The sequence below is a fragment of the Poecilia mexicana genome, unplaced genomic scaffold (assembly GCF_051168715.1).
Source record: "Poecilia mexicana isolate PSO_F unplaced genomic scaffold, ASM5116871v1 scaffold_17, whole genome shotgun sequence".
Lineage (NCBI taxonomy): Eukaryota > Metazoa > Chordata > Actinopteri > Cyprinodontiformes > Poeciliidae > Poecilia > Poecilia mexicana.
In genome coordinates, this window is record NW_028263386.1 from 18356002 (window position 1) to 18477897 (window position 121896).

Here is a 121896-nt window from a genome sequence, read left to right on the forward strand (position 1 = left end):
ATACTCTCTAATGTAATGACTGAATTCTAGTGCTAATATAGTGATAATTTAATATGTATTGCCTGTTTGCGAAGAAATTGTGCTACAGGCCATTTTACAACGCCAACACCACTCTAGCTTTCCTCCGTCAGCCACTGAGAGCCGCTCGGAGGCCTGTGGTGGGAGCAACCACTGCAGCCGTGTTCATAACTAAGCTAAACTCGGGAATTAGCGCGAGATTGGGGGCTAGTCAGAGCATATTTCAGATAATCAATAGGTTCCATTTCAAATGAGACTCCTTCAGCCTCTGAGCAAGCAGCGTATGGGATCACAGGGAGGGCCAGGGGGGGGCAGCTCATTACGCCGACCTCTCTTGAGACAGAACCAAACGGTTATAGGCTATCTTTAGCTGCCTTGTTACCAAATCAGCTACTTTGAAGAGACAAGAGGCAGTCTCATACGGCTCTCGCTCATCTTCCCTCCTTCATAACGTCCAAGAGTCAACAATGCCAAAGATTTCAGGAAACAGCCACTTCAGTCTGGCCATGGGCTCCTGCTGATCCACTCATCACTCAGCGTGCACCTAAGCAGCGACACTTTATGGCTCGGTGTTATTGGCTTGTGGTGTTTTTTTTTTTTCTTTCGTTCAGCTGCATCACCCAAGCATGGAAAACTGTGTCTAAACAATGTGGAATTGTGGGTAGGAAGTGGAAGGCGAGAAGACGTCAACAAAGACACATTTACTGATTTCTGACTGTGATTGAAGAGTTATATTTGGTTTGGTCAAATGGGCTAATCAGACCTGGACATCTTTGTTTATGCTAAGTTTGAGTGGAGCCATATGGACTAAAAAAAAAAAATCAAAATTTCAACATGGTTTTCTAGACCAAAGAAAGAAGAGAACTGAAGTTATATTTGACCACAACAGTGATTTAATTGATAATGGGTAAGCCGCTTGGCCACCCCCTCACCCCCGTACCCCCGCGACCAAGTCAGTCTTAAATCGCATGGTACATCATTTCAACATAAATTAGATTAAGACAAGCTTCAGTGAGTTACAACATTTTAGTGTAACTATCTAAGTTTTGGCTTTTGATTTTGGTGTGCCACATTCAAGATTGTAAGTGACAGCCATCTGGTAAACTTTATGAAAACGTTAGAGACGATGCTGCCTCCACTAACATGGATTAGGGAATATGAGTAGATCTTAATGTAGTTAGTTAGTTAGTTAGTTAGTTAGTTAGTTAGTTAGTTAGTTAGTTAGTTAGTTAGTTAGTTAGTTAGTTGTAATTCATTAAAAAAATTATACTTTTAAGATAATTTCTTATTGCAGGTTATGAGACATTTATCTAGCTCAAGTCTTAATGTAAATGTGTGTGCTGTGTCTTTTAAATAGAAAGTGGCTGTTAAATAAGAAGAAACATTTTGTTGACAAAAAAAGTACTTTCTGTCTTTAATCGTACTCTGTTTCGGGCGTAACCTGCTTGAAGGTATGCTAAAGGGGCATGTTCAGTTGTCAAAAATGTGACTGGTTTGATTTTCAGTGTCATAAAATGTCTGAATCTTGACCAAAAAAAAGCAACAAATCCACATGTTAAGGTGACACTATACTGGTGTGAAGTTGTTATTTACATCGATTTTACTCATTTGAAATGATTAAATGAGTGATAAACTTTGCTCAAATAACTTAATTCCCCCCTGTGAATATTGTAGTTAAATAATAGATTACACAGAGGAGAGAAACGTGATGGTATTTGTTTTGTTTTCCAGAAAGTAAAAAAATAAAAAAAGATTATATGAACAATTCGAATCACTATAGGAATGTGTGAAGACACTTTTCCACTTTGACTTTTTTTTTCATTAAAAAGTGCAGAAATACAGATGGCATCCCAAGATTTCAGGGACAATAAACAGAGATGAAAGCCAATAAGTGGGAAGAGAGCCAAACTTTAAAGGCTTTATTTATCCTCAAAAGCAGCAGCCTGAAGGAACAAACAATAATTATACTTATTGATGTATAACATGTAGCATCAGTTTAATACGTAGAGACAGTGTGTGCTGTAAATGTGTGTGAGTGTTGGTGGACCCGTGTGGGGCAGACGGCGAACTAACCGCACCGTGCTGCTGCTAGTCGACGCCTGGACGGACGGATGAGATCGGGCTTTGTGTGCGGTGAGACGGGCCCTCTCCCGCCCTGGACGGACTACTGCGGGTGAGAAACAGTTTGGTGTCAATCACTCTCTGTCACACCCCTCCCTCAGATATACGATTGATTATATTGATCATGTGCATATGGGCCTGTTCACTGATGGGAGTTAAAACGCCTCAGTGTCTGCTCTCCCCTCTCCCATCACTATGAGCCGTATAACAGCGCACAGCACAACCGCGGAAGCCACGTCGTCCCCCCTCACCCCCCCCCACTCCCATCCCACCCTCCCCCCTCCGTTAAGCACCGATAATTGATTAGAATTGGTTTATCTGTTTAGCTGTCATGTATTTCTCAGTGAAAATCCCACGTTTTCCTGTTTAAACGAGTGATTGGCAGCTTAGCAGCACATCAGTGATTGGGGACTTTCCGTGGAGATTTGCGCGACTTGTTAACGACGACCCATACCGCCACTTTTAAATGTCACGCCTTAAAAATGTCTTAGCATAAATAAATAAATAAATAATAATAAAAGTTAAAAATAGTTATTTTCTAATTAAAAATGAAAGAAAAAATAGCTAAACGTGTCATTTAAACTGGAGTTCACCGTCCAGAAACTTTTGGAAGGAGGTAATTTATACTAATTCTGTAGTAAATTATGACTGACCTTGTTGACAATATAGGCTATAAAGACATGTTGTGTGTTTTTTTTATATTATCCCCTTAAAAGTATCCTGTTATTTCTGCATTTAATATAAATTGAAGCTCGTTTTCTCTTAAAAACGGGAATAATCACTGGACGTGGATATATTTTTATGTCAATTTCAGGCAAGAAACTCCTTATAATCACTAACCCCAGACAAACATGTTCAAAATTTGACTTCTTCATACCAGGCCCTCGTCCTTTCCAAAATTAGCCCAGACAAAAAAAAGGAAAGACTGACTTTTTTTTCCTATACCCTTTTTTTGTCATTTTTATCATCCATAGCAACTTTTTTATCATTATTATTTTTTATCTGCATTTAAATACAAGTCGTCGTGGTTATGTGGACGGATTTTTCACCCACTTTTCATAAAACTATTCCACCTTATTTGGACAAGAGAAATAATCGTCTTCCCCATGGAGGATTATTTGCACTAATTTAGAGAGCAGTTTCCGAAGACCCTATAAAATACCTGGAAATACGCGGTCTGTCCGAGACTCCCTTTAACACTAAAATACCGTGCAAATAAAATACCTAAATCATGATCTGTGATCTATTTTCAAGCATAGCGTATTTTCTCTTTCCATTAATTTTTGACTGAATAAAAATGTTTTTTGTTGTTTTGTTTTTTTTATCGTGGCGATACGTGTCAAGCTGTTTGCGTTCTCGTCTGGAATGCGTCCCTTTTACACAGGAAATTCACGCGTAGTGTGCAACGTCGACGCAGGTTTTTGCTTGAAGAACTTTACGTCTTTAAAGTTGCATTTCAAAGGTGCAGAACACACAAAATGGACCAAGTTGCAGTGAGATGAGAGGGAGCTGTCCGTTCAGCACCACAAAGTGACATATGACAAGACCTTTATTTATAAGTCCAAGTTTGGAAATATTTGAATTTTTTTTTATAATAATAATTATTATTAGATATATTACATTAAATACCCATGAAATTCCCTGGTCGGATAGCTTGAGCAAGGAGAATTAAAATGCATTTCACTCTTGTTTTTTTTTTTTTGTTTGTTTTTTTTGTTTTTTTGTAAATTTTATAACCTGATTTTGGTGACACATACACCAATACATTTACACCCTTAAAATGCCATCATACTTTTCTGACCCTGAATTATGTGATGACACAATAACAATTTTTGTGCTACCTTGGAAGCAGAGAAGTGAGAAATGCCTCTTTAAATATTTTTGTCTTGATAAAATACACTAAAACACAATACTATATTTGTGCAGTTTGTTTGCTCTAAACAATCTAAATGTATTACATCTATATATTACACACGCACTTGAATATACATTGCTTCTTTCTGTTACTGTCAAACTAAAGGATTCTGTTGCACCCACTTTCTTTCAAACAATAAGGGCCGACATATTTCACTCCGGTTTGTCGGACAGTGGATATGCAAATTCTCAGTTACAGAGTAAGATGACCAGAAAGCAGAAGTGAATTGAGGCTGGATGGCGGGTGCAATGCCAGAAGAAAAAAGAGGACGAGAAAAGGACGCAAGGAAAGGAAGGAAGGAAAGAGAGAAAGAATATGAGAGACCCGAGGAGAGCAGAAGAGAGAAAATCAATACCGATTCAGAGTGAGTCAGATAAGCCTGAACAATGTATAGTGCAGACACACTCTATAACCCAGTCACACACACACATGCATGTGCATGTGGAGGAACTCACGCAGACACACAGAGAAGAGCATAAATGTGCTCTAGGCCTCCATAAAGATGCATTACAAACCCCATAAAGCATACCCACCTTTAAAATCAAATGACATCACAACCTTGGATTGTTCAGAGGATTCGCTGACACGAGCAGAAAGCGCTCATTACTAGGTGTCGATAGGTAGCTAGATGCTCTGATGCCCTTTGTCTACTGTAAGATTCTCTTTGGAAAAGGTCCTCTTGTGATTGGGTAAAAAAAGATAGAAAAGAAAAGAAAATCTGAACCCGTGTCTGCAGCTTCATTCAACAGTAGAAGTCTAGACCCTGCTGGCTGGTATCAAGCTTGTACTATTGATATTTCTCAGTATGTTTGGGTTGTAAACAGCGTTTTTTTTTTAAATCACTTACACACCCCACTCTGTGATGTTTGGGAAGTAGGACTGGTGTGTGTGGTCCTCAGCTGTTAACCACAAATTTTACTTTGCTTACCAAGAAGATGCTGTTACAAGTGCTCACACCACCACTCTCCTGCCTCTCTCCCTCTCGCTCTCCCTCTCTTTCTCTTGCTTTCGTCTCCCTTATACTTATCAATTATTAAGGCTGGTATTGATCCTTTCACTAGCCTGCCTCTATCTGACTGTTCACACAAAGCCCAAACCTGCCAGCCCTCTCTCAATCAATGGCATCTCCTGGCTCCTGCGTGAGGCTTCTTCTTCTTCTTCTTCTTCTTCTTCTTCTTCTTCTTCTTCTTCTCCTTCTTCTTCTTTTTCCCATGTCAGTTTTGCTTTTCTCGCTCTTGGACTTAAGACATGTTGACTGAAGTTTTGTACATTCCAATTTTGTTCCATTTGGATTCCTCTGAAAAAAAACACTCGCATCAATATTTCATAGCACAAGTACATTTGATGGGCGATAAAAAAAGAGAGGGCAAAGATGCCTCTGCACATCGTTTGACTTGAAGAATTTATCCTCTTTTTTTGCCCTTCAGGTCAGTTTCCCAAGCCAAATGACCTGCCAGCCTGTTGCTGGGCTAAACAGAGAAAGATTAGTGATATTTTTTGTCATGTGCTGCAGAAAGGGTGAGCACTGGGGAGTGGGAGAGAAGGGGGTTGGGGTAGGGAATGGGCCTTATTGATCTCCTATGTGCAAAGCCAGGCAAACACTGAAAGGACAGAGCAACACTATTAATGACACTCAAACCCTCAGCTACTAATCCTCATCTATCTATCTATCTATCTATCTATCTATCTATCTATCTATCTATCTATCTATCTATCTATCTATCTATCTATCTATCTATCTATCTATCTATCTATCTATCTATCTATCTATCTATCTATCTATCTATCTATCATTATTTCCTGTTGTGTTAGTGTTAAGTTTATAAAGTTTTGTGGGAAAACAGTGTGTGTTGCATATAAATTTTATCTGCCAAAAGGGTTTCTTTAAAAGAAAAAAGGGTCTATTTTCTCTGTTTTGTTGTTGTTGTTGTTGTTGTTGTTGTTGTTGTTTATACTACTAGTCCATGTTACAGATTCCAACCCCGGTTTCAATCAATATTTCATCAGAACAGTCTGCACATACAGCATGAGGTTGCCTAGAAATATAAATCTGGGGACGGTGTCGGCACTGGGATTGGATTCAGATTGTATTCCTCCTATTTGTGTTGTAATAAAAAAAAGTGCAAAGATAGATAGATAGATAGATAGATAGATAGATAGATAGATAGATAGATAGATAGATAGATAGATAGATAGATAGATAGATAGATAGATAGATAGATAGATAGATAGATAGATAGATAGTTATTATTATGATTCACCTCCTGTAACTTGGCTGCAACCCCAAACATTCCTATAGATATTAGTAGAATAACAGGATGGATGATACTAAAATCTTGTCCTAGCATCTGGTTTTTATGTGCCACCCAAAGTTTATCAGTCCCCCCGACCCCCATCTCCTTACCCGTTTGACCTCTCTGTGGATGCGCCCCTGCTCAGCGTTTCCATACACCATTGGTGACTTGAATTCACTCTGTCTGCATCAACTGCAACATGCCTTTCCCTAAATTATATTTTGAAAAATATCTACGTAACTACTTGAATGGTAATCTACCTGGTCTTTTGTTTACTTCCCTACTGTTTGAAAAGCAGGAGAGGACCGTGTGGTTATTACGTCTTTCAGTTGTGTTACGGGTATTGATCGGTGTGCCACATTTAAAAAGGAGAGTGGGAACTGGCGTATTGATCAGGCAACCCGGGGTCACCCCGCTTCTGCCGGCGGAACTTGTTGGCCCCTGTAGCCCCGCCGCCGCTCGGTGGTGAGAAACAGGCGTCGTGGGAGTATATTCACTTCGACGTGATTGTGAATCATCCTGGGATTAGATATTTCGATCAAAAATATAGATTAAATTTTACTTTACAACAGCGTGTCTAAATGTCAGTATCCTCAAAGCTGTTACTGAAGTACTGGGTTCATAAGGAGTCAAAATGCTCTTGTCTGTTTCTACATTAGATGAAGTTATCTTATTTTTGTTCGCCCCTTTGCAAATTCCTTTCTCAAATTAGTCCCTTCCTACTTCAATTTATGCCAGCAAACAAGCCTCTCCATGAGCTTTAAACCATGGCAAAAGTTCACTTTTAGTTGAACTCAAAAAACTGAATGCATTCGAGTCTCGATCGATGTGGAAAGATCTTAAATCTCGCATATAACTCAATATTACTGTAAAGAATTTACTGAAAACTCAACTTTCGTTAACATTTTTACCACCTAACTCTTAATTAGTTAGTGTGATCAAATAATGAGTTCTGATCCAACAAGATGAACTATGATGGGCATTCTGCTGTTAAAATTATTTTTATTCGAGTCGTTCCTACTCATACATTTTTCTTGCAGCAGACTGTGAGTAAGTTGTAGAAGACTGCTGTAAATCCCCGGTTGTCAAAGGTTGTGAAAAACGTCCAAAAACAATAAAAGGACGAAATGGCTAAACACTTTTTGGCAGGAGGGAGTCGGTATGAAGCGTCTTTCGGCAAACCATTACGTATCCTAAAAAAGTTAAGTAGAAAACCACTAAAATAACAAAAGTACCAAATGGAAAAGGGGCGAAACGCCGCGTGGCAAACTTCAAACGCCACAAGACGGGCACAAATCGACCGTAACTACAAAGGCACGAAACGACAAAGGGGCGAAGTGACCAGTGTATTGTTTTCCCCCCAGCTTCAAGCAACGAGCAGTGGAGCTGTCCGTGGTGCTGAGTCGGTTAGGACCCGTGAAACTCTTTTAAACAACCTGCGTGTCTGCCTACTACAATGACGGTGTGATGTCGGAAACTGTTGAATGTGAAAATGTGGATGTGGTGAAATAATTGCCTCACCGGCCAGCCGCAGAGCAGACATCCGCTGAAACTCGGGCTCCTGCAGCCACTTCCACATCCTCCTGAACGTCTCCCGGCCCGACTTGAGCTTACTCCATGGTTTGGGGTTCCGCAGCAGGTCCGACAGGGTGCCCTGCGACCGGCTCAAGATCCGCTGGGCAAAAATAGCCTGCGGGATAGAGTAGCGCTTCAACTCAGCCGTTATCCTTTGAGCCACCTCCTTCGTGTTGATTTCCTCCGCCTGTATGCCCGACCCTGACACTCCCTGACCGGCGACGTGACCGTGCCTCTCCCGATCGGCCATCATCACAGCACCGTTTGCCTGGGAATGAAGGTGGCTGTGCGGGTGGTGGTGCATCCCATTGAGGTTGGAGATCAAGCCGTGGCCGTGTCCACCTAAACTTCTGGCCAGGTGCTCCTGGTCGCTTCGAGACAGCATGGAGGCGTGAGACTCGAACCCTGACACCGGCGACAGCATCTTGGTGTCGGTGGAGAGGTGCGTGCTGGGACCGTAGGCGGAGAGCGACTGCTGGGAGTTGTGCAGAGAACCGAGCCCGCCAGACAAGGGAGACAACGATCCATGGCCCATGCCGGTGACGGACATCTCTTTTGGGTAGTGACTGTACAGGTTGCCCATGGACGTCAGCCCCCGGTGGTCCTCCCGCATCAGCGTGAAACTCCCGCTGACGTTCCCGGCGGACAGTCGTTGGTGGGCGGCAGGGTGGTGGTGCGAGTGCGGGTGGTGAAACTTATCCGCCACGGTGGATATCGGAGGTAGGTGCTGCAGAGGGGTCAGCGTGGTGTATGTGTTACTAAGGCTCATCCCGGTCTCACACATGCTGATGGACGAATGGAGGTGTCCCGACAAGGCGGACGGGTCCGTCCGGTAGTCCCCGCCGGACCCTTCGAGAAGTGAGGCCATGCCTGACACCATGGTCGGTCGCCCTCCCGGAGCGTGCGAGACCAGGTTGCGGGGTGTGGAGCTCGGGGACGGAGACGGCCGAGCGTGCGGAGAGCTCATGAGGTCCCCTGGTTGGGAATGCGACGAGACGCTGTGCAAGTTGTCCATGGTGAGCTCCATGGCTGAAGGAGAGTATGTTCCCTTCTCCCACCCGCCCACCCACACCCCTCTGTCTTTCACTCCGGCTGTTCTCTCACTCGTGTGCTCTCTTACCTTCTTTTCTTAGCCCTCCCGGAGAAATAAAATGATCAATCCATTTGAAGGCAAATCCATTGATTGAAATTCACCGAAAGATCCGGAGCTGCAAAGACACAGGTTCTGTTCTGTACAGAACCGACGGGCTCTGTGTGCGTTCATGTGCTTTGGAGCTCTCTCGGGCTGGATCTCATCTCTGGTCCGACAGCGCTCCCACTAAGAGCGTATCAGAGGAAAGGGTGCGCGTCTCCGCGGATTTATAACGTGGCGCGCGCACGAGCAGAGGCTCTCCTAACAATCCGGAGGAAGCGGCGAAACACAATTAAGTTTTAGAGTCTGCGATATGAGATGTGCCCTTATTTTAAATATTAATATTATTACAAATGATATTTTATTATTATTTTTATTATTATTGTTGTTGCACGCATCACTTTCACCATCAATGCACAGAGCATATTCTGACGCGGACTTCTTGTTTATGATTTGCTTTTATTTTTATTTCATATTTTTATTTTAAACCCAGTCTTTTCTGTTCCTTTTACTGATTACACTTTGTTTTCCCACGGACTGTATGGTTTTGCATTTATGCGCTCAGTGATAAACCTGATCGAAGTATTGACTGACAGAGATTAATGACGGGGCGCTGGCCGGTTAGCGGGGAGGAGAGGGGAGAGGGAGCAGGAGGTCACAAAGTTAGGATCCCCGACGCTTCCGTGCAGACCAATGAGAGCGCGGCCAGCCCCGCTGATTCTGTTTGAGAGAAGGTCACTAAAATTAGGGCAGCATAGTGTATCCAGAAAACAATTAGAGTATCTGTTGATTACTCCGCAGATACTCTTTACATTGAGAGACAATTAGAATAAAACGGCATGTGAAATGAAAACACTCCGCGATAGTGCAGGGTCTGGAGTTTCGGAGTTTCGGCGCATGAAATACCACTACTACTACTAATAATAATAATAATAATAATAATAATAATAATAATAATAATAATAATAATAATAATAATAATAGGAAAATAAATAAATGACTTGCTCTGTAAATTCAGTCAAACAGCACAGATGTCAGTCCAGAGAATGATGTTTTAAAATCCGTCTCATTCTGCGCGGCCGGCATGCAGATTAAGCCCGTTTATTATTTGTGTCGTGTGTGTTTGGTGTCATTTACTGACTCATCTCAAAGGTGGATGAGATTAAAAAATAAATAAATAAAAAACTCAGAGACAATAAACCTCGTTTATTGCGTTTTTTTTTCTAATTGTTTTTAATATTGCACTCACGTGTAATGTGTCCGAACATAATAAATTGCAAATCGAAAAGAACAATCAAGATGTGAAAGAAGAAGGGGGGAAAACGCCCCACAAACAATGAGTTTAAGTCAGAGGATTAAATTAGGATTAGAATTTCAATCTGAATCTTTTAACATAATCTTTAAAAAAAGAAAGAAAGAAAGAAAGAAAGAAAGAAAAAACAACTCTCTAAACCACCCGTTTTTAAAAGAGAAAAAGCTTTTTCAAAGTCATCGTAATTTAAAATTAATTTATTGATTCATTTTAAAAATGAGATATTAATGTGTGCAGCAAACATTGTGTGTTTTTTATTATTATTTGTTACGTATGCCATTAAAAAATGTCTAAATTAATGCATTAATTGAGCTCCGGCCTATTAAGAAATTAGCTAACTCACAAAAATAAAAATTTATTAATAATGATTTTTACCCGTGCTAAACCAAAGCCTCTCATTTTTTAACTTTTAGCGACTCGGATTTTTAAAATTTGTTCACTCCAACAAAAGAAGGTTACTTTTAACCAAAAAATGCCAAGGCTGTCTATGCAAAACATTTGTTTCCGGTTATCAAATGTTTCGCATTTGATAACCGTTCCTTTTACTGATTACACTTTGTTTTCCCACGGACTGTATGGTTTTGCATTTATGCTTCCCTGTTATGCAAAACAGGGAAGCTGTTTCCCCCCCAAAGTTCAGGTATTGATCAGCAGCGTTCGATGTATTGATCCTCGATCAGTCCGCTGTTTCCTAAACACTGAGGCGTTTTGTGTGGGATCGTTTCAGCGGTTAGGCTTTGACCTGTATGGATGCTGGACACCAGGAATATGCTGGAAAAATAAATGTCAGCTGCCCTGTTTTATTATCTGCAGAGCAGAAGGCTGTCAAAGGCTCCGCTCCGTCTTGCTCCCAGAAAAGGTGGCAATAACATTTGTGTAGGCCTTAAATTCTTATTTTTACGTGTTTTAGAACCACTTAGCCCAAATACACCTATTAAAGAAAGAGGGTAAAATATAAGATTTTTCTTTAGCAGAACCTTTTCCCCCCTCTTAGTGTTTTATATGTTTGGTTCGCACTTATAATTATCGCCTTTTTTCTAAAATGCCGGTGTTGTTCAGCTTTAGTCGGTACTACAAAAATATACAGCAGTCCTTTCTTTGTGGTTATATTTTCATTTTTTTTTCCTTTATTGAATTAGAAAACCTCAAAATATCAGAACTGTTGCACTGACTGCAAGTTAAATTATAACGAAATTATGATGTGCACGTAAATACATTTAGACTTGCAGTCAGTATTAAAGTTTTATTTTATATCGTTCTTCCCTTACTATAATGCTTGTAGTTATGTGATAAAGAACATATTTGAGTCTCACTGCAGAAGAAGACAAATGGGTCATAAAAAGAGAATATTTTGCATAGTGCAAAACATGTTCAGGATATTTTCCCTCATGAGTTTGTAGGTGTAAATTTATGCATTCTGAAAAATATGGAAAAACAGCAGAATAGTTTAATTATATATATATATATATATATATATATATATATATATATATATATATATATATATATATATATATATATATATATATATATATATATATATATATATATATATATATATATATATATATATATATATATATAAACATTCATTTGGAGTCACCATTGCAGCATTTAGAAGTATAAAAATTAATCAACTGGAAGTAGTAGAATGATAAGCTTAAAAATACTTTAAGTTACTAAAGGCTATCTGTCTATTCATGTATTTTTCTTTCATTCGTCTGTGTTATGACTGCATGATTTTATTGCTTTTTTGTTTTCCTAAAGCTTGTATTTGATGATGGATGCATTTTGTGTTGTTTGAATTTGCATTTGTGACCCAAAAGAAGAGCCAAATATGTACAGTTTTATACCTATGAATTTTAAATTTAGTAAAATGTCAGCCTAACTAAAGGAAAGTATATGTTTGAAATTACACTGATTTATGAAGTTGTTCATATTTATGATTTATATTTATGTGTGCTAGCACTTACTGTTAAATTGCGTCTGAATTTTAACACAGGCAGCTTGCTGGTTCCAACATTTCTGCACTCAGTCCATAACAGATGAAAAATGTCTAATCTCTGTGCCTTAACTCACAATCCTATAGATTATTCTAGATCATGGTCTGCCTACTTTTGAAAACGTGTTACATTTGCAATAGAAGCTACTATTGGCGTCTGATGTGAAGGAGGAGGCAAGATTTTAGCATCAAAATAAATAATTACGATAATAATATTAGGATGCATTTATGTCTTCTATGTCTTCCGGTGCTGTCTGCTAAGTACAGCATATATTTTTAAAAAGTTATTTCCGCTTATTCACTTCAGCTTTGTACATCTTTTCTTCTCAACACAGATACGCCAAAGGAAATTCCCTGTCTGTGCAACAACCGACTTCAAATTCTAACATTTATTTTTAGTTATTTTTAGAGCGTTTTAATTCACAGTAGGCATGTCATTCCCATTACTCATATGTCTTCATCAATGCAAAATGCAGAGAAGTCTAACTTCCCCAGCATCCATATCCTCCCAGGCTCTGGTTGCTAAGTAACAGAATGGGAGATGTATTGAGACGGAATAGTCAATCAATTTTCCTTTGAGGTGTGTGTGTGTGTGTGTGTGTGTGTGTGTGTGTGTGTGTGTGTGTGTGTGTGTGTGTGTGTGTGTGTGTGTGTGTGTGTGTGTGTGTGTGTGTGTGTGTGTGTGTTGATCCAAATATCGCACATGCAACCATGTTGTTTCTGCAGTTTGGTGTTGGTGTTGAGAAGAACATTTAGAGAGTAAATTAAAAATATATATAGGGCCATATGCCTACATTTTATAGCGTTTCTATCACCCTGCAGGTTTTTTTCTTTCATTTTTCACAGATAAACCTCTCAAAAGGAGGTAAAGTTTAAATGCTTTTTTCTTTAGCTCAACGGCAAAATGCTGCTTAGCAACACGGCCACTGATAAACGTCATTTTTAAAATGACGCATTGTCCTACAGTTCTCCCTCATTGGTAGCTTAAAAAGAAAATCGATTATAATGAGCTATCTTTTTGTATAACTTTACTGCTGACGTTTGGGTTGTTTTTGCTGGGGAATTTATCATGCAAGGCTTTGCCGGTTATTCTAGCGCATTTGGTTATATGAATAATAAATTTGAAACTCAACAACACAGAATATTCTTTCGTGTTTGTCATATTAAGTCTTAACATGCAAAATGCTTGCATAAGTCTTTATATTATATCAGTCATATTTCGATACATTTCCATTAGTATTTTTTTTTTTTCTAAACTTGTCCTGAGTTGGTTAATTGCTCAGTCAGGTGAATCCTGACTTTCTCCAATGTAAGTAAGTGTGTGATGGTGGGGCACAATAAGATGCTGATGGAGTTCTTCTCACCCTACCCCTCATCCTTATCCCCATTGGGGAATTTTTTGACAGCAGGATGATAGAAAGTATAGGAAGACAGTACTAAATATGCAGTTCTCCTTAAAAAGATTGCCTTAAGTTCCCATTTCTACTTTTGTTTTCTCTTTGTTTGTGCGCCGCAGTTTTGTCTTCTCCTATCTGCATATCAATGACATGGTCTGTCAGCAGCTTACAGTGAAAGTGCAAATGTGAATCTTGTCCAGTCTCTTTCAATTGATTGCTCACAATTACAATTTATTATATCTGTCATCAACATTTTATTCATAGTTTACAACAGAACATCCTTACCAAGTGCACTGTTATATTGACAACATGACAAAGCCTTTTATCCGTACACAATGAAACGAGGACTTCTCATACCGATGGCACTAAAGCCTCAATTGACACAAATACTTACTTTTGAGAGATGAAGGTTTTTGAGACAGATACTGACTTTCGTATGAATTGTTTTGAGACATGCACTTACTGTTATGAAAACATTGAGAATGATTAGAGATATGCCCCAAAGTGACCGAGGAAGAACTGTAAAATCATACAAAATCAGTGAAGGACAAAACAAATTGCCAAAATGTCCAGGATTGGTCTGTCCAAGCAAATTCAACCCACTGAAGGCTCTTGTGGGTGTAAAAGCAAATGCCTTTATACCTTTATAATGAGAAAGAGGCTGCACAAGTCTCTTTCAGTGGAGGTGTGTAAGGAGGAAAGCTTTGGTCTCCTAGAAAGAAAAAAACAAATGTCCAGACTAAAGTTTGCCAGAAAATTTCGTTTGGCATTGACAAAATCCAGTATTCCAGCAAAAGAACTGCAAACCATCTATGAAGCACAGAAAGGAAATGATCATGGTTTTGGGATGCTTTGTTGCATCCACCATACATTCTGTCACATTTTAGAGTGCTTGAGTAAGATCCCAGGCCATGTCTGAAAAAAGCAAAGAAAAGGAAGCTGTAGCACAACTGGACCCTGCAAGATGACAATGATCCAAAACAAAGTCATTGGATGAGTAAAAGTTCCAATTTTGATGTCAATAAGAAGCTGTGTGATGACTTGAAATGAGCTGAACAAACAAGAAACGGGAAACTCCTGTTTACAGCGTCCTAACTTTTTTCCTGAGCTACACATTTTTTTTTTTTTTTTTTTTTGCTTAACGAGTACAAATTTGTATATTTCCTGCATCAAACTGCAACTAAGTCACTTTCTTTTGGACATCATTGCTTTTTCAGAGAATTTTTTTTTTTAATTTGATGAATGTAACGAATTATGTGATGAATTACTCATTATTTGAATAAAATGTAGTAAATGTCACATGGATTGTTCACAATTGGTGTGGAAAATTAAACTGGTGAAAAGAAGAGTAATTCTGTATTCAGCTTTTGATTAAAGTAATCAAAAGTTAGGGCTCATCGTAGAGGCATCCGCACCTCTTAACTGTTTAATGTTTTTGCCTCATCACAATCACAAAAGACATTAAATCTGTTTGGGAACTTCATGTAATGCATTAACACAAGATAGCATGTAAGTGAGGGCCAAAATGAAAGAAAAAGTACGAAAACAAAAAATATGAAGAAGTGGGCAGAATACAAATATCTCTAGTTTTTAGAATAGCAGTATTATTATTATTATTATTTAGTATGTAGTAAATAATGTTATATAGTTTGTGGGTTGTGAGCGTGAAAAGCATGCTGCCTGAGTAATGACTTTACCTTAGCTTCGACTGGACAAATGAAAGCAGAAATGCTCCTTTCACCACCTTATCCATGTCTGTCATACATGAGTCTCCTTAAGCAGGGAAAAGAGAGATAGCCAGATTCATATATTCCATTGATTTCACCCTCAAACAAAGACAGACAGGGAGAAATGGAACCTGGAAGCAGGAGGAGGAGGGAGCAGAGAAATGAGAAGCAGATAAAGAACTGGCCACCCTGCTAATTTTTCTTGTTTTATCTGCCGCGCAGATATAAATCTGGCAATTACAGGCCGCTACCGGAGGAGATACGAGGACCCGCGTTTAACGCTGAGAGTCGTTTAAAAGGTTTTTGTGTGTTTAACTCCGAGAGGAGCACACTCATCACGCTGGCACCTGAGATGCCAAAACATTTACACCGTTCCAGTGTGAATGAGTGCGACTACAAAGCAACACAGAGGCAAGAGACGCAAGCAGAGAGCAACAGGAAAGGAAGACGAGGACAGAAGGGAAAGGAGAGAGAACCAGAACTGGGCTGGTGTTAAGGTGATTAGTCTGGTGGGTTGGCGATAGAGAGAGTTGATCAATAACCTATCGATTGCCCATTGCAAGTGTCAGGGGGGTAGTGGGAAAGAGAGGGAGGGTGAGAGAGAGGATTGGGAGGGAGTCGGTCCTGGCTTGACTTTTAAAAATCCTTTACACCGCAGATGACAAATAACCCATTAGACTGCAGGAGAGCTGAAAAATGTGGAAGCCCAGCATGAACACACACACACACACACACACACACACACACACATATCAATACACTAACACACACCGGTGTATATATATTTATACACTTCTGAGCTAATACTTTCTCTGTTTCAACTAATCGCAGAGCCAACAATTTTTCAAGCGCAGCTATGCTAGAAAGAAAAATCATTCCCGCAAGTACTGTGGAGGAACTATCGAGCTCGGTGCAGAGAAGTTACTTAGCAGACCATTACTTCAAAGAATTCCTGTAGGCTGAAATATTCAGTGGAGCGGGCCTCACTCGATACTCGCCCCAAAACCTTTTAAAATGTTCCGCAATAAGTCTGTTAGAAACAGACGACAAATCTGAACGCCGAGTGGAAAAGAACAGCCCTGCTGAGTTGCACTTCTACCAGTTCAGCTTTGAGTGTCACGGTCCGGGTCAACATCAGTGTCGTCAGGACGCACCCTCTGTTTACGGACCTGGTTGAAGCATTGACAAATCACTGAAAGACGTTTCGTCAGGCTGCTTCCTCAAACCCAAACAAAAATTGGAACGAGAGTTTAAAAGTTCGCAAAGAAAGGAGCTGAGGTGTTGAAGTGAAGCGAAACAAACGCGTGACGCTGTTCGTCGATGTTTTCGTCCAAGGGGTCAAAAATATCCAGGGATTTGCATAAGATCAGTGTCAAAGGGGTCAAGAGGTGAAGGGTAACTCGCTTCAAAAACAGAACGGGATCCAACAGGATGCTGATGGAGGAAAGGATGATAGTTAACAAAACAAACTCATATTTTCACAGTCACTTCTTGAATCCAGAACGTTTCTCACTACATCAGGTGTGTAAAAAGTGCCCACAATTCATGCAGTGTTGCCAGATGTTTGAAAACTGCTAGTGTACCTGTTTGTCTCTAACCCAATGGCCGCTGGAGGTTGGAGATCGGCACCAGCCACCTTGCGAGAATAAGCGGGTTGCAGCCGATGGACGGATGCCCCACTGTTAAACACCTGGTATGGATTAACGTTTGTTGTTTTAATCCGACAGACAGTGAAATTGCTGTGGGTCTGAATACTTTTGCAAAGCACAGTGCGCCGTATATGTGCCATTAATCACGGTTTTACACAGTTTCTTTTTGCTGGGGCTCCTGCGCCAGATGCCAGACCAAGATGGATGCTCTTTGTCCCGCGGCTCAGTTTTCTAACGGCCATTATCGTTACAGATCCTGCTGACTGCAGGGCTCATTCGGACAAATGGACTCGACCGTTTGATATTTCAGGAAAGACGTGCAAAAGAATGATGGGTAAAACTAAACCTTTTCCTATAACTTCATCAGGCCTCAATTTGCTGATTTTATTTTACGTCCATCGTCTTCGCCTGCCTGTCTCCTTCTCTTGTCCTTGTGCCACTTCGCTCCGTCAGAAAGTCTTTCCCCCCCGCCCCCACACAATTTCTCTCAAATTAATGTAGAGATATTGACAAGTGATTGGCTGGGGAGGGATAGATCATTGGGAAGATGAGGAGTGAGACCGAGCCAAGCTGCTTCAGCTTAACAGAAGAGTTTGAGCTGCAGAGCTCACCGGCTTTCTTCTTCATATGAAACTATTCTCACTGAATGGTCGAAATTATTTCTTACCCCTTTTAAAACGTCTAAATCAGTGGACGGATAGAATTGAAGTCGCAAACGCACCGTTAGAATAATTACTCGGCACACTAATACCACCAACAGTTGTTTGCTCCACACAATACTCTGAGTAAACTGAATAAATTGCTGCAAACAATGTGCAAAGGGCCAGTTGGTCAATATGCCAATTAAACAGATGAGGGTACGGGAAGGGCAAATAATAGCCAATCGCTGAAGTGCTTTTACTGTCCTCTAGCGAGAGCTGACCCCCTGACCCTATCTGAGGGCCCTCTGGCCAAAGGTCACCTCTCAAGAGGTCAGAGGACATGTCCACACGCTGACCACAGAGGCGTTGTCATGGCAACGGTGCTGACCGAAGAATGAGGTGGTCAGGTGGAGGCGAGTTGCCACTGCAGGCTATGGCAGTAATGTGATGATACTTGGGTTTTCTTCAGGTTCCTCCTCAGGTCGTATAACTCTGTTCAAAGATTCACTTCCCTTCTTAGCAGCATCTGCAGCTTTTACCTCTATTCTTCTGTCTTTAAAAGAAACAAAATGTTACTTTAAACTCTCCTACATCTGAGGGCACTCTGGCTACTTTACTAAGTCACTTTGTTAAATTTAAACACTGCATTTGCTGTGATTTCTTTTTATGCTCTAAATCTTTTTACCTGAGAATCTTTATTTTTTACTTTATGTCATTTTTCTGAAGTCATTTTATTAGTAGGGTTTCTCTAAAGACAAATGCTTTCCAGGTTTCTTGATTATTTAGATGTTTAAAGGTCATATGGGAGTGATAAAATTTTCAAACAAAAGAAAAACAAAGAACGTTTTAGTCACATTTAGCTTTTAGCCAAATGTGACTAAAAGCTACCAAATACACATGTTCCTCCAGTTTGTTTTGTTCACTATAATATAATATAATATAATATAATATAATATAATATAATATAATATAATATAATATATATATCTTCTGTGCAACAGTGCTAATATTATAAGACGCAGTTCCAATTGCAAGTAGTTATGATTCACAAAGCTATATAATACATTTGTATTTGCTACAAAATACAATCCTTTCTAGATGTTGCAATAAAATACAAGTATTTAACAAACTCAAACACTCTGAATTTGAGTTTTTTATTAGCTTTTGTAACAAATTTAAAAAACTGATTCAGAGTATTCATTCTTGATTTCTAGTTTCTAGACACTTTTCAGTCACTGCTTCATATTAGTGGAGAGACGTCTTCAATTTAATCTTCCATTGTGAGTGGAGGATCCCTTCAGATATGTTATTTTCTAGCAAAAATATTTCAGGTTTTTTTTTTTTTTTTTTTTTTACTGTGAACGCTGCAGGATATTTCTTAATGTTTTACGATGACACACTCTTAAATGTAATATACTTCATTTATTTAAAGTTGAACTTGTCTAACTTTATCATACAGAAATAATCTGGGTATTTTCTCTCTGACTGTCACCTCATACCTGATACGTTTTTGTCAACTTTAGCAAAATTACTCTCCAGGTACTTCATTTTCCTCCATCTCTGGCCACCTACGACAGATTATCCGGTATTCCCTTTGGGTGTGAGTGTGTGTGAATGTCTCATCTGTCTCTGCTTTAGGCCTGTGATGGACTGGAGACCCCCCATCCCGGACAGGACACAGCATGTATAGTAAATGGACGGAAGTTGCAAAGCTCAACGAAGCACTCGGCAGGATCACTTTTAGAGCTGGTGAAGCTATTTTAACTGCAAAACATAACAGAGCCTTTGGTTGAAAATAGTTGTCTTCATATGTACATTGCCATTTTTTATTTATTTTATTAACTAAACAAACCAAAGCGTTTTCCAATCAATTCATTATCGTCATCTGCAGCTGTGCTATAATTTGTACATGTTACGGGTAGCCAAGTTACGCTCATCAACCTTGAATATTTTTTACATTATGTTCAAGAACATAAATGACATATATAAATATAAAATACAGAAAGTATAAATATAGAATATAAAGCCAATTTTTCCATAGTGTTTCATGTTGTGTTTTGGGTCATGTTTCTTCTGCCATTTTACATTTTACTTTTATCAGAAGGTTTGCTAACTGCTTGTTAGACCCCCACTTGATCCTCTTATCCATTCATGTAAGCACTTTCTTTGTCCATTTTCTCTCTCCAACTTGACTAATTCTGAATATCAGTGATAATAAATCATTCATTAAGCAAATTCAAAAAGAACAGCACAGTCGTTTTAATATCACTGTTCAGTCAGAGTGTAATTTTTAAGTCTCTGAAGAGAACTTTGGGGGTTTTTAGTTTGTTATTTGATCTTCATTAAATCAATTGCATTTTGTTTGTACTTGTCACCCCTGGGACATGTCATAGCATGTCTCTTTTAACCCAGGTGACATTTTAAACCAAATACATTTAACGGTTGTATAGTCACAGATCTTTCTATAGCAACATGTGAACAAGAATTTTCCCCCTTATAGGTTTGGTGCTGATTTTGCTTTGATGTTGATATTTATTAATGAAAAAAAATGTAATCAATTTGACATAAAAGAAAAAAATTGATGATTTGCAACATTTAAGAGCAATAAAAAAGCAAAAGCAGTAAAAAAAAACTGAAAAGGGGGCAAATATGTTTCAACAGCACTGTAAGTACAGGAACTAAGGTAACTTTTGTTGATTCCAGTGCATTTTTTATGATCACGTCTCTTAATTAAGCGCTTAAATTTAATGGCTCAAACATGTTTCATCAGCAAGGTCAGCAGAGTTTGATCGCAAAGAGATTTAGAAACATCATCGATGTGTTATCCCCACCCATTTTATATCTGGATGGTATTTTGAATCTGCATGAGCCAAGAAACGTAACTAAAAAGGTTGCAAATCGCACCGAAATTGATAGGATGAGAACACCTTCCTGTTATTTCCGTCTCCTGTCATTGGCAACCAATTTATTTCAGCATTGATTTTAAGGTTTTATTGATGACTTTTAAGATAAACAGCTCTCGGTTTAAGCCAAGACACATTGCAGCTCTGCTAACCCAACATGCTTCTCGCCCATATATGCCCATACTGCAACCTATATTGATAACTAAAGATGATTCAGATGTTTAAGTTCTCTAGAATGATTTTTTTTATTTTCACAACCAATCTGTGCTTTTAAATGATTACAGAAATAAATGTATTTCCTTAAAACATTTTATTTTTGAATTACTCTTTTATTTCTATATTATTATTATTATTATTATTATTATTATTATTATTATTATTATTATTATTATTATTATTACTATTATTATTACCATCAAAGGAAACACCTTAAATTTAACCATCAGATTAATAATGATTTTAAGAGTTACCTGATGATTATGAACTTTAATAAAATATTCAAATTAAAAATAGAAATAACACTAAAAAGGCAAAAAAATTAAATAGATACAGTTTTGGTATTAATTTTATAAATGCATATGTGGTCCTTTCTCTGTCTCTGCTACTTTGCTCTTCTGCATTGTAAAGAGGAAACTTCTTCGGATCAGTCAGATGCAGCTACACGCACTATAAACACTCATATGATGAGCAGGAGCGCCACCTGCTGAAAGGAAAACGCAATGCAGCGGTTGAGAGAGCAAGACGGACAGGATGCACATTGCTTCAGTGTAACAAAAGATTATCAAGCTTGGCATCTGTGTGTGTCTTACTCGTCTAATGTAGGGAGAATCTAATGCAATCTTTTCTAATCTTGTCATGTCATCACAAACAGAGATAAAAAAAATGTAAAAATATCACCTTGTTTACAATTATTCTATGTAACGTGTTTATTTTGTTAACTGAGTTGCTGAAATATTCAAAAATATTCTAACTTATTGAATTTTGTTGTACGTATCACTAACTCTGTCTTCTCTCTGCAGTATTTTACATTTTTGTGTTTTGAAAAGGTTTTTTTTTTCTTACTTTACTGATTCAGATGTTGCTGTGAACAACATTTTCAACCTAACAAACCAACTTAGTAACTATGAAATTTCATTGTTCAAGCACACCTGATGCTTGAACACTGAAACCACATTTATACGATAGTTCAGTCTGCAGTGAGGACACAGATCAGATGTAGAGCTTCTGGTCTCACATGATCGCTGTGCACTGAAAGAGAACATCAGCATCTATGGAATAGGGACATATTGCAAGTTGTTCATACATGTGAAAGAGACTTTCACGTTTGTTTTGAATACAATGTACATCCACACAAAATATTAAATGTATACAGCAGTAATTTGCAAGAAATGAATAATACTTTGCATGTGAAAAATGTAAATTGTAGATACACTGCTGTCTACAATTTCGTCCTGATAAAATGTTTGCATCAGCGTAGGTGTGTTCCAAAAATGGAATACATGTGGTTCAACATCTGCAACGAATTGTTGAACTATTTCTTTTTCAGATCTCAAAAGATTGGTCGGGCATAATAGACTTTGCTTAAAGAATGCGATTATCTGGATTAACTTTTCAAATGGTTAACAAAAATAAATAAAACTCAGTTACATTAAGATGAAACTAAATGGTTTTGTTTACTAATTCCACTGTTAAACCTTGGACTCAGTATGTACAACCACTTCTTGTTGTCTAGCTCTTGAAAATAAGTAGTCCGAACTAAAGAGTAAAATGATCCAGTAAGCTGACAGGTTACTTGCCGCAAGGGTTGTTTTTACAGCAAGTGCAGAGGTTATCTACTTTTATTTGAAAAGACGTGTCTCATCCTCAGAACCTCTGAACAGATGTTTGATTTCCAAATGTGAAATGTAGTTTTACATGTGGACCAATTCGGACACAATTTTGTTCTTGTTTTCAAAAAATTAGTTTAGCATAGTTTTAACATTTTATTCTCTTTTCTGATTTTGTTCAAATGAGGACACTGTATTTAAGTCAATGTGCTTCTATTTTATTGTTTTTATGCTTAATATCTTACTCTATTGAGTACATGGTCAATTTTGATCATTTCTGTTTGACAGGAAAGCTTATTTTCCTCAAGTTAACTAAATCTATCTCATGTTTTAAATGAAGTTGACTGATTGATTGGAGCCTACGTTTGTTTTAATAGACCATGGATATACACTTTAATTTAAAAGTCAGGAACAACAGATAGGATGCAATTTATTTGAAAGTATTGGGAGAATAAGATAACTGGCTAATTGTTTTGGCTGCCAGCACTGCCAAAGTTAGCATTCACTTGGTGAAACCAGAAAATGGGACCCTTTCTATTATAATTTTAGCATTAGGATTGTCATTAAATTTAGGCAAACGTGATAAATGCCACACATATAGACTTAGAAATAAGTCTATATTTCTAAGTATATAGAAATATAGACTTATATTTCTATATACTTAGAAATATAAGTATTTCTAAGTATACTTAGAAATACTTATATGAACCAACGGCTTTTAGCTGAGCCGTTGGTTCAGCTAAAACCAACGGATTATTTGAAACACAATTTATTGATTTGTGAAATGCTTACTTTATTGGTGAAACCAAAAAGTAGAAGTCCTGGCTCATACTTTTGTTTCAACTATGGCTTGCTTGGTGGCGCTGTTTCATAAAGGTGGAGTTCATAGAGAACAGAGTAAGATCCAAATATCATCACCCTGTTGCCGGTTATCCTTAACCAACTGGTCAGCTTATGTAGACTAAAAGGTTCTGGTCGCTTGACAGCTGTGCCGCACTCTTTTCATTTTCAGATGCTGAACTGTGACTCTAAAACGTTCAAAGCTTGGAATATTGTTTTATAATCTAGCCTTGCTATAAATGTCTCCCCGACTCTCCCTCGTCTGTGTGTTGTGCTCTTTCGTGATGTTGTTTATTCACTAATGTTCTCTAGGAAATCTCAGAGGTCTTCACAGAACAGCAGTGTTTATACTGAGATTAAATTATGCACAGGTGTAATTTAATCTATCCTGAAAGTGCTTACTAACTGGGTCACTTCTGAGGTCTTGGCTATTATCTTTATATCAGAGCAAAGGTGGCTGAATACAAAGGATGAATGGTGCAATTTCTGCCTTTTCTAGTCATTCTCTCATTTTCATTCCAGTTCATAAATACATGGTACGTTGTGTTGCTCTATCGTGTAAAATCTAAATGAGATAAATTGATGTCTATTGCTGTAATACAACAATAATGGGCATGAATTTATTTATTTTTAGTTTTTTTCAAAGCACCACGATTTTGTCATATGAGGAACTTTGCATCATGGCTATGTAAACAAACTCAGCTGCAACAAATGGTCATTGTTTCGTATACACTGCATGTTAAACAACAGGACATGACTTTGCCACGTGCTTCCTGTTTGGACCGTCTTGATCTTTTGTTGTTATTTTGCATATTTTTCTCCCAATGTCTTTGGTTTTGTGTCAGATTTTTCCAAGTCTTAGCCTCTCCCTTTTTCCCACTTTTTTTCTTCCTTTTTGCAAAGAGAAATTACCATTTTAAATGGAATCATCTGTAGCTGATATAGTTCTTTGGGCGTCAGGGTCTCACACGCTTTTCGGTTGTACACGTCTTAGGCCAGAAGGGGGCAGCACCTGAAGACCCATATTCCAGGATATGATATCGAAATATGTTTTGGTCAAGTGTTTTGTTTAACAAAACACTCAAAAATAATACATCCGTTCATATTTCAACTTGTAATTAAGTGGAAATTTATAAGATTAATCTTTCGAGAGATAAGAAAATATCTTTCTTTGTGGGCCTGTCAACTCCAGAATAATAATAATTAAAAAAAAAAAAATCAAAAAATGATGAGCCTTGAGAACAACAAAAAAATTAATGTGGTGTGTGTTATGGCGGTGTGTGTGTGTGAGAGAGAGTAGTGATGAAAGGAGGAGGAGAACTGCAGCAGAAAAACAGCAAAGTCTGCAATCATTAATATGCAAATATGCAAATGAGGGGGTAATTAAGATTGGGCGTTTGTCAGTGGCTCTTTGATTGCTAATGAATTCCAATCTGCAAGAAAGGGGGAGGGGAGCAGAAAACGAGGGAAAGGAACAGAACGGCATTGTGCTTGCCTCCTTTTTCTATAAAGGCACAAAAAGATGCCAGTGACCAATACAATGCCGTGACCATAAAAGATTATGATTTACGTCAAATCGTTGCGAAGGTGGAACGATGAAAACAAAACTAACCATTAAGCGAGTCTCCCAAAATTCGGCACTGGCATCAGCAAACAGTTCGACACATGAGGGTGAGTTTGCACTCTTGACAATTAACCATGCACATTATCACCAAGCATTCAGCATGGCGGGCTAGAGCCACTGCAGGAAGTCTGTGAGATTTCTGCTCATTAAGAGTGATGTGTCTGACCCCCTGTTGTGAGAGATGCTCAGGTATCATGGAGGGGGATGTGCAGCGGCGGCATGTTGTGTTTTATGGTGTAGTGTTTGTGGGTTGTTTTTTTTTTTTTTTTTTAAACATTTCTTGGCAAACGGGGACCAATAGAGAAATTACACAAAAGCACACACTGCTGTTTTTGCTGTGGAAATGGTCCCTTGACACATGTACATCCTCGTCTTTGGCACAATATGTACGAAGGCATGAAATAAGGACAAATTAAATGCAGTGGGGCGAAGCAGCGACTCCTTTCACAGCCGTGCTCAGTGACTTCTTTACAATTGCGTTAGTCAAGTATTTGTCACATTATTCCATAAACTTCAATGCTGAAATTCAGATTTCTGTGACCAACACAAAGTCGTTTTCTTCAAATAAAAATCTAAAAACCATTGTGTGCATTTCTATTCACCACCCTCCAGAATTGATACTTCACCAGAATTGATACTTCACAGAACCACCTTTTTTTTTTTTTTTCTTTTTCCTAGTTACAGATTATTTTGTGGAAGTGGGTTGATCTAAACCCATTCAATAACTTTTTTTTTTCAGCTTTTCTGTCCACTCTCTCATCAACTCTCTCTAGCTTCCCTTCATCCTGTGGGAAAGCATCCTTGCAGCATAATTCTGCCACCACCGTGTCTCACTCTGCGGATGTTGTGGTCAGGGTTTAAGTGTGGTGTTAGTTTGCCTCACAAGTGTCCTGGTTGTTGGTAAAAATAAATAAATAAAAAATCCAGTTTCGATCTCATCTGAGTAGAGCATTGTCTTCCAGGTGTTTTCTTTCTTTCTTTTTTTTCGGTTTGCTGGTCTTTCATCAAGGCCAGATTTATGGAGAACACACATTTGTGGAGAGCACAAGTAATATTTGTTGACATATAGAGCTGTGGTCCTCTCCAACGACCTCTGAGTTACCATGACGCTCTTGCTCATGCAAGTTATTTCTCTCCATGCCTTTTCAGGTCTCTTTCTATTTGTAGTTGTACCATTCTCTTTCCATTTTTATTTCATTTTAGAGCAAAGAATGGTCTGTAAAGTGTTTAATATCTACTTTTAGAACCCAACACTGATTTACAGATCTAGACGTCTTTTTCTCTGACCTACCTGGTCCTAAGTCTCTGTGATGCTGTTTGCTCCCTGATGTTCTCGAGCAACATTCAGAGGCCTTCACAGAAGGTGCTGAGTGATACTGAGAATAAGGTGGGATCTATTTACTACTTTGATGACTTGTGAAAGCACTTGGTTGCATCAGATTTTATTTAGGGGTATCAGGAAAGAACACACCAAACTTCATTGTGATTTTCAGTTTGAAAAACACTGAAAACCAAGTACGCACTACTTTTGGTTAATCCGTGACGTGCAATCCCGATAAAAATAATTGAGGGTTAATAATGTGACAAAATGTGCAAAAGTTCCAGGGGTGTAAATAAAGTTGCAAGAGACACTGTGTATTTTCCTCAAATATTGACTGCTAAACATTTCTGTCTTAGGCTTGCAACAAATACAAGATCAAGTCTTCTGTGGAGCGAAAAAGAAGACAAACAACAACACAATTACAATCCAGCACATACTTGAGCCAGAACTGAAAGTGGAAGCTCTCCAACTAATTTACTCTGTTTGCAGCGGATTGCTTAAAGCTGATCCCAGCTCTGCTCTGTTTGCTTTTTTGACAGGTTGCGGGGGTGTGAAGTGTGTTTGAGAACGACAGCTAGGAGGGGGGCTGTGTTTTTTTTTTTTTTTTTTTACAGGAAACAGGAAACCAGAAGTCATAACAGGATGCCCCAGGTTTTGATACTGTACCTGATGCGTGGGTGGCTTGCAATGGGGGTAACCCATTTACAAAACCTTTCAGAGCTGATGCTTAAAAGAGGAGAGAGCCCAGGAAAGAGTGGGTGGAGAGGAGGGTGCATAGGTTTGGGGTTAGGAAAATGGAGTTCCACTCTAAATATAGACTTCATTTCTGTCTTGCACTCTGACATAGAACCTCGACGTTACGATGCCTTAGTCTTGTTGTCCTACTTTCAAAAAAAGCAACGAAGCAAACGATCTTTGATGTTCCGTGGAACGCGGTGATATGATCGCTTCCATGTGAACGTGTGCACCACCTTTCCCCAGGTGTACTGTTGGAGCGTCACACTGAATTTGTGACATAAAACCCTTTTTGTCATAATGAGGTTGATGTGCTGAAGTAGACTTGAACGCTCTTCACCCTGTTGCAAAACCCCCAAGCTGTGCAGCACTCTTGCATCCTTTTGTCAATGAAGCTGCTCTACGACTCTAAGTGCAGCATTTTAGAAAAATAATTATGTTAATATTTTTGATATTTGCAGAGGCAAATCAGAATAATTCTTAGAATTAAAAAAAATCTTAGAATTAAAAGAAATAAAACAACAAAAACAGTGTGTATATTAGAAGTTTAATGAAAGCTTGACCATGTTGTGAGATTATAACAAGGCCTGCTCAGTTAATCACATACAGGTGTGTGTGCCAGAGCTGCATTTGTGCAATGCATGCCTCATAAATGTTCGTGTGCATGTTTGCAGACCACAAAGTGGATGGCTGGCTTTTCTCGTAAAGGCCGGCACAGATGTCACTTAGGTTCCCCCCCCTAAAGCAGTTGAGGTTTTCTTTAGAACATGTGTCTGCATCCTGCAACCTTGTTTTCATAACGCCAAAAATAGATTTCTTGATATACAACAACACCAGCATGGCCGTTTATGTAGGTTACTGTGGGCGATGCTATACATTTTCCAGCCTTTCTCGCATGATTTCTTTGGATCCTTTGCAAAAGTTATGCTTTGGCTTTCAGAAGACATGTTAGGACATGAACATACAAGAAATGGCATGAGGTCACAGGTACTACAAACATAAACAGTACTTATAAGCTCAATGTAAATTATATATTTTAATTTGAGTACAATGCCTGCCAGACATTGCAGTTTTAAAATGTTTTAATTTGTAAAAAAATAAATAAATAAATAAATTGCTTACTTTTCCTGTGAGCTGACATGAGATCACAGATTCAACACGGTATATTGAGGACTTGCAAACAGGACACAGACAAAGCAGATACAAAGAAAATAGCAAAAGTATTCACCTCCTTTAGGTTTTTTATTCACATTTTGTCATCTCACAGCTACAACTTGTTTAGGGAAATCAGAGTAAAGGGGCCTGAAGACAAATGCACGGCCACAACTCGTGCTGGTTTGACATATTAGGCGTGTGGTTGCAAGGTGCTAAAATGTGAAAAAAAAAAAAAAAACTTAAGTGGGAGTAAATACTTCTTCAAATCAGTGTAGCTATTACAAGTCATCTTGTGACTTACAAACTCTAGGAATAAATTCAACCAAGAGGGTGTTTTAAAGAAAACTTTTTAATTATGTTATCCAGTGACATGCCCGAGCACCAACCCTCGTGTCTTGTCTAAGTGTTATGATTTTTTTTATTTTTTTTTTTACTTCGTAGCAAAGCCTGCAAGAACAGTAGAACGCTACAAAACCCTTTGGCAAATTGACACCGCACTTGAGAGTGACGCTGGAATATATTTGGACGTCCTGCACGTCAATCAAAATTTCGCGGCATCCTATTGGTCCTCCCTCCCGATATTATCGTTCCATGTTGCGGTCGCGTACTCTGTTGTCCTCATCCGCGAGTTGACGTAGATCCCCTAAATTTGTGGCTGGGCCATTTTGTGTCTCGCTCACGATTTTAGAGCCTTGACATTTTACGGCGCGTCTGTTAAACGCTGCGCATAAACGTAAACTGTCAAAAGCTGCCTGATTTGGATTCTTCTCCTTATTTGAAACCTGACACCGCTGATGTTTCAGCGCCCATGTCCTCCCGTAGGTTGTGCGCTGCGGAGTGATATTCCATTGGAACCGACAATGTGGAGGCTGTGAAAATGTCTACTTGGGAAAAGAAATGATTGCAGTTTCTCCAAGTGAAAGGAAACAGAGTACCGCAAGAGTTATGGTCCGCGTTAAAGACGCGAGGTCGGCTTCATAGCGAAGACAAACAACGAGGCGAGACGACAAAGGAGCGTTTTATATTGTCTTTCCTGCGCTTCATCAAGCCCACGGACCGGGACCACAGGAGAAGGATTCTATCCCTAACTTTGTTTTTCCTCTCTTATATATTGTCGTATCCCTACTCGCTGCTGGATGCTACACTGCTGACTCCAGGTAAATGTGAACGTATTCAAAACAAACTCATTCATGCGAAGCTGGAGTTGTATTGTTACGTTGATTTCTGGGTAATAACTAAGTTTTAAGCGCAGCGATTAAGTTGTTGGAGGGCTACAGCAGGGGAAAAGAAAAGCGGGGTGTTGGATTTTCCTCCCTTCTTTCGGTCTCACCGAGGTCCACTGTGTGGTTACACAGCATTTAGCAGTCCTGGGTGTGATGGAAAACACTTCTTTGTTCACTTCTGTGAGCTATAACGTTATTAGCATATTACCGGAGTGAGTTAGCTCCCCTGGGGTCTCGGCACTTATATGTGGGTTTGCGTTTGAACGCAAGCCGTTGACTTCTTTTTATATCACTCATGTTGCATTTATGACCAACGCGAGCCTGTTTTACGTTCAATTACGTTTAATATTCAATTGTGCCCAAAATCGCTATTAAATAAGCGCATAGTGTAAAAATAACAGCAGAAAATAACTTGGGTATTTTCCCCTTCTCTTCCACCCAGCCTTCTACCGTTATAACCGTCGCTTGCAGCTCTTAATGCAGTACTTTATAATTCCCACACACTTGTAAACTAGCTACAGTAAAATATAATTGTAATAATAAAAAGTGAAGTGGTTTATTACAATCGATTAATATTCATTAAACTTTTTGTGGACTCAGTCTTTGTGCTCATCTCGATGTGAGAGGGCAGGCAACAGGTTTTTTTTTTGTTTTTTTTTTTCCCCCCCTCAGATCCTTTTAAACGTCCCGCAGCATTTCCAAGCCCGTAGGTGAAGACATTTAAACTCCGGTGAACACTGAACAGCCTGGATCCGTGTTTTCTGACGCCAGCCAGGAGCTCTTGTTTTCTGCAGCTATTTCTGCCATGTAACTTTCCCCCAAACGCCGCTGGCCAAAAGGTGGGGGTGCTCAAGACAAGCGTAATGCAACTTCCATTTGTTAGGAGGGGCTAAGCACTTATCCCCCATTTTGACCTCGGCTTGCTGAGAGACAGAAATTGCTAGATTATGTGCTGTCAGCGTATTGTTCTTTGGTCGCATTCCGCGCATGCACCCCTATTTACAGCCTCTTGGTCGTTACACCGCTGCAGTGTTTATTCATTTTAGACATGCTAATGCAGAGAAAGCAGAGCAGTTACTATACAATGATGACGTTAAGTAGAAGAAAGGGCGAGTGCATAAAATCTCACCCTTTCTCCACAACTTATTAATATTCATCACATCACTTCTTGTTTATCTCCTCCCAAATCCCTCTCTATAATTTGCAACATAAATTGGTTTGTAACCCCAATGACATGCCAAGAGACACAAGTATTTACATACATAATAAGAGCAAGAAATATAGATATTTTGTGTTGGGTTTTTTTCTCGTCTGTTGGCTGTAAATGTATCACTGCAAATGGCCAGAAAAAGTCGTTCAATATCAGATAGGCCACTTCATTACAATAGTTGTATTTGGCACTGTAACCACTCTGCTACCCGTTAGACAATTACTGAATTAAATAATATTGAAGAGCTCATCAAAATCAATAGTGGCAAAATAGTTCATAGATCAAAAATAACAATCCTTACTGTGATAGATATATATATATATATATATATATATATATATATATATATATATATATATATATATATATATATATATGGTTGTCACACTGAGCCTGATTTAGATGCCACTCAAGCAAAGCCTTGAACTCTGATATATATTTCTTTTCTTGGGGGGGAGAGAGGAGGTCAGTAACTAAATACTGACCTCCTCCTAATTTAAAGAATATCCATTCGGTGTGGGATAATCCTGTCCAGATTTTAAAAGTCTTGATTTTGTACACATTTTTGGAACAGCCAAAAAGCAATAAAAGAGGAGGAAAACTTCTGCATCATGTCATTTCATGATTTCTGGAGCATGCAGCTCACTAAACCTCACTAGTTAAATATTTTGTTATTTGTTCACAATTGTCCCGGATATTGTTAAACAAAACTGATTGATAAATAATAATAATAATCATTATAATAAATTCATTTGGGGACAGAATGGAGGTTTGTAGGAAGCCTATATGCTGTTCCCTTGTGATTATTTTATTTTAAAACGCAGCTCGTCGGCAAGGCCATAAAAATAAATGAGTTATTCAGGTGGTATTTTTGGAGTCACATCAGTTACGTCTGGAAAGCACAGGAAGTTTAATAGGTCACAAATCTCTAACCATAATGCGATGATTGTTGTAGCATTCTGCTTTTTCTCTTCCACTCTTTTAGCTAGACAGCTTACAATGAAAGAGTTGCGCCTAACAATCTAAAAGAGAACTTAACTAGGACACTTCATTACATTATTGATTTTTTTTTTTTTTACATAATGTACATGTACAAATGTACAAATTTTGTAATATATTTCAGGAAAAGCCACTGAACCAAAGCGATCATGTTTCTCAAATGGTCAAAAGCTCCAATGCAACAATAAACTCAAAACTCTTCATTAGTTAAAACAATTAAGTTCATATTTAATAACTGGTTATGACCTAAGAGAACATCAAAACCCTCTTTTTTTTTTCCAAACCAAATCCATAATTGTAGTTTTAAAAGACGTCTTTTTTTCTTTTAGTCACATGGAACATTTGTGTTGATGTTGGCTGGCCATAAATTGCCACTTTAGGATTCCAGCATGCTGTGTTATCACTCTGTAGACTTCAGTGCACAGAGATGCTAAAAACACAGTTGGGTTTTGATGTGGAGTCAGCACCCAAGTCCAGGGGCTGACTAAAAACCAAATGCAGCGTGGCCTGTGGCTGAACCATGGTTTGATGTGGGCTACTTTTAGAACTGCTTTTACTTTTCTCACTACCTGATCAGAACTCTGACTAAATTGTCGGATGTGAGGGTATAAAGATAGTTCAGTTTAAAGCGGGGATGCAGATATTGGTTAGTTGATTAGTCCGGTATTTGATTGTTTTAGTCCTGAAATAATCAGATAAGATATTTATGATTTCTTATGAAAACAAAACGCCCTTAAACAAACTATGCACAGTGTCCTTTTGTACGTTTAATATGAATATATGTTTTTTTTATTATTAAACAGACATAAAGCTAAGATCATTCAAGCAAATAAATTCATATTTTTTTTCTGCCACAAAATTATTGTGGGTTTCCTTTGTGCAGATCAAAGATTTATAAATTTAGTGACTAAAACCAAATCTTATTAACATACATAAATTATTCTGATGGACGAAAGGCCGTGTGAAGCAATACGAACTTTACCCACTCATTTATTAATCATCTTCAGAGGGATTGACTTGTGAGAACTTATTTTTTGTATCTTTTTTTTAACCACAATTAAAAGCTTCCTCATTCATTAAGTAGTTTTTTTTTTTTCTTCCTTAATGTATTTGTGTAAAAGTCAGCTAGCGTAGCAGACCAACTCACATATGGAAATAGCTGTATAAATGGAATTGCTTGTGCGTCAGTTCTTATTTTCTGAGCAGAGACATGGCAACGATTAATCTGTCTTTACTGACATTGTTGTTGTTTGGGGCTGGCCTCACACGTTTGTTTTTAGCCGAGTTTGAAACCAGTTGCTTTAAATGAACTGAATGATTTCTTTTTTTTTTTTTTTTTTTTTTTGGCGATCCACCTTTAGCATTTCCAGCTGCGCGGCACAGGGAGAATTCGATCCTCTTTGGGAATTAGTGATAGCAAATAATCGGGCGTTGTTCATCTTTCTTCTAACGAAGCTCGATTTTAACATTCCATGTAAAGATTAAACGACATTTGCTGTTGTCAGCATGGCTGATGTTTTGAAGGAGGAATGCAGCGTTTACACAGCTCTCTACACTAAAATACACAGTGCAGAAAACGGTAATCTTAATCAATGCATTTAATGTAATCAGTATCGAGTTACTGACGCAAAATGACGTCGTGTTGTTTGTGCTTGTCCTTGTAGTCTGTAGCTGAGACTGTAAAGGCCCAGTGAACAGCATCAGAGAATGGCTACAGTGGAAAACGACAAGGAGCTGAGCGACTTGCTGGATTTTAGTGCGGTAAGGCCCCTGCTAAGCCTCATTGTTGCCTTCGTAATCCATTTCATTTTAACAATAAGCACCAAACCTGGTGACGAGTACCTCGAAATGGGAATGAATGAGATTCATTCTCAATGAGGAAGAAATGTGTTTAAGCAGCCATGCTTTTTTTTTTTTTTTTTTTTTTAAATAAAAAAGCTCTGTTTGTCTTGGCTCAACTTATTTATTTATTGTTTTGTCACAAATCATAGCTGAAAGACTCGGGTTGCCCTGTGTTTATTGCAGTTGTTCGCAAAAGCACGTAGGACAGTTTGGATTACGCTCTGATCAACGTTTGCATAAACGTCGAGGGAACATTCAAATGTTTTATTGCCTTGCCGTGGTTTTTACAGATTTATTGCTCTCCTTTCAGATGTTTGAACCTCCAGTTTCGAATGGAAAGAATGGGCCGACTACTCTCGCCAGCAGCCAGTTTGGAGGTCCCGGTAAGAGATAATACACAAAAGAGACGGTTTGTTTGCCTTTCCTTCACCTGTAGTCAGTGGCCGTATTGCTTGGTAATGCTTCTGTGACTTTCTAAAAATAAATCTATTAGAGCCCATCTCCAGTCTCACTACCTCATTTTTACTCTCTTGCTTTCTTTCCAGTTGTAATAGAATAATACATGGTTCCCGTTTCCTTGTTTTAGTTTTCATAAATTGAGAATTCATCATCAGATGCACAAATCCAACCCTCATATTAGCGTTTAAAGCATGCATGCAACGTCAATGTTGTCAAATAATAACCAGGACACTCCAAAAATCGGATGGTGGTGCTTTTGTATGTCTGCTGGAGTTTTATATGCCGACCCCAGGCGCCGTTTCCCTGCTCTACCAGACCCAATAGTCGCAGACAAAACAAAGTTCTCTGCTACCATTGTGTTTTTTGGAGGTGCATTAAGTCTTTCAACAAGCATCAGAGAGCAACGCGATATTCAAGGGGAAGATCAAAGACGACACGTTCGGTTGCTGGGTGGGGTTATCAGGGGCTCTGTTTCATCTACTCACAAGAAAGCCACTTGTGTTGTTCTTCTGTAAGGATCGGGCGCGCTCTTACAAACGAGGCATGTAGATGTTATCAATCCTAACGGCTTCTCATGAGGCACCTACGGCCCACAGGAACCGTACCAGGGCTCTTTGAGCTATTCGAACAGGTCGCTCCTCATTTCTGCATCTGAAATGCCTGAACTGAGCTTAGCAGGTATTCCTAAGACTCTTGTTCAAGAGTTTGAACAACTTGTTTATTTTTAGTGCTTACCTCAGAGTTGGACCTTTTGCAGCAATGAAATAAGTAAATGCACCCAACAAAAGAAAATTATAAAGCGACTTTTAGCTACTTAGCTCAAATTAGGGAGTTGTTTTAGCAGAGGATATAAGAGGCTCAGCGGAAATCCAGACACCCTAGGCACACACCCCTGGCATTGAAATGAGCTGTGCTGTTTGATGTCTAATATCAAAGCTCCAAACTCTTGATTCCTGATGAGTAATTATGTAACAGTCATTAGTCTTACACACATACTGAGTTAAGCGTGGGCTGGTTACTGCTGCCAAGGTATGCCAAGGATTTTTTTTTTTAAGTTACCCTTTCAAAACCACAAACATTTGAGAAAAGTAAAGTAATTTTTAACATGAAAGTTTAAAAAAATAAAATCTAAATTAAAAACAGATTCATTAATTTTTCTAAACTGATTCTACATTGTTTTATTATTTATTATGAGATGAATGTCTAATTTCCTTCTTGGTTGGAAAAAAGTTGGATATGGGCCAGAGTTATGAATATTTTGGGGCTTTACTGTGTGGTGATGCCATGAAACTGTCCTACGTGAGGTCATCATCATTCCTCATTAGTCTCATACCTGCCCACATGGCACCATGAGAGACACCTGATGGGTTTAAAAGTTTCCATATGGCTCTAAAGTAGTCATTTACATGTTTTTCCCCCCCCCCTCACAATTCATATGGTTTAAATGTGAAACTTTACCATGTGTTTTTGTGCTCTTGTTCTGAGCTGTCAGTGATTATCATATCTGTTCAATCCAGTCCACTGTTTTTCTTTTTCTTTTTTTTTTTTTTTTGCGTGTGCTTTCATTTTTTTAGTTCACAAGAAACCGAGACTCCTAACGTGTATTTTTAGGGTGGTATGGGTAGAAATTCTGACTGGCTTGTGATATAAATTTGCATGAAAAGGTTCCTTGTTTCAAGCAGATGTGAAACTGAATTTGAAAAACTCAGGTGGGAAAGTTACATGAAGGTCTGTTGTGTAAAGTCTGACGATCCACTGCTTATTATTGTAAAAATTGTAAAAAAAAAAGAAAAAAAAGATCCAAACTATCGCTGGAGAACAGTCGAATGTAAGCTGCGTGCGTTTAAAGGATAGTATGTCACATTGTCCTGCACTTAGGAAGTCTCCTGTGACTAACAGGTTTAAAGAGTCAGCCCTGTGTCATTGTACATTGTTCATTATTTCATTAACAGTGTTTTCTCTCTTGAGATCGTATCTGACATCACGCTTTGTGTCTGCGTGACTCACTTTTCCAGGGAAAAGAAGAAGTCGCGCAGACAAACGGAGCGCTCGGTTGTAGTTGGCCTGGGGCAGCGTTCCAGTAAAAACCAAGACATGCCTGCATGTTTGGTCAATATATCTGCCTGCGTTTCGCTCACAAAGTCGGTGACTCAGGCTGTCTGTCTGTTTCCGATAGCTCTGTCTGTGCTGTGTAATTATAGACCAGCCAACCTTAAAGGGGTGTTGCATGCTGGGAGGAAAAGTGCATTGGGGTTCTCGGGAGAATTTTTCTGTTACTCATCCTCTTATTCCTTTTCCTGCTTATAGATATTGTAGCCTGTCTGAGCTGATATTTGTGATTTTGGCATGGCGTTCTGTAGGACTAATGAAACTTAGTATGTTCGAAATCAATATTAGTGTCATGCTTCACTAGCAATCAGCAGTATGGTCTGCTGTAGCTGCTGTAGGAATCAATATTCACTCATTAAACTAAATGAATTGAAGCATTGTAAGAAATCTTGATGTGGAAAGATTTGGTGAAAAGTGTAGGAACATTTTTTAGGTTCAGCAGACTGAGATTCATTCAGCAGTATGCACAGCGCAAGTGTAACTGCAAAGAAGCCAAGAGTAGCTGCAGTTTTTGGACGAAACCTTGGACTATAATCTGATTTGTTCAAATAAAAATTGTAGCTGTGACTGACTCTAGGGTTTTATAATGAGTCCAGTGGCTCATCGTGATAATGTAGATCAACATGTTCCCGACTAAATGTCTCATTGTCTGTGATTTGAATTAAACACGCTTTAAAAAAACATGCAGTTTTTAATGTCCACTATCCTAATCGGCAGCAAAATGTTCTGCCATTATTGTTGGATTATTTTAGTCTCTTTTTTTTCAAATTGTCCCTGTAGTGTTAAGTAATTTTACTATCTGAATTGTTATTTCACAGTTACACCCTCCTTTAAATGTCTCTGAGTGAAACCATTCACAAGTATGAGCAGATGTAAACACACTTTACGATTTTAACAAGTGTTTTTGTTGTTAATCTAACCCGCCTAATGCTGAGTAGTTAAAATTTCCATACTGAAATTGGGGTTATTGTAGAATTATGACACAAGTCTACTTGCTAAAGAAGTTTTTATTTTTTTAATAAACTTTGCTCTCAAACAATCAAAAAGCGCTATCCACTTGGTTCATCTTGATGTATTATGGTAAATAGCGTCAGATTGTATTTTATTGAGTCAAAAACTAGGATTAGAGTAAATCTTGGTTGGCGAATGAATTGAATTGTATCTAACTGTTGCTTGTTGTTGATGGATCTTGGGTTGTTGGGGATGCACAAAGTATCGGCATCGACATCGGTATCGGCCGATGTTGATGCCGACAGTAGAACGCCCGATGAGTAGAACGATATTTACTTCCATCTGGTTGCTGTTTATGTGTTTAACTCAAGCAGAGAAAGTTTCAAATCTAAAACATATCAGAAGTTGTTGGTGTTTTTTTTATTTTTTTATTTTTTTGATTGAAGGTGCTTGCTGATGACAACACGCTAAAATGTCTAACGTGTAAGTTTTGCTTTGATTGACAGGCAGAGCGGCAGTCAGACATGGAGAGGGGACGTGAAATTGCCTCCTTCATCTCTTATTCCGCTGGTGTCGTGTAGCTCACACTTGTCACTGCAATCTAGCTGCTTTTGGGACTATGGAGCCATTATTCTGTTCTACTGCTGATCCTGTCAGGATTCTCGCACCCCCCTTCCCCCCTTAGCTTTTTAATTAGACAACAAAACAAAAATATGAATATTCATAGGGCTCAGCCTCATTAATATGCACAATTATGCAAATACGAGTGCAATTAAACTTCAGATTTCCCCAAGAGATGCTGTGTTGCAGTACGAGAGGAGATTTGAGAGCGAGGGGATTGGGCAGAGATTTCTGCTCCACAAATCTTTAACATCCCTTCCTTAAAGCTGCTCCGGCCCGCGATGGCACATGCCAGCCGTGTGAGTTTGGACGGTGAGCCTCGCGCTAAGGTGAAGGTGTGGGCCTAAGCGTGTGGGAACAAATGGGCTATGAATGAGTGTTGCCATGGAAAAAGCGTAAAGGAGTGGAGTGTGGGAGACCGAGGAATGTCGAGGATGATTCTGGAAGCCTCGTACTGGGTGTTAATTATTCAAACTTCCTACAGCTCAAATCCAGACTATGTGACAGCGCCGTCACAGTGCTGTCTCGCTCTGTGAGCTTTGAAGTTTCTCAATGTAGGTTGCATTAAGGAGCCTGAAAAACCTGTATCAAAGCAAGTCGTCACTTTTTCAAGTGACACATTTGTTGCAAGACGGGGACATAAATCTGTGATCATAATGCTATTACCTTTTGGCTGACGGAGTTTTTTTTTTTTTGTCCCAACAGGTGTAGATGAGAGGAGAGGGTCCAGTCCGTGGGGACCAGGGGAGCAGACTAGTCCATCTTTCAACCAGGGAAGGGTATGATTTATTTTAGCCTCGGCCGTAGAGTGCAGCAGATGTTGTGTTATTCTTCACGTGTTGCGTGATTTATTGCTTTATACCTCTTTTACACACAGACTGCAACATTATGAAGTGCTCTAGATTTGACCACTTATGCATTACCAGTGCTGCCGATGATTAATGCTGGGTTGTGACCTGCCTTCCTGGGCTTAAACAAGAGTGTAATTTGTTATTTTCCAATTACATGTTGATTGAAAACATAGAAAAAAACTTATTAAAGTAATAGCAGGTGACTTTGAAAGTATGCAGTAATATTATAGTAAAATTTGGGGCCGCAACTAACAATTATTTTAGTAATCAATTATTCATACAATTAATTGCATAAAAAGATTATCACATTCTGTAGATGTTTCATTTAACCACTTAAGCCTTAAAATATGCAAATGAACAAATAATTCAATACATTTTTTTAAAATAACAAAATAAACATTTTATTGCCAACAGTGCAATAGCACGGCCTTCTTTTAGTGTATGCTTGATCAAAATTGTTAATTTTTGCATTAACCAATTCAGAATTGTAAAATATCAAAAGGTGCTTGAGAGGAAATTTATTTTATTTTATTTTATTTTTTTACAGAATTTGAAAATTGTCAAACTATAACTATGCCACATGAGGAGTTCTAGGCGGAACATATTTACAAAGGATTTAAAAAACATCTTTAATGCAAATTAATATGTTTATATATATTTGACCTCATGTTCTTCTGCAAATGTCCTTTCATTGAGTCTGTGAACTCCAGTTAACGATTAATCAAGTCCTAAATTCGTTGACGATTATTTCAATAATCAATTAATCACAATGAATCCAATTAATCCAATTAGTCTTATAATTAATATATTATGTTGTTGCATTTTGATGCAGATGAACTGAAAATCAAAGGATGCCATCTGCTTATTTTTGATGCAACTACGAATGAAGTGTTATTCCGTCTCTTTCTCTCAGGTTTTCGAAGAGGGCCTTTACAGTGAGAGAGAAAGTCTGGCCTCTACCCCCGTATTTGGACCAGGCATTGCTGGTAAGAAGATTTTAATTCAATCTGAGCTCTCGAAGCACAGACATCACCACTTTCAAATCATCCCTTCTATTTTTTTTAAATTTATTTATTTATTTTTTTTTTTCATTTTTGCAAATTGGTAAAAAAAAAAAAATTGTCAGTGTCGGACTAAGTGATGGAGGAATGTGTTAACTGGCACTCAGACTCGTACATCAATGCACAGTGTGACTGAACAGAACAACAAGCAGTTTGTTTTTCAGAGCAGCCATTCACAAGTCCGGCACTCATGTGGCAGTTTAGGGCAGCGCATGTTTCAGGATGAGGGGGAGCAGGGCAAACGGGGAGGATGTGGAGGAGGGCTTTGTTTGTGTGTGTTCGCTATGGGAGGGGTGGGGGGTGTAAAGGGAGGGCACCCATGCACAAACAGGGCTCTCCCTGGGGATAACAGTGGACTATAGCGCTTCTCTGTTTAACTGTCAGCGGAGGGGGCAGAGTTTGGATACAATTGCCCCTGGAGCATTTGTAATGAGTCTATTTGGTTCATTTAAACACTGCAGCATATACATTCACCTTGCAAATGCGATGAATGACAGGGCAGTGTGATTACATACATAACATTTGCCTTTTAACGATCCTCAAATCTTTTTCTTTATTTTAACAGGGAAAGCTGAACGAGGGTCATACTCATCATTTGGGACGCAGGTGAGTCTTTCAAAGAAAATAAAGTCATACCAGCAACAACGTGACAAAGGGAAACCTGCAGATTAACACAAAAATAAATTCATGCAAGCATACCACTGTCGCAATGGATTTGTGGATACAAATAGGGCTGCAATTATTAATCGGATTAATCGTGATTAAACGATTATTGAAATAGTTGTCAAAGAATTTAGTAACTGATTAATTGTTAACTGGAATACAGAGGCTCAAAAAAAGGCAATTTGCTGCAAAGCAACATAGTCAGTGCAGTAATTAAGCCAAAGATGTTAAAAATAAATATATATATTTTGCATCTGTGATAAAAAAAATATCATTTGGACCAGACTCAGAACTTCCTCATCTTCCAATTTGCTGTGATATAGTCTTGATTTTATCTCTGAGTACTAATCTACTCTAACAATTAAAGCTGTTCTTCACGTCTAACTCCAGAAATCAACTGAGCTCTCAGTTTATAGCAACAAACAGGTTATTTTTAAGACAGATGCATATCAATGATAACCTTAATTTTCTCTACATGTTCATACTGCTGTTTGAACGGGCTTTTGCCTCTCTTCTCTTTAAACCGTCTGTAGCCTGGTTTTATGCCAAGTGAGATACCCCTGCCCAGTCCTGACAGCCTCTCTCCGCCTTCTGCCAAGTCCAATTCCCAGTTTTATTCATCCTATGAGAGGAAGAGACCCGCACAGGACCTCACTGGTAAGAATGAAGGCATGTGCATTTTTTTTTTCTTTTCATCAGACGTACGTTTGTCTCCTCTGGTTTTTGTTTTACAAATGATGTCTCCGTTCTGATCTATATTTACATCTGTGGGTTCCACCACTTCTATTGTAAGTGTTAAAACGTGGTTTTGAGTTCTTCCTTCTTATTTGGTGGAGAAAGTAGCATTACCTCCTGCTCAGTACACAGAACTACACAGAACGTTTTTCTGGTTGTGCAGGAATTATGAGGCTGCACAAAGGTCTAAAAGGAAAACCTTTATTACGTATTGTGTAGTGGCTTTGTCTTTAGATATCAATCTTTTCATTTTTATGAGGTTTCCTTTCTGTCTTTTTCCCAGCAAATCCGCAGCCAAAAAAGATCCGCAAGGTTCCTCCTGGCCTGCCCTCCTCAGTAAGTAGACACCTCCAGAAAAACTTCCCCGTGTGCTACACCTCGGTCTGTAACGTTGATTCCATGTATCCCAAAAGTTTCAGTTTTTAAGCCTAACGAAAATGTTCCCGTTTAGTTTTGCATCTGGAGCCCTTCCTCTGGATCTCGAGCGGTATAATAGGAGCGGCGCGGGCCTTTTAGGTCGAACATCTGTGCTTCTTCAGCGCCAAAGTCAAAAGGCAACAGTGGGGGCAAGCCACTTATTTACCCAGTCACTTATTTGCAGCATATATTTATAGTATGTTGTACTTGTGGGCCCTTGGCTTTGTGGCCACACTTCGCCCTCTCTGCCAAGTGTACTCATCAAATCGCCGAGGAGATTTTGTGCTGGAGGGGGTTGATGGTTTTTGCTCCCTCTCTTTCTTTCCCTCCCTCCATGTTTCCCTCTATGGACACCCTGTTTCCTCTTTTTTTTTTTCTTGCTCGCCTCCCCACCTCGCACAGCCTCGCTCTCTCTCCTCTTCTGCAACCATAAACAACAGCCCTCCCCCATCCCTCCATCCCAGCTGCCAGCGGAGTTGGCTGCTGTCCAGGATTCGGCAGATGGTTCAGTAATTAGGAGTGCATCTCCCTGTTCCCTCTTCTCCTCTTCATTCTCTTTTCCTCTTCCTTTTTTCTCTGTTTAATCAAATTATAGAAGAAAACTTCAGACCTTCTCTGATCAGAGTTTTACAGACATACTTGGTTTCTTGATTTGACAACGAGTCTCATTGTGGACGGAGGTGGTACAGAACAGTGGCTTCTTTATTCCCACCTCAATATGAAGATTGTATTTGATTGATCAAAACTTTGTTTGTTAAGGAGATTGAACTCCATGCTTGTTTTTTAACAGCGTAAAAACAGCAATCAGGGAAAACCCAGATGATAACATAATAGTTTTGTAAGCTTCTGACATGTTCATTCATGACATTTGAGTTAAATGAACACCTCGAAAACACGGGTACCTTGTTTTACCAAGTTGAAAAAGGGAATAGTGAAACTGCACAAGTCTGGTTCATTCTTAGTTACAATTCCCAAATATGTGAAAGTGCAGTCCATTCAAATAATCACAAATAAGTCTAAATGCCTTTTGAATGAACAGTCATCTCAGTAATCACGAAGGAGACGGCTGCGTCCCAGAAGAGAATGAGTTTTGGTCTGAAATCTGTGAATCATCCTTAGAACAAAGGGGCTGACCTTATGAAAACGCTGGCTGAAGATGGTGAAACAGTGTCACTATCCACAGCGAAACACATTCTGTTTACCATCATCGCTGAAAGGCAACGCAGAGAGACAAAAGCCATTGCTCCAAAAGCAACACAAAAAGCAAGGTTACGGTTTAAAAATGCACTAAAGGACAAAAACATTCATTTTTTCGAGTTTTACTGTCTGATGAAGCTAAAGTGGAGCCGTTTGACCATCATGACCATCATTACATTTGGAGGAAAAGGGCAATAAGCCTGGGAACACCATCCCAACTGTGAAGTATGGTGGTGGCAGCGTCATGCTGTGGGGTGGCCTGCGACAGGAGGAACTGGTGCACTTCATAAAATAGATGGCATCTTGAGGAAAGAAAATAATAACGTAGAAAGGCTCCTTTACTGAGTGACACCGGTTCTGTCAGGAGGAATGGGACAAAATTCCAGCAAGTCGTTGATATGAGCTTGTGAAAGGAGACCAAAACAGTTTGAACCAAGTTAAACAGCTCAAAGGAAATTCTGGTACATATTAGGAAAAAATGTAAGAAAGCTGTTGGATTTGTAGAAATTACTCTGGCATTCAGCAGATATAAATTATTTGGGCAATCTAAAAGAGAGAAACATTAGTCTGATCATTTGGGGTAATTTGTCTGTTTGTACAGCGTATGGAAACATGTGATTCGAGCTCACTCTGTCAGACTTGGTCATCATTTCACTTTTCTATTTGTAGGTTTACCCCACAGCCACAGGAGAGGATTTTAATCGGGACACCACTTGCTTCCCAGCCTCCAAAGCAGGAAATGTCTACCAACCAGCGTACTACATGCAAGGTCAGTTGAAACAATATTTTCCTCTGGAGTCTCTCCTAGTTCTTTGTGTTTAGATGAAAAGTTTAGTCTGGCAAAGACGACAGTTTCCTGGAATTTTCCTTTGAAGCCAGCGCAGCTGGGAGAGTCGGTTCCTTTACTGTGATATTGTCCAGATGAGCCGTAGGTGCTGTGGTTGTAGGCTACCGACAGCCCAACGGGTCAAACGGTGAATCACGGTTGAATAAAGTCATCACGCTGATGTGACACGGCTCATATGTGGCCTTCATTGTCTTCTCTCCTGCGTCTGGTTGTGGCTCTGCCTTATTTTCCATGTTTCTCTGCTGGATTCCCCCTGACAGACGCCCACCCGCCCTCTGATCCTTGGGGCTCTGCCGGGTCGATGATTCAGCCTGGATACTCTGCCGTGTTGGGGAACTCCCCCCATCTGGGCCAGCACGGTCCATTCACTGCCATAAACCCTCAAGACAGAATGGTGTGTTCAGTTTTCTTTTTTCCCCCTCCTTAATTTTTGTTAAATTTCTTTTCTCCACTAAAGCTTCTGCGTCCTTAACGCTGTATGTGATGTTCTCTTTTAAGAAGCGGCATCCCCTTCCCCTCTCACCCCAGAACTACCCCCTGCATGGCAGCGAAGTGAACGGAGCTCATCCCACCAGCTTCCACGCAGGCTCCAGCAGCTTCGGAGTCCCCAGCCACACACCCCCCATCGCTGGCACTGAAACGATTATGGGTAAGTCATTTGTGTGCCATTTCAGCTTCAAATGTCAGAGTAATTTTGTTTTTAATATATTTATATAGGTACCAAATTAAGTGTCAGAACCCTTGATTCTTTTTACATTTTATAACATTACGACTGGAAGATTTGAAGTAATTTATTTAGATTTTCTGATTGGCCAACACAAAATAATGCGTAACTTTGAAGTGTAATTTGAATGGGCCACCTTTCATTTCAATTTCAGCTGAAAACTTGTCTTGCAGTTTACAGCAACAAGTGGGGGAGGGACAGTAGCGTTTTACTTTACATTCCAGTCTCAAGTTTTTTAAGCTCCTTTCACATCACACGGTGGTGGTGGAATCATGCTGTGGAGATGCTCTTCTTTCATTTTTTTTTCAGTCTGCAACCCAAAGAGCAGAAATGTACTCTGATCATATGCCGTCGTTTTTTTTCTTATTCATAAAAATAAAGTATATAAGGACAGTATGGGAGAACAAGAAGAAAAACAAAACAAAACAAAAATCACTTGTGCGCAGTAGTATATACCGTACATGTGTGTTATTTAGGACACAGAAAGACAAATCAAAACAGGATACACACATACAAAAAGAAAAGCACAAGTAGGCTGATTAATCCAGCTCCTCTACAAAATCTGGCCACAGAGGGAGATGTTTTTTTTTTTTTTTCTTTAACGGGGATTAAAGGTTGAAAAAGACTTGAGGCTCCTTCAGCAGGATAACAACCCTAAAATGTCTGAGCTGTGATGAAAACGGTTTAAAATGAAACATGTTCGAGCGTTAGAGTGGCCTAGTCAAAATCCAGACCTAAATCCACTTGAGCTCTCCATCCATTCTAATTGACCGTGTTCTATTATGCAAAGAAGGATAGAGGAAAATGTCAGCTTCTAGATGTAGAAAAAAAGTGACTGAAACATTTTCTAAAGCATTTAAATACATTTGCGTGCCACACTTTTATAAGGTTTTAATTGCTAAACCACAAAAAGACAACAAAAGCAAATTACATGTTCTTTTTTTTCCCATCCGCTTCACAGTTGTGCCGTATTTTCACACTACTACAACCTAAAATTCCCACAAAATACATGAAAGTCTGTGGTTAGAATATGACAAAATGTGGGAAAAGTTCAACAGGTATGAATACTTTTGCAAGACGCTGTACAGCGAAACCAATTAATATCTTCTGCTTTTATTTATGAAGCAAATCGTGGTGCTGTACCAGGAAGTTCGGGTGACGAGATTGGAAAAGCCCTGGCATCAGTAAGTAGCTGTAGAGTACATATTTATAATCAAGTAACACTGTTAGTGACACAGGACTCTACAGATTATTTGTTGTTTTCTGAGGCAATATAAATGGAAGTAATACACATTTTTATTTTGAGTGAAAATCAGAACTTCTTTGTTCAGATTTATCCTTCAGACCCCAACAGTAACGCTTTCCCTCCGTCGCCGTCTACTCCCTCCGGTTCACCACAGGCTGTGTCAGGTGAGTGGAAAACGTGCAGTCTGAAGAAGAAGCTCCAGGTGTTGGGTGCAAAACGGACTGAAAACATGTCAAGTTAAGGTTTTGCGTTTGTGCGACAGTAAAATGCTGTTCCAAATGTATCTAATACATCAACCATGTGCAAAGTTAGAAGCTTATAAGTAAAGTCTGAACTTAGCAACTGTGCAACAAAAACTACTACTGAAACAAATCATCTTATCAGATATTGGAGATTTATTTAATGTGAATAAATAAGATGGAAATAGCAAAGTAGTAAAAAAAATTTTTTTTAGAAAATATCAGAAATTCACTCTATGATTCTAACTTATTCCAAAAAAAAAAAAAAAAACTACTTTTACAGCAGAAAAGCAGCATTTCTCTTGATTTCATGTTTATTTAAAGCCACTCCACCCACAGTGTAACTTTCATGTACGCTCACCAGCCTGATATAGCTTACGAGAGAGGAAGGGAAAATACAGTAAAAATAAAAACAAGGTGGGGTCACTTCCCTTTTTTCTCTTCAATCAATCCAAGCATTAACTCATGACACCCTGTGTGTATAAAGTACTGTCACAAGACTGGGGGGGGTAACAAAGTAGTGAAACGATGCAAAAGTTAAGAAAATAATTTGAACTATTGCCTGAAAAACGCAAAGTTGTATTTACAAATGTGTTTTAGATTTACAAAAATAACCATTAAGTGTTGGGGTGGCTTCTGGAAATTGATGTGTTGAATTTCATTTTTTTTTTATTATTATTATTAATAACAAAAAGTGGCATACTGCAAAATTGAATCACTTGGTAACAATAACGGCAATAAGTGAGAACTTCTCTGAAATGGTTGTTTTCCTTGCTCGGTTTTCAAAACGTGTTGGGAAGCAGCTTATTTATTTATTTTTTGGCATCTTGGAGGAGTTTGCCGCAGTTCATCCGTAGATTTTGACAGTTTCCGCGTGTAATCCCGTAATAAGAGCTTTATGCTTTTCATACCATCTGTAGCTCGACCTTTTGTTCTTCTGGTGGCTGAAATCACAGTTTGTAATCCCCGTTTGGATCGTTTTCAATCTGCACGTTGACAAATTTGGAAACGGCCTCACCGAATCTGCCTTTGCCAATGCACTCCTCAGTGCTGCATTGTTGTTTCAGACAGTAGTCAATCAAAACGGCCTTCTGTTCAAGGCGAGCGTTTCAGTTTTTTTTTTTTTTTTTTGACTTGCTAGACCAAAGCACCCACTGTCAGCTTGGCTTTGTTTCCACGTCAGAAGAATGTTTTCTGGCTTGTGCGACCAGACGTCTCCAGACTGTAGGTGGGTGTACCAGGGTCCTGGCGGTGTCTGGACGTTCTGAGCCGATGGCTACCTGCCACAATCTGGGACGTCTGAGGGCCGATTACGCGCTTTTGCTTTCTTCAGTTTTCATAACTGCTGGCCCGAACTTTGTCTGTTTCTTTCCGCCTCTGAACAAGAGCTCACGCAGCACATCTGCAAATGACTGTCACGACGTTTCTGCCCGTTTCTTCAGGTTGACTGACATAGTCCTGATTTCTACGCTCGCTCTTTGTGTGATGCTTTAGATAAAAGTCGCAGACTGTAAAATGTAAAACCGGCCGGCTCTCCTTAGTCTGATCGAGTATAAAACTTCTGCTTATTGTGTGCATGAGCACATTTCAGGGTTTTTACACAGTGTGGAAAAACGTGGAACATGACTCATGCTTTTTTTTTTATTATACTGGGTAAAGATAGAAAAAGTAGAGTATGGGAAGATCTTGTGTTTCAAGACTTTATTCCCATACCTCCTGTTTAAAAGTTGTCTCCATTCATCCATTTGTCTGCTATTTATCCCCTTTAATTTTGTCCTTGGTTCATTTCACTATTTTCTTCTTTTTCTATCTTAGTTTCTGTTTTTTCTTACTTATTTTTATCACTGCTTTATCTATTGTTTTCCTCCTTCTCTCCTTACTTTATCATTATTTTCTTCTTTCCTGTCATTCATTCTTTTATTCCTTCTTTCCTGTCTTCCTTCATTTATTGGCGTTTTTCTTCCGCTCCCTGTTTTTTTTTTTTTTTTCATGTTCCATATTTAAAGTATGATCACTATAGAAATATCTGTCAAAGATTAATCATAGCCTTTTTGCATTTGCAGAAAATTAGATAAATTGACTGAGAGCTCTGGAAATTTGTTGTGGCTCTCAACATCATCTTGATCAAATCGCTTCATTTATTTTCATCATGCACTTCAAATCTAAAAATCCCGATCATTGCACGAATCCTCAGAGCTAAAGATGAATTTGTTTGGAGCCACATCATAAAATTTTAACCTGTTATTGTTTTCCCTTACTTTGCCTCTGCAGTGTAATGCTTCCTTCTTGTTTGTTGTTTCATGTTCCTTCTAATCATATGAAACACTGCGAATTTCATTGTTGCTGAAAACGTCCTGTAAAGATAAAATTGCCTTTCCTTGCTTCTGAACTTTAACAGCAAATCGTTCCATTAATAAATCTCCTCCCTGTCTTGTAGACACTTGTCTGATCTATAGGAATGAACCTTCTTACCGTTTTTTGTTTTTCTTTTTCAAGGTTCTGCATCACAGTGGACTCGGTCCTCAGGCCAGGCCACCCCGTCACCTAACTTTGAGGGAGGAATTCAGTCCATGGTGAGCCACTTTGTGTGACGTTTAACGTAAAAACGGCGCGATTACATATAAGACGCTTAATCTTACATGTGTTACCCTTCTCCCCGCTCCCCAGCAAAGTAAACTGGAGGACCGTCTGGACGAAGCCATCAATGTCCTTCAGCGGCACGCCAGCGGACAGGGAGGGCCGGGACTTGCTGAAATGCACAGCCTGTTGTCGGCTGGGTTAGGGATCGCACCGGGCTTCAACAGTGCAGCTCTCGGATTGGCCAGTCGCCTGCAAGGACTGGTGAGATTCAGGAAGAGAGTTAAAATGCTATACACAGGTCACCGAGGGGGTCATGCTGCCCACATCACTTATTATTCTGCTTTGAAGCCAGCACTAACAGAAACAACTGCTTTACAGGTTTCCAGCCACCTTGAAGATTCAGTTGGTCTGCCCTCTAGTGGAGGAGTTTTGCATCACGGCCCTGCATCTGTTCATTTAGGCTCTCAGCAGGATGGATTTACAGGTGGATTTTTCTGCTCTCATTGCGATCTTTATTTTAGGTCATAAATAAGTAAAAGTGTTGCTTAGCACCTTATTGTTGTGTGTGTGTGCGCGCAGGCCTGCCCGGAAGCGGGAATCGTTCCGGCGGCACAGCTATCAAGCGAGAAGAGAAAGAGGACGATGAGAATTGCTCAATTACAGACAAGTCAGAGGACGACAGAAAAGATCTGAAGGCTCGCCTTCGAACAAGGTGTCCAAATCATAACTGCACCATAATGTTTATTTTAATTTATATAGAAGTAGAATATTTGCAGCAGCAGAATTAGAAAAATAATTATATGCTAGACAACTCTTCGGGCATAATGTTGATAATATAATAGCAATTAGAGTGTTTTACCAGCTAATTCGATTTCTGTTATGTGATTAAAAACAAGCCATTGTTTAGAGGTGCTTTTTATTGTGATAGTCCCTTAAACGTCTAGCACAAATTAGGAAAATTACTTAGCAAGGTACAGCTCTGGTCATAAGTTTGCATGCACTTTTTAGAGGCATGAATGTCATAAACATTTTGGGCTTTTAATTATATTTTAACCATCTTTTTTTTCAAGTAAGAAAATAACTAGTGATTTTTAAAGACTGGAATTGGCTTCACAAGGTTGAGTTCATTGCAGAATCTCCAAATTCTTCTGCTTCACTTCAGCTCACAAGCAAGTTAAACAAGACAGTGATGTGAAACACATCCGGCACAAACACAGGCTAAACACTGAGCTGATGGTCCTGACTTCAGCCCTACATCACGAAAAACTATAAACTGCAATTAAAAGTGAGATCCATTCCAGGGAGCCAACCAATTTGAATGAATTTTGCCAGGAAGAGTGGTCAAATGTCCAACCAGTAATACGCAAGGACTGATGACTACATAAAGTGTGTGGTTTCTCTGCAGCTCACTGAAGGCCAAAAGTCAAAATATCAGCCAGGGTGTGTGTTGTAGCCTCTTTGCATAAATTTTGGCAAATGTACATTGTACAATTGTTAGAACCTGATTTAAAAAAAAAAAAAAAACAGTTCAGATAAACCAATAAAAGCCCAAAAATGATGACAGTCGTCCCTGTGATAAGTGGATATAAACACCTGACAACTGTATGTGGGATCCTTGCCCAAATGAGCTATACCCATATTATTGTCTCCTTTCCTCCTTATCTGCCACCGACTCATCAGTAGTCTGGATGATGAGGATGACGACGAAGACCTGCCGGTGGAGATAAAGGCCGAGCGGGAGAAAGCACGGAGGTTGGCGAACAACGCCCGCGAGCGGCTGCGCGTGCGGGACATCAATGAGGCTTTTAAGGAGCTGGGTCGCATGTGTCAGCTCCACCTCAGCTATGAGAAACCCCAAACCAAATTGATCATTCTGCAACAGGCCGTTACAGTTATACTCAACCTGGAGCAGCAAGTTCGAGGTCAGTGGGTGTCCAGAGAGAAAGGAAGCGGAGGGGGAGGGGCCTCTTCCCAGATTAAAACTCGCACACAGCTTGAGCTTCTCCTACGTTGATCCACCGTGGTTTGCAAAAGAATCGGGAGCTAATTCTTATATTTAAATCTGCTAAACATACCTGAGCTGTTTGGATTTTTAAAGTTCTGGAGTCTAAAATGTTCTAAAAACAAAAACAAAAAAAAAATGGGGATTAGAAAATAATAAAGCTGTGTCACAGTTTTAGGACGTGGCCATTCTCCTGTTCACCCTGAAGGTTTCCATTTTCTCATAACGGGTCTGTCGTTGCTTTTAATTCACTCCGCTGCCTCGCTCAGCTTGGTTGTCTGTCTGCTTCACTTTTTTTTTTTTTTTTTTTTTTGGCTTTAGTAATCACTTTTTATGCTTTCATCTAGTCATTTCTTTCACAATTGCTCGTTATGCTTGACTTGAACAACTGTGATTTTAATTTAATGTCTTTTTTTTATTTATTTATTTTTTTATAACCTTTTACCAAATTAGCCTTAGTTGCCTCAAAGCCGAGCTGTGTGCTGTGAATTAACATTCCTTCATGTTTGGACTCTTTGTTCTGCACGCTTCGGCCTTTTGAACGCTAAACCTCTCCTTCTTTTCTAACCCTTTACGTTTTTTGCTTTACCTCCTCTCACTTTCCGTTTGCAGACGGCAACAAAGACCGACGTCTCTCTCGCTTTGAAATGAATGAATACGTCGCCTGCTGATGTGTTTAACACGGTTAACCTGCTGTAGCTCTTTCTGTGTATTGCATTTGGCAGATGGTGTCGCTTCCTGTCTTTCTCATAACTCGGTGTCCGTATCTTCCCTCTGACCCCCAGCTTCCATTCTGGACCCTAATGACCAAACTTAACGCTCAGGACTTGTGTTTTGATATCACTTTGTCCTGATTGCGCCGTGCTCTCAAACTGCTCAAAAATGCACCCAGAAAGAAAGTAGAGGTCCATAAATGTTTCAGCGGACCTATGGTGCGTCTCCACTCAGGTCTTCTTTAAATGTTTCAGGTTTTTCTCAAGAGCTTAGAAGCACTCTGACCTGCACAGATTAATTCACTTCCAAGTACGAAAAGCAATTACTGAAACAGGGTGAAAAGTCTTCATTGAAGTTACAAATTTAGATTGTTCAAGCAGATTTCAGGAGGGTTGTGATTTGGGATTGTTCACCAGTTGTTGTGGAAGGGCGGGGGGGTGGGGGGGGAATTAATAAATAAATAAATTGCCAAGCACTGCTAGATGAAAATCACTCCACCCCCTCCCTCCCTCTCCCCACCCCTTACTTCTCCTCCCGGCTGCAGCCTCGTCTCTTTGACCGACGAGAACCTGACTGCGGAGGAGAAGGAGCAGAGGGAGCGCGATCGCCGCCTAGCTAACAATGCCAGGGAGAGAGTGCGAGTTCGCGACATAAACGAAGCCTTCAGAGAGCTGGGCAGGATGTGTCAGGTCCACCTGCAGAGCGACAAGGCCCAGACCAAGCTCGTCATCCTGCAGCAGGCTGTCCAGGTCATCCTGAGCCTGGAGAAGCAGGTGCGAGGTAGGTCAGCCGAGTGCAAGCAGGTGCGATCCACTTTAGACAGCTGGATTTCTCTCGCTAGAGCCGGACTCGTACGACTTTGTCTCCGCTGACCGCTTGGTGTTCACTTGGCTCTTCTCTGCGGCTCTCTGGCAGCACACAAACATAGGAGAACAGGAAGAACGTTTAAAGAAGTAAATCTCTGCTTTCTGCCAAATGCTTGCACAGCTCGCCTCGCTTTCCATCCCTTTGTCTTGCTCGCCCTCTCGCAAAGTGTTTAAAAGCTTACTTTGCCATTTCTGTAACCTGGAGATGAATATTCGTTTGACGTTTGTTTTCCGCTTGTCTTTTTTAGAGCGTAATTTAAACCCAAAAGCCGCCTGCCTCAAGAGGCGAGAGGAGGAGAAAGTTCCAGGGCTGGAGCACCAGCTGCAGCTGGGCGGGGGTCACCCTGCTCTGGGAGGGGACGGGCACAACCCCGTGAGCCATATGTAATACTCAGGTACGTCTGCCGAAGCTTCACTACTGTCTTTCAAAGCCTGAAAATAAAAAAAAGAGAGAGAGGGAGAGACTGTAGAAAAACACTTGAGTTTGCATTTTTTTATCGGATATGCTGTAATCTGGACAAATCTGAGCTTCATTCATTCAGAAATAAAAACTGGGACCATTTCAAAGCTTCTTTTGGCCTCTGCCACCCTTACAAAATGGGTTTTAAAGTTAATCTGAGCTTCAGTCTGACGAGAGTTTATGTTCAAAATGAAAAGGGGATTGTTTTCTGAGATATAACAGAGGTGTGTGGGTCTTTTTTGGCTCGCTTTTTCATTTTACCTCCCCAATACTTTGGTACATCTACACCGTAAACTGGTATTGAACTCTATCAGTTAAACATAAAGTGTGAGGAAGAACAGCTGTCCTTTAAAACCTTCAGTATCACATGTATGCGATTTCTCAACACCGTCATAGAGCTGCAACAAACATCTATTTTAGTAATCAGTTAGTCTATCAATTATTCTGATGATTACTTGATAACTAGTGTAAACAATTAAGCCTCTTTTATACACTATTGAAAATACATTAAAAGTCATAAATGAACAATTCAATTCAATTTCTAAATAAAAAAATAAACGTTAACAAAAATTCCTCTCGTGAATTTGAATTAGGTGAAGCTAAAACTGTTCCGCTTTTGGAGTTGTGGGTTGAACATATTTAAAGACAAAGATGTTTTGATCTTAAATTTTTTGTAAAGTTTTGGCTTAATTACTGCTCTGAATTAGCCTGGCCATTGCCTCCCTGTGGACCTCCGCTCGAAAACAAATAGCAAAGTCTGGTCTTTCCTCCCAGATTCTCTTGGATTCTCCAAATATTGCACTAACTGGTCCATTAAATACGTGACAGTGATTGGGTAAAATTTTAAAACGTGAAATTTATCTAAGCCTACTTGCAGTGGGATTCGTGGTTATTTGAAAGAATTATCATCCCGACTTATTGCTGTTTTTTTCTTTGAATGTTAACCGTCTTCCCTCCTTTCTCTTCCAGTTCCTGTTGATTGTCCAGCCCTACGAACAAACACGTGGCCTTATCGATCATTGTCGTCCATCTCAGTGTGTGATAATCATGCAAACACCTCATTACTGACAAAATAATAGGTGGCCACATTCCTGACGATGAGAACAATTACAAGAAGCACACGGGATACAGTAAAAGAATACAACTTTATTGATTTTTACGTGACAGTACTTGGAACTGAACACACTGCTTTCGGAGACAGTGGATAATGGACAAAAAAGAAATGCTCTTATGATAATGTTTGGGCTTTGTTTTTTTGCAGGACGTTGTCAAAAATTGTTTTACACATTGGGAGCAAAACCTGTTTGGATCAAAAAACACTTTTGGATCAATTGCTCTGAGTGAAGTTGAGCTTTTTCTTGTTGAGTAGTTATTGGCATTCCCGTCAAAAAGAGGTCTTACATTCTTCACAAGTTGAGAGGGGTGATTTATACATCTGACGATTGAACAAAAGTCTGTTTCATCACGCCTTTATCACACCTCATGTGCAGTGTTGGGTCACGATGGCTGAACTACAGAAAAAGCATTCAAACCCTGTGAACTTCTTCACATTTTGTCACTTTGGATCCACATCGTTCACTGTATTTTGTTGAGATTTTACGTGAGACGAAAGGAAATTGGAATTTTTTTCCCAAGAAATATCCAAAAATTGTTCCCAAGCATGACTTCAATATTTTTTTTTTTATTTAAGTTGAAGTGAAAAGTAGTCAACCAAATTTGGTAATTTGGTAAAAAAAAAAAAAAAAAGGCTACTTAGGTACTGAGTACTTTAATACTAATTTTAAATCTGATTTAAGTTGGGAAATGATTTAATAACCATACAGGAAAAATAAATAAAAATATGTGCCAGATTTGAATAACAAAGTAAAAAAAATGAAGGAAAGTCAATCATATTACTACAAATTCAACAAAAAAAAAGAAATACAGTATTTCAAATCTCAGTTTTCTACTTTACACTTTTGAAACCAATATTTTATTATATATTACAGCTGGTAATGTATGGACCCTTTCAATACATTTATTAGATTTCTTTTTTTCCCCAAGTTATTCAGTAACCCACAATAGATACAGACTCATATATTTATAGCCTTTATTTATGTTAATTATGGTGATTTTCCACTTAGAGCTAATGAAAACATGACATTTTAGATCAGAATATTACATCAGAGCAATAAAAGCAAATAACACAGAAATGTGGACTTAATGAATTTTCTTAATCTGACAAATGAGCCTTATCGCAACACACTATTTAATTTATTAAATATGACTCTATACATGTTAGACCAGTGAAAAGTAACTTCCAGTGACGATACCGACCTACATGTGGAGGCTGACTACTTTGCTATTTTCCTTTGTAAATCGACTATTTGCACTACTATCATTGCTATTCTATAAAAATCCAAAAACAATACCCTGAAGTTTGTGATTGCTGAGTGACAAAACGGGGAACAAGTTCAAGGGGACTAAATACTTTTCCAGGGCATTGTGCCTGATCTGTCGGAGAAAAAAAAAACTGGCTTCTTTATCCTGTTGCTGTTTCAGGCTCTTTTTCTTAACTTTATTTCAGTGGCTGAGAAGGTTGCCAGAGTCGCTGACTGCGCACTCGGACTTTGGGTTACTTTTGTTTTCTTGGCCCAGAACTGCGGAGCCCAGAGTCTCTAATCTCTTTAAGTCGTGTACATCTGTTAGTCACTGCCATGCAAGTGGAATGGAAAGACTGCCAGAGAGAGGCCCCCACCACAGACACAAACACACACACTTAGGTCGATGTAGGTTCGGTTTAGCCGTCGGTCCCAAGCGACCTTCGCCACGTTAAAGCCAGCCGCATCATCACCTACACGAGGTCACTGTTACGACACGGTGAGCTCTTTTACGTCTCGGAGCAGTTTGTGTTGTGATTAATAACATTTTGCTTGTAGACAATTTGCTAAGTATTGAAAGGGATCATGAGTGTTACTGCTACCTTTAAGACAATTTCCTCTTTTGCCGTTGACTGACATGTTTTTTTGGTTGCTCTCGTGTTGAGCGTCGGATGTTCTCAACACAACCCCTCCCGCCCCCTTATTGAACAATTGTGAGGCCTGTTATAAGGATCTTCCTGTTGTAGAGTTCATATACTATATCTTTGTTTTTGTATTTTATTTTTTACATTGTAATATAGTTGTTTTGTCCGGAATGCTTTTCCTTTTTGTTTACGTTGTTTTAATGTAAGACAACTAAAGTTTAGATTCCATGAACAAAGTGAGGTTGTTTTTTTTTTCTTTGGTGCCAGGTGCTTGGAGAAGACAAATTATCCCGCTGTGACATCACATGTTGTGATATTGGTCCATTTTTTTTAAGTATACACTTGTTTGAAATCACCAAACCTTGTTGGCGAGGTGTAATTTGCAAAAGTGTTTTTTTTTTTTTTTTTTTTCATTTTGAACAAGAAATGACTGATTTCTTTCTTTTGCACACCTCCCTCTTCCCTAATATCCAGCTTTGCAATGAGCTTGTTGATTAATGTGATGCAGTGGTAGGGGGGCTGCAACAAAATTCAGTTTCATTATAGTAAGAAATCCTCAAATAGATTTAAAAAAAAAAAAAAAAAAAAAAGGTGGCCTTAGCCATTTTCCTGACTTCAGGAGCTTGGATAATGGTTACTCACCAGTGCCTCATTGCGTCACAGTGGATGATGTTACTTTCAAGGTTTTATAACTTGTATCTTCTTGCAATAAAAATGAATACTTTAGTAACATCTGTCATGTGAGGTATTACACTTGACGCTGACTTTGGCGTGTAATGAGACGTTACCTGATCTACGACTTTGAAGCTGAAATCTCTCCTTTTTCACGTTCTCGTGTTGCTAAGATGTTTGCCTTAGAACTGGCATGTGATATTTATGTACAGCTGCAAGACGTACCCATGTCAACTTTATCACTGGAAGCCGACACTGATAGGGAACAGTATTTGTCATATTGTCACTCATCCCGCCCTGCGGACGAGCCTCGTTTACTCAAACATTTCCCAAGGGAAAAAAAAAGACTTTGTATGATTTGGAAAGCCACTTTTAAAGATTTTCTTTTGTCAGTGGATATTTCTGCAGTAACTTTGTCTCAAAATGTACAATTGATATGTTTGTTATCAGACCTTGTCTGTCCTCAGTGAACAATGACCTGCCACAGATTTCTGTCTTCTCATGTTTGGGGACATTATCTACGTAGGCTATGTCCTCAAAGTGCCTCCAGTTTCCTATTTTTTATATATAAAGTAGATATTGAGAACTGTTGTGTATATAACAGTGATGTAGCAATAAATGTGCCATTTTTAATAACATTGTTCTCTCTGTTGTTATTAAGACCTTTAAATTCTAAGAAGAAATTCATTTTTACCCAGAGGAACAGGATATTTTTTTGATTTACATAAACCTCATTTCAAACTGTTCCGTTTGTTGGTTTTCTTAGTCCTGACAATTACACTGAATTGAATTCTGTAGAAAGTGTAGATCCTCCTCTATATTTACATATTCATATTCATTCACTCACTCAAAAACTTTCACATAGACTTTTGTTATGTAAAAAGTACAACTATGAATGAAAAGTCTTTTTAAAACTTTTCCCACATATAATGTGATTTTTATTCTGCACAGTTAAAATGGAAAATAAATAAATATGAATCTGGTCAACCTGGAAGAAAAAAGCTACCTACTGTGATTTTTCCTTTTTTCCACATGTGCGGGTTTATAAAGCCACTGTGTTCAGCAAGATTACAAGTAAAGTGTAGTAGTGGGAGACAGAAGTATTTTCTTGCTATTCAAATATTGTGGCCAAAAGCTTCTTGGTGAATTTGTTGTAGTCTTAAGGAACCAAATATTCTGGTGTTTGCTAAAAATGTTGAAGATAAAGATGTCCATTTTTGTTTAAGTGATAATTAAAATGAATAGGACGTAATTATTACTGCTCTGTAACATGAAAAAATAAAATAAAATAGACCCCTTGTGTTGCTTGCTTTATGCGGCAAACTTGCCACTCATAACATGGCCTGCCGCTAACGTATCGGTTCTAAGAGCCAGTAAAAATGTTCTTTAATACTTTCATTGGTAGTCCATTTTAATTTTTATCATATGTAAATCTACAAGAAGAAGTGGTAGTTACAAAAAAAAACTGACATCAGTACAAATACAGATAATATTCTACAAAGAAAAAGTAGCAAATGAAAACAAACTGAGACACATTATTATTGTTGTCATTCAGGGTCAATAAAAATAATAATTTAAATACTTAAAGTAATAACATATTCTGGAAGTCTACGAAGAAAACATAGACGTTTGGGAGGGATGTAACAGGAGATTGTTTTTATTTTGTCACTACAATCCACAACTTTTATTTTGTAAATAAGCGGAAGTAATTAACGTGTGTCGTAGCGGAAGTTCTTACCATTTAAAACAGCGCGTCCTGTAGGTAGAAGGGCATCTGTCAGCTAAAATGATTGGTAAATTGATCGGTCAGAAGTATATGACCATCGCCAAGTCGTGGTATGTGCTTTCATATTGCTTTTGTGGGCAAGTAATTGAATAAATTTGACATTTGGAGCTTGGAGTCGTGGCTTAGTCCTGCCTAAAATTAGCCGTTAGCCTAGCCGAGGTCATAGCAATGGGGGCATAGGTATGAATTCAGGCTATTAGCTCGATTCTGGGTCAAAAACCCGTGAAATTGCATATATGTTACATTAAGGCATTAATCTCTATTTTTTTTTGTTGTTGTTATTTTTCCCGATTACATTATAGCATTGGGAATATTGTACAGTGTAATTAAGTGTTATTTTAAGGTGATCAACTAGCTAACTGGCTTTATTTGTCAAATACTTCAAATAAAAACAGGAATCAAGATATTCTGGTAAATTATTTAGAAGCTTTTTTACAATATGCCAATCTTTTACATATGAGATTGGAAAGAAAATATCCTTAAAATGTTAATATGTACAAGCATCTGAACTGGAAAATGAACTACTACGAATGTTTTACATAATAGTTTTGCCCATTCATTTTTAATAAGTTGAGTAAACCAGTCATAATTTTCTGGGATCATAGTAACCGAGTTCCTACACAATCTTGACAGGTTTGGAAAGCAATTTAATTAGATTATTTAAGTAGTTTCCAGGTCTGTGTAAGTATGGAAGAAGAAAATGGAAATGTGAAAATGTCGAATATGATTTCACCATTTTCCTTGTTCCATTGTCTTCAAGACAAATATTTGAATCAAAAAAATCATTTTGAAAGTTATTATAAACCTGACCCATGTAGAACTATATGCCATAATTTTAAAATAATCTCTTGTGTTTGCTTATTTCAAACGTGTGATAACTTGAGTGAGAAATCAGGAAAAAAAATTGTATCTGGTGTTTTGAAATGACAAATGTGTAGTAACTTTGTGATAAAATTTGTGCTGCATTCCCATCACTATAAGCTGGACACTAGCCTGGCTAAAGCTTTCCCGACAAGCTGCCTAACTTCCCCCGGGGAGACGTGGATTTGTTTATTATCTTTCAATTAACCTCCATTTCTTCCTACTGCTCTTCCCTCTGGAAATGAGACTACGTTATTTCTATTCTGTTTATTTACTGTATAATGTTTGATGTAAGGCTTGACTGACATGATTCTTTATGCTTGTTTTCATCTGTTTAGCTGTTTTTTTTCCTTAATATGTGGTTCCCTTAAACTCAGATTGGTTTTTGGCTCTCTTGTGTGTCTCAGAGTGATTTGTTTCCTCTCTCCAGGGTCCCCACTATGACCTTCTGGGGAACAACTGGAGGCGTGGCCTTGGTCTACTTCACAGACTGGCGTGTGATTCTGGATTATGTTCCCTACATCAACGGCAAATTCAAGAAGGACGAGTAGGGGCAGTCTCGTCAGGCAAAGGTATCGCTTTGACCTTCAAAGAAGACTGTTGTTTTCTGCTTGCTAGCAAGATGATGATGATGATTCAATTTCTTTTTGTTTGTTTGTTTGTTTGTTTGTTTGTTTGTTTGTTTTTGGTGTTTCATATGTTTTCTTAAATTATATTATGTCCAAGTCATTATTATTATTATTATTATTATTATTATTATTATTATTATTATTATTATACAGTAAGAAAATGTGCGAAAAACTTTTTTTTTATGTGCGGATCATTTTCATGGGTACAATTTACATCTGTAAAATACACTTAGTCTAATTTGCACTTTCATCTTGTCATGGCACATTCACAATAGATGTATTGAGTGCAATATTTATCAGGTTGATTTATTTGAACAGTTGGGTACACTCTTATTGAGCTTTATGATCACACTTGATAATAATCTTAGGCTGTGTTCACAGGGAAATGCTTAATCCTTTTAGTTGTTGTTGTAGATTTAGCATTTTATATTTAACAGTTTATTGTGTGCCGTGTTTACAAAAGTACATTTTAGTTTAGAATACTTCATGTAAAAACTGAATGTGAAATGTGACATGACGGTAAGAGCAGCAAGAACAACAACAACAAAAAACAGTTTCTCCAGCAGTGTGAGCAAAGCCTTACTTACCAAGACGCTAAGGCTCAGAGAGTGATTTTATGATGATGGAAAACACACAGTGTTGAAAATGTGGCGATTGGAGTTGATATTCTTTTTACAATGTACAAATGTCTTATCCCAAAGTCATGTTTTTCTGAGATTGCGTTGCCTTAGTGTGATTATATGTATTTAGGTTCACCACGCACACTTAAATTGCAATAACACTTTTTAGCTTTTTTCCTACGTCTTCTGGGCTGCATAAAACGAAACTGCTTTCTGACTGCTCATTAACTGTTTTCGATTATTAGAATGACTAAACTTTTTTTTTTGGGGGGGAGGGGGGAAGTAAAAAAATAAAATAAAGAGGTAAGAACATTTTTCAGACAGAACTCAGTTATGATGGTTGGATAATTATAGGAGGATTCCCAGGACTGGAGGTGAGGAATTTGCTGATAAAAGTTTATATATTTAGACAAACGCAGAACAACTCAGTCCCTGGACAGCAACAAGTCTCTACGTTTGGTCATGGTAGGACGAAACAAAAGTCTGAGACAATCAATAACTCAGCTTAAATGTCAGGATGATGTTGAACCCTGCAAAAAAAAAAAAAAAGTCTACTATGAAGTAATTAACCCCTTACATCAATACATGTGTGTGTGATTTTACTTTTGGTCTTACACCTCCATTCATGAGGCTGATGGAAAGTGCTTGAATCTTGTTGATTTGAATGAAAAAAAATCTCAATTTGTCATTTTCTTTTCCCAGGTTGGTTTCGGTTTCTTGCTTGTTACTGATGCTGAGACGTTCAGAACAAGCATGAGCCGCTGCAGCCTGCACATCGGACTGTGGCCCCCACTGCAGAGCCCATCACTAACACCTCAGTCAACACCGAACTGCTTTCATCAACTTTAAGTGGAATCGTCCAGGCGTTTGACGTCTTCGTTGTTGTTGTTTTTTGCCACTGTAAAACAAAAGAACGAATGAAAAAGAAAACCAATGTCATCTCTGCTGCTTCCTCTCTTCCTGCTCAGTCTGAGGATGTTTTTTTTTCTCTTTAAATCACTTTGTTATGTGGATCAAAATAGATTTTTGATTTTGCTTCAAAAAGAAGTAAAGTATGTATTTTAACTTGTGTTTGTGTGTATTTTTTATGAACATTTGCCAAACAATTGAAAATTTCTAAAAACAGGAGTGAAGTGTTTTTTTTACATACTAAATTCAATTCCTGGAGGAATTTGTGGTATAGACTATTGACTGAATCAGATCTTTGATTGGCTGGAATGTGCCTTTATGAAAAAAAAGCTCTCTTTATACTTGCTTTAAGAGACCACGAAATGAGGATCAGCTGAGTTGTATGTGAAAGATGATTATTCTTATCGGGAGTAAATTTGGTTGAGCTACTTTATTTAGTTGTATTTCACTATAGAAAATTATCACAAACTTAAGTTAAAGGTCAACATAAGCCCTAAAATCAACTCATATGATGTATGTGGATAATTAGGTTTATAAATTAAGATCGATATCATTTAAAACAGTTTTTAGGGTGAGCAAAAAATAGTTCCTATATCCAAAGCTGTATTCTTATTCTATTATTTCAATATCTGTGTAGTAGTCCAATGTGTACTATTATTTTTTTCCACTAATTTTAAAACTAGAAACGTATGAAAGCAGTCTGTATGTAATAAATAAAAAAGTCGCCTGTAGGTGGGAGCTGCTCCTGCTTTCTGATTGTGTAAGCGAAAACGTTTAGAGCAGCAGAGATGGAGAGTCAGAGTCGGACTAGTTTACAGTGTTGTGTGGCGCATGCATTACAGTAGATTATGTTGCGCGTCCAGCAGGCGGAGTGATCTGCAGGCGTTAAAAAGTCCTGACAGCAGGATTCGACAGCTAAACACTGTAAATTTAGGACAGGTAGATAGCGGACTTTTTCTCCCCTCTTTCTTCGCAGAATATCCAGTCAACGCAGCGATACAAAACGGGACCATGGAGAGAAAAAGGTGAGACGTTGAACTGCGTGCTAGTCGAGTTGTTCTAAACAAGATGTGCAGGCACGCGTTCGTTGTGTAGTTAAACACTCATTAGCATGTGGACATGTCGGAGTTATGTATATTCTCTGTCACCGTCTTAAACAAATTGGTACTTTATGGGTCCGTTGAATTTATGGTTTAGTGTGACTGGAAGCGGTAGGTACGTTGTGTGGGTCGTTGTTGTTGTTCCGCTGAGCGCTAGCTTGATTAGCTAGCTAAGTTTCATTGTTTACACACGCTTGAGTCGCGAGGGTGCAGGGCCCGGTGTTGCACTTCATTCAGCGACCCCCTCCTCCCTGGGACCTTATGACGACTTCCTGCTGCCAAAGACACACTGCAACTTTTCATTTACAAAAAATAAAAAGGAATGGGAGGAATAGTGCACAGGTTGGCATTGTCTATATGTGGCTAAGTTTTTTTTTTCTTTAAGTGTATTTTTCCGTTAGTTATGAACTAATTGGTTGTTATTTTTTAAATATGTTATTTGTAGTTGAGTAAAATTATTCAGAACAAGTCTTCTTCTTCTTCCTCTTCCTCTTCTTCTTCTTCATTATTATTAGTGACAATAAATACTTTTGGTTGTTGTAACTTCCTGGCTTGTCGTTACCAGTCTATCCAGTCACCTCTGTGTTGAGCCACACGTGAAAGAGGAAGGATGTTGGGGCCCCATCTATGCAACTGACTTATTTGTTGGTTTACAATAGTTTTTAATTCAGTAATGAAACTCTCATTTACTGTATTTTGTAATATAGAAAAAGGTTTGATGTGGTGATAGTTCTTACCCTCTTATTGACCACTTTTTGCTTTTGTGCCTTTCTTGATAACAGTAGAACGTTTCAAATGCCGAATATTTTTTTTGTATCTTTTAAAATGTTGATACAAAATTTGCGTTTTTACAGATTACTTTTTGGAATTTAGATGTGCATTTCATTTTTATACTTTTAAGATTACACTACTAGGTAGTTAGTCTTTTTTTTTCTAATCCACTTCTCTTGCAGCTCATAAAAATCCCATCAGGTCTTTTCTTTAGTACAATGGGGAATGCTCCACCCTTATCAACTTGCCTATTATCAAAATCAGACAATATTTTTTTTCAAATTCTCTGATCCGTTGATCATCACGTCAACAACCGAAATGTCTGATTTGATTCCGGCTCTGTGAATGCATCAAAATGGGGGGGGGAAATCCTATTTTTTTCAGTCTATCAACATACTAACAATGTGCATGTTTGTTGTTGAGGTTTGTTTTGAGTTTTGTAAAATCAGGTAGATGATAGACATGTGCTTTTATGCATTCATAGGAATAATTGGGTAGTTTCTACCACCTATGTAAAGAGGCCACCAGCATCCATTTCTGGTGGACTTTTTGTTTTAATTGTAGACGTAAAATAAAGTTGCTGGGAATTAGGTTTATGTCTAATAGTCTAATAGACAAAAAACTGTAGCCGAACCTGATATGATTTCCAGATCTCTGGAAATCTGCATCAGCCTGTAAACATCTGACTGGTGCATCTCTAATCTACACAGACCTTTTACTCACCGGCCCTTGCCTCCAAAAATCAATAGAAATAAGACACAAATGTGCTTGATGTTTGTCATTCCATCTATTGGAGGTGGACGTCCACAGGGAGCTGAGTAATACAAGCCTGGGGCGCAGAAAATGTAAAAAAAAAACAAAAAAAAAACATTCTTTGCATTATAGAGTGTTTATAGCCAAGTGATATTGGTAAATCACCACTTTAGTAAACCTACTTAAATGTTCCATTTCATGTTGCATTCATGCACAGTTTGAAAAAACACTTCATCATATTTATTTTTTGTTTTCTCTCTTTTACTTTTTCAGCCTACCCGTTAAGCGTATTCTCAACAAGCCACAGATTTTCCGCAGCGACCTTCGCACCGATTTGAACACCGGCCAGCCGCGGGCCGGACGATCGCTGCAGACCAAAGTGCAGAGAAGCAGGCACAAGAATCTCTACGACGTAAACCATCAGCTCAAGGTGAGATCAACAGCAGACTGTGCAGGATATGAAGACAACAACCTTCCAGAAACTAACTTTAAATAAGTTATCAAGATACATTTTTTTTTTGGCAATTTTCAACAGGGATTTTCCCCTTTTATTGAAAACTTTAATGCTTTTGTTCATACAAAGCTTGATAGCCTTTCCATGTTTAGACTTTGCATGTTATTTAAGTGTACATCAAGTAGCAAAAAGAAGGGGTTTATGATTTTAAATTTTAAATCCTGTGTGCATCTAGCAGGGCCTTCTCCGGTTATGTGTTGCGTTTTTACATTAGTCACTGATAAAAGGTACTTTTAAAACGTCTCACACTTTTCAGAGTTCTGTGCCAAAGTTGTAAAAACGAAAAAAAAAACACAAAAAAAAACACTGTGAACAAAGCAAAGGGAAATCTATCCTTTCTTGTTGTGTCTACGCTCTGTTGTTCCAAAGATCTTGCAGAACTAATCGGATCTTCATCCTTGTAGCGTCCTGTCTCATGTAATCTTCCATTAAATGCAGAAAAGCAACGCCAAGCTTGTAAAGAATATTTCTTTCCGTTCACAGCCTGCAGAAACATATTATTGTTCAACTTTCCAGCCTTCCCGATAACAATATGCCTTCTGCTTTCAGCAAAAATATTTCCCATTTTTTGACTCGTCAGTCCAGAGTCGCTGCCATTTTTGCACAAATTTGAGTCTCTTAGTTTCGTTTCATTTTGGTGTGATGGCTCCCAGGATACGAGTCTTCCAGTAAGATCAGTCCTGGTCTGACTGACTTCTCTGGACAGTCGGTGCTGCTTTCTACCAGCTCTGAGGGATATCTTCTGATTCCTGAGGGAAACGTACTTTATGTGTTTTTGTCTGCTGCATTAGTTTTCCTTGGAAATCAATCTTCAAGGCTTCCAGCTTCTTTGTGATTGTGAAGCTTGGAATAACGCATGTTAAGATTTTGGTCTGCTTTAAAATCTTTTGTCCGAGAGCGATGCCACCAAATTTAATGCGCCTGAGACCTGGTAACACTACCAAGTCACATGATATTAGAAAAAAATAGCTTGCATGCTCACTTTTGTTCCCAGCTGATTAGACATTATTTGGGTATGTGTTCAGTTATTGTTATTATATGACAAATTTACACAGTAATACAAGCTGCATGTCGTCTGCTTTACATTTTGTCAAAGTGTCATAACCTCCATGTTGTCCAATGGAAAATGTATAATAGTAAAACATTTACAAAAATGTGAGGGGTGTTCTCACTTTTGTGAGATACTGTGACGACCTTGAGTTTGATCTTGTTGCCATGGTAATTGACCTGCTTGGCAGCAGATTTTTTTTTTTATTCTGTTCCTCATTCAGTTGTAATGATCAGCTTTTTCTGCCTCAACAAGTGTGGAGTATTGATGATTTTTAGCACCTGTTTGGTGTAATCGATGATCATTCGCTTGGCGATAAACCTACATGGTTTTGCGCAACTGCAACCACGGGAACTAAAGGCGGATTAAAAGTGTAATAACTCCAAATATCTACATTTTTCTATCGTTTTCCTGCTTTGCATAACAATACTAAGAGTTTTTTTTTGTAATGCTCATAAAGCAACATCTAGGTTTTAATCAACTTCACCACAATTAAGTTGCTAATGACAAGGCAAACAATAGAACAGTGATTCTACCAAATACGCCTGTGCTTATTAAGCTGCTGTTTTTGGTTTATTTATGTCGTGTTGTCTCTTCTCCAGGTCAAGCCTGATTTAAACACAACACTCCCAGTTCGACAGACTGCTTCCATCTTCAAACAGCCCGTGACTAAGATAACTAATCATCCCAACAACAAGGTGAAAACAGACCCTCAGAAGGCGGTGGACCAACCAAAGCAAGTGAGTTGGAGGATGGAGAAAAAAAAGTCATGACATTGTTTTTAATGTTGCCCTGAATAAAGGAGCATATTCGCTTCCGGCTAAAAGTCTAACATCTGTCTCTCTGGTCAGCTGTTCTGGGAGCGGAAGCTGAGCGGGTTAAATGCATTCGACATAGCAGAAGAGCTGGTGAAAACTATGGACCTTCCCAAAGGCTTGCAGGGTGAGGACAGCACCACCGAGATGCGGAGAAGGTTGAGTTCAAAATTAGCGTTTTCTGTAGCTTGACTTGACCCATCCTTTTTTTTCTTTTTCTTTTCTTTTTTTTCCCCCCCAGGCGTTGGGCCGGTGTGTTCTGATAAAACGCTGCTGTCTGCCATTGCCAGCGCGCTGCACACCAGCCCAGCGCCCATCACTGGCCAGCTCACTGCTGCGGTGGAGAAAAACCCGGGAGTCTGGCTGAACACGGCCCAGCCTCTCTGCAAGGCCTTTGTGGTGACTGATGATGACATCAGGTAGGATCAGTTAGAGCTCAAAGTACAGATCATTTGTGTGAACCCATTGTTTCTGGCTTCCTTCATAGAAAATAGTTTGGTCAAAGAGATTATTTGGAGTGTCAAAGGTGATTCTTGTTTTTGTATTGGTGCTGCTAAGGGTTGTCCGTTTGGGGTCAGAGGGTGAAAACTGCTCCAACTTCTAACTAGTTTATGATTACAAGATATGTGTAAAATTAGGACTTACCATTAAATATTGAGCTCTGTCAAAAAAAAAAAAAGTGTCCTCGTATGAATGGCTAATAGTATCTTGGGGAAAATAAAGTGATTTAATTTCAGGTTCAAACTGAATCTCTGGTTTTACTCGTGAAACAAAAGTGATCAATAGAAGGGTGTTTTCTGACTATGGTTGCCATAGTGATCACATTTCTAACTGAAAATTTATATTAAAACAATACACTTAAACATAATCGACCCTGGCAACATTTTTAAAGGCATTCTTTTTAACAAAAATAATTTTAAAAAATCAGTTATACCGATGAGATTTTTTCTTGTTTTAACCGGGATAAAAGCCGTTGAGTATTTCAACCTTTTTAGGAAAAAAAAAAAAAAAATCCTACTGGTCTTCTATAGCAAAACTGTAGAGTGGATAGATGAAGTGTTAATAAATTTAATGAAAAAAAAATATTTCTAAATTGGATTTAGTTGTGCAATTAATTAGAAAATTATATTTTCATCTGCTTAGTTTCTGTGTTTCCAGTCATTATTGCTTCTTTTTCTCCGTGGTTCTCATCTGTGTAGGTTGCTGTGTGTTTGTGGTCTGACTGGTTTCAGCTCATGTTATTTACTTCAGTCTAGCTTCAACTTTCATTTGCTTTTACTCATTTTATCATAATTATCATAATTGGCCACAAATAACCCCTTAACTGCTTCTGGAGTTTGGCTCCGCCACTATTGCAGTGCAGTTATATTGGATGATGGGTCCATGAACAGATGTTTTCAAGTCTCGCCATAGATTGTGGAGTATTTTTAGGCCTGGGCTTTGACTTGGCCACAAATATGCTTTGATCTAAATCATCCCATTGTAGCTCCAGCTTGTTATCCTGCTGGAAGATAAACTGCCAGTCTAGAGTAGGCCTGCCTTTTGCAGTCTCTAGAAGATTTTCTTCAACCAGTTAGCTTCTTTATCCATCCTCCTATCAATGCTCATCAAATTCCTTGACCCTGCTGAATAAATCAACCCCACAGCTTGATGCTGCCGGCACCGTGTTTCTCTGTAGTGATGGTGTGTTCAGAGGGATGTGCAGAGTCGGTTTCTGCCATTCCTTTTCTAGCATGTCTGAAGGTTAGATTTTTGTCTCATTTTGCCAGATCACCCTGTTAAGCATGTTTGCTGTGTCTCCTGCATGTTTTGTAGCAAACTGCAAATATGACTACTTCTGGCGTTTGTTTTGAAGATTTTTTTGAGAACCATACTTCATTTTCCTTCGACTCACAATTATGTTGATCTTTCGCATAAAATCCCATTAAAACACATTGAAGTTTGGAGTGATAACTTGGCAGAAACGTGAAAAGGCTCAACTTGAGGACTAGTCTACTCAAACTGAGGAGTTTAGGGATCTTGATGCCATGTCTCTGTGTGATGATGGGAGGAGGCACATTAATAGATGGATTGGAGTTTGTCTGCAATAATATGGACGCTTCTCTGGTCTATTGTGGTGAAGAAAGACCTAAAAAAACAAACCATAAAACCTCTTAAATTTAATCATGATCAAAACAAGAAGACTCCTTGATTTTAACGCACGGATTTTTATGTAAACCTCGTCTGCGCTGTGGAGTGAAGTTATTTCTTTCTCTGTTTCAGCTGTGGGGCTGATCTCCCGTTTCTTAGGAAAGTTGTCTCTGAAAACAGCTCCACTCTCTCTCCCCTCCTGTCCATCTCTCCTCTCATTCGGCTCTGAGCGCTGCGCGCAGAGCAACAGCTGTGAGCCTCACTCACAGCAGAGAGGCAGAGAATCGGTGAAGAACCCCAGAATTATTCGGCTGCTGTAAACAAACCATAGCAAAGCATTGTTTTATATGCAAGCCATTCACTTCTGAGGCAACTCCAGGGATTTTTGTTTTTAATCAGCTCTTCTTAATAAATTTTCCTCAGGAAAGAAAAACTTGTCACGATTTCATGGATCCATTTCCTCCATAACAGCTTTTTGACGTTTTTAGGGGTTTCCGTCAATCAAATGGAGGAACTTCCCAAAAATAAGTCTTATTAACAGCCCGTTATGGGATAACTTCCAGTTCTGTATTACACTCTGTGTCGCTGTAGTTTATTCATTGCTCTTTATTTCCTTTTTATAATCCCATTTAAAATCTGTTGCCTTTGTAAATTTTCTTCCATGACAGGAGGAAAATTAACTGTACAAAATAACCGAACTGCTGCGCAGTTATCTTGTGCAGGAGTACATGTATGAGTACTTCTGACAAATCTTTCAGAGAAAGTACCTTTTATAGAGTTTTCTGTAAAATAGTCTTTACAATTATCATTTCTGGTATTGCTGCGATTATAAAAGAAACATTAATTTGCATAAAACAAGTAAATCCATCTCAATCCATATAAGAACATTTATATTTAATTATTTTTCTAAGAATACTACAAACATTCTGCTAAGGTACATTAAAGCATATTTTAAAATGCAGTTATTTGTGATTAATCACAAGATATCTATGGATAATGTGCGATTAATCATGATTAATCAGTCAACAGACCTTTATATACAAGATGGATGTTTTGTGGTGGATTGAAAGTGTTTACATTTTGCCAGTCTCTGACAGCGTCGTGGGGGATGGAGTGTAACTTTAGAGCCACAACATGTCATCTTTGACATTGTGTGTGTGTGTGTGTGGGGGTGTGTGTGTGTGTGTGTGTGTGTGTGTGTGTGTGTGTGTGTGTGTCTGTGTGCAGGAGGCAGGAGGACCTGGTGCAGAATGTGAGGAGACGACTTGAAGAGGCCCTGATGGCCGACTCTCTTGCTCACATAGAGGATGTTGCCGCAGACGCAGCGGACGACAAAGTGGAGAAGAAGACCGAGCCGCTGGAGAACGAGGAGTTATAGCCGAGGTAGACGGAAACTCAGCACGAGAGCCATTTGATTCATGTAGTTTACAGAAATATAGACTGTATTACTTTCCCGAGTGAGTAACGCATTTCTTTCTCATCTCTTCTCAGGTTTGCTGATAAACTCCATGTACTAAAAAAAAAAAAAGACTCCATTTTGTTTCGAATGCAGAAAAAAAATAGATCTTAAAATTTTCCCTAACCCAAACAAAGACTGTCATCTTTATTGTTTTATATTTTTACACTTGGTAATGTAATCCTAAAAGGGTGCTTTTTTTTTTTGTTTGTTTTGTTTTACCTCTACTAATGTAAGGCAGCTGTGGAAGGTGCTCAATACAATGCAGTGTTACATTAGTTTCCAGCTGTTTTAACCTCAGTGTTGAAGTTACAAACCTCACATATGTGAATTCGTGTGTTTTTTATAATGTCAATGTGGGTTCTGCAAAGGCTGTATATTTTTAACTGTTCTCCCAGATTGCGTTGCTTTATATTTTACCGATACTGTAGGTGGTTTGTTATACGGTGTGTTTCTGAAAGCGTAGAAAAGCTGCAGTATTTTTATACGAACACAGCACTCATGTGGCTGTCTTCTTCAAGTTTTACGGTTAGTTTTGTTCCTGATACTAAGCCTGAGTCGTCATATTTGCATTGTTTGTGTTCTTTTGCCAACAACATTAAAGTTTAGAGAGTAACGTTAAAGATTTGGAAAGACAAGTGAAATTGTACAACACTGATGTACTGTACATCCTTATGCTATTTTTGTTTGTGAAATAAATGCAGCTTCTTTATAACTCGTGAGTTTGTTTCACTGACAATGCAGTGCAAAAATATTCATAAACCTTAAGCTTTTTACATTTTATCACATTGCAACCACAAGCTTATTATTATTATTATTATTATTTTACATGCTGGATCAGACCACTCCTCTGTAAAGGCCAGATTTGTCTAATATCTAATCACCTGAGCTGTGGCTCTCTGCAGCTTCTCCAGAGTTACCATGGGCTTCCAAGTTATTTCTTTCAACACAAACAGTAATACAAAGAGTAATAATATTTTTATCCTTTTTCAGAATTTCATAGCTTCAAGTTTCAAGGGATGTGAATACTTCCACAAGGCACTGTAATTATTTGTTAATTACTAGTCAGAATAATGTGTGTGTGTATATATATATATATATATATATATATATATATATATATATATATATATAGTAGGAAATTTAGAGTACTTTGACCAATAATTGATCAGGAATCTAAAATCCTCGATCTGTGCCTTCTCCATAAACTATAACTGGGGATTCACAACAATATATCCTATGGAAGGTAATTGTTGATGTGTTGAAATGTTGCATTTAATGTTTTTTTTGCAGCAAGCACCCATACAGCACTTAAGAAATTATGAAATAAGATGTATCAATCGAACAGAAGCAGCAGAAAGGGATGTTTTCAACAATATCTTTACTGCATGAGATGGTATATTTAAGATCTTTTACCCAGAATCAACTCTCCTTGTTTCACCTTAAGTGAGGTCATCAAAAAAAGAAAAAGTGGAAACCAGTGAGATTTATATCAGGGTGTAGAGGAACGCCCTCTGCTGCTGGTCCATCCTTTATTACAATTTAGCTCAAGTGTTTTATTATTTCAATTGCTATTTATGATTAATTGTTAAAGGCATTGATGGTCTGGAATCGTAGCATTCATTTATGAGTCGTGTGGTTTCAACGCACACATGGGGTTGTATTTGAGACATATTTTTTTTTAATATATATACATATAAATGGTCTCTTCGGTGTGTTTTAAGGTCAGTAATCAGACATTGCCAAGTTATGCTTCTTGTTATAAAATAAGCGATGAAGCAAACAATACCACTGAGCATGAGCATCACTCGGAGGTGTAATTGGACCACCCCAAACACCTCATTGGTAGCCATGATGAACACACCCAACCATGACCATATACTTTTATTTCAATCTATTCATTTTCTGATCTGCCCGCGCTGCAACCGGACGCGTTAAACACAAATTCCCTAACAAATTAAATCAGAGTGTCGCATATCGGGAGCCGGAGCGGCAGCGAGCGGCGCATCGATGCTGCATGTGGCCTCTGAACCCATTGTTGTGTCGCGGCTGACGTCAGTGCCGTGTGTGCGGCAGACGGAGCGGCGTACGCCTGGTGAGACAAAGGCGGCGGAGCGAGCGGGGTCAGGCGGCAGCACCGAGCGGAGCAGAGAATCACTGGTTTATAACTCAAAGGGAACTCCCAGCCTCGGGTTTCAGCCACGCTTCTCACTGACGAGACGGAGAATGAAGACTCAGCGGCCCTCCTAGGAGCGTGCTGTGGCCGTCCGGGAAGACAAAACAACATCGGTGCCCCCTTTTTGCTTTTTAACGTTTTTTCCCCTTCTCCAACGCCCCCCATTTAGCTTGGCTAGTTAGCTGTCGCGCTAAGCTCATTGCGCTGCACTGATCTCCTCCTCCTTTCTTGCTGCTTCTCGTCTTTCCCTCAAGACTGAACGACAGGCGAAGAAAGGATATCAGCGGTCAGATAAAGTAAGTTTGTGATGTTTCCGCGCTTGTTTAATTTTAAAAAACAACACGGCTTTTTTTTATATTGAACACAAGTTCGACTGGCAGAGCAGAGCTAAAGCAGCTAGCCGCGGTGCTCCCAAACAAAGGGGTCGACAACGTGACTGTGAGCCGACTGTGGAGCTAGCTTGTTAGCTCTCTTCTTTATGCTAAAAACAGCGTCTGTTCATTCTCTACTTTTTATTTTAACTATTCTGACACGTGCGTTAGTGACAGATGATACGGCTACAATTCCTAGTTTCATTAATGTTGAGAAATACTTTAATTCACTTGTGTTGGGACAAGACAACAAGCAGCCTGCTGGATGGGCTGTTGTCAGACAAGCTGCCACAACAGACAAAGCAAGCCGCTCAAATCAACACTGGTAGAGCTCGCTGCTGTTGATTGGTACTCCCCTCCACGCGTGTTTTATATATTTATTGGAAACTCCTTATTTTCCTCCCACCCCCCTTTTAATGCATTTTATTTTTTGTGTGTGTTTTTCAGCTGAAGGTGAGATCACTCCTAACAAACTGGCATCCGTGATCTGATGTGAGATCCACGGAGAGACTATGCCTAGCCCTTTATTTCACCCCGAGATAATGGACCACGACGTGGTGATCAGCAGCCAGCACAGTGGCGTGGCTCTGCCCCGGGAGACGGACCAGGACTCCCGGGATGAGGACCACCAAGAAGTTCTCCGCTTCGCCCTGGACCAGCTGTCACTCATGGCCATGGATAAAGTGGACTGTGGGGGCGGTGGAGGCAACGGGCTTGTGGACACTCTGGACGGGACCCAGGGTCCGGGCTCTGAGAGCTGCAATGGCGTGGGCGGAGGGGGCTACGTGGATCTGCAGATGCTGGAGCATCCCAGCGGGTCCCGGGACTCGCCGACGTCCTGCTCTCCGTCTCCGGAGTACTACGGCTCTGGCGGGTACCACATGGCCGGGTCCCACTCCATGCTCCACGGGGAACAAAGCTCCGTCCTCTGCAACAGGAAAAGAAGCGTGAACATGACTGAATGTGTACCTGTCCCCAGCTCCGAGCATGTCGCTGAAATAGTGGGGAGACAAGGTAAGAATGCTGATTGATAATTATAATTATTGCGTGTTTGTGTTTGTGCCGGAGTCTGGCTGGCTCTTTGTTTGGGTGGCTGTCTGGTGAGAGGGGGGCTCCCTGAACTTAAACCCCCTCAGAGCTTTAAGCATGCTGCTCCGATCGCCTTGTTTTGGTTTTTAATAGCGAGCATAATGTGGCACATCTGGGCTGTTTTCCGCCGTTATTTTTCCTCAATATTTTGACAATAATCTGACAAGAGAGTGGGAGAGTGAGGGTGGCTGATGAGGAGGATGGAGGGGGAGGGGTGGAAGAGGGTCAGACAAAGCGGCAGATTGTCGGGAGTCTGGACGTGTCTAGAAGCCTGCACCAAACAAAGAAAACGTAGCGAAATCCCGCTCCGCTTGTGCGTGGCGCATAAAAAGCGGCCGCTTTCATCACAGACATCGCACCTCGAACGCGAAAACGTGTCCGTGTCGTCTTGTTATCGCGATTTCTGCGCGGATTTGAAGCTCAAACGGGGGCAAAGCAGGCGCACAAACACGGGACTGGGCGGTGTAAACGCCCTGCACCCAGCGCTGTCTGCCGATGCTGCCGAGCGCCTGCGAGCCGAGCCCCCTTCCCCCCCCCACAAACCAAGCATTTCTTTACGGTTTTTAATCAACATGTAACCTGAAGTGAGGCTGGATGTGTGTTTCGGGCTCAGTATTTTCGTCGCAGCCGCGCCAGCGTTACGGCATTGTTCTCTTTGTTTGAAAAAGCCATGCTTTCTGCTTCCCAGAATGACATCACGCTCCGTGCGTCCCATTGGTCGCCGACAGTGAAGCCCTCGCATTTAAAGACACAGAGCAGCGGCGGAGCTACCGAGGCCAACATTACATGACAGACACTGCTGCAGCTACCCGCTTTACCTCACTTACAGCTAGAATACCTGCTGCCATGATCGCCCTTGCTCCATTTGATTGCCAGTAATGGCCGGTTTTAGACAGCGCAGGATATAAACAAGGCAGACGGCAGGTAGTCCTGATTGAAGTCTAGTATCCAATCAAACAATCGGAAGTCGAGCATTTTCCACATGAATGGGGGGAGGGGGGAAGCAGGCATGTGTTTGTTTTTATATAAGCCATTAATGCAGTGTGAGCAAGTCAACTTAAACGCCGCCTTATTAGCATCACTGTTGCTACTGATTTAACTATTTTTAATGATTATCAGTATTGTTTTTACTTCAGGCATATTTTAGAGAGGTGTTGTTTTCTAGTAACACTAGTGTATTTATAAAGCCTTATCAACACGTTCAGCACTTATATTAGGAAATGCATATATATATAATATATATAATGTTAAAATTATTGCAATTTACATTTTAAACTGTTTGCTTTTATTGAGCAATTGTAGACATGGACCTGGAAAAAAAAAACGCATGTTATTATAACCTTTGTTTAAAAAAAAACACAAGTTATTAATACTTGTGTTTTATACAGTGTGTTTATGCTGTGATGTATTTGCTTTTACTGATGTAATTTTTGATAGCTTCAGACTAAATTGCCAGTTAATATTGTACTATCCTTCTGAAGATGCTAATTAATGTGTCTCGTTGTACTGTCTCTCTTTAACCTATTTTTAGGAAATCAGACAAATCACCCTTTCAGGCCTCTGTTTTCTCACCGGTTTGGTATTTGACAGAAAAAGTCTGCCTGTAGTGTTTGGATTTGCAATAAACTCGATGTAGGTTCGTGCTCGTGGAAACGAAAGTAACCTAATGTTGACATCTGTTGAAGAAGTCATAAATGCCTGGATCACATTAATTGCAGTATGGCAACTTGTTTTAGTTTCATTGAGCTTTTTTATTTTTTTTTAATTATTCATGTGTGCATAGATAATTGTATAAAATAATCTTTTTAGATTATGTGATTGAGACTCTAAGCCCTGTTTCAGCAAGTACTTTGTGTCATTTATTACTTCAGGTTGTTGTTTTGTTATATGTTAAAGATACATTAGGTCAAGGAGAAATGTGGGCCTAAAACAAGTTTGTGTGGCTCTTTCTTTTTCAGGTTGTAAGATCAAGGCCCTGCGTGCCAAAACAAACACCTACATAAAGACTCCAGTCAGAGGAGAGGATCCGGTCTTCATCGTGACGGGGCGCAGGGAGGATGTGGAAATGGCCAAGCGTGAAATTGTATCTGCAGCCGAGCATTTCTCCATGATCCGGGCGTCTCGCTGCAAAGCTGGAGGGCCAGGCGGAGGAGGCTCTCTGCCCGGCCCTCCTCACCTACCGGGACAGACCACCATACAGGTACAGAATCCGTCCGGGGTTTGGAGAACAGAAACGGCTCAAATCGAGGCCGGGAATAACGTCTTTCTCTATCGATCCAGGTGAGGGTCCCCTACAGAGTGGTTGGTTTAGTCGTGGGGCCGAAAGGAGCAACCATCAAGCGCATCCAGCAGCAGACTCACACCTACATCGTGACGCCCAGCCGAGAGAAAGACCCCGTCTTCGAGGTGACAGGAATGCCGGAGAACGTGGACAGAGCGAGAGAGGAGATCGAAACCCACATTACCCTCCGAACTGGAACCTTTGTCGACCTTCAGGGAGACAACGACTTCCACACCAACGGGACCGACGTTAGTCTAGAAGGCCTCGGCTCCCTCAGCGGGGGTCTCGGGGCGTCTCTCTGGTCCAGAGCCACAAGCCACCACCCTGCCCCTCCTCCTCCCCCTCCCTCCCCACCGCCATCTCTTCCCATGTCCATGCACCACTCCTCCAGCCGGAAGATGTCCTCTTCGGTCGCCTATCACACGCACAACGGCGGCATGAGCTCAGACAGCTTCAGCTCCAACAGGAAGCCCGCCGAGGGCGGCAGCCCCACCAGTCCTTTCAGCACAGGCTCCAGCAGCGCTGGAGGCGGCTTCACCTTCGGAGGCGACTCCACCCCGGGACTCGCTTCCTCGGACGAATTGGGCTTCGAGTTCAGTGCTTCCAACATCTGGGCGCCTTTTGTCAACGGCGGAGCTGGGAGCAAGACCTCCGCGTCTTCTCAACCGCAGCAGCCCCTGCGACGTAACAGCAGCGGCCTGAGCGGCGGCGCCATCACCCCGCGGCTGTCTCCGACCCTGCCTCAGGAGACGGGCGTGGGCCCGCTGGACCACCCGCTGGCCCGCCGCGCCCAGAGCGACCCCCTCAGCACTCTCTCCTGGCTGCAGTCCGGCAGCACGGGCGGCAGCTCCTTCTCGGGCGCGTCCAGCTCCAGCTCCGGCGGCTCGTCGACCGGCTACTCCTCCTGCTCGGCCTCGTCCCTGCCCGGCGGCTCGCCCACCGACTCCGAGGGAGGCAGCAGCAACGTGGGCATCACCTCCGGGATGCTGAGCCGCCTCAAAGGCAGCTCCGGGGTGGCGGCACTTGTCGGCGTCGGCGTCGGCCCCGGCGTCAACAGGGACTGCTTTGTGTGTTTTGAGAGCGAGGTGACGGCGGCCCTCGTGCCTTGCGGCCACAACCTGTTCTGCATGGAGTGCGCGGGGCAAATCTGCCAGTCGGCCGAACCCGAGTGCCCCGTCTGCCACACTCCGACCACACAGTGCATCCGCATCTTCTCCTAATGCCACAGGCAGCTGAGTGGGTGGAGCGGGGTTAGGTAGCGGGGTAGGGGTGGGGAGGCAGACGGGCACCAGCTGTGGTGGAGGAAATGGAAGGAATCACACTAATAACCTTCACACAGATGATGGACCATATTAAATGCATTAATAGAGATGATGATACTTTACGGATGTTGATATATTGCTGATAACTGTCAAGATGAATAATACCAGTAATAATAATAATAATAATAATGACTTATTTTCCGAGGGAAGTGGATTGAAACTTGTCTGCAGACAGTCGGGGCTCAGACAGTCTCTCAGCGGTGAACTTATGGAAGGAAACTAGTGTCTTATATCTCTTCAGGCCTTCATTTCGACGTGGAGTGGCCCCTCCGCGGGCCGCCTGCCCGCCTGTTCGTCTCCACGCGTCTTCATTCTGGCTTCTTCAGATCTCTGCCTGCTTTTCTCTCTCTCTCTCTCTCTTGCTCTTTCTCTCTCTCTCTCTGTCTCACAGCCTTTTTTCCTTTTGACACTTTTGTACTTAACAGATATTTTTCGATAAAGCTGTCAACGAGGCCTGCACTTTTCTACTCCTCATTTTAACGCCCTCGACCCCCCTCCTTCCTCCCCGATTGTCCTCCGCGCTCTTTCGCTCGCTCATGCTAAAAACAATTTTTTTTTTATTCCTTTTGTGACACAAAGTGGAAATGGTTCTTGGAACATCCTTATTCTTTACTTTTAGGTTGGCATGTTTGTCAGGCACCTATTGGAAAACACTACACTTCTCGAGGAACCTCTTCAGGATGAATTCTCAATGCCACACAATACTTAGCCATCCGATAAATAAGCCAAATGATTACTGGGAACATGCTCCTCGATTCAGTTTGGTAACACGTTGGGTGAAATTTGGATGAGTCCTCGCCGCATAATTAGTGCGGCTGTTTATTATTCTGTAATAAGTGAGAAATGTACCATTTTTAGCGACGCTGACGGCCTGTGATTGTGGTCGGTTTGTATGTTTAGACTGCCTGACAATCCCTTCACATCTCGTGTTTGTGTTGGTGTGATGCCCAATCGCACCAGTACGTCGTCACCCGGAGAGGGCGCCGTTTCATTCGTCTGATCCAAATCTTGTCTGTTACACTTAGATCTACTCGTTTTTTTAGTGTTTTTTTTGTTGTTGTTGTCGTTTTTCTTTTAGTAGTTTATGACTCTTGTCTGTGTAGTGTGTGGGTAAGACATATTTTGAACTCTACGACGAGACAGGGCTTTGATGTCACATGAGAATGTTAAGTCCAACACGGTTGAGGAGAGAAGACGAACAAGGGGCTTGAATTTTAGTTTTCGCGCACTGTAATCCCTTTGTTTAAAGAAAAACAAAAAAAGAGAAACGGCTCTTACTGTTTTCGTTTCCGTCTTCCACCCCTCTCGGACAGCAAAGCTGTCTCTCTCAGATGACACTGTTGCAATTATATAGATGGATTCAACGTCACTCCACTTTCTTCTCCCGCAAAATGGCTCCTCCCCTTTTTGGGGGCGCTGGCGGCAGAGATGAAACTGTTTGAATGGGAGTAAATGGATCTCTTCTGGGCCTTGTATAGTGATAAAAGTGTAAAATAAACAGATGTCGAATGTTGGCTTTAGGTGTTGCGTCTTCGGAGACGTAGGTTGGCAGTTCCGTACAGAAAACCTTTTGGGTTAACAGGCCTAAATATCGTGACCATAGCTGGCCTCGACTGAAGTCTATAAAAGGAGTATCGAAGCTTCATATGTACCAGCAGTTCTTGCATTAATGGCGCCTTGGGTGAGCTCATCTTCTTGCCGCCACATAGCCAATCAAAACGCAGGAAATCCTCTAATTTCGAGGGGAGTCCCCCACAAAGGATGTGACTGGTCTCCCTTCTCTCAGCGGCAACCAGGGGGAGCCAACTCTCCGCTGACTACACATGCATGACAGCCATAGAAAACCCAAGATAAGTTGTATCTCCTTTTCTTATCTCTGCTTTTTTTTTAAAAATAAAAAATGGTCTGCCTTCATGGCTCGTATTTTAGAAACTGAGACTTTGTAGACATAACGTCATGTATTTTCCAGGTAATTAATATTCCATGTGATTTAGAACGATCAACATTAGTTAGTGATAAAAGAAAGCGGTGAGAAAACACTAGGAAACCCACTGAGTTTAAAAAGAATATATACACTGGCATATTTCATGCTTAACAATTGTATTTTACAGTTCGCACATCTCATGAATTAAAACTACAATTTAGAACAAATGACAACTAAAAAAATATTAAATGCTGAGTCCTAAAATGTACTGGTTCACCTCAATGGAGGCTGGCTGAAGTGATGAATGTAACATTACCAAATGGCAACAAGAAGCACTCTAGTATGTTTGACCTCGTCTGAAATGGTGTCCAAGCACCTAAAGCTAAAAGATATTTGTTTATTTTATGCTTTTATTGTACCCTGGACCCCAGAAGTTCCTCGACTCCCATCGACTTTCCATTACTCCCCCAAAGGGGCCCGAAGTACCCGGATGTGTTAAATCTATCTATACAGCGCTGTACTCTCCACAAAATGTAGTGCACTATATAGTTAGTAGTTTGAGTCGTCCTGTGTTTCATAGCATTACTCCAATAAGGCAGGCACGTCCTGTTTTGTGTGTGTTTGTTTTTTTTTTCCCCTCCTTTGGTGGGAAAAAAAAAAAAAGTTCAACAAGTTTGCAGTAACTGCCTCTTATAGTGTTAAAATCGCTGCATTTCAGGCGGCGGAGTCTGTTTCGGTGGCCCCCTTTCTTTTGTTTTTGTTTTTTTTGGTTTTCTTTCTCTCTCTCTCTCTCATAGAATGAGACAAGCCATGACAACTAAAATAAACATTCTCAAGGGCTTCCTCTGACTGCACACACACACATAATCACACATGTTCAGGCTCACACCGTATAGGAAGAATCAACTTATCCTTTATGGCAGCTAGTAGCTAGGTCATCCAGGGCTTCCAGACACTTCTTGTGTTCCAATCCCAGCAGCTGCAGAATGTTTTTTGCTGTTTTTGTGTTTAATCGGTTCTCCGGACGTCCCTGCGCGCTCATCTCATTCGGGTCCTGTCGGTGTGTAAGTGTGACGTTCCCCACTGACCAGGACGGGTTGCAGGGTTTACATTTTTATTTTTAAGAGACGACAGTGATTTATACAAGTTATGCTTTTGGTGCTCCAGTTAGTTTCAGCGTGATTGCAGTTCTTTGCTGCTTTTCGAAAGGTTCGCATTCACATTTATATATACGTTTGGTTTTTTTTGTTTTGTTTTTTTTTGTTTGTTTGTTTAACTGTAGGAGAAAATGCAACCCGGGAGCCGGAACCTGCTAAGTCTCTACAAAGACTCATCCATGGTGCTTTTGGTGCAACTCCCTACTGAGTCTCAGAGACGAACAAACCCGCTCGTTATAGCGAGGGGCCGCCATTTACTTCTCAGAACAACCACCACCACCCCGATGCCCCCCTCCTGGGTGCACCGTAGACCCGACAGTTCTGCCGCGCTCGTTCTCGTTGCGTTCCGACCGAAAACAAGCCCCCCCCCACCCCCCCCCCCCCGCTCCTTTTCCCGACCTTCCTGTCGGATCCGTTGCTGTTGTTTCGCGTCTTCAAACTGGGACCAGATGCCGGGCTGTCTGAATGAGCACATCTGTGATGACTGGTGCGAGTCTGTTGAGGCCCTTCCTTTGAAACTGTCCAGGCTGACGTGTTGAAGAATAAATTGTTGTATTCTGCCAGATGGGCTTTCATGTTAAATCTTCGAGGTTTGTTTTGTTTTGTTGTTGTTGTTTTTTTGGCCAACGAGCAAATGTTAGGGTTGATGTACAGTAATTTTAAATGTTAAAAAGGTACAAATTTTTTATTTTCAGATTGACTTTTTACTGTTTTTTTTCTCTTTTTTTTCCTTTTCTTTTTTTTTTTTTAGGTAATTGTATCCCCATCCCCCAATTCCTTCCTTTAAGGTTTGAAAACAGGGTTTCCTGAGGCATGCTAGTCAGTGACCTCTGACCTTTTTTTGTGTGTGATTAGAGGGGGGATGCTAAGAGAGCCGTGCCAGGGAAGGGGGTAACGGACTCCCCTCGAGCCCCCTGCTCTCTCCTATTTTTGCTTTAATTTTCTTTGTATGCAGAACCAAAACGTTTAAACCGTCGGCGAACTAGGTTTCAGGCCTAACCTGTGTGTGTAAATACCCTGGATACAATCAACAGGATCTTGTTTTTCAAAAGCAAAAAGGACTTAATTGAAGATAAGTGTAGTTTCTAAAGAACATGTATCATTATTTGTAAGTTAACCATCTGCATGTCTTCAAAGCCACCCGGCATTAGCTAATAATTTTTAAGATGAAAAACAAAAAAAAGTTTTTACATGTTTTATTTTTTACGATTTTATTTGCATACCTAAATATCCCAGACAATAATGTGACCCTTTTTATTACTTCAAAAAATTTTATTTTTTATTTTCCACTTTTTTTTGTTTTGTTTTGTTTTCCTTTATTTCCTGTGTACTACATATAGGCAATTTATAACAAAATGAGAAAAATTATTGAAGAAATTTTAAAATTGAAATATATTTTATTTGAAAGTTTATGGACCTTTTAACCGTGAGCCGGAGAAATTGTATAATCGTATAATTTGAGCTGACTTAACGGTTATGAGAAATGTATCAAGAGTTTTATTTTTTATGCTTCTTTAATAAAGTCTTGTTTTTTGGTTTCATTTTTTTACTGTAAAAATACCAGCTCGCGTCTCTTGTCTTTATTTCTACGTGGGCCGGTTGGGCGGAGGCGCGCCAGCGTCGAGCTGCAGCTTTAAGCACACGGTGGCAGCAGACGCACAGCTGCAGCCAAACCAAAGCCTGTGTAATGGAGGGGTGTGTAGTCTGCAGAAGCACTTCATTAGCATTAAGATATGGCTGAAGCTTAAGAAATATGACTCGTGTAAAAAGGTAATTTAACTTAGTATTTCAATTCGATGACAGGGAACTCTTATTAAATAATTTTAAAAGATGTATTTTAATATGAATATGGAGTTACTTTCTCTGACTTGAACAGATTTTACCTGGGAAGCAGCATTTAGCATTCCCTCACCATTCACTTTAGAGATGTAAAATCATAAAAAAAAAAGCTTTAAAGTAAAGGCACAGGGAGACATTTAGTTTGTGACACAAAAACATCCTTTTAATAGGAAGCAGATCACAATCAGGCTGCATTCCAGCTCCGCTTCGTCCTCATTTAAACAATAACGATAAATTACAAACATCCTCAGTAGAAAATAATTCTCTCATGCGAGTTCTGTGTTCACACTACATTCAAATTGAAAACATGATTTCATTTTTTTTTCTTTGAAAAACAAAACACAGATGGCTTATTACACAGCTTGGGAAAGTAAGACCAAGTCAGTAAGCAAAAATAAAAAAAAAAAAAGGTCAAATAACATCAAAGAGACACGTGCTGGCACAATTAAGTTTCCCATCATGCAATTTCAGTTGACTTTATTCACAGGGTGGGCATCATTGGTCTCCACAGAGTTGTGTCGGCGTGCATGCATGCATGCATGCATGTGTCGTCGTCTCACGTGCCCATTTTTGTGCTTGAGCTGAGATCGGTGTGCAGGTGTGTGTGTCGTCTGTGAGTGTGGGTGTGCAGGAGTCGTCTGCATGTCAGCCGAGAAGGCCCGTTGCTGCTGCTGTTGGTTTTTCAGATCCAGACTGAAAAAAGGTTTTGTCTTGAGCCCTGAGATCACACACACGACACATGACAACAGTGCAACCTGCTGGGACTCCTGAAGGAGCACTCCACCGATTTATCACTGCACTTTAGTTTTGTCTTCTGCTGTGAAAACAGGAAAAGAAATTAATAAAAATGATTCAAGCTGATGTAGCAGAGCAGAGATATCATTTGTGGTTCTTTTTTTTTTCTCCCATGACTAACAAAGCAATGATTTAGTCAACAATTTAGTTTGACTAATGTTAGAAATTCTGGAAGATGAGGTAAAAAAATAAATAAAAAATCTAACTCTACAGTAAAGGTTCAGAATTTTTTAGGTGAGGTTGTGTTAAAACGTAAGAGGTCACTGCAGTAAATAAGTGATAGTTTTATCGTGTAGCATAAATGGAGAGGAAAGCTAACGGCTATTCCAATAAGAATAGTTTTTCTAAAGCAACTTCTACCTTTCTAAAACAACTATAGTCTCAAAATGTGGCTCATACTTATGTATCCTATTTCTCAAAGATTTAAACTGTCACCACATTTGGATGGGGAAGTTATTTACAAAGGGAAACAAACAGGAAATGGAGGTAGGAGGCGGTGCACCACCGTGGATCTTCCTTAGTGAAACGCATATGAAGACATAAAACAATGTAAAACATCTATGAAATAGCGTTCACTTAAACATTGGAATATGTCTGATTTATTTTTTTAACGCTTCACTTTAATCCACCTTTGTCCTGTTGGCTGTGAGGTTATGTTTGCAAAGTCCAGTAAGCCACCAGAAGCCATTTGTAGGCAGTGAGGAGAATTTTAATTTTTTTTTTTTTTTTTTTTACCAGTTTACATTTTTGCTAAACTTCTTGACTCTTTAACTAAACATGCCAACTGTTTGTTTGCAGCTGCACCTATAATCACCATTGCCTTCAGTAGGTGTGTGTTAAACATGCACTCAAAGCGAAACATGATTATTCTTTTCAACTGTGTATTATTTTCCTTTGGATTACCATGGAGAAGGAAGCAATACGAATGTGGACGCTACATTTTTCCATTGCTTCATGTCATTCTCCCCGGTCTTTACTTTTTTTGTTTTTCTGTGAGAAACCATTTGCTTCCATGTTAGAACAATGGTCTGAGAACCAGTAAGAAAATTCTTGCAATGCATCATGGGAACCTAGGAAAAATGGGGATATTAAACAGGTACTTTGAGTAGAAATAATTTACATAACGTATTTAGTTCTTGGCACGTTTCACATAGGAAGATGATTCCTGGTGAATCTTCTCTTACCTCCACTTCTTGTGTTGCAAACAACCAATCCCCACATAAAAAAGGCTTTAAGGTTCGATAAATATTGTTTGCTAAAGGCAGTACGACGTTATTTCAAGAAGGTAGAAGCGGGCTTCGGTCTTAGTCTCTTTTGGATTAGCCGTTAGTTTTAGCCTACACAAATCCAAATAATCTGGATTTATGTCGCAAACCATCAGCACCTCACTTTGAAAATCCCAAAGGATGTAACACATTTTCTCATATGGTAATCAGGAAAGGTTTATGATGTGTAAAAATCAGTGGAGTTCTCCTTAAAGCGTTGCCAAAGATTCACAGAGAAACCCAGTGGGGTGTTTGTATTCTTATGAGTCAAGTGGAATCGGTTGGCTTAAATCAAAGGCATGAGTCGGTGTCTCCAAGCAAGTCACGGTTTTCGATTTCACAAGAGCAGAGAGAAAACGCTTCTGCTGAGGACAAGTGACATTCACAGGGTTTATTTTTGGTCGATTTTAGCCTCAAAGTAAAGACAACACGTAACAGGCCAATGTGTGGGTGGCTTTAGTCACTGTCACTGACATTTAGAGATACAAAGAGACTGCAAGACGAGCTTGATTATGGCTATGAGTGTCTGCTTTATCTTTTTTTTTTTCTTTTTTTGCAAGAAAAGGTAACGGTTTGTCAACCATTATGACTTAAAATAATGAACTTTATAAATGCTTGGCGGTGACTTTAATGGCTTCATTCTTTTTTTTTAAAGAGCTCTGGTTCTTGGAGATGTACTGTTCCTAAAGAAAAATGCAAAATCAAGACACTTTCCTTAGGCAAGAATGTAAAAAAAAAAAAAGATTATACACTTCCATCAGGAATGGGAATTTATGAGTCCGTAAAGAAAATATCCCAGTGATTTACAAAAAAGATGTGATCATAAGTTTCCCATTCCTTTGATGTGGATAGTGCTCTTGGTGCTCTTGTAGTTTTCTAACATTGACAGCACATACAGTTTGGGCGTGTAGATATTGCTCACTATCAGAGAGCCCATATAGTAGGAGTGACAATCCGCCCGGACAGACACTAACGCTTTCACACACATGCATGTACACATGAAGAGAAGACACAGCAGTGTGAACAGAGGGTTTGCTCTCGTGCTTTTATGGATACATAAACTAGTATTGCCTTATTGGATGGTGTTACGAAGCAGTTTCCTGCTGCAGCTACTGCGCCTTGCAAAACTATTTAAACCTCTTGAAAATGTTTGCATTTTGTCACTTTGCATTCTCAAACTCCTTGGTATTCATCGGGAGGATGGACCAACAAAAAAAAAAGTTTGCAAGAATTGTAAGGTGGGAGGAAAAGAGGATACATGGTTTCAAAACGTCTTTGCAGAAAACTCATTTCCATCTCTTTCCAGTTTTACAGTTATTCGCTAACTTGTGTTGATCTGTGACATCAAATTGTAATAAAATACATTAAATATTGTGGGTGAATAAAAAAAATACTAAAAAGTTCAATGTGTATAAATACCTATGCAAGGTTCTGCAGCTGAGATTAATCTTGTGTTCAGTTGGCCAAAAGAAGCACTGACAGTATGTTTTAGTGAAAATGACAATCCAGTCCACAGATCTTATAGCCCTTTTTTTTCTTTTTTTTTTTAGGAGGGGGATAATGTGCACTCGGGGGCGCCGGGGGGGGGCGGGGGGGGGGGGGGTCTGGGGTATTGCTCGTTTAAGGTGATGCGCTTTCTGGCCACAACCTCTGCTTCACTCGACGCATCACAGCTCCGGCACAGAACCGTTTCCCTGTCCTCTCTGCAACAATGAGCATTAGTCAAAGCCTTTGCTGTTTCAGGGTCATATGCACTGTGCTCAAAACAGATAGCACATCGGAGGACTGGGGGGAGGCGGGCTGCGGTTATAGAGAGGTGAGTCACAGTGTTTCTGGGGTCAACATGCAGGACGTTAATACATTACGGTAAAGACTAAGAAACATGTCGCCCCTCGACACTGATTTGTGTTTTCTTCTTTTTTTGGGGGGAGTGGGGGGGTTTTATTCGGCAGAAACGTCTCACATACCACATCGTACTTTAGGAAGACTGCGGAGAGCGAACGGCACGGATGGCGGGGCGGGAGGGGGGGATGGCGAACAACACAATCAGACATACGAGCAAACAGACGGGCAGAGAGACGGAGTTAATGACGAGGACGGCTCTCCTAAAGATGCAGAGAAGGAAAAGTGCAAAGTAGGACAAACTATTCACATAGTTTAGTTGTCGGTTCTGCGGTGCTTTTCATCACAACTAATTGTACAGCATATGAAATGGTGTGATGTAGCAGAAAGAGTGTCGGGGAGATTAAGAAACGGCAAACGTAGAGCTTAGTGCAGATGCAGAAATATTCAAAATTAAATAAAATCTTTGTTTTTTTTATATAAACTCACTCCCCCGTGTTTGCATTGATAACCTTACAATCTAGATGTTGCATAATGTATGCAGATATATGTACAATAGAGCAGTTTCACATGTGTGCTTGTATATTGCACGTGGTTTTCTATGTAGGCGCGGGGTGTTATGTGTGCGTAACACGATGCCTCGTCGGGTATGCTTCTGGTGTTTTTGTGCACACGTTTTTTTTTGTTGTTGTTTTTTTGTGGTCGCTCTCTTCCGCCTCAGCTGCGGCCCTCTTCTGCTGAACGCTGGTCGGACTTGAGCTTTACGAATTCTTTGGCCACGTCGTCGTTGTTGCGCTGAGAGAGGATGCGCAGCACCGTCAAGCCCGTCTCATCCATGTGGACCCGTCGTCCCAGCGGCAGCCAGCAGGTGACGCTGCCCTTGTTTGCTATGTCCTTCACCTGCAGCACGGCCATTCCCACGGTGCGGTCTTCCCTGGCGAAGCAGTAGTCCTTCACACACACCTGCAGCTCGTAGCTCTCCGGTCCCACTTCGGTGCCGAGCGAACTGAAACACATCAAACACGCTCAACATTTTCAGCCACACATCGTCATTCATCTGCACTGCAAAAACACAAAATATTACCAAGTATTTTTGACGTGGTTTCAAACTAACCTACCAGTAACTTTATAGCAAGAAATAGGAGCTTAATTCAAGTCAATAATTCCTTAATATTGATGAAAAAGTACTAGCTATAAGTTAAATAATCTCCCAGTTAGTTTTGTCTCAAGTGCCCTAAGATATTTCCACCAGAACATTTACCAATAATACTAAGTTAGATTTTGTGTTTGGTTTTTTTTCAGTGTCTGGCCAAAGCAAGATGATGAAAGCCAGTGGACACTCACTACTGGTAGCTCTCGTTGAACTTTGGCGACCAGCTGTTGTTCTTGGACTTGGTGGCAAATTTCCTCTTCTTGTCACTGAGGTGAGGCCCAATAATGTAGACTTCCACAAAAGGCCTGAAACCCTGTGCTTTCCATTTCAGGTCATTGGCAGCCACCACTGGACGGAAACATGAAGTGAGCAAAGAAGGAAAAGCACCAAAAGAGAACGTGACTCACATGACACAGGACGCGGCAACAGCCTCTAACCTTTGACACTGATCTTGTGCTCTCCGTTCGGCTGCGGCAAAATGTCCACGCCCATGACCACCTCACCGACCGCGTCCACTCCAGAGGCTGCAAAAGGAACCGAACAACATATCTATTTTAAACAGAAGTGTGAGGGGGTTGCTCTACAAATACAGTCTTAAACACAATGTCTTGCTTTTTGTCATGCAATGACCTAAAACTTTACTGGGTTTTGCTGAGATTTTCACAATAGGCCAACACAGTGAAGTGACATATGATTGTGAAGTAGAAGGAATTGACAGCTTTCCAGATTTTAACAAATAAAAATCTAAAAAGTGTGGCATGTTGTTGCATTCAGCCCTCGTTTTCATAGCCACCATTCACTGCAACGACAGCTGCACGTCTTTTGTGGTATGTCTCAACCAGATTTGGACATCTACAGTCTGAAGGTTTTGTTTTTGTCCATTGTTCTTTTCAAAAGAGCTCAGCCTCAATCAAATTAGCTGGAGAGTATCTGAGAAGAACAATTTGCAAGTCCTCACACATTCCTTTAAATATTACAACTCTTGTTCTTGGAGGTGTCAGTTTAAGCGGACGACCACATGTTGCCTATGAGATGCCCAACGCTTGTGTTGGTGTTTTATGACTTAATCCTGCTTTAAACTTTTCCACAACTTTCCTCTGTGTGTGCCTTGATCTTCATGATGCTGTTTGTTCACTAGTGTTCTCTAGAAAAACCTCAAATGTCTTCACAGAACAACGGGATTTATGCTGAGATTAAGTTACAAACAGGTGGTGTTGTGAATACTTTTGCTAGGAAGTGTAAACATATATTTATGCTTCGACGGGACTGACCAGCTTAACCGTTAGATCACAGTTAGAGTGTGAAAATACGTTTGGATTAAACACTACCTTTCTCTGGTGGGGTGTCTTCATTTGTAGTATATCGGATTCCCTTCCCTCCATGGACTGAAGGGAGAAAGGAAGGAAAGATAAGATTGTAAAGAGTAACAGTAGTAAAAGGATCAGCAAACACACACACATGATTGTTAATAAAGCAGATCCAAACATGTTAGGAATCCTTAAAGGATATTTTTGAACTATTTATCAGTTGGGCGAAAATCAGTAAAAGACAAATGTAGCAAGCAGGATTTTGCATAATAAATTATTTTCCACGTCACTGTAAGCAATCCGTTTTCACTCCTTAAAGCAACAGAGCTGTTTGACAGCAGTTCAAAGTGTCTTTAGAAGAAACTGATGGCGAGCTATTCTCTCTGCCAAAATGTCTACGTGTGTGTCTGTGTGAGAGTTGTCGCTCTCTGAAGTCGTACCCTGAGCATGCTGGGAGAGGACAAACTTCCTGATGAGCTTGTCAGTGGCCTGCGTGTACAGGGACAAGGCGTAGCGCAGAGACTGCAAATCGGGACTCTTCTCTAGGAACGTCTTCTTCAGGCCAACGCCGCCCGCATGGAAATATTGCTGGTTAACACATATGACACACACACACACACGCACACACACACGTTACTGGACAGGATAAAATGACATCCAAGGCAACATGAGCTGCAGAGAGAAGGAACGTGTGTTGTAGTGTGCAGGAGGGTTATGAACTGAGGAAAGTTCACTCTGTACTAGATATAGATATAGTTATAGATAGCAAACCATGTAAATAACTTTTGTTTTGTTTACAACTGATCTAACATTTTTGCTATGTCCAGACTTTGGAATAAAAACTAACTAAAACTAATCAAATAGCAACCTAATACGCTTTACATTATTGAATTGTGTATGTTATTGCACCTTTCTGCAAAAAGCTGCATTCTTTTGTGGAGGTATAGACGGGCTTTCCCGCTGGGAGACTGTCATTTTAGTGACATGACAGTCTACCATGCTCAGTTTGTGGCAAGGTGATAAGACGCAGAAGGAGGCCTTTTGCAGCAGCTGCTTCTTGACATCAGTTTGGGGTCTAAAAGCTGTTAGATGTAATTCTTTTTCTGCAGTCAGTAATATTGAATGCATTAATATGCAAATCAGCCGTGCCTCTCCGCTGCTGAGGAGCTGGGTGTGTGTTGCTGAGTTGAAGACAGACAATGTCTGAAAAGACACAAACAAGCAGGAGAGGAAAGCCCGGAGCCTCCTTTGCAAATGAGGAAGCTTCGACACACAGAGAGGGGGTCTATGTTGAGGGGATTTGTAGTGCAGGAGGGGGGAGGGAATATACTCGGCTCTAAAAATCAATGCTCAGCATGTGTCACAGAGAAAATGTCATTCTGTGGGACTCTTGTGTTTTGTGGAGAAAAAGATCCATCAAAGGAGACAGAGATCTGACATGCAGCGAGAGCTGATGCTGCAGTTCCTGAGCACTGAGACAGACATGCAGGTGATACGCCTCAAAAACTCACAATGAGAGTCTCATGTCCCAGGACTCACTTCTATTTGGTTTGTTTAAAGTGAAAAGACATAGTCATAATGTATTGTCACAAAAAAGGCTTTTTTAATAAACTGTTATAAGGGTTTTAAGACTCAGACTAAAGTCACTGTTACATAAATCTGTTTTTTAAGTCATTAGCTCTGAAAATGTTGTCCCACCCAACAAGTTGAATTATTTTTATTTAGTTATTTTAATTCAAAATCCCTGCAGCTTATTAGTATTTGTTTATTTCTCTATTTTAAATCTATTTATTTATTCACATTTATACATACTCTATTTTTTTCTGGAGGTCCCCTTGATGGAAATGGCATTATTTGTAAAAGTGGTGGTTATTTCATCTTATTTACGTCTTCGTCATTTTGCACCCAACTTTTTCAGAACAATAGCAGGTATCGACGATAGAAAGATCAGTTCATAAAGAACTGGTTAAAAAGGAAACTGAATCCAATCTGACCTCAGCAGATAACAAGAGGACTGACCAAACTGCAGCAAAGCTGATGTGAATGTCATACCTTTATAGTATCTAGTGCCAGCTCTATGACTGCACACTGTTTGGGAGTCAGAGCTTTGGCCTCCTCCCGGCCCATGTGCTCCTGCAAGACAAAAATGGCAAAAGAGTTAATATATACGTTAATATAAAAACTTCACTGGTATTTCACTGGTTTTGCTGCCATCTGCATGAGTTACCTTGAGTTTGGAGAGCTGACCCAACTCCTTAGCAGCATTGAAGATCATCTGGGTTCCCTGAAAAGAGAGGAAGACAACAGTGAGAGAAAAGATGAGAGTGGTTGCCAACGGTGACAGAAATTACACATGCAGGTAGAAGGTTCATGTTAAAGGCAGTATTCCTTCATGTGTTTAAAAGCTATTCACACATACTTATAATGACCTAAGAGGAAGGAGAATAGAAGCAAAATGAGAAAATGGCGGGAGAGATAGGTTACCGTAAAATTATAGTTGAATATTTACTGACAGAGCCATTGAATTTAAGATGTACAGAGCATCAAGACGGAAAATGGATGAAAGTATTTTATTTGTGTGTGTGGCGTTGTATTTCATAGATTTTATGGCCCATTTCTCCAATGAATACTATGTTATGAGGACCCACTATTCCCACAGAGATGTTTGTTTTTGCTTCGTGGTTAGGTTTAAGACTGAAGTGAGAATCGAGTTTAGGTCAGGTTTAGCGTTAGGGTTAGGCTATTGAAATAAATGAAAAATAAATGGAAGGCAATGCAAAGTCCTGGTGAAGATAAAAAGACATAGGTGAGTGTGTGTTTCTTACATACCGTCTGGTCTGTAAGTGTTGGAAGCACAATAGTTTTTTCCATCGTGTTCATCACAAGTTTCCACAGTTCCTTCAGCACTCTCTTCAGGACCGTCTTCTCACAGATCTTTGCAAACAGCGACAAGCTAAAACACAACAACACACAATCTGTCAACTCACTGGAGCAAAACACGTCAGAGATCTGTATTTCTATTCTTGTCGCACGTCTGAGGAAACAAGCTGGGAAAAGGGTTTGGTGTATTAATAAAACGAGAAAGCACTGATATGAAAACCCTTCCTACTGCTACAAAAATAAAATCTTACATAACGGAAGAGATTACACAGAATGAGTGCTGGAAGATCTCAGTAGACAGTAGAAAAAAGGCTGACAATCAACAATGTATGATTGAACATTGTGCCCCGAGGCAGCACTGTGTAAAAAAAAATACACATCACTCTGTTGTCAAAATCACTGCCTGAACTCAGAAACCCATCCTGGAAACAGTCAGCAAAGATTAATTTTCCTTTCAGAATGGCAAGTTGTAACTTAATGTTATAAAGTCAACAAATAAAAAAAATTCCTGAAAGTGAGCCCTTTACCCTGCTGTTATTGATCACAGACTGATAAGTTAACATTTTAAATAATTTTGGAAAGCTATAGATGTGGCATCCTCTGAGATATATCATCTTGTATATCAATGAACGGAGTGTTTTTATTATCTTCTTTAAGATGAAAAATATTAGATTGAACATAAAGCTTTTGCCTAAGTAGTTGGAACCTCCTATTTGTTTAAAACAGTAAAATCCAGTCTTGCTCACTTGCTGTCCAGGAAGTCCATGATTGGTTGCAGGACGTTGTCAGCCTCCTGAACCACACTTCCATTTGCAGGGACGGTCTGACCTTTGACCTGGGCTAGGATGTCCCCCATCTGCCTCACGTTATCTTCAATCTGGGGCTGGAAGCTATCACGACACCATGGGAATATAAAAAACAAAACAAAACATGAGCACAGACTTTGAAGTTGGTGGCATAAAAAACATTTGTGGCTGGTTTTATGTAGAAAGAAGCAGAAATACCCACCTGACAGCAAAGATACGGCTGAGGTCGTCCATGACGCTGTTGAGTTTGTTCTGGAGCTCCTTCAGGAAGTCACTCGCCTCCAGGTTGAGCTTCAGCAAAGACACAGAAGTTCAATATGGATGTCATTTACAGGAAAACGCGTACGGAGTGCCTAGCAGAAGAATTCATATCTCTGAAACATTTTTGATTTTGTCACATTACAACCAGAAACTTCAGGGTATTTATTAGGGTTTTGGTATAATCGACCAACACATAGTAGTGGATGATTGTGATGTGGAAGTAAAGGAATGGATGGGACTTCAAATAGTTCAGGGGTGTCCAAAGTGAGGGCTGAAGTCCTTCTCTGTTTTAATATACCTGGATCAAATAATGGCTCGTTTGCGGGTCTCTGCAGAACTTTGAGACTCTGAGTTTGTAGTAACCCATAGATCTCTGTATTATGCTGAGATTAATTGACACACGGGTAGATTATGTGACTTCTGAGGGCAATTGTTTAAACTGGATTTTGTTTAGGGGTATCCCAGTAAAGGAGCAGATATTTATTTGTAAAGAAATGTAAAGAAATTTAAAACCATGTATGACTATCTATTAATTCCTCAGTAATGTGTTGGTCTAGCACATGAAATACCTATAAATTAAAAGAAATAAAAAAATATTTTTTGGTTGTAATGTGGTTAAAATGTGGGAAAGTTCAACAGGATTGAAAACTTCTGCAAGAAACTGTAGATGGAAAACTTACATCTTTCCCTCCCATGGCTTCAAACATCTTCTCCAGCTGAACCCGAAGCTGCTGGATGTTATTGATTATGATACATGGCTGAAAGGAGGGAAAAAAGAAAACCATCACACATAGAGCTAAACACACACACACACACACACACACATGCACATCTCTTACTTCTCTTCCATAGTTTCTTTTTTCCATTTCCACATCTGCTCCTACCTATGTGCTGAAATCAATCATGCTGAGGTCCCTTTAACGGTCGTCTAAATGCTTCTTTTGCAAAACCGCATAGTGTCTTGGGGCAGAAGAAGCTGCGGTTTCTGTAATTACTGCTTCTCTTGGGGGGTTCTGGTCTCTGTGGGAGTGTAGTGTACTTTCCCCTCCAAGTGTATACCACTTGGAGCTAATTACACAGCGGCCCTAATTCACTCTGCTAAGTCTCAGCACTTGAAATGAAGAGTGGTTTAATGTACCTAAATCAATTAACGTGACCACAAACATCTTAAAAATACAGCTACGATTTCACAAACTTCCATCAGATATCTATATATTTATGTCTTTTCCAAATTTTGATATTACTTACGACTTTCTCTTTCTTGACATGATTTGGAAAGTCCTTCGCTATGATGTCCGCATAAGAAAGCAGGACGTTGCCGATAGTCTAGGAGAAGGAAACGACATGAAGTCATGGTACATTAAAAACTGAGACAGAGACGTTCAGAAAGAGCAGATATAGAGAAGAAAGTCACCTTGGCGAATCTCTTCATGTAGTTGCCGACAATCTGAGGGTCGGGACATTCCAACTTGCGAATGATTTCAAAGCTCTGATTGAGCTGGGAGAACACGTCCACCACCGAACAGGAGAACAAAGCGTGCTCCGACGTGACCTGGAACTGGAGATCAAGAGGCGTAGGTTGGTGGTGGACTGGAGGGAAACGTTAAAGGAGTTGCTTTGCGATGCGGATGCTATCAGCAGTAACATCTGAGTTTTCCCAACACTATAAGTGAGAGGTTTTATTTCCCACGAGGGCCTCCATCCAGCGCAGGAACAATGATGAAACTACGTCCTGCTCGGCTGGCTGTGACTGGAATCAAAACACTTGTGGGTCGGTTTCTCTGAAAGCGTTTGGAAACGGAGGGGATGGGTGGGTAATCAAAGGGCTATGATCAGGAAAAGTGCCCTCATTAGCAGCCCAGCCATTAGCCCAGAGCTGAATAGCGTTATGGTACGCGACTGAGCCCAGGGACCACCATCTCACTGACGCAGGAAAGCAGAAGCTGCCTTGGGTAACGGTAATTGGACCCAAAGGATCTATGACATATGATGTGGGAGACTCTTCAGCTGCGTCATATCGATCTTCTTGCTGTGCGGGTACGTAGGTGTGAGACGGCGAGCGAGAGCCATTGCATCGTACGTGTGTGTTTACACTAACCGGCGCTGGAACATCTGATGAGTTCCACGGTGAAGTGTTTTCCACAAGCTTTTGCTATCGAGTCATCATCGATTGCCTTGAGGCCTCCAATCTGTTGCTCACAGCTTGGAATGTGCGGAGTAGCAGAATCGAATTTGCATAAGAGAAAACCATGAATATTTTACTTTACTTACTTTTAGGGGAACTTATCTTGGAGATCACATCCAAGTTGCTGCCTCAGCAGAATTCAATTTAAATTACTTACATATTACTTTCCGATACTTGCCTGGGCTTTTAAATGTGAATTATAGGGTGTTTTCACTGGTAGACTGGGTTCGATTTTGGACCAAAGTTGCAACAATTGTTACATTTTCAGCTGGTGCAGCTTGTTGTCACACAAACCAAATCCACCTGTTCCCCTCCCCTGAAGGAAACAACATGGAAACCTCAGAAGAAGACGCTCAGCGCATCTTCCTTCAACACAATATATAATCAAAAATGGAGTTTACCGGTTGTAGGATTTCTCTTTAGTCTCTTTAGTTAAAAGACCACGAGTCACTTCTCTCTAGCGTGAGTTTTTGTTTTGTATTTACCCAGAATTCCCTATAGTTCGCTTCCTGTTTATGGACCTGTCTGAGGTCCACTTGCCTCCACATATTAAGTTTATTCACGCCAAAGCTCACCGTAACCGTGTAGAGACCTAGGTTTTTAAGCGGACCAGAGTTCCCTGTTTTGGTCTGCATCAGAGTTCGATTCACACCTCCCCAAACAAACCGTACTTTCTATACAAACAAACTAGAGTTTGATTAACTAGAAATTTCATTGCATCGTGTTTCTTTAAGGGGAAACACTTACCCCATCTTTCTTGTCTCTCTCCAGTGCGCCGTGGAGAAAATCTCTGGAAACTTCCTCGTTTTCGTCCAACCACATGACGACGAACGGCTCGAACCAGCTGCACAGCGAAGAGCAAACGGGTGCAACATAAATCTTCCCGTCAGGGTGGCAAATAGGACCGGAGAGGTGTCTTGCGACATAGAAAACACTCACGCTGGATATTCGGGTACGTGCTTCTGGAAAGTGGGCAACTCCTTGCAGTACTCGTTATAAAGCCACTTCACCTTGAAGTGCAAATTCATGTAGTCTGCACTTTTACACAAGCGGTTCTTCTCATGCTCTGAATATCACACAGGAGGACAGAATAAGGAGAAGCCCACACCTTGCTTTGTTTCTTTTCACACAAACATTGTCTTGTAAAAGTATTTACACCCCGCTGGCTTTTTCTTACACATTCTGCTGCTACAGTCAAACGTCAATGTGCTTTATAGGGATTTTGTGTGATAAAACAGTGCACAACTGTGAAATGGAAGAAAGATGTAAAATGTTATTCAATATTTTTATAAATAACATATGAATAGGATCCCTGGAGATAGGCACCAGCACCCTTGCGACCCCAGTAGGTACAATAATGTATGATAATGGATGGATGGATGAAATATGAATAGTATCCTTAATTTGATACTGCTAAACAAAACCCATGACCATTAATTGCTTTCAAAATTCAACAAATTAGTAAATACGTGACTCTGAAGGAGCTGCAGAGATCTACAACTCACACGGAAAAATCTGTCAATTTGACTATTACTTGTCTGGCATTAATGGAAGCGAGTCAAGAAGAAACCCAAAAGATGTTTTATTTCAAGGCTTTTACTTATTTAACCAGGTGAGTTATTAAAAACAAATTCATATTTACAGTAATGACCTGGCAAAAGTGAAAGAAAGTCTCCCAGAAGAAAATTCCAGTTTAAACGGGTAAATCTGAAATGTAACCCAAAAGATTTGCATTAACACTTGAAGCGCAAATTTACGCCGCATCTTTCAGATTTTTATTATAATGCATTAAAATGTTTTAAAACGTTCCTTTCACTTCCCAATTATGTGCAACTTTCTCTTGGTTTATTAGGTAAAATCCCAATAAAATACATTGAAGATAGTGGTTGTTATATCACAAAAGACAAAAAACTTCAGAGGCAAAGTAACTTGCAAGCCACTGTATAATTAATAATTAACATATCTTTGTTTCTTTGGTTTAAGAAACAAAGAGATAAATACTATTCTATGATATTTACAACTTACCTTCCATGGCGTATTTCATATCTTGTGCAAACATGTTCCACATGACTTCAGCACTGATCTTACCCACATTGAGTTCTTGGGGAAACCTATAAAAATGAAGCAGTTGTGTCTATTTTAATCTTGAAATCCAGTAATGGTGCTGTGTTACTGAACAAGAGGCTCATTTATATCCATCAGCACTTTTTCTAGAAACCACAGACCTCTAAAATCTCTTGAGGAATAAGGAAATAAACAAGCTGCAATTATCCTCATTGTTTCTTAAAACAAAGCCCATGGGCTCCTTTAAATTAATCATCATAAATATTAAAATAAATGTCCTTTTTTTATATACTGGTTTCCTTTCTAAACTAGGGAGGGTTCACTGTTGTGAACGGTTTCCAATAAAGCTGCTATCTAACAATACTTTTCATAGTACAACTACAATAGACGCAAATGAAAACACACTCACTGATTAAGGCAAGGAGTGTAAGAGTTCTTATCTTCCTCTATTATGGAAACAATCAGTGTGATGAGTTTTGACCAGAAGTCCAGATTTTTGATGCTGGGACCCTGTTCATCTGGAGGGACGGCTTTCGACTGCAAACAGAAAGATGAAGGAGAAAAGCGGCACACGTGAGGAGTTTATAAAGACAACAAGGGAAGAACATGGACAGAGATGTGCATGAGCGCTGACCGGGCAACGTGGACCTGCTTCATATGTATAAACTCACCGGGTCTGTCTGATATTCCCTGTTGTACAGGTCGTGGCAGTTGTTGAAGATGTACTCGTAGGTAGAGTTGAGACAGGCTTTTACACAGTCCTTCACCACCTGACTTGCCCTGGGGGGACTCTGCAGCTCCTGGACCTGAACACAAACAAGAAGAGCCATATGGTGGAGTCAAAACAATGCCATAAAGTAGCTGTCAGACTCACAGCGCTTCAGCAGGAGGCTATCTCACTGTAGATTTAGCCAGAGGCTCAATGAAACAATTGACATGTAGAGATCCAGATTCATGTTTGGTAAAGTTATACTGATTCAGAATATATCTCTCCAGACTAATTTCTAAAAAAAAAAAATTCGATCTGCTGTGATCTGCTGATATTTTCAAAAGATGCAAAAATAGCAACTTTCAGATGTGTGTGTGTGTGTGTGCTCACCTTCATCCTGAAAAATGTGATGCTCGTCAGCAGGTCGACAGTAGACTTAAGGTCTTGTAGTCTTTCAGGACTGCTGGCGGGGAAGTTATTCTTGTAGCGCAGACAAACAGAAAGGCCGTAAGAAACTGCAGCATCAGCATCAATATCCACAACGCTTTCATCACAGTCTAAAAACACACACGAATCCCTAAAAATAGCACATGCAGACGCGGTCAGCGGGAGACGGATAATCAACTGCACTCGTGAGGCCGCTTAAAGCGGCGTGTAAATTAGAATCAGCAGTAAGTACCCGATACATGGACAGGTCGATCCTCAGGGAGTTGTGAAGCTGATCCAGCAGTTTGACAAACCGTTCTTTCTGCAGAGAAAAAAAAAAACAGAGCAGCTGTTACCGTCTGAAAGCACAAAGCCTGGGTTTATTAGGCCTCACGTCATTTCAGTGCACATGAACACCTCGGATTTGATTCTCATAAATTTTCTGAGTGGCTGCACTTCAGCTGTTCTCACTTCTGCTTTTTTTAATGTTCCTCTAAATTAAATTGTTGTTTCAATTAACAACAAGGAAACTGAGCTTTGACATTTGTAAATTGAATCAGAGTCTGCATCACTGTGCATCTAAAAATAGAATTATTTTTGCAATGAGTTATATCCAGTGTGTAATCTTTTTGACATTTTGGTCTCTTTTAATCTAAAGAATGTGGTTGTAGAAACTGTACTGGAATCAGATTTTTCTTTAGCTGTCTAATGTGATGTTATCCTAAGCCACATGTGATTACTCAGTCTGCTCCATCATGACACCACCTACCGAACGTCTAGTGTAGCTGAATCCAGACTGAGAGAGAAAATTTCCCATCAGAGTCAGAGAGAGAGACCTGATGGACTTTTCTAATTTGTTTGTGGAAACAGTATTCTTGTTTGGATCATACATGATGCTTCAAGTTCTTTCAAGGTTTTCTATTTCTTCAATGTCATGGGCAGGTGCTAAAGGTTACTTAGTACTTTTTTAGCTCTCCAAATGATCCAAAGTGAAATCCCTCCCAAGTCGTCTGGTGACCCGGGTCAGAACAGTCAGCCTGCCGGTCTGAAGGCGGAAATAGCGTGAGCAGACCCACAAACTTGTGTAAAGAGTGAGATGATGAATTAGCACAAATTATGGCTGCCTCTGTTTTGATGGTGCTGCTTCAGGGGTTGAGAGCTGACAGGTCAAGGCAGGTTCTAAAGGCGGATTTCGTCACCTTTTTCTCACTCGAAATAAACAAAAGGTTATAAATTAGACTGTAAAACCCTGTTCTTTAATCATTCATAAAGTATTAATAAATATAGGCTCTTTAAGCTCTTTAGATAAAAAAAAAAAATCCAGTTTCCTCATCAAGAATCTTCTGTTTTAGCTCTAGTCTGTAGATTTAAAGTGTAATGTATCATTTTTATTTTTGATGAAATTGTTCAGTTTTTATTTTTTTGTTAATCTTTGGTAAATAGATAGGTGTAGATCTGGGTTCCACTGATACACTTCTTGTTATTTTTTTTCCATCTTTAAATTAAGTGTCGATTACCAGACACTTAAAATACTAAAAAACAATAAATAAATGAGAATTCAGATAAATATACTGTAATTTCCTTGCTTCTTCCTATGTTACAGAGATTATTCAATGCAAAGGTCAGTAGCTCACCTTTCTGTTTCATTTTAACGCTATTAGACTAATTGATATTTGAGAGACTGTTAGTCTGACTGTTTTATGAACCAAAATATAATGAAACATAGTTTAACCAAGTCAAGAGCAGCATAGTACATGTGGTTGACCATGAGAGGAATCACATTTACTTGTTTCTTAAAGAGTTTTTAAAAGCACCATCGTCCATTTATCACATATCTCCCATAGCAGTTTTTTTTTTCTTCTGGGACTTACGCCAAAGTTTGATGCAGCGAATCTGTCCGATGCAGAAACATTGTTGGAGGACTGGGTGGTGTGGGCGTAGTAGGCGTTGATGTTGGCAAGGAGGGTGCTCATCACAGCTGGCACTCCTGGGCACATGTACTTAGACGATAAGCAGGCAAAGTGGCTGTTGGGGAAAAAATTGTAATAAGGCCATTTAGTAATATTTTCTCTTCTTTGCCCACCTTTTTATTCTTAGATATCCAGTAAACTAAACGTGTGGCTGAGTGTGTGAATAAGCTTTAGGTACTGACGTCATGGCCTGGTAGATGGACTCTACTCCGTATCTCATGGCAAACTCATCCACGATCTCCTGTGCAGTTTCATCAAAGTACACCTTCCAGGCATCGTCGCCTTTGGCTTCTGGGATCTTTACTACGCCTCCATTTTGGTCCTCAGTGGTGTACTGGAATAAGTGCTGAACGCAGACAAATAAATTACATTTTAATGTCTGAAGATATTCTTTTTAACAATAGGAGTAGCAACTGTTGTATTGGTGAAAAAATATGTTACTGCTGCATGCTTAATGGTGTCGCTAAAACAACAAAGCTATTTCTCTGTCCCTCTGACCTCGTGCAGACAGGTGTACTGGACATGGTAAGGAGCTACAGTCTCTTCTCCTTTGATTTCCACACTTATGTGCATCCGGATGGCCCCCGACACGGCAGACTTATCTGTTCTCTTATCTGTTAAATAAATATTAGATACACACACTTCATTAGTAGGGTGAAATCTCCTGGATCTACAGCAGACAAGCTCTTCGGCTACATGTTTTCCCGGCTCTTATCTCCTGGTGACTCACTGCTCCTGTCATCCGTTTCTAATCTTCTCCCGGCGTTATTGCGCGTAACTCACCCAGGTTGTACCAAACGTCCATCTCCCCGCTCAGAGTGCGCACTTCGATGATGGTCTGACCCAGGAAGTCGTCGCTCTCACGTTTGAACCTCTGTTTTACGCGGGACTTGATGTCGTCATCTTCGTCCCAGACGCGGACCTTGATCCGGTCGGAAGAGTTGTGGCACTCGCTGGACGAGACCGAAGCAACACAAACATCAGAAGTTAGGAATCTTAAATTCAAATGCTAGTAAAACGATACTTTTTAAAGTGAGCATAGAATGATGCCTAAATCTGTCATAGTTCGCTGCAGTGCTCACAAGTGAAAGCTCTCTTCCCAGACCGGGTTCAGGTTGCCGTAAATGGTTTTGGTCCTTTTCTTTGTCTTTCCAACTTGGACGGTTACATAAGGGTCACTGGAGCCTGTTTTGTCTTTAGCCTGAAGACCTTGGGCACAAACCACTAAAGAAAGGGACCATAAAGACACAGCTAAACACACTGACAGTATAGGATACGTCTTACTATAAAACAACAATCAGGTGATTTTTTGCTGTATCATTTTAGTGGATTTCCACATCAGCGCTAAGGCAATAACACAACTGAAACCAACATAAAGTATCGCACATTTGTCAAGTGGAACAAAAAGGAAACATAAAGTTGAATTTTTTTCACAGTTAAAAATCTGACATGTGTGGCATGCATGCAGGTTCAGTCATCTATATTTTGATGCCCCACAATTAAAGTAGTAGTAGTAATAATAGTAGTTGCTGGATCCTAAATGGTTGGTGAGTACGTGACTGCAGTTAGTATAGCTAGGTGAAAGTTTGGACGTAAATCCAACTGAAACACTGTGGTAATACTTAAAACCCGTACCACCTGTTCAGACAGATGCAGGTTTCTGTTACTTTATTTACCAAATGAGTCTAAAACAAACCTGTGATGCTAATCTTTGCCGACCACTTGGAGGTCCCGTCGAGCACGCTCTGTTTGATCTGTTTCATGTGCGTGCTGTGCGTCGTCTTGTCCAATCCAAACACCTCTTGGATTAGCTCAAAGATCTCTGGTTTGTTCCTCTCCCTGATCTTCATGCGGTCCTTCAGCACCATTATGATGTTCTGCGTCCGGTCCTCTGCGCCGTGCTTGGAGCTCTTTTCCGCGGCTCCTGATGTGGCAAAAGCGTTGCAACGCAGGAGGACAAGTTGCAATTGTGAGTATTTCTTGCACAGAGCCTCATCCAATATTTCCAGGCAATAACTCTCTTTAGAGAGAGCAATAACTCTCTCTAAAGAAAGAGTTTAAATAGGGACAGATTAAATTTCAATGTCTTTGGCAGCTTCTGGCCGCTTCCAAAACCAAAACCATCTAATTATCCCACTTAACCACCAGATCTGATTATTGAGTGGCTGTAAATAGTGGCACAATTTGGGAAACATATCTTAAAACAAGCTCTTTGGAACCAGGAGAAATTCACTAAGCACGTCATAAAAGACGCTAAAATCAAGGCAGCAGCTTAAAAGTCTCTCGTTGTGGAGCAAAATTAGAAGAAAAAAAAAAACAGTTTGATAAGTCTGTGGGGAGACGAGAGAGGAGAAAGGAGGCCGGGTTGTGACAGCACATTACTCAGCAGATAAATTGGAAAGGAAGAGGGAGGAGAATGTGAGAGTGGATAGAGGACAAGAATAATGGGATGTCAATCTGGCAGAAGGAAGCAGAGTTTGGGTGGAGGACAAGGTGGATGCTCATAATTAAAGATGCGCACACTTGTGTGCTGATGTGCAAATATCTGTGTGATCTTACTCTGCAGACAGTCGGCATTAAGCAGATCCTGGCACTTTTCGTGGCATTTGACGCCGCACTCAGAGCAGCGCATGCCCTGCCGCGCAATCCCCCACAGCAGTCCCTCGCATTCGTAGCAGTATGTGGGGGTGGTGGCGGTCCACACTTCAAAGTTATGTGGAGTGGTGGAGGAGATGGGGTAAATTAAAGCCTGCAGGGTCTTTTTATACACGTGGCTCTTCTGCAGGCACAATGATGGGAGGGAGGGGGGAAAGGACAAGTTTTATTCCCGCAGTGATAATTTACTGGAAAATCTTGAGAACTGTGACAAACAGCTGTGAGGAGAGAAAACCCACCAGCTCCTCATTGCCAAGAGTGGTTGAAGCCATGGCCGAGGTGATTCCGGCTTTGCGGGAGTTCTGCACCAGAGACTGGAGGCAAAATAACACAAACTCACATCTGAATATCTACAACTGTTGTGTTTTTCTGGGTGATGCTAAATGATAAATAAATACTCACCATAGCCTAATGAGCCCAGGCCATGATGAAACACAGACAGAAAAACAAAAGGAGATAATTGTTTGTTTGTTTTTATTTTCTTTTTTCAACGGCAGATGTTAAGAGCATAATTTCAATATCATAATATTCACAAAACTCTCCTTGTATTGTTGTAAAAAGTCCCAGAGTTCAAATATCATAAAGCAAGACACACTTAAAAACAAACAGCACACTGACAATCTGAGAGTTACGAGAAAAAAAAATCAACAAACTTGTTACTAAGGTTACTGAACATTATATGGAGTATCATAAAATCTATTATTAAAATATTTACTTTTACCCCATAACTATTCTAAACAGGACAAAGTCAACACGCTCAGAGTTGGCGAGGTGAGGAGGGAACTATTTTTTTAAACCTTTCCTCTACATAAGAGTTTCTTATTGGGCTATTAAATCAAGAAAAACTGACACTTGGCACTGAAGTTTTTGACTATTAAGAAACATACTGCATGTGTTGCAAACTTCTCATCACTTTTAATACACGATTGCAACACTAAGGCAGGGTGTAGCAGCATCGTGGTGCGAAGATGGATTATCCTTGAACAGATTCTGGGATTTTGTGAAAAGACACAATGTCAAATACATAACTAAATGTGAATAAATCTTTGATTAAAACCTGTTTCTTTAAATATATAAAGTATGTAAAATATAGATATATAAAATATAAATATAAAATCTTTAAATATTAAGAAAAATGTATTACCATCTGCCTCAAGATTTTAATCAATACAAGTGTGGCGTATGTAGTGCTTTGTGTGTTTGCTTTATTGTCGTTTCTCACCAGATCTCTGACGAGAGGAATTGCTTTTCTCTTGCGAAGGTCAGGCATGCTGTCAATACTATAGAGCGCACCTCCCATTCTGTAGAAACACAATGCCACATCAATATATATTCATTAACAGGGTAACAGCTCTTTCTAGCTGGTCAAAAACAACAAAAACAATGTAGCCACGAAATAGTGTTTGAGCCTGAGAAGCTAATGTATCTATTTTTAATCACTGCTTCTAATGCTATGCAACATGAGGACTTCTCAAGGACTAAACTGGAAAATTTAATTACCCCAGCCTCCTCCTCTCAAATACTAATCACAGCTCTCCATTCCTTTATATGATTGCTTTTTTTTGGGCTTACTAGTTAATTCTTCAGAAGGCATCTACAGTTTTCACAACTAGATCCGCCTTCAGTGTAAATAGCCCGGCTGATAGAACTGGAGTAGCTTTGCAATATATATAAAAGATTCCTACACAGTTTCCATTTCAAAATCCCATACATTTTGCATTGTTTAATAATCTTTTGAACATTTGAATATGATATATTTTTCCTGAACTGATTGGGATTTATTGTCTGAAACAATCCAACACTGAAGCTAGCTTTAAATTTCACAGTGTGGTAAAGGAAGATTTTGCTGATTTTTATTATCTGTATTAAATTAGATCAACTCTCTCTTGCAAAATTTGGACAGGCTTTCATTTTTGCAAACATTTCAAAAACAGTAGTTTGAATACTAAACTAGACCCAACATAACAGCTACATTTTCACTGGTTTGAATTTTTATTCAAAATTGCTAAAAGACCAAAAACACACTCATAGACATGTCCTGTGTATGTTTGAGTGTTATTTTATAATTGGTAATGAAAATAGTAAAATACTGGTGCTTAAAATGTTGAACCTGAAGCCAGACTTGGAATATTAAAGAGAAAAGATGCAATTTAAAAAGAAATCTATATCTAAAAAATAGACACATTTTTACAAATTAAATCGTTTTCATTAATGATAGAAGCATTTTTTAAAAATTATATATTTTGGATATAATATTAGTCAAGATTGCATATGAAATCTGTGTGTACAATATTTTACATGACAGAGGAAATAAGTAGGAAGTACTGACCCTCCTTTACCAAACCACAGCGAGCTGGAGGTCTCTCCTCGAGCCTTTGCAAAAACAGAACAAGGAGAATAATGTTAAACAAAGAAAAACTTTGTTTTCAAGTTTGTCCGTGCAGTTTGTTTTTTACCCCTTATGCTGTATGAATCCAATAGCAAAGCTTTTTTTTCAGGATTTTACAAACTTGCTTTCTATGTTTTTAATATCTGTCATGCTGACGATAAGCAGCTTTATTGCTCCTTTAATCAAAGGAGCTAAATACCACGTCTTTCCTTCGTTTTTGATGGATGCCCTGACCAGAATCAAGCTGTTTACAACTGCTTGTAAGAATCATTAAGTAAGTAACTTTAGTCATAAATCACTTTTCACAGTTGGAATCACAAACTGCTTTACAGTAAAACATATAAAATCTAAAAACACAAAGCCTCAGATGGACTTTATGTTAGCTTTTTTGTTTTTTTAAACACTTTCTTGAAAATACAGTTGTATTTAAAGAGACAGGAAGTCTTATTATTGCCCCTAAATATTGCCAGTCTGTAATCAAGAAACGCCTTGACAAACAGGGCTTAACTGGAGAGTCATACTATGGAAACCTTGGTTGTTAGTTTTGACTCATCCATTGTGTCTTGGTTCCTATTTGTAATCTTTAAAGTCTTGTCTCAAACCTGGAAGAGGAGATTACATTTTACACATTTAACTCTTTACACTTTCTTGGATTTAAATAAGAATGAGGTTGATAGGTTTCTAACTTCCATACATAGAGACAGAACAAAATACCCACTATAGGCTTTTTGCAGCGACTTTCAAAGTTCATTTTAAAATTTTAGCCTTCACTTTTTAAGACTTCGATGGCTCTGCACGGGCTTTTGTCTCTGATCCCAGATGTTTATTGAATATTTTATAGTGGGTTTTATCATATATGGCTTCTTGAGACCCACTTTTATATGTTTTGTTTTCTAAATATTTTGTGCTTTTACCTGTAAGATATGTTACATATATAAACCTTAGCTACTTACTTGTGCTACCCAAACATCAAAGCAATAAAGCTTCCATTTATAATCTATATTTCTAATCAATAATTCTTATATAAATCCAGCCTATCAGGATAATGTGGAGACAGCTCTTGCAAAATACAACAAAAGGGATTCAAATTGCTATGAGGATGAATAAACAAAATGAAAGCGTCTGTAATGTCAGACAGGACTTAGGACTTCACCGATTCGCAAACGTTCAGGCTGCACCTACCTGTCAACATGCTCCAATGACGGCCGAGCAAAGTGCATGTGAGTATCGCTATGGCAATGACATGAAACTGGAAAGAAAACAAAGTGGGTCGGCACAAATAAACAAAAAAAATAAAATAAAGACAAGGAAAAGGAAGCCATATGTACATAAAACGCAAAGAAACAAACATCAACAGAACATTGAAGCAAGTGATTAATTCTTTGCACAACTGAATTCAAAATGTAATGATTAAACAAAATGTGCAAGTGAAAATCAAGCAAGCAAAAACTGAAAAGTGCTCAGCTAAATCAAGCCGTGTGGTGCTTCGCCCAAACTAAAATAAAAGCTTGCCTTTTGACAAGTATTAATATTTTAAGAAAGCTGAAAGGCATTAATTATAGAAGATATATGGCATCATGTCTGTTTCCTGGTGAACTGCAAACCTCAGGATCAAAATAGACTTGAGGAAGTTGCCGTACATATCAAGCCTGCACATCAATATTGCACGGCGCATAAATATTTCAAAGACTTGGTAGAAACTTGTAGAGCCTCTTGAACTGGTGCATACTTAAATGAATCAAACCAACAGAACTGGGTCCAGAGTCACTGAATTTGAAAGAATGGTGGTGAAAATAGCAGGAAGCTGATTAGTGAGCTTACCTCTCGAAGCTGGTCTAAGACCTTGTTGTAGAGCCTGAGCCAGTTCTCCTTGGCTCTGACTGCTGGATCCACTGGCTCCTTCGGCTCCTCTGGTACTGGAGGACTAAAGGAAGGATATTTTATATGTAATAATAAGAAAAAGCAATAGTGCACCGTAGCTTGGTGCTCGGGCTGCAGTAAGACAAAAGAGCCATGAAAAGGGAGAGTGAAGGATAGTGAAATATGCTCTTTGTCAAGGAGATATTTAGGAGTTTCGACAAAATTGCTGGTCACAATACTGGCTGTTCATCAAAAATAATCAGCCAGAAAGAACGTCTGAGCTCTAAATGCAACAAACTTCTCTACCAACGAACAATTTTATTCTAACGAAACTCAACCAGTCGGTGTATATGTAACACGTCTGAAATTACATTCTTGTAGACTGTATTAATGGCTATGTTAAATATTTAATGCGTTAATTTTTTAATACGATTGATACAAAGAGGATATTAGTTGAGCTGTGATTACTGATTGCTGACAGGCTCCTAAAATCTTACTTTAATCTATACTCCCAATCAATCTTGGGTTTACTCTGAAAATTGCTTTGAATTTAATTCAGTTGAAAAAAAATTAAGAAGAGGTGGGCACTTATTGTATCATTTATCATTTACCATTTACCGTCATAAATTTCTAATTTCATAAAATAAAATATTTATTGTTGTCACAATAAAGTCCCATTAATGCTGTTTGGACCCTCCCAAACTGTCTGAATCGTCAGGATTATTAGTTGTACTTGTTTCTCCACTGTTTGTTCCATTAGACCACTGATAAATTATAACAATTTAAAAAATATAATTACTTGAATTGTCTGTGTGTAGCTCAGTGATAAAAATCACACTTTTATGTGATTGGTATCTAAAAGAAGCAAATAAATGGTGTGTTTTTTCAAGAGCAGAATCTGTTTGTGGGGCTACAATTGCTGTGTTATGCAGTCAGAGCCACACAGGTTCCAAAACAAGAAGGAATAAATAGTTTTTATTGTCACTTTTATTTCTGTCACAATAGTACCACAAAATATTGTGATAAAACTTTAAGTCCTTATCGCCCACCCCTATTAAACGGACACAAATCTAGACACTGCTGTCATCTGTTGACATTTCAGTTTATCAGTTTCATTTCCATTCCCCACATTTCTTACCTTTCAGGTGGAGCCTCCTGTTGCTCTTCTGGTGTCAGCGGTCTGCTCTCTTCATACTGCTCCTCTTTCTGCTCTGCAGGAAGCTTCTCCTCCTCCTGAGCAGGGGGAGTACTGACCTCTTTCTCCTCCATCATCTCGTTTTCTAACCACTCTTCCTCAATCGGAGGTGCCACATCCTCGAGACTGGCTGGCTGTGTGGCAGCGGGATCGTTGGCGTGTGATTGTGGCACCGCGGAGTGCGGGGGCTGCTGGGATGGAGGACCAGTGGCAGTGGAGGGCGGCTGGGGTGCCGAATTAGCCAGGGTGGCCGGGTGTGAAGGAGGGACAGAGTTTGCTGGAGGAGACTGGTGCTGCTGAGGAACGGCTGACGCCGGTGGGTGGGCCTGTGGAGGCTGGGCAGCGGGAACCGATGACAGGAACGAAGAAGCCAGGCCTGTGACTGCAGCTGTCAGAGGTTTGGCCATTGAGAAGAAGGACGTGGCAGACGGGGCTGCTTGGGGTTGAGGTTGTGTCTGGGGTTGGGGTTGTTTGGGGGGCTGGGCCGCTTGTTGGGCAGCAGGGGGCTGTGCTGTGGGAGGCTGAGCCTGATTGGACGTTTGGTTGGGCGTTTTACCTGGGGGCTGTTGGTGTATAGAGGACTGTTTCTCCAGAGGAGGCCTGGAGTTGGGCACTTCAAGCATCGGCGGAACGGTTGATGTTGGAGTGGGAGTGAACGGCGGCTCAAGGTCCTCACTGAGGGTCCCGTCCAGGTTGTACAAGTCCTCATCATCATACATCATCTCCTCATCCTCATACAGACCTTCCTCCTCCCCCTCATACAGTTCGCCGTCATCTCCCTGGTAGAGCGCGACCTCCTCTCCTCCGTCTTTGCTGTAGCCGCCCTCATCACTGTACGCCCCCTGGGTCTCATCGGGGTCCCAGTCAGGGGAGCCTTTGCTGTAGCTGACAGAGGAGTGGCAGGAGTGGTATGAGTCATTCTCGTCGTACGGGTCCCTCTCCCCGTACTCTCCTCCGTAGTCTTCTTCACTCAGCTGGCTGCTGCACCGGCTGAGCTCTGCAGAAGACGCATAGCTTCCGGTAGGGCTGGAAAGGCAGACAGACGACAGCAAGGAAAAGTTAGAATGCAGTAACATGTAGTAAACAGTCAGCCTCTTTATGAGGGTAATGTCAGAAATTATTATTGAGCGCTGCATTGACGCACTGTGGCCGGTACGCTGTGCTCCCCACTAAACACCTTTTATGCGCATCTCAGAGCAGTGGAGAGAACTGCTGATGGCTAATCAATGAAAACACAGGAAGTACAAGGGTACCAGACAAGCAGCAAGAAACACAGCAGAGCAGAAATATGCTGCTGGACAGCTGACAAAGAAAAAATGGAGGAAATATCAAGAAATGAAACAACAATAAAAAACAAGCTTTATACGTCTTGATGAATGGGGGTTATTAAAAAACCAAGCACAGGATCATAGAGAGAAAGGAAGATGATAGAGAAGATAAGGAGGCAGCAGTGGGCACAAAACAGAAGGAAGAAAGGTAGAGAGGGAGGGTGCGCACAGAGCTGAGTGGATGAGATGGAGAGGAGGAGGTGTGGGGAGAGAGGGGGGAAGCCCCTGTCCAATACACTCACACAAGCAGCTAATCTTATGTGCCGTATTGACCGTTAGACTGCCAGCTGAATTATTCATGGAGCGAGAGGTGGATGCATATTTTCATTCCCTGTCTGAGAGAAAAACCCATCAATAAACGCTGAGAAATCACACAGCTCCGAAAATAACTAAGAAGGAAACAGAAACCAGTCTGGGTGGGCTAACGAAAAGTTGACCAGTGAACAGACAACATCATAAGGTTTTATGTCACAAATCCGTTGGATTTGTTAATTGGAACCAGGCTCAGTTGTGTCACCTGGACACACAGGTGGAAACTGTAAAGCTCATTTTTGACTGAACTCCATTCAGCTGTTTTTGTAACGTTAAAAATAGCTTTTTGTGTATCTAAATAATATTTTCATTGACATTCCTTCTAGAGCCGTTTGGAGGTCATGGTCGTAGAAGTATATTGAGCAAAATGCACTTTTGACATCACCAAAAATTAACTTTTTCAATGCTTTCAAATTAATGTATAAATAAAACTTTCTAACATAAAAAGACCCTTATTGATAAAAAAAAATCTCCCCACCTGGAATACCTATTGCAAAATCTGAATCTATTTGTTAAATAAGAAATTAAGTGACCAACAATGCAAATTAATTAAAGTAAAATTTGTGAACATTATTTAGTTTGTAGAAAATAGCTAAAAAAATTGCAATTTTTTGCACTTTTAACCAAACTCATTTTAAGGAACAACGCTCTGGTTCAACCTGAATTTTAAGCTGACTGAAGCCTATAAAGCAGTGAAATATTATTTTTTATTATTTTTGAATGCGCTTTCAGTCATTAAGTAGAAAAACCACTCATGTATATTTGCATAAATCTTAAGACCAAGGTATCATGTTGCAAATCATTGAGAAAAATCAAAAGTGTTTCCATCAAGAAAAACTTGATGGAAACATGAAATAAAACATAATTATTTAATTTCTTTTTTAAAAGTAAAGCATTTAGCCAAGTATTAAATAAGGAATGGTGGGAGTCTCCTCCCTGATTGCAGCTCAGATCTGAATGTTTTCTGCAAAACTTTGCATTTCAAATTATTAACCAAACTTTTAGTCATTTTGGGAACTGAAAAGATTTCCTTTCTCACAGGCAAAGACAAACGTTATAATGAAAGTACATGTGACTAAATAAGAAAGACACAAACCTGATTGTCCTTTGATGGTGGTAGTCGAGATCTTGGTTGTTCCCGGAACGTGGATACGACAAGCTTCTGGAGCTGCGATGCTGGTGGCTGATGGGATACTGGTGGACGGAGGCGTTGGGTTGGGACGTGCTGTAGTAAGGAGGTGGAATGCTGTTACTGGTTTCACTGCGGTAGTCGCTGTCCCTGTCGTCAACAGCGCTGTCTGGGTCCTCGTCTACTCAAACACACAGAAATAAAAGGCAGAGGGAAGTGATAATAACGGTGAAGATGAAAAAAGAGTTTAATCCCAATCGAACCATTCTTTCCGATTCTGACTGGTTGGCACGCTTTCACAATTGAACCCTCTACACATTATTCATGAAAAATTTCAGACATTTCAGGACTCAAGTTTCCAGAGTTCCAGTCCTTTACAATTATTTTAACCCTTTCATGCATGAATTATGATACTCTGTGTCAGGTTTTTTTTTTCAATTTTTTGGGGGGATTTTCTTAAGGCATAAAAAAAGGTAGGAAATTTTTATTTATTTATTTTTAGGTGATAAATTGTAAATTTCTCCAAATACAAAGTTGCTATTTGAAAAATACATCAGTAGTATTGTTCTTTATGGGTTATCTGATGTCACAATTTTTTTTTTTTACCTGCCAGAGTCGTCTACAGTAGAAGGAGGGACCGGGTCGGTCGGCCTGCTTTTTTTTCTATCGGCTATATTGGATTTAACAAAATTATTTCTTGCATTTCCAGCTGATGGCCAGTAGTTGATAGTGTATTTTATGATGCATTAGTGTCCACCTCAGTGGTCTGTGTGCATTTATGACATACAAATCCACAAGAAGCACAAGAAAATGGCTTTTAGATAGCTGTCCACTGTAGTGACCACTATGCATGAAAGGGTTAAGATAATAAATGTTCACAATGCATTTATGGCAGTGGACATGCCTTAAATATCAAAGAAAGCAAATGACAGAGCAAAGAAGGAAGAGAGAAAAGAATGAATGAACGAATATTTTCCAAACTGGAAAGAGACTCTTTCATACAGAGAACATTCACACGTAAAACACATGACGAACATAAAGTTGATGCGCTTGCTAAAGAGATGCTTTATTTTTCTGTGGTGTCCATAGATCAACAATTACCGACCCAGAGGAAAGTGCTAATACAATTGTACAGAGTGAAGCAGTCAAAAGCCAAACTGGTGATCTATTAATCATTTATGATGATCAATCCTCATCTTTGGCACTTTGAAAGCCAAACGGCGTCTGTGACTGTTGCACTGCTGACTCCTAAAAAGGCATTGGACTAAGTTTTAGATATCATCCCTGGTCCTGCATGTATCGTTCTCTCTCTCTCCTTCTCTATGTGTGAGAAACTTAATCTACTCAACGTCTATCATTACCCCCTGCTCTTTCTTTTTTCCTCTGAGTTAACAGAAATGAATAGCTGCAGTTGTGTGGGTGAGTCTGACAGGCACTTATGTAACACTATCCGCTGATCACAACAATGGGGGAAATGACAGAGAAAAGCAGACATTTTTTGCATAAGATTTATGAAGTTTTCTGTTTTGACTGTGGCAGAGCAAGAAATATTTATAAGCGTCTTCTTGTCTTCCTTTTAAATCACCCGTAAAATTAAATCTACTCGATGTTTAATCAAATAAAGTGAAAACTGGAGAATAAATACCATTTTCCACAACCATAAGTGGCTGAAATATAGGTAAAGGCATTTTCGTAACTATCAAACATATAATATAAAATAAATCTGTATTCAATAGACATTATTTAATCAGATATCTTCTGAATCGCTTTAGTGGAAATTCACAAAGCAGTGCAATCTGCTTGTGAAAGTCCATCAAGTCCAACATATGCCAACAATTAGCATCTACTTTTGAATCGTATCGCTGCTACTTATTCTTCAGATGCAGTGAGGCAATAAAAGCGATAAGGAAAAGACTTTTACTTTTTAACGATTTATCTAATTAACAGAGCCTGAAAGCCCTTTCTAAGTCAACAGATTATGTTGCACATTGCAGAAGACCATGAAAAAAATATTCATTTAGAGATGAAAAACATTGAGTAGAGAATACGGTGCACTTACTTTGCTGATCTCCCCACAGACTCCAGTTACCTGCAGAGAAACAGGAGAGAGTTTGTATTGATCTTGACCTGAACTGGTACTCATACTCCCAACACGCATTCCCGCCATCGGTGCTTCAATGTTCCCCAATGCAGGCAGTGAATGGAAAGAGTCTCTCTAATTGCCTCAGACAGCTGGCTCAGCGAACTCCACAGACTGGACCAACAGCAGAAAAACGCAGGCAATCTCAAGGAGCTTGACTCCAGACATTTGATAGGATTATTGATCCTTTATGGTGCAGCGAACAAGACCTGTTTCCCCTCTAACGCACAGCACCCATGTGTGGCCAAACATAATACCAGAGGCTGAGTTAAAGCAATCTAATTACACGTAAATGGATAATTTTCAGTTTTGTACAATCAGCTGCAGGTTACTTACAACACTGGGTTCCCGGCACACGGAGAGGGCGTTCCTGTTCCTCCTGGTATGAGTACTTCATTTGACAGAAGCAGAACAGATGAAAACTTACTGTTAAACACAGAGTTGGCTGAGGATCACAAAAATATGTGTCATATATAAAGCTATGCACACAGTATCTTGGAAAATAATAGCCTTTCTCACATTTCGTCTACATCTTTCAATTTATTCTGTTGGGATTTTATATTAACTGTGAAATGGATCAACAAGAATGCATCCCAGAATATTTCCAAACTGAAATCTGAAAAGCTGAGCATGCTTCCCAAACCTTTTTGTATGACATTTCAAAAGAAAGTGCTACTAATTTTCTTTCCAAATTACAGAAAGTCAAGAAAAGGTTTAAGTGGTACCAATATTTATGCAAAGCACCATGGAAGGTGAAGAAAGCGTTATGAGGGTTTTAGCAAGTATGATGCAACCTGCTCTCTGGCTTGTGCCTGCACTGCAGGATTATTTGGGGGTGTTAAAACAAACAGGCTGGCAGCTCACATCTTGGTCCCTCATGGCATTGAGCTGCTCCAGTTTTTTGGCCCAGTAGCGTGCCTCATCCTCAGGGATATCTGAAAACAATCATTCGGTCAAACTCCAGGTGACAAAATCTCTCAAAAATAAGGCTCATCCAACTGAAACCCTTTGAATAACCCCACACACAATCACCTGTCAGATAACACTGAAACATGGTGGAAAAACATCAGCTGTAATTATACTTTGGCCTGGTTCTGATGGTCTTTTTTTTTTTTTTTTTAAAACAACAGAAATACAGCTCTAGATGCTTTGGCTTGACCTCACAACTCTATATTTAAAACTGTCCTGTTTTACTTACAGTCTCAGAGCCAACTCTCTATAAATAGGCAGGATGTGCATATTGAGGAGTCAGGTGTACATTATTGATTAGAGGAAGAGGAAACAGGATAGAAATGACACCTAATCAATGCTAAGAGGAACTCAGCTTGATCACCGAGAAGAAAAAGGACACAAACACTTCTCCTGGTGCAAACTATACAACTAAAAAGTGGGTCAGGGTAATTAATCAGGCAGGTTTTTGCTGCTCATTTGTCACTGTCTGCACTGAAAATATACAGACAAGTATAATTTATTTGTTCCAAACTCACTCCAAGTGATTTCACTGAGCAGACGTAGATAATAACTACTACAAAAAACATATTGCACTATGCTTTTTACTTTTAAACAATGCTGTTCTTTTGTGAGAACAATTCTTGCTACTCTACCCACATTTGGTAGTCTCACCTAGTGGCAGTTCAAAGCGTGTATCAAGCAGCACCAGGTGCAGAGTGGGATCTTTGGTTCCACAGATCTCACTGTCAGCCATGATGACTTGAGAGTCCAACGTGAGCCACTCTCCAGGACCTTCCTGTGTACACAAAGATTGCAGGTAATGCAGGGGGGGGAAAAAATTGCACAAACCATTGAAGAATGCAGCGGTGGTCATGGCGAACCTCATTTGACTGTCGGATGCTACCGAGGGGAATCCACACGGTGCCGACCATGGTGTCCCAGATTAACCCTTTGTTCCACACCTCCACTGTCAGGCCAAGGTCCAGCCGGTTGATTTCACTTCAAGAGAAAAATAAATAAATACAAAAAATGTAAAAATATTAGGATATCATTAAAGCTTAAATTTGACAAAATAAATAATAAAAACAGAAGTAGAAACATGGAAGCAGCTGGTCAACGAGTAAAAAGGATTTGATTGCTATGATGCAACTAAAGACTTTTCCTCTGGATTTTATTCCACCTCCACATGGATCTACTCTCAGAAAGTGGGTCTCGCTCCAGTTGTTTGGTCCGCACCAGGATGAGTGCATTTACACCTGCACAATATGTCCAAACAAAGTCTGCTCCATTTATAGTGGACCAAATGTGTCAGTTGTGTGAATCCACCCTATTTTTTATTTTTACTGTGGCTAACATACAGGCTGATGTGTTTGGAGCAAATCTACAGCAGTCCAATATAAATCCTATATTAGACAGCAGAGAGAAAGATGGAAAGTGATGAAGGAGTGATGACTAAGGGGAGGGAAGGAAAAGGTGATTGTATCGCCTGCCTGGAGGGACAAAGAGGGAAGTTTAATGAAGAAGTAAAGGGAGTAGACTCCCTATATCAATGTTACTCCTTTTTTCTGTAAGAGAAGTTTGATTTAAAGCAGTGGCTGGGGGGCGGGGTGCGAGCCAGTTTGAGGGAGAACATGAATCCCTCTCTGTTGCCCAAATGTTACATAACGCAGTTCCACTGATGCAACCCCAGTACAATGCTGCACGCCTCCAAACATCATACAGATGCAGAGGACTCCGCAGTAATCCTGCCTGCTGCAGCCCACATCCCGCTAAATGATTCTCACCCTTCACCGCCCATATGCTGCTACACCGTCAACACTGAATCACTCCAGCAGCCAGATATTCACTGTTGTGTAATATTAGCGCCTGCAACGAGATACCATTCAATATCTGTGGAAATATAAGATGAAATAAATAAAAAAAAGATCAAAAGAGAAATATCTAGTCTAGAGAAGAAAGCTGCAGAGAGGGAATGGAGGGAGGGGCAGTGACAGAGAAGGGAAAAGAAGGAGTGGAAGGAGGCCAAAGTTAAGAACGAGAGAGAGAGAGGGAGGGAGAGAGAGAGAGGCAGAAGTATCAGATGAAAAAGAGCAGGAGACAGCTGATGAAGGTGGAGAGGAAGAGCTGTGAGAAACAATACAGGGATAAAGAGCACTTAGGATGAAGAAGTGGAAAGAAAGAGCGACGAAAGCTGATAGAAATCAAGCAGTGGAGGGAGAAGTAGAAGACGGGTGAATGAGAAGAGGCTCGTGATGAAGGTGTGTGTGTGTGTGTGTGGGGGGGGGTGTGTGTGTGTGTGTGTGTGTGTGTGTGTGTGTGTGTGTGTGTGTGTGTGTGTGTGTGTGTGTGTGCGTGGGTGTGTGTGTGTGTGTGTGTGTGTGTGTGTGTGCATGTGTGTGAGAGAGAGAGAGGATACGGAAGGACTCACAACATGAAGTCCTGCTCCCAGCAGGGCAGGTTGCCCCTGACAGCGATGGTTGTGCTCTTCACATTTTGCACTTTTAGAGTCACATAAGTGTTAAACTTTTCTGCAGGGGGGAAAAAGACATAGAGAAGAACAAAAAATGTCCGATGGAGAAAATAAATCTGCTTTTTTTTTTTTTTAACTGTCGAATATACATTCTGTTCGCTGACACGATCGCTAACTCTTTTCCAAAAAGATCTAGCCACAAACAAAACACATATTCCTCATGAGCCTCCTCCCGTTATTTCGGTAAACCTAGGCCTTACCTTGGGGTCCATCCAGCTTGGCTTTCTTCACTGTGGGAACACAGAGAGGGACATGGTGACACACAGGAACACCATCTGTTTTCATGCTCACATGTCTTCTGTTTTCATACAGAGGGTGAACCAAGGAGGTTTGCAATGTACTAAAATAGCAGTCAAGGCGACATGTGGAACATTGAAACAAAACCTTTTCATTAGAAGAAAATGTAAAAAATCTGATGAATAGTGCCAATTCAATTTTCTCACATTTTGTCACATCACAACTTTCTTCTGTTTAATTTGATTTTTAGTGAATATTTTACAAAATAAATATCTGAGAAGTGTTGCATGCATTTTGTATGTGTGATAATGTGTTGTTTTGATACCCCTAAATAAAATCCTGTGTGACCAGTTGCCTTCAGACAATCCAGCTGCTCTGTGAAGCTCTCTCAGGTCAGAGGTCATCAGTAAACAGGGAGAAAAGTTTAAACACCAAAATCTAGCATTCATGGAGGAGTGTCAAAAAGAGGGGAAAGTGGAAGACTCAGAGCAACCAATTTAATAAAGAGAGTTACAAAACGCTTACAGCAAAACCTTTTCGAGGGAGAAAAACACAGGGCTAACAGAAGGGAGAATCAGACAAAGACAAAAGGGAACAGATTGGTATATGCAAAAGGTGTAATCAAGGGAATGAGGAACAGCTGCAAGGAAAACATAAGCACAGACGAGACGAGGAGATTAAAAAAAAACAGCTGTCCTGAGAGGAGAGTCAGGCTGAGGGAAGGAAGAAGATAAGCAGAGCAGGAGGAAGGGAGAAAATATAACATAGGAAAACCTTGAAACTAACAAACAGTAACAGAAAGAAGAACCTAAATCTAACTGCACAATAGTAAATCAAGAATTAAACACACAAAGGAATGAAAAAAGGGAAAAATCTAAGTAAGTGAACAAGGAAAGGAAATGATCAAACCAGAAAAAAGAACCAAGATGAGAACACTGGCACACTTCAGATTTTTGTAAAAAAAAAAAAAATGTAATATTCTTTCAACCTTACATTTATCCACAAATTTATAGTTTATCTATCTCACAAAATCTCACCAACATATCACGAGTTTTATGAAAATATGAAAAGTCTCATGGTGTATCAAGACACTTTGTAAAAGTTGTCAAAAATATTTATTAGCACAGCTTCAGCGGACCACTTAAAATCTGAAAACAAGTTGAAAATAATAATTAAAAAAACATATACAGACCTAAATAGAACAGAATAACTTTGGCTGCATTGCAAAATGCCTTTACATTTTTTTTACTTGCATCATATTACTGTGAAATACTAACTACTAACTTCAGACATATAATTTTAGTTCATTTCTCCAAGTTAACTTGTGAGAAGCAAACTGTTCACTGCAATAAGTACTTAAGAAAGTACTTCTTTAAGTACCTGCTCTACGTACTGAAACATCTCATCTGGATCGTGTATCTGTTATGTTTTGCTGTTCAAGCAGTCCATTCCAATATGGAAAATATTGACAAGTGACAACAACAAAAAAATATTGTCATAAAGGTACCTTTTGTCCATACTAAGCAACTCATATATAATATATGAGTATATATGAAAAATATACATATGATCCATCATCACAAAGAGGAAGAGGTCACCAAGCACACTCAGCATTACATAAGTGTATGTGAGGAGTGCAGTCAGTTATGCAAATGCTGACTGAAAATATGATTCTTTATTTGCTCTGATGTTTCTACAACTTAGATCAAACGGGAAACCATAACCAGTGCTTAAACATGGATTTCAATGTGCTATGAAAAGCAAAAAAAAAAAAAAAAAACGCACACAACAACATGCTCATCTCACATTAATTATTCATCCATAAAGACGTTTATTATTCTGTATTTATTATTTAATGCGTTTGGAACAAATTTCTCTCTTTTCCTGGCTTTAAAGGCAAATATTCCAGTCTAAATCAAACAGTATCTGCCTGTGGATTTTTCTGTGGGCTCCCTCTCTGCAGCACTGTTTTACCAGCCGTGACGTAACTCACACATGCATTTTTAATGCTCCACTACCCACTACTCTCAACCACGTACACTCTAGGAGGTCCTCACACACACACGCCTCGCTGCAGATGTGTGGATGCCTAACATGCACATGTTTACAGAATAAGACATAAAAGTTCTCTGTGGTACATAAAAAAACCTGAGCATTTCTGTCTTTAGAAATCTACCAGCAGCACAAATTATAACCTAACTCAAAATCTTCTTACATGTACAATTCTGACATCATAACCAGTCACCATAGTAACAAACACAAAGTGAAAAAGCACAATTGGCCTGAGTCAGCAAGGTACTTTTCTATTTTCCAAGCCTTTTTTTTTTGAGTACCAAGCATGCGCTGGAGATAAACCCGCAGCTTCTGCCATGCCGCCTCATGATGGCGTCACATGCTAAATGCAGTGGCTCTCTCCTTTGCTGTGCACCTGCAGCAAGGATGAAAATTACATAATCGCTGCTTTCATTCAGCCTCAGCAACCTTGAGGGAAGCTCTGCATGTTCACAACAAATAAGACATATAGACATAGATACAGTGTAAAGCATGTTGTAAAAGCATTCAGAGCCCTTAAACTTTTTCTTTTGCAACAAACACAAACTTCACATTACGTTTTTTGAGATTTTATGTGTCACTAGTTGATAATTATGATGTGAAAAGAAAGTGTTTGGTTTCTAACACGAATGCAAATAACAATCTGAAAAAGATAGCAAGCTTTTGTATTCAGTTCTCTTCACTATGTAACTTTTGAATAAATTAAAGTGTAATTAACTGCTTTAAGAAGCTACCTAATTGCAAACAGAGTCAACTTGAGTGCATTCGGATCTGATTTTGAATGTTCTGCTTCTAAATCAACTTCTCAAGCTCTGAAATTTCAACAGACACTAAAGCTTGGGGACGCAACATGACAAAATATGAAAATGTTTAAGATGTGTGAATGTATACATTCATCAAAACAGGAGCATATTCACTATACAAAATCTCCAAAAGACCTCAAAATAAATCTAGCAAGGCATTTTGGTACAAACATTGTGGAGTCGGAAAAATTTAGGTAAACGCTACAAATTAGTTTTAAGATGAAACAACTTTGCCAATAACCAAAAAGTACCTGCAGTAAATAAATATACTGCGTTAACTTCATTCAGGAATTACCTCCAAAGACAGCACAGTCTGACTTATGGGGACGGGCTGGTTATTGCCAAGAAAACCGACTGAACAGGAAATCAAGCAGAGCCTTCATCTTGAACTGTCAGGGAAGATAAACTGGAAAAAGGAGGAGCTGACGTCAGCTGTTTCGTGACACAAAAGAGGGATGCCTCCATTCAGACAGACGGAACCTTATTCTGACAGATAGCGAGACAGAAGCGGTAATCCAGCTGCTGACAGCGACATCAGACTGCGACTTTGTGTTCCAAAAGAAAGACAATAAGAAGGCCGGACGTTAAAAATTGCTCAGATTGAATATGCGTCTGTGTCGGAAATCTGCTTGGCTGGCAGATATGCCAACGTTGCCTATTCAGGAGGCACAAAGTGCCGTGGAGGCCAGAAATAGCTCGAGCCAGGTAAGCATGAATGATGTAAGCGGAACAGAAAGAGGGCTCTCTGCCAAGCCTCGTAGTCTGCAGCAGCCAGCGTTTATGAATGAATGACTCTCAGGGTCTTTTAATGACATCTGGGAGTGACTCAGAGCAGGGACAGTCAGTGGGTGGAACTGACGGGACAGGCTGAGGTGGAGCAGCATCTATTAAGCAACCAGATGTATCACGACTTAAAAAAAAAGCCTTTAAATTTTGTTTTAGCTTTTATAAAGATTGCTGCAAGCTCAATTGATCTTTACAGCTTGTGTACATACAGATTGTTTCTGTATCAGTCATGAAGGTTTGCTGGATCAATAGTTGTTATCACATGCAAGTTGATATTATTTTCAGATTTTATCCTCTGTACTAATGGAGGATAGCAAATCTAACATTTACATTTGTTAGATGTAAATGTGAGCTTAATATGAGACAGAAGAGCAATTCAAACAAACTACAGTAACTCGAAGCACTATTTTTAGAGAGGCAAGCCCATTTGTTCACCTTTTTTAGCTTGCTACTGGAAAGCAAGGAAATGAATTTCATTTGCCCTAGGTCAAACTCATTCTTGTTCACTGAAATGGCTTTTTACTGGGACTTAAAGTACCCAGCCACCGCTGTTATTTCCACCTGATCTTCTCCTTTTAGGACAATCCATGATAAAAAGGTAGACTGAAAATTGTTTTAAAAAAAAAGAAAAACAAGGGCAAAATCTTCCCTTAACAACCCCAGACTTCACTGTCAACTCTGGAATGATTTATTTACAGATCAAGACAGAGACAGCAGAAGACCAATGTCTGCAACAGTTGTCAATGTATACCACGGGCAAAATCACTAAGTTTTAGGTACTCAATCAAAAACCCATAATTTCTTTGGGAATTCTTTTGTTTTGCACCCGCAGAGTTTTGTTTGCCTTCATATAAGAGAAATATATACAATTTTCAAACTTTTTGGGTCAATTTTGTTTTTCTTTTTTGGTATCGCAGAAAATGCCTTGTGTTTATTACATAGTCTATCCTCAGAAACACTTGCTGAATTTAGATAAGTTTAACTCGTTCACTGTCTACAGTCAGGGACCTCACATAATTCTTCCAAGGGCAGCAAATGGCCCCCGTGCCACATGTTGGATGAAGAGTTTATGGTTATTAATAGCGGGTGACTAACTCTTATCACAATTACGTTTTTTCATTATAACAGTCAAAGCATTATAATTTATCGTATAGAAGTATCTCTACAGTTATGATACCATAAGAATTACTACTGACTTGAAACATATCTACAAATAGAGATGTGGATTTGCTGAGGGCTATTTTAAACTAAAATCTATATCTTCTTGACTCTTTATATGTGTTCTCTTGCCACTTGTCTCAGCGTTTGTTGCTGATTCAGCTCTTAGTCTGATTTTTTTTTTTTTTTTAATACTCAGAAACGTGTTAGAGAATACTGTGGGAGAGAATCTCCCATTTTAGGTCTTTCTCCGCCCTTTCACTAGTCCTAAACGTGGAGTCCGTCACGTTACCTCGCCAGCTATGCTTATTCATCCGACTAATAAGAGGCTACAGTGACAGCATCAAGTGCATTTTGGGCGTGTGGTGGGAGGAGGTGACGCATGGCATTTTAGGGGAAGACGCGGAGTGGTCCTGAAGGGGTGGGCGTCGGGGGTTGCCACAGACTTGCACCTCCTGCCGCCAGTATTTCCCTCGGTACGGCGGTACGGCAGAGCGGCACAGGGGAGAGGTGAGCGGCAAGGGAGCGGTGCGCGCGGTGAGGTAGCGGCAGGGGAGCGGTGCAGCAGGGGCTTTTCCTCGTCCTCCTCCTCCTCCTGCCCACGCATGAATGAGTGGATGAAACACACACTTACACATACACGCGCGCGCGCACACTATCCGCAACAGAGCTAACTAACAGCACCCGGAAAGGAAACAGCCGCTCGCACGATGTTACTAGCTCATAATTGTACCATTCTTCAAAATGACATTTAAAAAAAATATTTTTTAAAAAATAAATAAATACATTTTTGGTCCCAAAAATGAATGAAAACAAAACGCGCCATTCAATAAAAATATTCAGTCAAAAGTCTCCCACCATCAAAAACGCGTTAGGAGCTGCTATGTTTTCTAAATGACCATTCAGCAAAGAGCCTCCTGTGCTCGGACAACACTTTTTCCAGGCAGCTGACAGTCAGCACTGTCGGGGACTACTGCTGCAGTTAAACCGTGAGCAGGTAACACTTCAGTAACATCACACACACGCATGGTCTTTTTCACTCGTTTCCTTCCTTACCTCCCACACACAGCAGCGACATCTCTGAAAGCGGCGTGAGCGTCCCCGGCTGTCCTTTACTTAGTGCTCCGCGGTTTGTTTAGTCAGTCCTCTTTATAGAGTCTTGGCCACAGGAAAAACTCAAAGCGACAGAAACCCGTTACCCTGACCGGCAACGGCAGTAACAAACTGACACCATCTCAGAGAGACTCGTCTGTCCTTCTGCGGGACTGTTGCTCCTTT

The 121896-nt window shown here is 39.9% G+C and overlaps 6 protein-coding genes and 1 long non-coding RNA gene across 16 annotated transcripts in view; 4 read left to right on the forward strand and 3 right to left on the reverse strand.

Annotated features, from left to right (window-relative positions):
* The window catches only part of onecut3b (one cut homeobox 3b), a 14120-nt gene extending 5170 nt beyond the window's left edge, over positions 1-8950 (reverse strand). Inside the window, exon 1 of the mRNA XM_014995868.2 lies at positions 7870-8950. Coding sequence (XP_014851354.1) covers positions 7870-8950 — 1081 coding nt within the window. The remainder of the gene's footprint in view (positions 1-7869) is intronic.
* A 19327-nt stretch (positions 8951-28277) lies between these two features.
* On the forward strand, positions 28278-56515 carry tcf3a (transcription factor 3a). Of its 10 annotated transcripts, none has more exons than XM_014995873.2 (22): positions 28279-29344; positions 33284-33380; positions 33772-33844; positions 38307-38380; positions 39366-39438; positions 40079-40119; positions 40710-40833; positions 41195-41247; positions 43195-43294; positions 43633-43766; positions 43871-44021; positions 45222-45280; positions 45428-45506; positions 46723-46809; positions 48078-48154; positions 48249-48422; positions 48540-48645; positions 48741-48873; positions 49845-49913; positions 51422-51657; positions 51992-52138; positions 53173-56515. In XM_014995873.2, the coding sequence occupies exons 2-21, from the start codon at positions 33327-33329 to the stop codon at positions 52129-52131; spliced, it is 2037 nt and encodes a 678-aa protein (XP_014851359.1). In that variant the 5' UTR covers positions 28279-29344; positions 33284-33326; the 3' UTR covers positions 52132-52138; positions 53173-56515. The 10 variants fall into 10 exon arrangements, with proteins under 10 accessions (XP_014851362.1, XP_014851359.1, XP_014851360.1 ...); XM_014995870.2 differs by having other exon boundaries at positions 28280-29344; positions 49842-49913; XM_014995876.2 differs by lacking the exon at positions 51422-51657 and having other exon boundaries at positions 28278-29344; positions 49845-50083.
* Positions 56516-57589: 1074 nt separating this feature from the next.
* On the forward strand, positions 57590-60840 carry uqcr11 (ubiquinol-cytochrome c reductase, complex III subunit XI). Its single transcript, XM_014995885.2, has 3 exons — positions 57590-57715; positions 58957-59098; positions 60478-60840. Exons 1-2 carry the CDS (start codon positions 57666-57668, stop codon positions 59075-59077), a joined length of 171 nt encoding a protein of 56 aa, XP_014851371.1. The 5' UTR covers positions 57590-57665; the 3' UTR covers positions 59078-59098; positions 60478-60840.
* A 703-nt stretch (positions 60841-61543) lies between these two features.
* mbd3a (methyl-CpG binding domain protein 3a) lies at positions 61544-69986 on the forward strand. Its single transcript, XM_014995884.2, has 7 exons — positions 61544-61709; positions 63582-63738; positions 65473-65610; positions 65722-65812; positions 65927-66104; positions 69043-69198; positions 69307-69986. The coding sequence occupies exons 1-6, from the start codon at positions 61696-61698 to the stop codon at positions 69191-69193; spliced, it is 729 nt and encodes a 242-aa protein (XP_014851370.2). The 5' UTR covers positions 61544-61695; the 3' UTR covers positions 69194-69198; positions 69307-69986.
* Positions 69987-70407: 421 nt separating this feature from the next.
* On the forward strand, positions 70408-81151 carry LOC106923040 (RNA-binding protein MEX3B). The gene is made up of 4 exons (XM_014995882.2): positions 70408-71743; positions 72266-72832; positions 74866-75107; positions 75188-81151. The coding sequence occupies exons 2-4, from the start codon at positions 72331-72333 to the stop codon at positions 76406-76408; spliced, it is 1965 nt and encodes a 654-aa protein (XP_014851368.1). The 5' UTR covers positions 70408-71743; positions 72266-72330; the 3' UTR covers positions 76409-81151.
* On the reverse strand, positions 72240-73658 carry LOC148154798 (uncharacterized). The gene is made up of 2 exons (XR_015765813.1): positions 73487-73658; positions 72240-72746 (listed from the first exon to the last, which is right to left on the reverse strand). It is a non-coding gene; the product is annotated as an uncharacterized LOC148154798 (long non-coding RNA).
* A 3941-nt stretch (positions 81152-85092) lies between the features above and the next one.
* On the reverse strand, positions 85093-121225 carry LOC106923029 (protein unc-13 homolog A). Its single transcript, XM_088014824.1, has 42 exons — positions 121099-121225; positions 115783-115812; positions 115481-115739; positions 113934-114051; positions 113725-113848; positions 112966-113036; positions 112438-112492; positions 112021-112050; positions 109929-110142; positions 107136-108218; positions 105959-106061; positions 104078-104121; positions 102971-103049; positions 102151-102156; positions 101988-102062; positions 101653-101872; positions 100790-101017; positions 100176-100317; positions 99877-100046; positions 99592-99707; positions 99276-99439; positions 98995-99148; positions 97377-97445; positions 97088-97177; positions 96660-96794; positions 96398-96525; positions 95950-96035; positions 94864-94990; positions 94672-94768; positions 93154-93297; positions 92988-93065; positions 92420-92497; positions 91681-91769; positions 91419-91562; positions 90622-90745; positions 90020-90076; positions 89845-89925; positions 88233-88380; positions 87814-87870; positions 86923-87009; positions 86677-86833; positions 85093-86338 (listed from the first exon to the last, which is right to left on the reverse strand). Exons 1-42 carry the CDS (start codon positions 121223-121225, stop codon positions 86050-86052), a joined length of 5877 nt encoding a protein of 1958 aa, XP_087870950.1. The 3' UTR covers positions 85093-86049.
* Positions 121226-121896: the final 671 nt, after the last annotated feature.

What these genes read in the sequence shown, in the direction of transcription:
- tcf3a (XM_014995870.2), top strand. Translation starts at nt 33,327, where the DNA reads ATGGCTACAGTGGAAAACGACAAGGAGCTGAGCGACTTGCTGGATTTT. An exon ending in TTGGAAAAGCCCTGGCATCA is followed by an intron (nt 45,281 to 45,427) that starts GTAAGTAGCTGT and finishes TTCTTTGTTCAG; the next exon opens with ATTTATCCTTCAGACCCCAA. An exon ending in GAGCGGGAGAAAGCACGGAG is followed by an intron (nt 49,914 to 51,421) that starts GTTGGCGAACAA and finishes TCCCGGCTGCAG; the next exon opens with CCTCGTCTCTTTGACCGACG.
- uqcr11 (XM_014995885.2), top strand. Translation starts at nt 57,666, where the DNA reads ATGATTGGTAAATTGATCGGTCAGAAGTATATGACCATCGCCAAGTCG. An exon ending in ATGACCATCGCCAAGTCGTG is followed by an intron (nt 57,716 to 58,956) that starts GTATGTGCTTTC and finishes TCCTCTCTCCAG; the next exon opens with GGTCCCCACTATGACCTTCT.
- mbd3a (XM_014995884.2), top strand. An exon ending in ACGTAAACCATCAGCTCAAG is followed by an intron (nt 63,739 to 65,472) that starts GTGAGATCAACA and finishes TCTCTTCTCCAG; the next exon opens with GTCAAGCCTGATTTAAACAC. An exon ending in CCTTCCCAAAGGCTTGCAGG is followed by an intron (nt 65,813 to 65,926) that starts GTGAGGACAGCA and finishes TTTCCCCCCCAG; the next exon opens with GCGTTGGGCCGGTGTGTTCT.
- LOC106923040 (XM_014995882.2), top strand. Translation starts at nt 72,331, where the DNA reads ATGCCTAGCCCTTTATTTCACCCCGAGATAATGGACCACGACGTGGTG. An exon ending in TGAAATAGTGGGGAGACAAG is followed by an intron (nt 72,833 to 74,865) that starts GTAAGAATGCTG and finishes TTTCTTTTTCAG; the next exon opens with GTTGTAAGATCAAGGCCCTG. An exon ending in CGGGACAGACCACCATACAG is followed by an intron (nt 75,108 to 75,187) that starts GTACAGAATCCG and finishes CTATCGATCCAG; the next exon opens with GTGAGGGTCCCCTACAGAGT.
- LOC106923029 (XM_088014824.1), bottom strand. Translation starts at nt 121,225, where the DNA reads ATGCGTGGGCAGGAGGAGGAGGAGGACGAGGAAAAGCCCCTGCTGCAC. An exon ending in GGCAAAGATTAGCATCACAG is followed by an intron (nt 100,318 to 100,789) that starts GTTTGTTTTAGA and finishes CCCTTTCTTTAG; the next exon opens with TGGTTTGTGCCCAAGGTCTT. An exon ending in TCACATTTTTCAGGATGAAG is followed by an intron (nt 96,795 to 97,087) that starts GTGAGCACACAC and finishes GTTTGTGTTCAG; the next exon opens with GTCCAGGAGCTGCAGAGTCC.